The sequence below is a fragment of the Polyodon spathula genome, chromosome 12 (genome assembly GCF_017654505.1).
Source record: "Polyodon spathula isolate WHYD16114869_AA chromosome 12, ASM1765450v1, whole genome shotgun sequence".
Classification (NCBI taxonomy): Eukaryota; Metazoa; Chordata; class Actinopteri; order Acipenseriformes; family Polyodontidae; genus Polyodon; species Polyodon spathula.
In genome coordinates this window covers 2,229,337-2,353,288 of record NC_054545.1, presented here as the reverse complement: position 1 = coordinate 2,353,288, position 123,952 = coordinate 2,229,337, and the positions used below count along the sequence as shown (strand labels likewise).

At 44.6% G+C, this 123,952-nt stretch overlaps 7 protein-coding genes across 17 annotated transcripts in view; 4 read left to right on the top strand and 3 right to left on the bottom strand.

Annotated features, from left to right (window-relative positions):
- Nucleotides 1–3,937: 3,937 nt before the first annotated feature.
- LOC121324520 (TOG array regulator of axonemal microtubules protein 1-like) lies at nt 3,938–35,418 on the bottom strand. Of its 2 annotated transcripts, none has more exons than XM_041266509.1 (22): nt 32,966–35,418; nt 30,645–30,792; nt 25,524–25,646; nt 24,478–24,798; nt 17,625–17,881; nt 16,740–16,996; nt 16,433–16,527; nt 15,983–16,135; nt 15,519–15,617; nt 14,095–14,270; nt 13,484–13,643; nt 13,041–13,169; nt 12,201–12,354; nt 10,008–10,113; nt 9,634–9,866; nt 9,181–9,339; nt 8,855–8,981; nt 8,290–8,405; nt 7,703–7,883; nt 7,036–7,255; nt 6,570–6,656; nt 3,938–5,843 (listed from the first exon to the last, which is right to left on the bottom strand). In XM_041266509.1, the coding sequence occupies exons 1-22, from the start codon at nt 35,144–35,146 to the stop codon at nt 5,587–5,589; spliced, it is 5,739 nt and encodes a 1,912-aa protein (XP_041122443.1). In that variant the 5' UTR covers nt 35,147–35,418; the 3' UTR covers nt 3,938–5,586. The 2 variants fall into 2 exon arrangements, with proteins under 2 accessions (XP_041122443.1, XP_041122444.1); XM_041266510.1 differs by having other exon boundaries at nt 17,625–17,878.
- A 1,905-nt stretch (nt 35,419–37,323) lies between these two features.
- LOC121323876 (kelch-like protein 28) lies at nt 37,324–47,188 on the top strand. Of its 2 annotated transcripts, XM_041265184.1 has the most exons (6): nt 37,324–37,643; nt 40,060–40,320; nt 41,098–41,735; nt 42,356–42,799; nt 44,089–44,297; nt 46,581–47,188. In XM_041265184.1, exons 1-6 carry the CDS (start codon nt 37,461–37,463, stop codon nt 46,742–46,744), a joined length of 1,899 nt encoding a protein of 632 aa, XP_041121118.1. In that variant the 5' UTR covers nt 37,324–37,460; the 3' UTR covers nt 46,745–47,188. The 2 variants fall into 2 exon arrangements, with proteins under 2 accessions (XP_041121118.1, XP_041121119.1); XM_041265185.1 differs by lacking the exons at nt 44,089–44,297; nt 46,581–47,188 and adding an exon at nt 43,036–44,081.
- Nucleotides 47,189–54,366: 7,178 nt separating this feature from the next.
- Nucleotides 54,367–61,588, bottom strand: LOC121324133 (uncharacterized protein C14orf28 homolog). The gene is made up of 5 exons (XM_041265635.1): nt 61,409–61,588; nt 59,862–60,386; nt 57,657–57,746; nt 56,815–56,949; nt 54,367–55,931 (listed from the first exon to the last, which is right to left on the bottom strand). Exons 1-5 carry the CDS (start codon nt 61,501–61,503, stop codon nt 55,748–55,750), a joined length of 1,029 nt encoding a protein of 342 aa, XP_041121569.1. The 5' UTR covers nt 61,504–61,588; the 3' UTR covers nt 54,367–55,747.
- A 4,423-nt stretch (nt 61,589–66,011) lies between these two features.
- Nucleotides 66,012–68,619, top strand: LOC121324247 (ADP-ribosylation factor 6). Its single transcript, XM_041265921.1, has 2 exons — nt 66,012–66,134; nt 66,311–68,619. Exon 2 carries the CDS (start codon nt 67,288–67,290, stop codon nt 67,813–67,815), a length of 528 nt encoding a protein of 175 aa, XP_041121855.1. The 5' UTR covers nt 66,012–66,134; nt 66,311–67,287; the 3' UTR covers nt 67,816–68,619.
- A 23,668-nt stretch (nt 68,620–92,287) lies between these two features.
- On the bottom strand, nt 92,288–98,379 carry vcpkmt (valosin containing protein lysine (K) methyltransferase). Its single transcript, XM_041267366.1, has 5 exons — nt 98,068–98,379; nt 96,645–96,755; nt 96,130–96,202; nt 94,647–94,766; nt 92,288–93,938 (listed from the first exon to the last, which is right to left on the bottom strand). The coding sequence occupies exons 1-5, from the start codon at nt 98,331–98,333 to the stop codon at nt 93,831–93,833; spliced, it is 678 nt and encodes a 225-aa protein (XP_041123300.1). The 5' UTR covers nt 98,334–98,379; the 3' UTR covers nt 92,288–93,830.
- A 1,636-nt stretch (nt 98,380–100,015) lies between these two features.
- On the top strand, nt 100,016–112,493 carry LOC121324042 (mutS protein homolog 4-like). Its single transcript, XM_041265438.1, has 20 exons — nt 100,016–100,140; nt 100,355–100,537; nt 101,195–101,358; nt 101,801–101,911; nt 102,514–102,629; nt 103,011–103,184; nt 103,585–103,757; nt 104,549–104,616; nt 104,893–104,967; nt 105,493–105,557; nt 106,061–106,230; nt 106,724–106,860; nt 107,685–107,788; nt 108,476–108,600; nt 109,474–109,674; nt 109,974–110,092; nt 110,460–110,588; nt 111,182–111,356; nt 111,667–111,755; nt 112,159–112,493. The coding sequence occupies exons 1-20, from the start codon at nt 100,056–100,058 to the stop codon at nt 112,351–112,353; spliced, it is 2,658 nt and encodes an 885-aa protein (XP_041121372.1). The 5' UTR covers nt 100,016–100,055; the 3' UTR covers nt 112,354–112,493.
- A 348-nt stretch (nt 112,494–112,841) lies between these two features.
- The window catches only part of LOC121324144 (kinectin-like), a 36,606-nt gene continuing 25,495 nt past the window's right edge, over nt 112,842–123,952 (top strand). For 5 of the 9 annotated variants that reach the window (XM_041265667.1, XM_041265666.1, XM_041265671.1 and 2 more), the window contains exons 1-2: nt 112,843–112,982; nt 123,664–123,952. The exon at nt 123,664–123,952 is cut by the window's right edge and continues 273 nt beyond it. In XM_041265667.1, coding sequence (XP_041121601.1) covers nt 123,667–123,952 — 286 coding nt within the window. In that variant the 5' untranslated portion in view covers nt 112,843–112,982; nt 123,664–123,666. Of the gene's footprint in view, nt 112,983–121,169; nt 121,243–123,663 lie in introns of all 9 variants that reach the window. The other 4 variants (XM_041265672.1, XM_041265673.1, XM_041265665.1 and 1 more) reach the window with 3 other exon arrangements.

Below are 123,952 nucleotides of genomic sequence, written 5' to 3'. Positions count from 1 at the left end.
ATCCAGCACCAATAATGAATCCAATCCTCATCCAGCACCAATAATGAATCCAATCCTCATCCAGCACCAATAATGAATCCAATCCTCATCCTGCACCAATAATGAATCCAATCCTCATCCAGCACCAATAATGAATCCAATCCTCATCCAGCACCAATAATGAATCCAATCCTCATCCAGCACCAATAATGAATCCAATCCTCATCCAGCACCAATAATGAATCCAATCCTCATCCAGCACCAATAATGAATCCAATCCTCATCCAGCACCAATAATGAATCCAATCCTCATCCAGCACCAATAATGAATCCAATCCTCATCCAGCACCAATAATGAATCCAATCCTCATCCTGCACCAATAATGAATCCAATCCTCATCCTGCACCAATAATGAATCCAATCCTCATCCAGCACCAATAATGAATCCAATCCTCATCCAGCACCAATAATGAATCCAATCCTCATCCAGCACCAATAATGAATCCAATCCTCATCCAGCACCAATAATGAATCCAATCCTCATCCAGCACCAATAATGAATCCAATCCTCATCCAGCACCAATAATGAATCCAATCCTCATCCAGCACCAATAATTAATCCAATCCAGCACCAATCCAATCCTCATCCAGCACCAATAATGAATCCAATCCTCATCCAGCACCAATAATGAATCCAATCCTCATCCAGCACCAATAATGAATCCAATCCTCATCCAGCACCAATAATGAATCCAATCCTCATCCAGCACCAATAATGAATCCAATCCTCATCCAGCACCAATAATGAATCCAATCCTCATCCAGCACCAATAATGAATCCAATCCTCATCCAGCACCAATAATGAATCCAATCCTCATCCAGCACCAATAATGAATCCAATCCTCATCCAATCCTCATCCAGCACCAATAATGAATCCAATCCTCATCCAGCACCAATAATGAATCCAATCCTCATCCAGCACCAATAATGAATCCAATCCTCATCCAGCACCAATAATGAATCCAATCCTCATCCAGCACCAATAATGAATCCAATCCTCATCCAGCACCAATAATGAATCCAATCCCTCATCCAGCACCAATAATGAATCCAATCCTCATCCAGCACCAATAATGAATCCAATCCTCATCCAGCACCAATAATGAATCCAATCCTCATCCAGCACCAATAATGAATCCAATCCTCATCCAGCACCAATAATGAATCCAATCCTCATCCAGCACCAATCCAACCAATAATGAATCCAATCCTCATCCAGCACCAATAATGAATCCAATCCTCATCCAGCACCAATAATGAATCCAATCCTCATCCAGCACCAATAATGAATCCAATCCAGCACCAATAATGAATCCAATCCTCATCCTGCACCAATAATGAATCCAATCCTCATCCAGCACCAATAATGAATCCAATCCTCATCCAGCACCAATAATGAATCCAATCCTCATCCAGCACCAATAATGAATCCAATCCTCATCCAGCACCAATAATGAATCCAATCCTCATCCAGCACCAATAATGAATCCAATCCTCATCCAGCACCAATAATGAATCCAATCCTCATCCAGCACCAATAATGAATCCAATCCTCATCCAGCACCAATAATGAATCCAATCCTCATCCAGCACCAATAATGAATCCAATCCCTCATCCAGCACCAATAATGAATCCAATCCCTCATCCAGCACCAATAATGCCACCTCATCCATAATGAATCCAATCCTCATCCAGCACCAATAATGAATCCACCATCCAGCACCAATAATGAATCCAATCCTCATCCAGCACCAATAATGAATCCAATCCTCATCCAGCACCAATAATGAATCCAATCCTCATCCAGCACCAATAATGAATCCAATCCTCATCCAGCACCAATAATGAATCCAATCCTCATCCAGCACCAATAATGAATCCAATCCTCATCCAGCACCAATAATGAATCCAATCCCTCATCCAGCACCAATAATGAACCCAATCCTCATCCAGCACCAATAATGAATCCAATCCTCATCCAGCACCAATAATGAATCCAATCCTCATCCAGCACCAATAATGAATCCAATCCTCATCCAGCACCAATAATGAATCCAATCCTCATCCAGCACCAATAATGAATCCAATCCCTCATCCAGCACCAATAATGAATCCAATCCTCATCCAGCACCAATAATGAATCCAATCCCTCATCCAGCACCAATAATGAATCCAATCCTCATCCAGCACCAATAATGAATCCAATCCCTCATCCAGCACCAATAATGAATCCAATCCTCATCCAGCACCAATAATGAATCCAATCCCTCATCCAGCACCAATAATGAATCCAATCCTCATCCAGCACCAATAATGAATCCAATCCTCATCCAGCACCAATAATGAATCCAATCCCTCATCCAGCACCAATAATGAATCCAATCCTCATCCAGCACCAATAATGAATCCAATCCTCATCCATCCACCAATAATGAATCCAATCCTCATCCAGCACCAATAATGAATCCAATCCTCATCCAGCACCAATAATGAATCCAATCCTCATCCAGCACCAATAATGAATCCAATCCTCATCCACCAATAATGCAATCCATCCATAATGAATCCAATCCTCATCCAGCACCAATAATGAATCCAATCCCTCATCCAGCACCAATAATGAATCCAATCCTCATCCAGCACCAATAATGAATCCAATCCTCATCCAGCACCAATAATGAATCCAATCCCTCATCCAGCACCAGAAATGAATCCAATCCTCATCCAGCACCAATAATGAATCCAATCCCTCATCCAGCACCAATAATGAATCCAATCCCCTATCCAGCACCAATAATGAATCCAATTGCATTCATAATGCATTCATTTTGCAGTCTTGGTGTTAATTTTTTAATTGTTTTGGTGTTATGACTTTAACTATTAAAGTAGACCACCTTTATATTATTGGAATATCATTTTTAATTTTCTGTCTTGAAGAGGAAGAAAGTTTGTTTAATTATGACAAAATCAGGATTCCAGGAATATCCGGGAATGCCTGGATCGGACATCAGGACAGACACAGACCATCCACGGCAATCCACGAATTCAAATTAAAAACACACACATGTATAAAGAAATAAAAACATTTATTTATATAGCATTATGTGTTTTTTTCTCTCTCTAAAACGAGTACAGTACCATTCAGCTGTGAGAAATTCAGTGAGAAGGCTCTATTATCACCGGCACTAGTTACTGAGAAATACATAAACATGCTCTTCATATCTTTACAAATCAATAGCCTGAAAAGTAAGATGATTTTAGTCTTCTGCACACAAAAGCACTGGAATTACAGCCAACACCTCGGACACTGTGAATTTAGGCATTCGTAAACATTTAAAATATATGGAACAAAAATATTTATATACTGTGTGTGTGTGTGTGTGTGTTTATATATATATATATATATATATATATATATATATATATATATATATATATATATATATATATATATATATATATATTTTATTTCCTTATTTGTTTTTCTTAAATGAAAATAAAAATAAAAGGTAAACACTTTATTACAGCAACTCTTAATACATCGCAAAAAACTATATTGTTATATTTTAAAGCCAAGATTATAGATAGATAGACAGATAGATGGATAGATAGATAATTCAATGTAACAGCAGCACGATTGAGCTAATACTGTGCAATTACACAACTGGAGCATTCAAAAACACAAAACAACAAAATGTGAAATATATCAGGGGTTCTGGAAGAGGGTCGCTGGGGGTGAGGGGGCTGAACAAACGCATTATAGCTCCAACAGGTCTACTATAGAATAGACAAGGGGGGCTGCTTCAATGATCGAAAATACCGCTAGCCATCCTCTAACTATATAAAAATCCCAACAGGTGGAGATTAATTGTTCATCTTATTAAAAAAAATAAATAATAATAAATCACAAATACTGTACAACGAGAAACCCAGCAAAATGAGTTCTGTGATTGAAGAGGTCTGGGTTTGGCTGTGCACGTGGAGCCCAGTGGAATGAGTTCTGTGATTGAAGAGGTCTGGGTTTGGTTGTGCGCGTGGAGCCCAGTGGCATCAGTTCTGTGATAGAAGAGGTCTGGGTTTGGCTGTGCTCATGCTATCAGTATCTAGTAAATAATTAAAAAAGTGCCCATTCTGACAGATATGTTAGACATACAGCTGTTAGACAGCTGTGCAATTATATATAAAAAACACATTCTTTAAGAAACACCTGAGCTAAAGCTTTGTGAACAGGGTCCACTGTATCATAATATATTGCAGCGCTGGGACAAGTAATATTGGAGCAAACACTGCTCGAGATGTATTCAGTGGAACAAATCACCAAGCTTGCATTCGCTAAACAAGACAGAATTTAAATACGGCTGTAGCAACCATGTAATGAATGCAAAGGAAGCCAGTGCATACATGACATGCAATAAATAACGCACATTCTGCTGTTCAGAACAGCGCTTCTCTGCTTTCTTTCGTTGAGAATTTCATGGGGTACCGTTTGTTTTTGTTTGTCTTTTATTTTACTGTGATTTGGTACAAATAATACTTCTGTTTTTCGACCAAATTAAAAAATTGTACCTGTCAATATTATTAAATAATATTGAAACGTCCCACCGCTTAATATATTGAGATGCATGTCAATAACACAGAAGATCCCTTTAATATATTGAGATGCATGTCAATAACACACAGAGGATCCCTTTAATATATTGAGATGCATGTCAATAATACAGAGAGGATCCCTTTAATATATTGAGATGCATGTTAATAACACACAGAGGATCCATTTAAGAGGAGTCGCACTTTTAGAAAGTTTGAGAACCACTGAAATATTTTTTTTGTTTTTGTCATAAAGACTGATACAAAACACTAAACCCCAGTCACTTTTTTTTTTTCTTTAAAGACATCCCAGTGAATCACAAAGATCTTTGCAACATGTTAACAAAAAGAAAAACTCACATACATGTTCAATTTTGAACAGGAACTGTATTTTGTGCATTATAGGAACGTACATTCTGTAGCAACTTTTCAGAAGTTCGTGCTCATTTTATATTCGTAACTGATCCACACAGCTTCAATGTGTGCTGGCTCCGTGGTGTGCAAAAATAGCAACGTTGGGGTTTTTTTTGGTTTTTTTTGGGTGGGGGGGAACCTGCTTTTAAAAAAAGGCGTTCAACCTGATCTGGTGCTCATAATATATATTTGTGTTCTTCACACTGCGCAGGAAGTCTTTCATTGAATAATCTCAGTCTAGTTCTCTTCTTTTGATTCGGATCTAGCGCTTATGTAGTGTTGATTCCAAGACGCTCGCTTCCCTCTTGTGCTATTTGGAAATTCTCCCCATTAAAAAAGTGCAGGCACTGTGATCATCACTGTAAAATAATGTCATTCGTTCTCAAGCAAACATCTTGCTGTAGATTGATTTTTTTTTCTTTTTAGGTTTTTTCTAAAATAGTTTTTTTCATTGTAGTTTTTTAAATCCATGTGTGTGTCTGTGTGTGTGTGTGTGTGTGTGTGTGTGTGTGAGTGTGTCAGTGCGTGTTTCGATTGTGGATTCAGGTAGTAATCTCCAGCAGTTCTAGTACGTTCTTGCTGGTTTGTGGAGACTTGTTGGCGGCGAGGCTCAGCAGGTTGCTGTCGCCCATGTGTGCGGAGAGAGCTTGGCAGAGCTTGGCGGTGGAGCCCCGCATGCTGCTCCCCTTCCCTGGCAGAGTGCTGCCGCTGCTCACATTGCTCACGAGGTGCCACAGGAGGGGCAGCACCCTCTGTTCCACCAGCTGAGGCTTTCGTGGATACAGCTCTGTCACGAGATCTGAAACACACAGGATTTGTAGCAATCAGAGCAGAGGTGGTGTAACCTAATCAAATACGGGCAATAATCATCCATGCATTGAGAACACTTTGATAATCAAAAATCAGAAAAAATTTAGTTATCTTTTTCATTAAAACCTTCAAATGAAACTAAAGGTGCTGGTAAAATAATATATACGTCAGGGTTCAAATAGGTGGCTTATACAGGTGCTCCCCTTAAATATAGCCCCCCATCTGTATAATCTATAAAGCTACATCTTTGTCAGTCAACCTGGTTGTCAGTCCAGTTTGTTTACATTCACAAGTAGCAGTTTTAACAGAAGGAAAGCAAACGTTACGTCCCTTTTGAATCAAGCTTACAATATCACCGCAGCATAAGGCAAAAACAAACTTTTTTTTTTAAAGTTCAGAAAGGGACACAGGGATCCCCTTGCCCCCTTTTTTTTAAAACTGATAATATTATAAAAACACATACCTATGATATCTCATATTTCAAAATAGGAAAAGAAATTATTTGAAAAAATGGTGTGAGCCACTTCATTGCAGTACCACCAACAGCCACCTAGAGGTGCTCTCTTCTCATTTACTTTCTCTGTTCACTCATGAATGCAGACAACCCTTCATGACACCTGGGTTTATGGTACAGGGTGAGAAAAGGCACTGCCTTGGGTTATTCCTGGGTTGCCATGGCAATTTCCACCAGTGCAGTGGCTTGGTGTTTATTTACCTGCCACCTTTTCAGTCATGTCCTGTTTGGCCCTCCCAGTCAGGTACTGAGCCTTGGTGCAGAAAGGCTGGAGCAGCATGCTGTTATCTACAAGACAAGAGGCACACAGTTATTTCATCGCGGCTCATTTTCAATCAAAGGTGTTGGACTGGCTGGTGACATGCCTCTCTGTCAGCAGAGTAGGGGCAGCACTGATAAAGGGCAGCTTTGAGCTTGCACACCATCTCAAGGGGCTACAGTTCAGGCTCTGTGGCTTTCCCATCGTTGGCATGCAAATCTCATTGCTGCTGAACTGTGTGGCGGCTGCAGAAGGCCACCAAACCACACTGAAACTGGGACCCAAGGTGGTGAAAGGCAAGGCTATTACCCTACTGCACCAACCTGGCCTCTGGAGTGACTCCAGGGCAACTGCACTGTTACAGTGGGCTAGCAAACTTGAAGAGGCGAGAACAGCTTGAATGCTCACCTAGCTGCTCAGACAGACAGTGCAGGGCATTGATGGCCGCAGTGTAGATCGCGCTGTTCTTGGAGTTTAGGTTGGTGTCCACAATGGCAGGGACCAGGATGTAGACGACCTGGGACAGGTGGTTCCCCAGCAAGAGGATGATCTTCTGCAGGGACTCCAGGGCCATCAGGCTCACTTTGCTGTTGGAGTCGTGCAGGCGGGTCTTAAAGGCATCGAAAATCTGCAAGAGCACAGCAGGAATGCATCAGCTTGAGAGGCAGGGGGAGGGGACTAGCCTGAAAGGGATGCTTTTCACCTTCAACGTTTCCCTAGTATTCAATTTCTTGCCTGTTTAATATCCTAATATGTGCAGGTATGAAAATAAGACTCCTATTGCATAGCAGCTTCACCCATCCCATGTTTTATTACAAGCCTGATTAGCCACAGTAGGTAACAAGCTCAGATATGTCTTATTAAATCTCATCGTAAAACAAGGAATGGATCAAAACAGCTCTGCAACGGAAGTCAAATTTCTATCCATTGTTCTCTATTCCACAGCCCTGCCCACTTCATAAATTCAGCTTTCAGAAGTGATTGGGAAAAAAGTACATTCTTGCACGCCCTTTTCATCTATCTTTAAGTGTCTCATTCATGTTAAAAACAATAAAGAAGACAGCACTGCACTTACCGGAAACATGTTAGAAACAACAAGGTCCTGGTTTGTTTCACATTCTGACACCAGCTGGTGGATCCCTTTGACACGCTCCCTGAAGTCCTTGGAGTTGAGCGTGCCGGTGAGCTGCTTAATGAACTCGTGGTTATCCACAAGGTTCCGCACAGCTGGCTTCCAGGTCGACTCGCCGGGCTCTCTGTTCAAATGACGGGGAAGAGCGACGTTTCATACAAATGACAAGTACAGCAGCTTCTTCAAGACACAGAGACAAGGCCAACGTGTACCGCGTGGAAAGTCGGCACACTAAACACATTCCTCTAAACGGGACAACTAAGAGATGCTTCACATTTTATCCATCGTCCAGTGATACAAGCAAAGCTCATTTCAACATCGAACACATTAACTCAGGGGTGTCCAATCACGGTCCTGCAGGGCCATTCCGCTCCAGATCAGGCACAATGAGATAATCAACTACGCCAGGGTCTGGATGAAGGTTTAACTGGTTCAGTTAAGGGTCAGCCCTGCACAGCTTCTGGTCAAAGTGACTGTCACTGAGTGCATTCCGTTCTGGTCTTTACCTCTGAATACAGAGACGCACTGACCTGGCGATGGAGCTGTGGGGGTCCCGGGTGTTGGAAGACGCCCGGATCGTGCCGCTGCCAGGGAGTGATCGTCTCCCCCTTGCCGATGGGGCGTCCTGGGGGATTTCTCCCAGGCCCTGCAAAAAAAAAAAAAAAAAAAAAAAAGCACAAAGCATCAGACTTCATCCATTGCAGTGTCTGATTTAAGCTGCCTGTTTGAGGGCAGAATCCCAAATCCACTCTCTATATTGTGCATGTCAACCAGTTTGGAGCTGGAATCAGGCTGGGGCATTTTAATCAAATTCAAGTGGATAGTCGGAAGCTTTGATTCCTCCGAACCCCACTGTGTTTGGCATGTATCATTATTAGCAATGTATCATTATTAGCAATGCATCTTTTTATAAGCAAAAGGATACATTGCTAATAATGCATTTATATAAATACATAAACGATTGCTATTTTTTAAAATTCCATTTATATATCATAAAATAAACAATCTAAAATAATAGAAATGTGTCTGTGTGTTTATTTAATCTTTTTTTTTTTCTCTTTCAAAGCCAGCCTGCGTAAGGCAATTCAAAAGTACCTTCAGCCGTAGAGTGTGCACAGTATCCTTGATGTACGGCAGGTCTTTTGGCGTTAAATATTTTTCGAGCACTTTGTCGAAGTCTTGATGTGACATCATGAGGTAAATCATCCGACGGCCGTAGTATCTGAAACGATTAGGATCAGGTCAAACCGGGCTGGACACACAAGTCACAAACAATAAACTCATCAGGCTGGATCACTTCCGGTTTCACAAGCGTAAACACTGCCCTACTGAGATATCAGGACGGGGTTACCAGGTGAGATTTCACAAGTTCAAGCGGACAAAAATTTGGGGCAATGTCTCCAGTGCCAGCTTAGCAGTACCTGGTTTCCGGAGAGCTATCCTGGGTGAACTTTGCAACGGCTGGTAAGAGTCGATCGGTAACGTCTCTGATTCCGGAGAGCAGACGGCCTGGCCCCATCCTCTCCACCAGCCCAGAGAGATGCAGCGCGGTGCATTTCCTCACCACGGAGTTCAGGTGACTAAGGGAAAGAGAATCGTGCGAGTCAGCAAAACAGCACAGAGCCTGGACCTTACCAAGCAAGCCACGCAGCAGGAGGAGAGCGATGTTAACATACCTCAGCTATTCTGAACAGTTTCAAATAGAAACATGCTAGCAGCACACATGAGAATGACTGTAAATACAAAACCACAGCTATAGAAAAAAGTTTTGTATCGCCGTGAATTTTAGGATTGAGGACCCCACCCCCCCAGGCTGCCTCTCATCTTCCGCCGCTCCTCCCCGCCCCCGCCCCCGCCCCCAGGCTGCCTCTCACCTGGAGCCCCCAGCGATGAGTGCGCACAGCGCTCTGGCCGGAGTCACGTTGCTGACCATGGCGCCCAGGGCTTTGTCCACGTCCTCCCTGATGAAGGTGTTGGACTCTCCTGCTTTGTGCAGCAGCACTCTGACGGTGCCGTCCAGCTCTTGCTCCATGGTCTTCAGGTGGGTGAACATGTCCCCCAGACACAACACCGCCACACGGGACACGCCCGAACGCAGGTTCTTCACCTGGAGACGGAGGAGGAGGAGGAGGCAGGTGAACAGGCCATTCTTTCATGGCCTGTAAAAGCTTACCACAGGATAAAGACGCCAGGTCTCAGTGTTTTGATCGACACTTCCCTGATCCAATCGTACACTGACAAGACTCACCTCGCGAATCACAGCGAGCGCTATGTCGTGAAGCCTCGTCGCCAGCACATCCGGATGGTAGATGGATAAAGTTCTTACAAAGCCAATGCCTTCGATCTTCTTTTCCCTATGAGAAATAAACCAAAAAATAAATACACACACACACAAACACACACACACACACACAAAAGTTTTAGAACACCCCCATTTTTCCAGTTTTTATTAAAATTTAAGCAGTTCAAGTCCAGTGAATAACCTGAAATGGTACAAAGATAAGCAGTAAACTGCCAGAGGTTAAAAAAAAAGTTTAGGTTACCAAAAACTGCAGACTAATGTACATTTCAGAGTTATACAAAAAGGCCTTTTTCAGGGAACAAGTAATGGGTTAACAACTTACAGCTGTTCTGCAGCAATGGAAGTAAGTTAAGCCTTGAAAGTTGATGCTAACAATTCCTACAGGTGTCCCAACTTTTGTTGATTACTTACAAACCCTCTGTCTGTATAAAAGCAGTGTTGGAGCAGATTGTGTTACTACACCCTCTTAAGTATTATTTGGACAATATTGTACTGCAGAAAGTAGTGTATTGCTGTCATAATGGTGAGAAAAAGGCAATTAACAAAGGAAGACAGACAGACCATTATAACCCTTAAAAGTGTAGGTCTTTCCTTTAGAGAAATGGCAAAGAAAGCCATGGTGTCAGAGAGTACAGTTTCCTACACCATCAAAAGACACTTGGAAACTGGAGGAAACTCTGACAGGAAGAGGTCTGGCAGACCCAAAGCCACAACAGAATAAGAAGACAAGTTTCTGAGAGTTGCGTGATAGGCGGCTCACAGGACAACAGCTTCACGCGCAGCTTAACGCTGGTCGAAGTAAGCAAGTCTCAGTTTCAACTGTGAAGAGAAGACTTCAAGCTGCAGGTTTGACAGGTCGAGTGGCAGTAAGAAAGCCATTGCTAAGATGGCAAAATAAGAAAAAGAGGCTTGCCTGGGCCATGAAGCACCGCCAGTGGACTACTGAAGGCTGGAAGAAGGTCTTATGGACCGATGAATCAAAATTTGAAAGCTTCGGTTCATCACTCAGGGTTTTTGTACGTCGTCGAGAAGGCGAAAGGATGGTTCCTCGGTGTGTGACACCAACTGTCAAACATGGAGGAGGAAGCGTGATGGTCTGGGGCTCTTTTGCTGGATCCAGAGTCGGCGACTTGCACAGAGTGAGTGGCACCCTGAACCAAAACGGCTACCACAGCATTTTGCAGCGCCATGCAATACCCTCTGGTATACGTCTAGTTGGTCAGGGGTTCATCCTACAGCAAGATAATGACCCAAAACATACCTCCAGGCTATGTCAGAACTACCTTAGAAGAAAAGAACAAGACGGGAGGCTTCAAATCATGGAATGGCCAGCACAGTCTCCAGACTTAAACCCCATCGAGCTGGTTTCGGATGAACTGGACAGAAGGGTGAAAGTAAAGCAACCTACAAGTGCAACACATTTGTGGGAACTTCTGCAACAGTGTTGGGAAGAACTTTCCAAACAACATTTCATTTCCATTGTAGAAAGAATGCCACGAGTGTGTTCGGCTGTTAAATCGGATTAATGTTATACAGATTAAATTTTGTTAAACAAAACGATTCCATGATTTCCTTTTTATCTCCAACTGTTTATGTATTCTATGCTTTAATTTCAGAGTACACTGAGACATTAAACTGCGTAAATTTTAATAAAAACTGGAAAAATGGAGGTGTTCTAAAACTTTTGACCGGTAGTTGTGTGTGTGTGTGTGTGTGTGTGTGTGTGTGTGTATATATATATATATATATATATATATACACACACACAAAGAAAATAAAAGTTAAAAGGTGAACCATTGCCGAGTCAGTTATAGATTAACATTAACGGGAAGAGGCCAACACTGAACAGGTTCCATACAATGCATTTTCCATTTCTGACTGAATAAGATAATCTAGAAACTGATAAAAACATTAAATTGTGCTCAAATTAGAAATACTAAATGAAAGACAATAAATCGAATCAACAAAAGATTTGACTATAATTCTCCATGTCTTCCAGTCAAAAATGGTTCTGATTGAGTGAGATGTGTTTGAAAGGTCTAATCTGTGATCATGTTAACGATGCACAGGGTTAGCTGATGTGTTTGAAAGGTCTGATCTGTGATCATCTGATCTGTGATGCAGTTAGCTGTGCTTTACCAGTCGTCGTCAGCCATGAGCCGGAGGGCCTCGGGGAGCGCTTGCTCGGGTTTGGAGAAGGGCCGCACGTCTGAGGGCTCCACGGTCTCACTGGTGCGGGGAGCGGACCTGGCCCTCTGCTTGCGCTGGGGCTGGGAGCCAGCAGACACCTCGTCTGGGGGACACAGCATAGGGCACAGGGTAAAGCACAGGGCTACAAACACTCAGAGACCCACAGTCATAAGGTATACAGGGGCATGCGCTTCATGTTATAAAAATGAACAACGTTTCTGATATTTTGAACCCTTTGCAGTCCAGTTATTCATCGCTTGTCAGGCATGTCATGTCCAATTTATTTTCACACACACTGTTTATTTTACATGCGCTGTTTAAAATATCCCCCCCCCCCGTAGTAAAACCGGTTTAAAGGACACTGCAATGCTAAGCGACATCAGTACTGCATCTCCAGCCAAGCCCCACCCCGTGCTCGCTGTATTTGTCACATACCTCTTTATAGACGTGCACACTGATAAATCCTCTCCTGATCACTCGTTTTATCACCAGACTCCTCAATAATGCGATCCAAGTCGTTATTTTATTACTGTAACATCACAAAAAGCTCTGCAAGTGTCTGTGATATTCTTTGAGCGCTGGATGCGGAAGCAGCTACCTCCTTTGTTTATGTCTGCTTATCTCTGTATGGTGCAGCTGCTAGGGCTATTGCTCACATAATAATAGTAGATTATTCTAATAGTAGACTTTCTTCAATTACCACTGATTTGTTTAGGTTGTGCCTCCCCCCCCGTCCTGCACACTTTTCAGTGACGCTGGTTCAGAAGTAGAGTGATAAAGAGTTCCTACCTGAGCTGGGGGAGCGTGCCTTCCTCAAGCTAGGCGCCAATTTCAAGGGAGGGGGGCTGAGGGGGGTGCTTTCTGCTGACACAGACTCAGCCTTGGATTTCAGAAGCACACCTCCGTTCACACTCAGATCTGCAGTGGGGAAAAAACAACACAGACAAGCATTTAACCCTCTGCTTACCATCATATAGGAATTCTCTGGGCTCTTTCACACATACCACAATGATTAAGCATTAGTAATTAACACTGCAGGGGGTACTAATGCTATGAAATTATAACCAATTTAGTTTTGTATATGGAGACAGGTTTATGTTTAAAGTGGGTTTCAAGAGTCTACAGACCTGTAGGTTAATGACGGCTCAACTCGGAAGCTGTTTATAATGACCAGCGGTGCAATGATGTCAATACACCATCATTTCCTTTGCAAAAAAAACCCCAGTGTGTACCGTCCGGGCTGCTGTCGACGTCGATTGCCCTCAGGCGCTCCCTCAGGCTCTCCTCCAGTCTCTCCTTCCTCTCCTGTTCCCTCAGGAGCTGCTCCCTCTCTACCCTGTTCTTCCTCCATCTCATCTTATCACGGGCTGACTTGGAGATGGCCACTGTCACCTGCGCACCAAAACAAAGCCCGGGCATGCTTGACATCCAAGAAGAAGATTCACCCAGAACATAAAAAATTCCAGCTTTAAAGAAAGTCAAGTGAACATCACTCCATCAGAGCATGAAACATGCTTACTAGAGACTGTGCACAGTCCTTTCCAAACAGGCTAGGATAGTAAGAGGATAGGAAAGCCATCCCTTCTTCATATAAACAATCGAGTGATAATCGTGAATCCTGTGCTCATTTATCAGGAATGGCTAGCGTGGCATTATTACACAATCACTACTCCGGATCACTATGTTAAAAACACAAAAACAACTCCAGCAATAAGCAGCCGGCCTCTAGAGGAAGAAACTGAAAGTTACAGGTTTATTTTATGGCCGGCTGCCAACAACAAATGCAAAGAAAATAAAAAGCGATGGCGCCGTTTCCCTCTCAGCTGTGCTCTGCAGCACTCACTTCTCTTTCAGCCTGGTCGCTGCTCTCAAAGGTGCCGTGGCTGTTCTGATGGACAGATTTCCCGTAGACGGCGGGGGGGGTCTCTGTGCCGTGCTTCCCAGCACTGTCCCCGTTCTCTGCAGAGCACAGCATGGCCTGGCTGTAGGTCAACGAAGCCGTTGGGCTTCCAAACACACCTTTAAAACAAAACAGAGTAAAAAATATACATGAACCGCAGAGGAACAGCTCTTTATGTGCTAGAAACTGGGGACCATTTCACCAGTTCAGCACATTGCAATTCCCTACAGCACCTGTCCTCGTCACAGCCGCTGAGGAAGGGGGCGACACCTTGGTTACAATAAATCATTTCATTTCAGAAGATCGGCAGCCCGAGATCCAAATACACACACACACAAAAATCATTAAAAGCAGTCAAGCCCTTACTAATGTGACAGCTGCCTACTACTGCACCCAAGACTATCTATTAAAACAGATTTCCAAAAGGAAGGACTTACGAGTCATTCAAGCCTAGGAGCAGACACGTCAGAATGCAGGTCAGATAAGTTGCTGTTGCTTTTACAACTGTATTTATTCAGCTGTGTTCCAAGTTCTAATTCCTTTTCAAAATTAAACACTTTCACTTTTTGGTCTTGTGTATTGTCCAACTAAAAGTATCAATATTGTTTCTTTTTTTTTAATCTTCCACAGCACTTGAGAGCTCGACAAAATAAAAGTATTGCTAAATCAAAAGTATTGAAAACCAAACTGCTCTGTGTACCTCATCTTCGCTTAACAAAGCCTCTTCACTGCACCTCCTGCATATATCCAGTATGATCATTTGGAAACGTACATTACAAAAGACTGTAAAGTTTTAATTTCAGCAAAATAAGAAAATCCTCAAACAATCCCTAGGAAAGCCCAATCCCCAGTTTTCTGTGTGTTTCCGGGAGCGTCGCCACAGCATTCACTGCATCCGGCATGCTTCCTTGTCTACTGATACATGTAGTTTACATGGCAACGGAGAGGCATGGGAGCTAGGCAGCGCAAGGGCTGAAGCCAGAACAATAGGAGAGAGCACTGGACCTGTAATGGCTTGCTATGTTCAAACAGCAACAGCACAAGAAGCCATAAAACAATATACTGCACACGTAACATGCAGGCAATGTGAAAGCAATGAGGAAATGAGTTACCTATCGAACAAGGAGAGCAGAAGAGTCTGTGGAACTACGGTCTCTCTGTCCAATACCTGTTGCTTTTGTATGTTTGTTTTAGTGATTTTAAAATGAAAATGGAACAAGACCACCCTCGCCTGACATATAGAAAGAAAGAAGCAGACAGAACTTTCTGTAACACTCCAATCACTGCAACCCAACAGACTGAAGATTACCCATTGCTGATGTTAGGGCTGTTCTTGCGTTTTTTTTTTTCCCAGATGGAACACTGACCTTTGCCAACAATGACAACAGAATCTTCATGCATTCCGCTGGTAGAGGTCACTTCGTGGTTATTTTGTTGCTGCGTGTTCCCCAAGGATGCTGGGGAACCTGTAACAAAAAACACTGACTCAGTCCTGTCCACCCTGAACCATCCAGGAACTGCAAGACCGAAACCCATGACAAGCTACCATGAAGTCTTGCAATACAGCAAATCTCCATCACGGTCTACAAGTGAGACACTAAACTGACCAGCTAGCCACTCTCGGGTCAAACCATGTTTAATATTCATTTTTATAGTACAGTTTTGGTACAGTATAAAACAATCTTTCTGTATAGTTCTGTGGTGTTAAAATAAAGAACCAATCAAATTGATCAATAAAACTCAATACGAAAGAAAACCCTACAGGCAATTTCAAAGCTCCCAAACACTGTAGATCAGTCCTTATGGACAGAGATCACTGTACGGTACTCACCTTTAGTGGGCTTTGAGCCTCTGTGCATTTTAGCAGTGGTCAGAGATGGTTCTCCCAGCCTCCCCTCCTCAACCTCCACAGCTCCATTCGTGTATCCCATTCTCTGCCCGACGACACTCACATCCGATGTTGCTCTGTCGCGGAAGGACACTCCTGCAAAACATGCCTCTGCTCATCACAGCCACTGGGACCAAGCATGCATTTAAGAGGAGGCATCACACAGTGGAAGCCCTGGCTCTAAAAGACGTGGTTCCCCAAGCGGCTCGAGAAGCCCTTTAAAACACTAACAATAGGATTGCATTGAGGGGAACTGCTGATCCCTGGAAAATAACCCAATTGTGTTTGGATGATAAATAGGAATAGCAAGAACCCATTTAGATGGGGCTGGCGGTCCAAGTGAACATACATACAGTGAAATTGTCAGAGTGCATTGTGAAACAGTAGAGATACCTTGGTCAGGGCTGTACTCCACAGGGCGAGTGCTCTTCATGTCTGGTGTGGCTGCCAGGCGTGGTCTTGTGGCAAATGGATTGAAGCTCTCAGACCTGCAGGAAAAGAAATGTCAATACAGGTACTGAGGACATAGAAAACACACCCTGGATTTGTAATCCATATGGAAAATGAATGAACAGCTCTTTTAAAAGCATTTTAAACAGAAACTGAATTTAGCCTTAAATTTAAGAACCCTGTGTTATAACCACAGGCAACAAACAGTCAATCAGTGCACATGACCATATATAGTGCTGGCATGACTCACATGGTCCTGTGGTTCCGCAGTGTATTGGTGTTGGTGGGGGGTGTGGGGGCGAGCGGGGAGCTCAGGGGCTCCGGAGGGCTGGAGACGCCACTCTCGCTGATGGGGCTGGTGAAAGTGGACGAGGCGAGGGAGGAGAAGTCCAGGGTCAGCTCCAGCTTCAGCGCAGAGTCCAGGCTCTCGGCCACCGGGGGGCTGCCACTCAGCTTTGCTCGCTTCTTCGCTGCGCTGTACCGCAGGGAGCGGAGGGAGCTCATCATCTGGAGGAGGGGGGGGGGGGGGGGGGGAGACCAATGGGGTTCCGTTGAGTGGTAAAAGTCTTCGCAGTTTTTAAACACTCGCTTAAGTGTGCTTTCTCAGCAGGGGGAGCAGGGGAAAACTAACACACGCTTGTTTACTGAAGCATAAGAAACTACACTGGAGAGCTAATGCCCATGCAAGTGTGCATTACCTGTTAAAAGGCTCACTTAAAAGTTCAAAACTGAGACCCTTTAAACTCTGTATAAATGCAGGACAGCACACAGTGAGCAGGGTTATTTGTTCACACTTGCTTGCTAATACAGTAAAGACTTGATCTGATATTAATGACCTATGCCAAGGATTTAAAGGAATGTCCCAAGTGCAAAAACATGAAACAACTTTTCAGCTATTTCTTTTAGTGTGTGTCTTGCAAGTTACGCACATACACAAACACACACAGATACATTACATACCTCTTCATAATCAGGCTGCCTAATCTTGATTATTCTGGCTATGGGTCTATCCTAACACAAAAAAGATCAAAAAAGCTTGTAGGGCTTGCCAGTAGTTTGGTATTTATGACTGAAGCATCCTAACAAAACCTCAATCCTCTAAAATCAGCTCAGACTTGCACACACTCACACTGACCTCTTCGTGGTCAGGTTCATCATCCTTCACGTCCAGCTCGGACAGGTCCAGCGCGAGGCTCGTCTCTCCTCCAGACTCCTCGGTCCCCCCTGCCTTCTTGGGATCCCTCCCTCCTCCGTCAGCGAGGCTGGGTAAGCAGGGCCCCCTTGGGATGGGGGGCACCGGCTTGGTCCCATTAATGCCGCGACGGGAGGAAGGTGTTCGAATCAGAGCAGGTTTCAGGGGGACTGGAGAGTGCTTCTCCTGGGTCAGGTCTACTGTGGGATACAGAACAAGGTGTTGGTTGGACAAGGATGATAAATAATGATGAGTCTACAGTAGTACAGTATACAAACACTTCAGACAGCGCCTCCATCGGCAAGTTCCTTTTCACTCTGCAAGTCTGTAGGAGTAGCACTGTATGTAAAGATACTGCGAGTTTTGTAATGGGGGTAATAAACGACAGGATGCTGACAGTGTTTGATGATTAAATTGGGGAGCTCTGTGGTGAGTGTATTGTTGGTGAAGCCGTTATCACCTTGTAAGATTCAGCTGGCCAAAGCTGAAGGCATTGCTAATGTTTTGTACGTAACTTGGCTTAAAGAGAAAAATAAACAGTTAAAAGCTCTAACCCTAACTCCACACACCTTGTGACTCCTTGTGATCCCGGGCTCCTCCGTCAGCGAGGCCAGACAGGCTGGGCCCCCGTGGAATGGGGGGCACTGACTTGTGCTTACTGAAGCCGCGACGGGAGGCTTGGGTTCTAACTAGAGTGGGAATCAGGGAGACTTGAGAATGCGTCTTCTGGGCCATTTCTACTGTGGGGCACAGCACAATGCATCGACTGGACCATGTCAAGCAGCCAAACGCTTAGACTTACTTAAGTTTCTTATAAGTTTTGCCTTAGCACTTTAATAGAGTAATAGCACACAAAACAAAGACAACAACAACGATGATGACGACAACTTCAATGACAACAAAGCATCCTCGTCCTTTGATGAAAGACCCTGGCCACCACTGGCTGCCACTCTGAACTGAAGAGCACTACCCACCTACACTACCCATAACTGGCACAACCAACCAAAAGCCCCAGGACACAATCTCTACCTGTAACTCAAGGAAAGTTGGGTTTAGTGGTTAAATCATTAAACAAGAGCTTGGAGACCTCCAGGTAAATATCCCAGCGATCCACAAAGTCATTTCATATCCCTGTGCCACCCAGCTGTGAACCTGAAGGAGGAAGATCCTTGCTAAAGTTATACTTCTACAAAAAAAGAAAAAAAGAAAAAGTTCTCTCCCACACACCTTGTGACTCCTTGTGGTCCCGGGCTCCTCCGTCAGCGAGGCCAGACAGGCTGGGCCCCCGTGGAATGGGGGGCACTGTCTTGCGCTTACTGAAGCCGCGACGGGAGGCTTGGGTTCTAACTAGAGTGGGAATCAGGGAGACTTGAGAATGCGTCTTCTGGGCCATTTCTACTGTGGGGCACAGCACAATGCATCGATTGGTGAGGGATGAACAGTCTAACTTTGATAGATAATCTGTGGGTGAGTTAAGAAACAAAGTCTCTCTATGAGCAGCTAAGTGAAAGAACCCACTGAAGCAGATTTCACCTGTGATTTGACAGAGTGGAAAAATTCTCTCACCGAGCCCTCCCAGTTACTGAACGCACACCACTAACTTCAGAAGTCTCTGTTAGGTTTTTAATAGAACAACAGCACACAAAACAACAATGACAAAAGCATCCTTGCCCTGAGTCTGTACTCTGAACTGTACAGCACTACCCACTGACACTCCCCTATTGACACTGTCCTGTACAGCACTACCCATTGACACTGCCCTGTACAGCACTACCCATTGACACTGCCCTATTGACACTGCCCTGTACAGCACTGCCCATTGACACTGCCCTGTACAGCACTGCCCATTGACACTGCCCTGTACAGCACTAATTGAACTGCCCTGTACAGCATGACTTGCCGTGGACCACTGTCGCGGATATTGAGCAACTGTGCCCATACTACCATTGACACTGCCCCAGCACTACCCATTGACACTGCCCTGTACAGCACTACCCATTGACACTGCCCCACTGCCCTGTACACACTGCACTGCCCTGTACAGCACTTTGACACTGCCCTGTACAGCACTACCCATTGACACTGCCCTGTACAGCACTACCCATTGACACTGCCCTGTACAGCACTACCCATTGACACTGCCCTGTACAGCACTACCCATTGAGCACTGCCCATTGACACTGCCCTGTACAGCACTGCCCATTGACACTGCCCATTGAGCACTGCCCTGTACAGCACTGTACCCTATTGACACTGCCCTGTACAGCACTACCCATTGACACTGCCCTGTACAGCACTACCCATGCAGCACTACCCATTGACACTGCCCTGTACAGCACTACCCATTGACACTGCCCTGTACAGCACTACCCATTGACACTGCCCTGTACAGCACTACTCATTGACACTGCCCTATTGACACTGCCCTGTACAGCACTGCCCATTGACACTGCCCTGTACAGCACTACCCATGACACTGCCCTGTACAGCACTACCCATTGACACTGCCCTGTACAGCACTACCCATTGACTGCACTGTACAGCACCCTATTGACACTGCCCTGTACAGCACTACCCATTGACACTGCCCTGTACAGCACTACCCATTGACACTGCCCTGTACAGCACTACCCATTGCACACTACCCATTGACACTGCCCTGTACAGCACTACCCATTGACACTGCCCTGTACAGCACTACCCATTGACACTGCCCTGTACAGCACTACCCATTGACACTGCCCTGTACAGCACTACCCATTGACACTGCCCTGTACAGCACTGCCCATTGACACTGCCCTGTACAGCACTACCCATTGACACTGCCCTGTACAGCACTACCCATTGACACTGCCCTGTACAGCACTACCCATTGACACTGCCCTGTACAGCACTTTGACACTGCCCTGTACAGCACTACCCATTGACACTGCCCTGTACAGCACTGACACTGCCCATTGACACTGCCCTGTACAGCACTACCCATTGACACTGCCCTGTACAGCACTACCCATTGACACTGCCCTGTACAGCACTACCCATTGACACTGCCCTGTACAGCACTACCCAGTAACACTGCCCCATACCACTACCCATTGACACTGCCCTGTACAGCACTACCCATTGACACTGCCCTGTACAGCACTACCCATTGACACTGCCCTGTACAGCACTACCCATTGACACTGCCCTGTACAGCACTACCCATTGACACTGCCCTGTACAGCACTACCCATTGACACTGCCCTGTACAGCACTACCCATTGACACTGACCCATTGACACTGCCCTGTACAGCACTGCCCATTGACACTGCCCTGTACAGCACTACCCATTGACACTGCCCTGTACAGCACTACCCATTGACACTGCCCTGTACAGCACTACCCATTGACACTGCCCTGTACAGCACTGCCCATTGACACTGCCCTGTACAGCACTGACCCTGCCCTATTGACACTGCCCTGTACAGCACTGCCCATTGACACTGCCCTGTACAGCACTACCCATTGACACTGCCCTGTACAGCACTGCCCATTGACACTGCCCTGTAGCACTACCCATTGACACTGCCCTGTACAGCACTACCCATTGACACTGCCCTATTGACACTGCCCTGTACAGCACTGCCCATTGACACTGCCCTGTACAGCACTACCCATTGACACTGCCCTGTACAGCACTACCCATTGACACTGCCCTGTACAGCACTACCCATTGACACTGCCCTGTACAGCACTACCCATTGACACTGCCCTGTACAGCACTACCCATTGACACTGCCCTGTACAGCACTACCCATTGACACTGCCCTGTACAGCACTACCCATTGACACTGCCCTGTACAGCACTGCCCATTGACACTGCCCTGTACAGCACTGCCCATTGACACTGCCCTGTACAGCACTACCCATTGACACTGCCCTATACAGCACTTCCCCATTGACACTGCCCTGTACAGCACTACCCATTGACACTGCCCTATTGACACTGCCCTGTACAGCACTACCCATTGACACTGCCCTGTACAGCACTGCCCATTGACACTGCCCTGTACAGCACTGCCCATTGACACTGCCCTGTACAGCACTACCCATTGACACTGCCCTGTACAGCACTACCCATTGACACTGCCCTGTACAGCACTACCCATTGACACTGCCCTGTACAGCACTACCCATTGACACTGCCCTGTACAGCACTACCCATTGACACTGCCCTATTGACACTGCCCTGTACACACTGCCCTGTACAGCACTACCCATTGACACTGCCCTGTACAGCACTACCCATTGACACTGCCCTGTACAGCACTACCCATTGACACTGCCCTGTACAGCACTACCCATTGACACTGCCCTGTACAGCACTACCCATTGACACTGCCCTGTACAGCACTACCCATTGACACTGCCCTGTACAGCACTGCCCATTGACACTGCCCTGTACAGCACTGCCCATTGACACTGCCCTGTACAGCACTGCCCATTGACACTGCCCTGTACAGCACTGCCCATTGACACTGCCCTGTACAGCACTGCCCATTGACACTGCCCTGTACAGCACTGCCCATTGACACTGCCCTGTACAGCACTGCCCATTGACACTGCCCTGTACAGCACTGCCCATTGACACTGCCCTGTACAGCACTGCCCATTGACACTGCCCTGTACAGCACTACCCATTGACACTGCCCTGTACAGCACTACCCATTGACACTGCCCTGTACAGCACTGCCCATTGACACTGCCCTGTACAGCACTACCCATTGACACTGCCCTGTACAGCACTGCCCATTGACACTGCCCTGTACAGCACTGCCCATTGACACTGCCCTGTACAGCACTACCCATTGACACTGCCCTGTACAGCACTGCCCATTGACACTGCCCTGTACAGCACTACCCATTGACACTGCCCTGTACAGCACTGCCCATTGACACTGCCCTGTACAGCACTACCCATTGACACTGCCCTGTACAGCACTACCCATTGACACTGCCCTGTACAGCACTACCCATTGACACTGCCCTGTACAGCACTGCCCATTGACACTGCCCTGTACAGCACTACCCATTGACACTGCCCTATTGACACTGCCCTGTACAGCACTACTCATTGACACTGCCCATACTAAACTGACATAACCAGGACTTCATCTCTATGTATAACACAGCTTTTCCACTTAGGGGGCAAGTCACTTCCTATGCCTGTGCCACTCAGATGAGAACTTGAAGCAGGACCCTCGCTGAAACTATATTTCTATAAACAAACAAACACAACGCACCTCCAGACTGCTGCTTGTGATCCCTGGCTGCTGCGTCAGAGTGGCTACACGGCCGGGGCCCCCGTGGAATGGGAGGCACCGGCTTGCTCTTACTGAAGCCACAACGGTAGGCAGGGGGTCTAACTATAGTTGGGGCGGAGACCTGAGAGTTCTTCTTCTGGGACACTTCTACTGTGGGGGTACAGCACAATGCATTTTGATAGGACAGGAATGATAATTAAATAACCTAACTTAAATAATCTAACAAAACCTGTAACTCTGTAACTTCAGAAATCACTTGAGCGTAGTCTCAAAGTAAAAAAATATTTAAAAAGAAAATCGCTTTGGCTAGCGTCTTCATCAGTACGTTCCTATTTATTACTCCACAGGCCCGCTGGAGTAACGCTGTGGCTTCACTGCAAAGGCATTGAGAGTGCCTGTTTCTTCTTGAGATGAGCAGATCCCGTGAAGACACATGTTTAGGCATCATGCTTTGTTTGCTTACAATGATTTTAATTGAGCAGATAACAAACAACAACAACAGCAACCAAGTATCCTTGCCCTTTTGATGGCTACCACAAGCTGCTGTCCTGAACTGCAAAGCACTACCACCCATTTATACTCTGCAAAACAAACTGCCACAACTAACCAATATCCCCAGGACATAATTAACTCTAAACGGTTAAGGGTCACGTCATTACAAAAGAGCTAGGGGACGCGAATAACCAGGAGCCTCACTAAAATTATATATCTTATGTCTAAGAAAGACAGACAGAACAAAAGAATGAACAAAAAGACTAGTAGAATGTTTTGTTTTTCCTACTAAGCCTTTCCAAAATGAAAAGGATCTTATGGGGCTTGTTAAGCACTCACAGCTTTAGATGTTTGCACTTGACGGCCTCATATAGTCAAGACCGATTGTATTATCCGTGACCGAGGGTGTTCTTGCCTTATTATTATGCTTCCTGATACTCAGACATTACATGCAGCAGCACGCTCGCCAGGCTTTGAATGCATCACTGTGAATGACCTTTCTGTTAACGAAGGAAACATTTAATGGTCTGGATGGAAATGCATTTTGAATGGAGACTGAAGGGAGTGCCGCTTAGCATTACAAAATTAAATTGGGTGGAATGGAAATTGCAAATCACATGCACCTAAATCAAATGCATCTAAAATCACATGCATCTACCAACGCACCTAGCAGCGCGCAATTTCTCACACACCAATGCCGACTGGTCTGTTGTGCCGTTGCCAAGTCAGCGAGTTTATAATAAAACCTGCTTGCACATTCAGAGGGCAAATGCAAAACAATGGAACATTTTATCCAAATGCAATACGTCTATCGTAGTCTAGGAGTATATGATAAAAGACTGGTCAAGACTGGTGCAAAATCAAGACAGTTGTTATGTTTAGAGTGCGGCAGACAGACAGGTGGACGCGATCTGCACAGAAAGGTCCCCTTTTTTTCTTCTTTCTTAGTGGACAAAAAAAATAAATAATGAAAAACAGAAGCTAGAAAGACACTTGCCTTGAGTGTCGTCAGTCCTGGAGCTGGGCAGCCTCTTGCAAGGGCTGGAGTTGGAGGTGCCATCGAGTGGCTTGCTGGGCCAGGTGTTGGAGAATCCTACGCTGTCCTCCGTGCCCTTCCTGGGAGGGGTGGTGTGGAGCTGCCCGCTCCCGGGGGAGGACAGTGGGTACGATGGCAGGATGAAGGCACCCTGTGAGGCGATGCTGCTGCTGCTGCCACCGCCAGCACTGTTGGGGCCGGACAGGGTGCGCTCAATGCTGGGGTGGCTGTAGAGGCCCCTCTGGGGCTTGGTGGAGAGGTTCAGACTGGCGTGGAGGGGTGCTGTGAAACAGGAATCCTTTGGTTTAAAACTAGACTTGACCAGTTTTTATTGATATAATTTCAAATGAAATCTAATGAATGAAAGAGCTATTGTTAAAAAGTCATCCCGATTCTGATCCTGGGCTGATCCAGGATCTTCATTTAGTTCCTCCCTATATCAGAGATGGGAATAATTGCAGAAGTTTCACCCACTGCAGGTGTTACTACAAGCTTGGATAGCCACAGTGTACAGGTAACAAGCACGTGTGTGCCTTATTAAACTAGTAAAACCAGGAATGGATCAAACTGCTATGGAATGGGAGTCTTATTTCCATCCCTGTTATATGGCAGGGTTTATTGTCTAGTAGACTGTGCTCCCCCTTTACAATGTGACCCTGTCACTAAGGCAGAATTGAAACACCTGCATTAAGAAAGATTTGAGATTGATAGCCACCTCAATCTCAAATCTTTCTTAATGAAAGATTTTCATTATTAAACCACAGTCACAGTTTGTCTCCACAACCATTCAGATTTATGCAGGGTCCAGTGCAGATTAATAAATCAAGTTTGCACGTCAAAAGGGCAATCCAATGCACTAGCAAATATTGCACAGTTTGAAAGAAAGAACAGTCAAACTATGAGAAATGACACTTTGTAGAAATCAATGCAGACCCTCCGAGAGGAGCTGTAACAATGCCTCCCTCAGGCTCACTGCACGCTTCGCTCAGAGCAGTTCAACACTTCACCTTTCTCCAACTGGCTGCTGGTCCCCAAAAACTGCAGATCTGAATCCACACTGCCGCTGCTCCTGGAGTACCCGAGGAGCCCCTGCTTTCCTGAGATGCGGGGCTGGTGCCACTCTGCTGCACCTAGAACAACACATGTAACAGCAGCCTGTAAAGCTACATAGAACACAGTCAACATTTCAGCCTTTTGTGTAAACCCTCAAGTTTCCTGGTCACAAAACAAAGGAACTCCCACCCCCACCCCAGTCTTCATTTTCACTGTGACTGCTGTGGCCTGAGAGAATTACAATACGTATTTGTCACATGGCACAAAAATAGAGACTATGAGCACATGGTACTTTCTCCTGTAGTCTTTGCATGACAGGACCCCCCTAACACAACAAAGCCACAAACACACTGGCGTTGGTCTAAATCAGTAGAATAAACTTCTAGATCAGAATCATGAACATTAGGTATGGAAACAGCAAACCAACATTCCGCCTTTACAATTTATGTAAACAATTTTTGAAGGGCTGATTAACCGTGCTGGAATTCTCTTAAAAAGCCACAAGCAAACAATGCAGCTCAGTTCAAAAGAGAACATCAAGCCTGGTCTTGACCGGAGTTTTGAAAAAGCAGTCGTCAGCTTTGCTTCACAAAGGTCACCGTCCGTACTGCCAGGGTTGACTGTGAAGGCTTCATGCTAAGCTTCACCTTGCTTTTATGGTAATGCACTATAAACATACATTTATGACTTTCAGAATTACATTTTACACTGTTTTCAAAGTGCTTATTTTTGGACACATTTGCAGTTTTTACCACAAAGTGAAAACCAACCAAAACACTTAAACAGCTTTTCATGAGCTTTAATGCAAAGGACTGACTTTGTTAAAACCACTGTATGAAGATTAAGCTCACGTTCTGTTAGAACAGGACAAGTTGAGAACCGTCTTCAAATCCCCCCCCCCCCCCCCCCCCCCGCACTGCAGGCCACACACATGTATAACAGCAAGGTTACGAGTTATGATTTAAGAGTAAATACAGCATATAGGGTAGAACATTTATTTGCACATTGTCTGATAAAAACGTCCACAGCACCTATAAAAGTTCATACAATAAAGGGAAAAAAACACACATGAGGGTTTAAGACACTGCAGCTTTAACTCAAAGCCCAGCTGACTCTGCTGTCAGTACATTATGCACCTGCTGTAAGAACCAGCGGGGCATGATCATGAGCCCGTCACATTACTGCCACAAGAAATTACAAACGCCACCGTGAGCCAGAGTCAGCGCTGAACAGACTCGCAGACCTTCTTCTAGAAGGTGCTTTGAAAAGAACCAATTATGCTCATGCAGTCAGGTTACACACACACACACACACAAACTATAATAACTTATTGGAATGTCTCTGCGATCAAACCTGCATTTCCCTCCCAACTCTCATCAGAAAGCGAGTTATCACTTTGATGTTTTTCTGGGTTGGGGGGGTGCATTGCGTTTGACAGCTGCTCAGCTCAGCTCTGTCCCAAATCAATCCTCTGCAGGGCAGCCCTTCAAGATGAGTATCTGTGTTTTGCAGAACTCTTACCCACGACATTGTAAGCGGCCCCTGGTGGGTGAAGCAGTGCTTCAAAGTCAATTTGTAATTATGTGACCATGCTTGTCTGTATTCCTGCTGTCCCTATATATCCGTTAGCCTTGTCTGACTGTATTCCTGCCTGTCCCTCTATACCCGTTAGCCTTGTCTGTCTGTATTCCTGCCTGTCCCTCTATATCCGTTAGCCTTGTCTGTCTGTATTCCTGCCTGTCCCTCTATATCCATTAGCCTTGTCTGTCTGTATTCCTGCCTGTCCCTCTATATCCATTAGCCTTGTCTGTCTGTATTCCTGCTGTCCCTCTATATCCGTTAGCCTTGCTTGTCTGTATTCCTGCCTGCCCCTCTATATCCGTTAGCCTTGTCTGTCTGTATTCCTGCTGTCCCTCTATATCCGTTAGCCTTGTCTGTCTGTATTCCTGCTGTCCCTCTATATCCGTTAGCCTTGTCTGTCTGTATTCCTGCTGTCCCTCTATATCCGTTAGCCTTGCTTGTCTGTATTCCTGCCTGTCCCTCTATATCCGTTAGCCCTGTCTGTCTGTATTCCTGCCTGCCCCTCTATATCCATTAGCCTTGTCTGTCTGTATTCCTGCCTGTCCCTCTATATCCATTAGCCTTGTCTGTCTGTATTCCTGCCTGTCCCTCTATATCCATTAGCCTTGTCTGTCTGTATTCCTGCCTGTCCCTCTATATCCATTAGCCTTGTCTGCCTGTATTTCTGCTGTCCCTCTATATCCGTTAGCCTTGCTTGTCTGTATTCCTGCCTGTCCCTCTATATCCGTTAGCCTTGTCTGTCTGTATTCCTGCCTGTCCCTCTATATCCATTAGCCTTGTCTGTCTGTATTCCTGCTGTCCCTCTATATCCATTAGCCTTGTCTGTCTGTATTCCTGCTGTCCCTCTATATCCATTAGCCTTGTCTGTCTGTATTCCTGCTGTCCCTCTATATCCGTTAGCCTTGTCTGTCTGTATTCCTGCTGTCCCTCTATATCCGTTAGCCTTGTCTGTCTGTATTCCTGCTGTCCCTCTATATCCGTTAGCCTTGTCTGTCTGTATTCCTGCCTGCCCCTCTATATTCGTTAGCCTTCCTTGTCTGTATTTCTGCCTGCCCCTCTTGCTTGCCTGTGAAAGCTCATTAACACGTCTCTGCAAAGGTAGTGACTCCCTAGAAGAAACTGCAACGTGGGGGCACTCTGCTGAAGAATTAAACTAAAATGTGTAATTCTTGGGAAAAATCTACAACTTCAAGACAGCAATAACGAAATAGTGCCTGGGCAGGTGTGTGCAACGCTAAAAATAAACATACAATGTGTGTGTGTGTGTGTGTGTGTGTGTGTGTACAGCTCTACTGTTCTGAGTGCAGACTGCAAGGAGACAGTGTCAAATATGGTACAGTAGCCCTACTGTACTGTAGATTAAATTATGCGCTATTTGTTTGCTCTAGCTACTGCTAAACAAGCACCATGCACTTACATTGCTTACACTGATCAAACTAGTTTGAGAAACGGCAGGAGACCTACTTAGATCGACTGCAACCTTCAAAAGGTGAGACAACGATAAAAAAAAATTACAAAAATAAATACATACAATAGCAGAGCTCTAAACACTTGCGTGTGAATGGATATGCTGCTTGCGGTACAGTAATTGGCAGCGTGGGGATACCTCGACTCGCAGCCCAGAGGACTTCAGCACTCTACCAGAGCTACAAATGTAGCCTCATGACCCCGGTTCTAATGTGTTGCTTGTGCAGGACAGAGCTACAAAAACAACAAGCTGCTATACTCCCGCTTACGAGAAATAAGAGTGTGTCACACTCTTGGCCCGAGGACCCTCCTCAACACTGGGCATCAGACTTCATTTCAAGCTGATAATACTCCGTCTTGACACGCTAAACAGCGAAGCCTGTTTCCATAGAAACGCATTTCATTTTGATTGCTTTTCTATTTCTGTTCTGTTGAAATATTGAAGGCTAAGCGGGGGAGGGGGGGATCAAGAAGAAAAAGCATCAAGGATATGAAGCCAGTGACAAACCCAGCAACCCACAAGTTCTGGTGACATAAGAGTTTGGGATGGCTATGGATTCAGTTTGATCAGCCTCTGCCCACCAGGATAAACCACAGCCGGGTTCTTTAAAGCATTTTACAGCAATGAGAAATCACCTTGGATCCTATCAACCGCCTGTCCGCGGTTATCCTGGGATTATCAGTAATAACATGCGGTGGATGGAATCCAGGCGGACTACCTGGTGCTGTAAAATGCTCTAACAGTAACGAGCTGTGGTTCAGCCTGGCAGGGTACAGGTTAATCAAATCAACCCCAAGTCCAGTTCCTATTAGCGGACAGGTTTCTACATCAAAGACTCAGCTGGTTCTAATGGCTGGTGTAAACAGATTTCAGGCTTGAAGTGAAACGGGATCCGAATAGCATGATATAATACGGATCTGGAACCAAAACACATGGTTTAAACAACCAAGCCACACTGCTGCTGCAGGGTCATGGGGATCCTGGGACAGCCGAGCGCTACCGGATGAGCACTGCTGTCCTTTCCTTTGTTCTCTTTAATAATGTGCCACTTCCTCCAGGTTCAGTAAAAAGTAAATAAACGTCAGTGCATCATTAATACCTGGTTATTTTGATCAAGCAGGTTAATCCAATCAAAGCTTGCTAATTGCACCCTCATATGAATTGACCCTAATCTCTTCTCAGCGTTACTAACATTAGCTGACTCCATCTAGCACGGAAGCAGCTAAACGTGCCAGGGACCTGTCAAAGAGTGTGTCTCCAGGCAACACTCAGCAATGACCTCACACTGTCCTGAGAACAGAGCCCAACACACCCACTGAACTGTGATTACAGTTTGTAAATTATTAATGCCCGACATGGATAGGAGGCTATTTGTTTTCCTCACTGTGAGGCAATGGTCGGTCGGTCGGTCAGTCACTGGCTCTGTTCGCGGGCTGTATCATAACTATTGCTATCCCTCATTCACCGGAAACACAACACGTGCTCTGCATCGGTCTCCAAGCACTTCTTTTGTAAGGGATCCGGCCTCGGCGAGTGTCAGGTGCATTTGTGTCTATTCAGCCATGAAAGCTACGAAATGCATCAGGGCATCTCGTGACACCACCCGCAGACCTCCTCCCACTGGACTGCTTTGCAATGCCGCGTAAGGGCCAGCAGAATTAGCTCTGAGCAGGAGACCGGTGGCAGTGAATCATTTATGGGACACTAAGATGAGGGAACACAAAGCCACTTTGTGGCTTGGAACTTGGTTTCAGGAGACTAGGTTTCAGACCACTGCATGGCACACCAGAGGAGACGAGGTTTGATACAGCCCAAACTAGGTCTCCTGGAACCAGGTTTCAAGCCACTGTTCCTGAAAAAGTGGCTTTGTGTTCCCTCAGCTTTAGAGCTATTTAGTTGCTCCCTTTACTTAAGATGCTGTTCAGATTAAGAAAGCAGACAACAAACCACACCGGAAAATGGGGGCAAATGAAAGGCATCTGATGAACCGAGTGTGGTGTGCAGTAAGAATCAGAGAAGGTCTTACCAGCGCTTGTCAAAGTGCTTGAATTCTCCAAATTCACGGCCTGCACGTTGCCCTGCTTGGCAGGTTTCACGGCTGACTTTCTGGTGATGAACAGCTCATCGTTTGCTGGCGGTGTTGGTGAACGCCTCAGTTTAGGAGATTGTGAAACCTGTCCAAGGACAATAATAAAAAAAAAAAGATTACTAAATACTGCAGGTACTGCAAGTAAACTGACATTGCCACTGAACCTACAGTGCCCCACCAACCTCCTTGGGAAGGTCTGGTGAGAAAAGGACCCCCACATCCCCCCGAAACAAACGATGTTACTTTTAATATAAAAGGCGCTTGTTAAATTTGTCTTGGAAGAACTGTTGTCATGATTCTAATTGGTCCGTGGGAGTAAATTCCTGAACACCAGCCCGATCTCAGAAAAGGACGAGAATGAACTTAGCAATAAGAAACGCAGTGGAAATATATATTCAACAGTTCTGAGTAAATACTTTTGTTAAATTTTCTTATTTTCATTCAATCACACACAAGGCTTTTTTAATGAAGATCTGAAGATTGCCAAGTGGTGCTTAAAAGGACTATTTTCTCGTCCTGTTGCTTGGAAACAAGTGTTAGCGCTGCTGCAAACAATCTACAGGAACAGCTTGATAGGCTGCAATTATATTCATCCACAATCACTGGCACTGGAGCAGTTTTTAAAGTGGGGGTGCTGAAAGCCATTTAACAAAACTGTAACCCCTATAAATAAATAAATAAATAAATGTATTGTTATTTTTTTTTTATCCTGATTTCAATGATTTGTTGTACTCTTGCGGTCTCCAGTAGCATGTGAAATGTGTCTCTTGTGCTCGTGTGATGTGCCTTACAGCACTCGACACACCATGACAGCTTCCCTAGCTCTGTGAAGGGCTGGGGGCACAGGGACACTTACAAGGGCACCAGACCTGGGTTCAATTACAGGGACAATTACAGCACAACAGTTTGCTGAAATTGCAATTCCAATTCCAGTGCTATTTTACTCAATTACAATTCCAGCTACAATTACACTGCAGTAATTACAATTATAATTGCAATAAAACAGTAATAAACAACTACCCACATTAACATGCTTACTCCACTTGTTTAAATAATCAAGCACCAATCACAGGTAGAAATGGGGGCACCGAAAGTGGTTGAAAATACAAGAATAATGATGGAATGGCAAATAAACGTGTCATTGAACTGTAATCAATGATATGGTTCAACTACAATAACAATGACACTGTACTTGCAATTATCGGTAATTAGGATTTGCACAATTACGACTGTAACTGCCCCAGGTCTGAACGGCACCCATGTAGCTGTCCTCAGAGCTGGGTGGGGGGGGGAGTATTTAGAAAACTGCCCTTTTAAAAAACCACTTGAAACAGCAGAAATATCAAACAGCTAGCTGTGAGGGGGTGTGACGGGAGGAGGGGTGAGGGGTGAGAAAGCTTCTGTACTTTTTGCATTTTGAAACTCAGTATGATTATCGAGCCTGAAAAGACGCGGGGAATGAGTGCGTTTGCAATTTCTGTCCTGTTCTGAAACTGATTTTTTGAAAATCCCAGTTTACTAAACAGGGACAGTTGCACATTTCTAGCGGTCACTTCTGAAACGACCTCACTCCAGGAATTCAGCGTTTAGGAGTCTTTTCAGAAGCATAGCTCCCATGGCTGAAACGGGCATTAGAGATTAAATCCTGTCAAATAATGGTCTTCAACCTGAAGAGATAGAAAGCACACAGTTGCAACAGGCAACTGGGCTTTTGAAGACAGAACGGCAGCTACAATAGCCAGCCTATTACACAGGCTGTGCCTGTTAGACATCCTTATTGCTGTTGTGTTATAATGTGCAAAATCTTTTTTTTTATCTGTTACTACAAAAATCAGAGCTGAAGCAGAGAACAATGCTTAATTCCACTAAGAAAAAGCTAAATAACTGAATACAACTTCCGTTTACACAAACAAGAAAGTGAAGTCACTGCACCATGTTGCAGGAGTGGAATGAAACTGGATCATCACAATGCAGTGACATCACTGCTCAGTGTGACAGGTTTGTGACAACACGAACACCTGATTGGTTGAGCTGTTAGGCTAACAGTATAATAGCTGTTAGGTTATAGTATTCATTTTAAATTATTTAATATTACAGAACATCACTGACTTTACATCCCCCATAGGTGCTCTATATTCCAGCACATGCTTTGGCTGTCAGCATGCACAGTCCTTTAGTCATTTAGTATAAAACACCTGGGAAATTCAGTTTAATACAGGAATATGCAGAACACTAAAACAAAGTTAAATAAAACACACCTGTTCCTTTGTAATAGTATCAGTATCGTTGGGTGCTTTGGCTGGCTGGAAGGGTGTCTTGGCTGGGGTGTTGGTGTTTTCCCAAGGCAGTTTATTCTTCCCTTTGCTGGCGCTCAGCACCCTTCTGTGCATCGTGGTCTCCTCGCCCTGTGGGCTGGTAGACCTGTGGCCCTGGTGGGGCTCCCTCTCTGTGTCCCCCCGGTTGCTGGTCGCGCTGGAGGTCCTTCCGCCCCCAAGCAGCCACTCCGTATCGGCTCCCTGAGGCACCGGCTGAGGAGCTCTACCATGAGCGGAGGATGCGATGGGGACAGCATACTCCACCAAGCCGTGTGCGGTCAGCTTCGGGAGAGTCCGTCTAGCCAGACGGGCTTGAACTGCAGCCATCAGGCCATCCACGTCTTCGTGCAGCTCGACCTGGTCAACGGCCTTGACCAGGGGTTGCATTTTGCCGGATCCCATGGAAGAAGCCAAAACTGCGAAGACTTCCAGCGCGGCATGCCGGACCTTTCTCTTGCCGTCAGCCAGGGCTGGAGCCACGGCGAAGCAGAGTTTCGGCAGGTCAAAGTCCTCGCTGGGGTGGGTCAGGAGGGAGGCAATGATGATATTGATGACCTCCTCTCGGACTTTGGAGTTCCTGTGCTTGACGTTCTCCAGCAGCAGGTCCAGCAGCTTTTGGGGGCCGGCGTTCTTCATCAGCCCCATGTAGACCTTCATGTACTCCTGCTTGGTGACTGCCTTGTTGTCTCCCAGGACCTTGACCGCGGTGGTCACCATCGCCCGGAGGAAGCGCTCCACGTGGCGCCCCAGCTTGACCACCAGCAAGTTGAGGATCTCCAAAGTGCTGTGCGTGACTTTGAAGTTGCTGTCATCGAGCAGGCTGCACAGGAACCCGATCAGCCCGAGCACATTGGCAGAAGGCACAGAAGACAAATCGGTGTGGGAGACGACGCTCTTCAGCTCTTCCACGGCGTGGGTCCTGGCCTTGTAGTCCTTGAGGTCCAGCAGCCGGCTGTGCAGGTCCAGGGGTACAATGCCATACTTCATGCCGCTGTGCTCCTTCAAAGGTGACAAAATCAAAGGGGCATCATTTAGAGAGGGGCTGCCTCTGGAGCCTGCCGCTGTGGGTCTTGGGCTGGGCCGCCTGCCTCTCTTTTTTGCCGATCTCGGGTTATTATTATTATTAGACTCTGGGTCAAGGGAAAACTGCTCAAAGTTATCATCTATAAAACGGTTATAATCTCGCCTCATGCCGGGGGGCAGGCGTTTCAGGTAAGCATTAAATTCCTCTTGCCCGACAACAACGTGTTGCCGTATGTAATCCAAAGTGGAGAACGCCACCACAGGGTCGTTAGGGCCGCTGCTGCGACTGACATTGGTAAATTTCTTGGTTAAAGCCTCTATTATGTCGTACAAGTCGACACGGTGAAAGTCTTTGTTAAGCAGAATGGGTAAAATCACGGTTGTGGCGGTCCTGACACTGGCCTCTGGGCTTTCCAAGCCGTGCTCGACCAGCGTTGATAACATCTTTTCCGGGCTGTGGCTGTACTTCAGACACTTGTGCAAAGTTTGAACCAGCTCCTTGCGCACTGCCGGGCTCTCGTCTTTCAGATCGCTCAGCAGCCCAGGCAGCACTGCCTGCCTGAAGCGGTCCAGCTCCGGGTCCGGTATCTGGACTATGTCACAGACCAGCTGCACACATTCGGCTTTGACGTCTCGTCTGGCATCTTTTTCCAGCACCTCTACCACCGCAGTCAGCAATTCCTTTCTCTTTTTAAACAGAAGCTTCCCGGGGTTAGAGTGGATGTGACCACGGGTTGCCTTGATGGCTTCTACCCGTCTGCCCGCAGTCTGCGTACCTGAAGAAAGTTGCTGAAGTATCACATCCTCTTCCATGCTAGTTAGCCTGGGGGGGCGGTTGCTGTGGAGCCCGTGTCGCTCTTGCGGAGAAGACGGGGGCAAGCTGGCAGGCGCGGGCGGAGTTGGTGGTACTGCAGCTGGGCTTACGCTCCTTGCCCTGCACGCTCCCAACAAGATATCGCAGCCGCAGTCCCTTTTTCTTGGGCTGCCCCGCTGCTTTTCAGCATTCTCCGTGCACTTGAGATCGGTGCTTTTCCGGGGCTTGCCCTGGAAAGCCACCGGGACAGACTTTACTGCAACTAGTGGCCCCCCCGCTGCTGCCATGAATGGGGCTTGAGCAGCGGTGAGGAACACAGCCGTCTCCAGGGGTGCATACTTTCTTCTCTGACGTCACTCCTAAAACATTTCACCCCCTCCCCTTTTAAAATCCCCAAAAAGTCTCCCTCTCGACTCGTCTCCAACTTCAAAAGCAATTCACTATGTTATTTTTTATTTTGTATTCCCAACACACACCCTCCCTCCACTTGCCCGCTGAAGCGAATGCGCTGGTGTCTCGGTTGCTACCTCACATCACTAAGGAATAAAGCGCACTCCGAAATGGCCGTGGCGACGTCGCTACACACGTCACGTGAACAAACGGACCGCTTCCATGGTGACGCTGAGGTCACAAAGCCCCATCAACACCGCTCTGTGACGCAGAGCCTCCTGGGAGATGTTGTTTATTTATTTTTTTTTACACCTACAGGACCAGTACAGTGTTCAGTTTTGTTGTTGGTTACTGTGTTTTTTATAATAGTTTGTGGTGATTTTATTTAATTAATTATATTACATTGTGCACATTGCGTTACACAGAGTTTAGTATACTGCAGTATACTGTACAAAGCATATCATCTATAACGGAATTCTTTCATTTGTAACAACTATTAAAAAAAAAAAAAAAACAGTCAGTGTACAAAACATTAGAAACACCTTCCTAATATTGAGTTGCACCCCTTTTTGCCCTCAGAACAGCCTCAATTCGTCAGGGCATGGACTCTACAAGGTGTCGAAAGCGTTTCCAAGGGATGCTGGCCCATGTTGACTCCAGTGCTTCCCACAGTTGTGTCAAGTTGGCTGGTAGTGGATCTCTACTCCAAATAGCTTGTTCCATCTCATCCCACAGATGCTCAATTGGATTGAGATCTGGTGAATGGGCAGGCCACTGCAGTAAGCTGAATTCACTATAACGTCCGTGGAACCATTCCTGGACAATTCTAGCCTTGTGGCATGGGGCATTATCCTGCTGAAAAAATCCATTAGCAGATGGATACACTGCTGCCATGAAGGGATGCACCTGATTGGCAATGATGTTCAGATATCCTGTGGCATTCAAACATTGCTCCACTTTTATCAAGGGGCCCAATGTGTGCCATGAAGACACACCCCACACCATCACACCACCACCAGCAGCCTGCAATGTTGACACGCAGCATGATGAACAGCAGGAACCGGGATTCATCAGACCAGGTAATGTTTTTCCAATCCTCCAGTGTCCAGTGTTTTTGTTCCTTAGTCCACTGCAACCGTAGTTTCATGTGTTTTGCTGAAAGAAGTGGAACTCTGTTTGGTCGTCGGCTGCCACACCCCATTCATGTGAAGGTACGACGAGTTGTGCATTCTTTTATGGGTCTTTCGGCACCAATGTTGTACTGGACTGTCAGTTGACTAACTGTAGCCCGTCTGTTGCGCTACACAGTTCGTGTCAGCCTCCTTTGGCCTCTTTCATCAATGAGCCATTTTCAATCACTGGCCTGCCTTTGGCTGGATGTCCTTTGGGTGGTGGACCACCCTTGATACACACGGGAAGCTGTTGAGCATGAAAAACCCAGCAGCGTTGCAGTTCCTGACAGACTCAAACCTACTACCATACCCCGTTTAAAGGCACTTACATCTTTTGTCTTGCCCATTTACCCTCTGAATGGCACACATACATAATTCATGTCTCAATTGTATCAAAGCTTTAAAATCCTTCTTTAACCTGTCCCCTTCATCTACACTGATTGAAGTAAGGGATCATAGCTTTCATCTGGATTCACCTTGTCAGTCTATTTCATGGAAAGAACAGGTGTTCCTAATGTTTTGTACACTCTCTCTCTCTCTCTCTCTCTCTCTCTCTCTCTCTCTCTCTCTCTCTCTCTCTATATATATATATATATATATATATATAAATAATATATATAATATAATAATAATAATAATAATATATAATAATAATAATAATGTTTGGATGTGTTGTAGCAGTTTCATTGTACTTGTTTCATAGCACCTGGGCATGATTTACACCAGCACCATTGCATCTTGTGCTCACATCCAGGCACTTTGCTTATAGAGAAAGGCAGGGAGACCTCCAGCGGCTTGTCCTTTTATTACATATTCGGGCACGTGCTGGTTTCTCGATGACGTCTTTGTCAGAGGGCTTGTGGGAGTTGTAGTGTTTTTTTTTTTTTTTTTTCAGGAGGCTGTTGGCTTGGCAACAACAGCAGGTAGAAGGAGCGAAGAAGACGAAGAGGACTCCGCTCTTTGAATACTGTATTACAGAGTGCTTGGTGTTGTCGTGGTGTGATGCTGGCGCGGCAAGCTCCCGCGGACCTGCCTGTGTATGAAACGTTTTGAAAATAACATCCAACGCCATTTATTTCCCCCACAAGCCGGAAGCCAGGCAGGCCCAGGCTGCGTTTGTTTTCTGGACAGGCGCGGTGCAGCCTGTGTTGCTGTTGGTTCCGTCTCCCCACAGTCTGCAGTAACGACAGGACGGATCGGCACATCGGCAGCAGAATCACAGGTACGCTTGCAGTTCATCTTTCTGGGGGTTTTGTGTATTTAAAAGCGTATGTCGTTCCTCCTGGTGCACGCTGACGTTCATGTGCACTTTTGTGTTGCAGTCTGCAAAGCAAAGGCAGAAGGTTTAAAAAACAAAACACCAAATAATAATAATAATAATAATAATAATAATAATAATAATAATAATGCATTTCTCTAACCCGAGAGGCCCAAAGAGTCCAATGTAAATGTGAATTTGAATTGATGCAGTGAGGCTTGTAATATTGAGAATAGAGAAAAGCAATCTCTACTGAATACAGTACTGTCGATTCAGTTGATAGATAGGTATCTGAATGCACTGCTGGATGGTAAACCCCGGTTTGCTATGGAGAGCTTTTTTTAATTAACGACGTGCCGCATTCACAATGAAACAGATTGACTGTTCTGTACATTTGTAATAGGATGTTTCACCAGCGTGGGCTCTTGTATTTTACTGCTGTACTGGTTTGATTTAGTCAAGAAAGCGAATGCGAATACTTTGTTATGACCGCGATTGCTTAAATACAATAGATAGACCAGATGCTTGTGACATGACGCTTTTGCAATGCACACGGTGAAAAGAATACATGCTAATGCGTGGGTGGGCTTGCGATGTGCTTTTGCTTCTATTATTAGCGTGTCAGAGTGTGAATCTGACTCGTGTGATTTGGCAGTGTGTGAAATGTCTTCTAAAGAGTTTTAGCAGTTCAGTGATTATTAAAAACGCAGCGTCGCTGGCTGGCGCTGAGTCGAACCGTTTGTCGTGTTTTGTAACCTTTGTGCGATTTGCAAGTCCAGCCCGAAGCTTCTTAACTATCGATGCTGCGTATTTGAATATCTCTATCTGTTAACCTTGGCATGCAACACACACGTCATTTGCGTGGTCTGTTCCGATTCATTCAAACTGTATTAAAGCTGGATAGTCCAACATTTAAGATACGACTTCTCTGAAAGAGCAGCTTGGTCGGGATATGTGCAATGCCAGAGTTTTCTTACCAATGCGTGCTTCTTGCTGTTCAGTCATCACATCCTGGTGACTTAAATTCACTTTAGTTTGAAGCACCCCGTGGCCTCAATAAGCTCCCAGAAACACATCTGATTTCTTAGAAACTAAAACTAGTAGGAGTCGATCCATTACAGGGAATCCTATATGCAGAGCAGCTTCACCCGTTCCAGGTTTTGATATGTTCTTGATTAGCCACAGTGCATAGGTAACAAGCTCTAGGGTCTCTTATTAAACTCGTAGTAAAACCAGGAATGGATCACACTGCTGTTTCCATCCCTGCACCATCCTGCCCCTCTGCCACTCTGTCTCCAGTATGAAGTGTAGTAAGAAGGGGCACAGTGAACACACGTGGTGTGTCTTCATTCACTGGGAGCGAGGTGTTGCAGGGGGTTCTCACCGGTGCTCTTGAGATTAGACATGTTTCTGAGGGCTCTACTGAGGCCACATCGAGGCTTTAAACGCAAGTTTTAAGTCATCAGGATGACAGCACTGAAACAGAAAATAATACCAAATCGCAACAGCATGTTTACATTAGCAAACCGTGCTGTTTATGTCATGATGTTTCTCACAGGATGCCAGCAGTTGCTAACATTTGTGTGTGTGTGTGTGTGTGTGTATATATATGTATATATATATGTGTGTGTGTGTGTATGTATATAAATATATATATGTGTGTGTGTGTATATATATGTATATATATATATGTGTGTGTGTGTATATATATGTATATATATATGTGTGTGTGTGTATGTATATAAATATATATATATGTCTTATGTTTGGAATCTCTTTCTTTTTTAAAATAATGCTGCTAAATAAATGGAGCAGGTGGGTGGTGGTGTTCTTAATTGGCCTCTGTCCAATCTGTGGGGAGTACCGTACCTACGCTTACATTATATATTTTTAATTGGCTCTGTGACTTTCTTAATGCGCCCCGGAGGATACCTGCGATTGGATGTTTACCTGAGGATTTATAGCATTCAAAACTGAATCTAAATAAATGAAGCGGTCTTCATAGGGTAACTGTGTTGAAGTTGATTTGTTATCTGGAGAAGGGAAAGGGTGATCCTGCTTGATGCTTGGTAAGAAGCCTGCACAGCTCTGCCTATGTGCAGAATGTTTAAGCAGCATTTTATTTCCTCTTCAGATCGTTAGACACACGACAACGAGGCTCGCGTGAATGAGACACGCATTCAGTTTTTATTTTTAGTGCTTTCTTGTTCTCCTGTTGTAAATGCACAGCTTTGGCTGATTGCATAGCCCATGCATCAGATATTTAGTATGCACCTCACACCGATAACCAAAACCTGCTCAGAAAGTTAAAGATGTGTTCTTTACACGCAACAGTGCCATGATCTTCGCCCTGCTAATGTTTTACCCCCCTGTCTCCCAGATGGAACAGCCTGCCCAGTCCTACATGCTTGCCAGCCTGACGCGACCGCACTCCGAACAGCTCCTGCAGGGCCTGCAGCTCCTCCGGCAGCACGGCGAGCTCTGCGACATCGTGCTGCGCGTCGGCGATGCCAAGATCCACGCTCACAAGGTGGTGCTCGCCAGCATCAGCCCCTACTTCAAAGCCATGTTCACGGGCAACCTCTCGGAGAAGGAGAACTCGGAGGTGGAGTTCCAGTGCATCGACGAGGCAGCCCTGCAGGTAGAGGCCCGCACCTTGTCAATAAATATATCACAAATTTTGACTTAATTTTATTGTCAGAACTTCAAAACATTCAGAATTCTGAAATTTAAAAATTATAAGAAACTATTTAAAATATTTTGTTCTCCAGTGCAGTACAAACTTGTGTCAACTTATAGACAAAGCTTTTGTTTACTTCATTGTATTTTGTCCTGCTGAGGGGGTTGGGGGCTAGGGTTGTCCCATGTTGTCCCAGTGCTGCTGGGCAATGTCCCTCCTCCCTGATTTCTATCTGTCATTGATTCGTTCTGAATACTCTAAACCTCGCTGGATTTAAAGCTATAGTAAAGTTAGATAGGGAGAATTTCAAACTGAATTGCAAATTGTGGCAAAATGTAAAAAATTGCCCAGACACAGAATGAGCCCATTTGTGGAAGACAGCAAAGGTAAGAAGGTACAGCTTCAGTGTGCAAGTACTGTCGAGTTACTGCTATACATATTGTTACAGGAAAGAAACCACACAAGCATTTAGAAAGGTACAGAAAGCAATAACTTCATACAGTATATAAAAAGCAAAAAAAACAAAACAATTTTACATAAACTTTAAAATCACTAAAAACAAGTACTGTAAAATGATATGAATGAAAACTGAGAAACACAAATCTTCTAGGTAGTCAAAGCTTCCCTCAGTGTCGGTATGACACACTTTAGAGGAAATTCTCTAGCACCAGTTATTGGGTATGAAACATTTAATTTGATAATTTAGAAACAGAAAAAAAATGTGCCTCCTCATTACAGGCCATCGTGGAGTATGCCTACACGGGGACTGTCTTCATCTCCCAAGAGACTGTGGAGTCTCTACTACCAGCCGCCAACCTGCTGCAGGTCAAGCTGGTCCTCAAGGAGTGCTGTGCCTTCCTGGAGAACCAGCTGGATGCCAGCAACTGCATCGGCATCTCGCGCTTCGCCGAGACCTACGGCTGCAACGACCTGTACCTGGCTGCCTCCAAGTTCATCTGCCAGCACTTCGAGGAGGTGTGCCGGACCGAGGAGTTCTTCGAGCTGACCCGGGCCGAGCTGGACGAGATCCTGTCCAACGATTGCCTCAACGTGGTGACGGAGGAGACCGTCTTCTACGCCCTGGAGTCCTGGCTCAAGTACGACGTGCAGGAGCGGCAGCAGTACCTGGCCCAGCTGCTGCACTGCGTCAGGCTGCCCCTGCTCAGCGTCAAGTTCCTCACGCGGCTCTACGAGGCTAACCACCTGATCCGGGACGACCACACCTGCAAGCACCTGCTCAACGAGGCGCTCAAGTACCATTTCATGCCTGAGCACAGGCTCTCCTACCAGACCGTCCTCTCCACCCGCCCCCGCTGCGCCCCCAAAGTGCTGTGCGCCGTCGGGGGCAAGGCTGGACTGTTCGCAACGCTGGAGAGGTAAAATAAAGCAGGGTTTTTATTCCCCCTCATATATTGAAAGCATTCACTCCAGTCTTTTAATTATGTAGACTTTTACAATTTTGTTGTAATGCAGCAATGCAGATTGCTCCGTTTTAACCACAGTATCACCATTTCCCCAAGAATGCATATTTAAGGTTGCAGGGATGGTTTTAAGACTCCTATTGCATAACAGTTTCACCCATTCCAGGTTTTATTATGTGCTTGATTAGCCCCAGTCTGTAGGTAACAAGCTCAGGAGTGTCTTCTTAAATTCATAGCAGAATCAGGACTGGATCAAATTGCTATGTAGTCGGAGTCTTATTGCCATTTCTGGGTTTATGGGTACATGTTGTCCATACATTTTCCAGTTACATTATATTTAGATACAAAAAAACAGTAAGGGTCGAGTGAGAATGTTGTTACTTGTTGTTATTTGGTTGTGGTTATTGCACCTTATAATGAGGAAGCAGTGTTGCCGTCCACATCTCTCTAGGCTCTGTATCTTACTGCCAATGCACCCAGCACCCCCAAACCTTTCCCCACTCCCCCTTTCTGATCCTCTCCCTTACCCTTTCCATTCTAGCTCATTCCCCTCTTTTTCTCCCCACCCCCTGTAGCATGGAGATGTATTTCCCCCAGACAGACTCTTGGATCGGGCTGGCACCACTCAGCGTCCCCCGCTACGAGTTTGGGATCGCGGTCCTGGACCAGAAGGTGTTCGTGCTGGGGGGGATCGCCACGCACATGCGGCAGGGCATCAGCTACCGACGGCACGAGAGCACGGTGGAGAGCTGGGACCCCGAGACCAACACGTGGACGCTAGTGGAGCGCATGACGGAGAGCCGCAGCACTCTGGGGGTGGTGGTGCTGGCCGGGGAGCTGTACGCCATGGGCGGCTACGATGGGCAGTACTACCTGCAGTCCGTGGAGAAGTACATCCCCAAGGTGAAGGAGTGGCACCCCGTGGCGCTCATGATGAAGTCCCGGAGCTGCTTCTCAGCGGCGGTGCTCGACGGGATGATCTATGCCATTGGAGGGTACGGCCCTGCGCACATGAACAGGTGAGCCTGGCTGATTCCGGGGCAGGACTGTCGCAAACGAGAGTTTACCACAGTGCTGCATTAACACCTGCTTCTTATTGTTTTCATTACTGCATTTAAAATAAAACAGTATTCAATTAAAAAAGTAAGTCCCTTCGAATTGCAATTCCAAGTTTTTTTTTCTGTCCTCTTTCCCATGATGTTTGCTATTTCTAGGCCATATTTTCAAAGCATTTTACTCCAGCATTTCATTTCAGGTGCAGCGCAGTTCTGGATGTACGTGGCGAGAGGCAGTGTGATTGTTTCTGTTCGGAAAGAGCACCTTGCTTTAGAGCGATTTTGAAAGCTGTTTGTTCTGTGTAGGTGTAGGTCTGTGTCCCTTGGCTCTTCACAGGCAGAGCAGCTGTTGTCGTTACCGTCTGTCTCTGAAGGCACCCCAGCTCAATGTGGAGTGGTTTATTCTGCAGGGAATCGCCAGGCTCAGCATCATCCTTGTTAACAAGCCTTCTGTGAAGAAACGTGAGCCGCATGGTGGTCAAAATAAACAAAGGGAAGGGAAGGAACTAAAAGGACCACGTTGTGTGGAACGGAATCCTGATACTCTTAGACATTGAAGAGCAAGCAGTGTCAAATCTGAATTTCTGCTTTTTTATTAAACCCTTTTTTTGTCGTGGAGGTTCTAATTGCAGTTACTCAAACACTGTGTTGTTATTGTTAATTGTATTGTATTTGGGGTTTTATTTTGTATTTGAAGTTGCTTTCAGCTGAGTTCAGGAGCTCCCTCTTTGTACTGGTTGCCTGCAATAGATGCAACCTGGGCTAGATCAGCTGGGGTCTTTAGAAAAGTAAGAGTCAGCGCCATCTAGTGACTTTGCAAACAAGTTCCCCTTAAGTTAGCTGGCATTAGCCAATACGCTGTTTGCTCATCAGTGCTGGTGATTACTAATATAAACACACTTTGGCTGTACTAGCCTACATTGCATGTGTCTGTGCTGTGCACTAAAACCGAAGCGCTGCTACAGGTTTGTATAATTAAGCACTCTCCTCTACCCACTGAGTGGGAAGAGAAAAGCATTAAAGTGGCAGCATAGGACTTTTGTTTAGGCAAAAAAACAATGTGGGAATAGTAAATAAAAAATGTAATGTAATTCAATTGAATACAAATCTCAAAGAGTTTTATTATATATGCATCTTCATTGGTTGCTGTAAGTGATAACTTCCTTCTGCATTTGTTCAGTTTGAGTGTTCTCAGATGCGCATGGAAGTCACTGTACCTGTACCGTTACCCCTGTCGTTGTGTTTGCATGCAGTGTGGAGCGCTACGACCCCAGCAAGGACTCCTGGGAGATGGTGGCACCGATGGCAGATAAAAGAATAAACTTTGGCGTGGGCGTCATGCTGGGCTTTATATTCGTTGTGGGCGGGCACAATGGGGTTTCTCACTTGTCCAGTATCGAGAGGTACGATCCCCATCAGAATCAGTGGACCGTGTGCAGGCCGATGAACGAACCCAGAACAGGTAAGTGTACAAGAGCCAGTTACACAAGATGCACTACAGAAGTTACAGGGCTAGGCATCTCCATTCTGCAGTCATGGTCGTTCAGTGAGCAGGCTCTGTTGAGCACTGTGTTGATGGCTGTGTTAATGGGTGTGTTGACCATGGTTTGATGTGAGGGTGGATGTGAGGGTGGCTGAGTTGACAGTTGATTGATGTGCATGTGTGTGGCAGTGTTGATTGCTGTGTTGATGGTTGATTGCTGCGTTGATGGTTGATTGCCGTGTTGATGGTTGATGGCCGTGTTGATGGTTGATTGCCGTGTTGATGGTTTATTGTTTTGTTCATGGTTGATGGCTGTGTTGATGGTTGATTGTTGATAGCTGTGTGGATGCCTGTGTTGATGGCTATCTGGGAGTATGTGTGGATTGCTGTGTTGATGGTTGATGGCTGTGTGTGTTGATGGTTGATGGCCGTGTTGATGGTTGATTGTTTTGTTCATGGTTGATGGCCGTGTTGATGGTTGATGGCCGTGTTGCTGTGTTGATGGTTGATTGCTGTGTGTGTTGATGGTTGATGGCCGTGTTGATGGGTTGATGGCCGTGTTGATGGTTGATGGCCGTGTTGATGGTTGATGGCCGTGTTGATGGTTGATGGCCGTGTTGATGGTTGATGGCCGTGTTGATCGTTGATGGCCGTGTTGATCGTTGATGGCCGTGTTGATGGTTGATTGTTGTGTTGATGGTTGATGGCTGTCTGGGAGTATGTGTGGACTGCTGTGTTGATGGTTGATTGCCGTGTTGATGGTTGATGGCCGTGTTGATGGTTGATGGCCGTGTTGATGGTCGATGGGCTGGTTGATGGCTGATGGCCGTGTTGATGGTTGATGGCCGTGTTGATGGTTGATTGTTGTGTTGATGGTTGATTGTTGTGTTGATGGTTGATGGCTGTGTTGATGGTTGATGGCTGTCTGGGAGTATGTGTGGACTGCTGTGTTGATGGTTGATTGTCGTGTTGATGGTTGATTGTTGTGTTGATGGTTGATTGTTGTGTTGATGGTTGATTGTTGTGTTGATGGCTGTCTGGGAGTATGTGTGGACTGCCGTGTTGATGGTTGATTGCCGTGTTGGTGATTGATTGCCGTGTTGGTGATTGATTGCCGTGTTGATGGTTGATTGCCGTGTTGATGGTTGATGGCTGTCTGGGAGTATGTGTGGATTGCTGTGTTGATGGTTGATGGCCGTGTTGATGGTTGATTGTTGTGTTGATGGTTGATGGCTGTCTGGGAGTATGTGTGGATTGCCGTGTTGATGGTTGATGGCTGTGTTGATGGTTGATGGCCGTGTTGATGGCTGTCTGGGAGTATGTGTGGACTGCTGTGTTGATAGTTGATGGCTGTGTTGAAAACTCACTAATTTAATAATTAGCTAGAATGTTTCGGTTTCCACCTTCTTCAGATAGCATAGTGGAAATAGCCTGGTAGACTGATGTTGTTTAAGTTTGAAAATGTGAAAGTTGCAGATTTACTTGCAGGCGAATGTTCTACTACAAAATGACAATGAGTGATTGTTCTGCACACGTTCTGAGTGATGTGACTGAGTTTGGCAGTCTCAGCCGCCACTGGACAATTGTTTATATACCAAGCATCAAAAGAAACTTATCGGTATTGTAACACATTTATTTTCGAAATAAAATAAGGTATATAAATGATGGACATTGACAACATGTTTTCGGTTTCTTTTTAAACATTTGATCATTCATCCTTGACAATGACATGCTTGAGTGACTATGACTGATCACCTAATTAGTGAGGCAGTTGACTGGACACTGGATATGTAGCGATTTCAAAAACAATACGCCACGTCTGTCAAGAGAGCAGCGCCTTCGTGCGATCGGCATGTTGGAGGCTGGACAAGGGGAGCGTACTGTGGCTCGCCGTCTTGGGTGCTCACAGCCAGCAACTTCAAACCTTGCGAGACGGTATAACCAGACACACTCTGTCAATGACAGCCCACGAACTGGGAGACCAAGAGTCACAACACCTGCCTGAGATGCAACATCTTCGTGATGTCAGTTGTTAATCAGCACAATAAAAAGGCACTGCACCTGCTCTGAAACAGAGTTTGTTATTTTCCGATCGCATCTAGTGAATTTTATCCAAATATAATGATTAGTTTCTCTTGATGCGCAGATGTAAGTGATTCGTTTCTCTTGATGCTCAGATGTAAGTGATAACTTTTCTTTTGATGCTCGGTACATTTTCCACATCACAAAACCAACACACACATTTTTCTTTCCCTGTTACAGGGGTGGGTGCTGCCATCATCGATAACTACCTCTATGTGGTGGGAGGACATTCAGGGTCATCGTACCTGAATACTGTTCAGAGGTACGACCCAATCACAGACAACTGGTTGGACTCCAGTGGCATGATGTACTGCCGCTGTAACTATGGCCTGACTGCTCTGTGACAGTTCACGCGGCTGGTGTGTTAGTCGGGGTTAAAGGGTGAATGTGAATGGGGTTTGTTGTGACACAAAAACCCTGCATGGCAAAACACAAACAAGGAAAGCGAAGAAAACTTTTGAAGTGCCCATTTGTTGCTGAGACCCGGGAGCTGCTTTGTGGATTAAGGACCTGATCGGATCAGAAGAGGAAAAGCGCGTGGCTGCTGTCGGGTCCACACAGGCCCGCTCGTTTGCAGAGTTAGCGAGCAGGTCTATTAGGGGAGCGCGATTCCTGCTTCTGCTTTTGAATTTCTCTTTTGCTGGTGTTGTCTCTCCTACTGATGAGTGCAAAGAGGAGAAGAGGAGGAGTCAACAGAAATTAAACCAAGGTTCCATCTTCAACAGGGTTTCATTTTAATCTTCTGATTACTGAATCTATACAGCTGTGTGTGTGTGTGTGTGTGTCATATATATATATATATATATATATATATATATATATATATATATATATATATATATATATAGTATATAAAAATACACATTTCATTTAAAAAAATCTGCAAACACCCTGCCTACTCGTTTTACAGAGAGGAAAAAAAAAAAAGCTCGAGAGGAGGGTCTGGGATGGAGGGTGCGTGCATGTGTGTGTGGGTTTGGGTTTGGCTGGAATCAGGAGTGTGGCTGTTCTCTGGGTTTGGCTGGAGTCAGGAGTGTGGCTGTTCTTCTCTGGGTTTGGCTGGAGTCAGGAGTGTGGCTGTTCTTCTCTGGGTTTGGCTGGAGTCAGGAGTGTGGCTGTTCTTCTCTGGGTTTGGCTGGAATCAGGAGTGTGGCTGTTCTTCTCTGGGTTTGGCTGGAATCAGGAGTGTGGCTGTTCTTCTCTGGGTTTGGCTGGAATCACTAGTGTGGCTGTTCTTCTCTGGGTTTGGCTGGAATCAGGAGTGTGGCTGTTCTTCTCTGGGTTTGGCTGGAATCAGGGGTGTGGCTGTTCTTCTCTGGGTTTGGCTGGAATCAGGAGTGTGGCTGTTCTTCTCTGGGTTTGGCTGGAATCAGGGGTGTGGCTGTTCTTCTCTGGGTTTGGCTGGAATCAGGGGTGTGGCTGTTCTTCTCTGGGTTTGGCTGGAATCAGGGGTGTGGCTGTTCTTCTCTGGGTTTGGCTGGAATCAGGGGTGTGGCTGTTCTCTGGGTTTGGCTGGAATCAGGGGTGTGGCTGTTCTCTGGGTTTGGCTGGAATCAGGGGTGTGGCTGTTCTCTGGGTTTGGCTGGAATCAGGGGTGTGGCTGTTCTCTGGGTTTGGCTGGAATCAGGGGTGTGGCTGTTCTCTGGGTTTGGCTGGAATCAGGGGTGTGGCTGTTCTCTGGGTTTGGCTGGAATCAGGGGTGTGGCTGTTCTCTGGGTTTGGCTGGAATCAGGGGTGTGGCTGTTCTCTGGGTTTGGCTGGAATCAGGGGTGTGGCTGTTCTCTGGGTTTGGCTGGAATCAGGGGTGTGGCTGTTCTCTGGGTTTGGCTGGAATCAGGGGTGTGGCTGTTCTCTGGGTTTGGCTGGAATCAGGGGTGTGGCTGTTCTCTGGGTTTGGCTGGAATCAGGGGTGTGGCTGTTCTTCTCTGGGTTTGGCTGGAATCAGGGGTGTGGCTGTTCTTCTCTGGGTTTGGCTGGAATCAGGGGTGTGGCTGTTCTTCTCTGGGTTTGGCTGGAATCACTGGTGTGGCTGTTCTTCTCTGGGTTTGGCTGGAATCAGGAGTGTGGCTGTTCTTCTCTGGGTTTGGCTGGAATCACTAGTGTGGCTGTTCTTCTCTGGGTTTGGCTGGAATCAGGGGTGTGGCTGGAATCAGGGTTTGGCTGCATGGCTGTTCTTCTCTGGGTTTGGCTGGAATCAGGAGTGTGGCTGTTCTCTGGGTTTGGCTGGAATCAGGAGTGTGGCTGGTCTCTGGGTTTGTCTGGAATCAGGGGTGTGGCTGTTCTCTGGGTTTGGCTGGAATCAGGGGTGTGGCTGTTCTCTGGGTTTGGCTGGAATCAGGGGTGTGGCTGTTCTCTGGGTTTGGCTGGAATCAGGGGTGTGGCTGTTCTCTGGGTTTGGCTGGAATCAGGGGTGTGGCTGGAATCAGGAGTGTGGCTGGTCTCTTGTGTCACGCTGATGGGGTTTGATTGCATCAGTCGCTGTATGTGACAAAACAAAACTGCTTCACACACAAAAAAAAAAAAAAAAAAAAAAAATTTTTACAAATTGTTAACTTAAAAAGGGCTGCCTTTTTTTTTTCTTGTAAATAATCAAAGAGAGAAACTTATCATGCGCTGCCTGTAAATGTTTTACATGTTCGGTTTCTAGATAGGGTCAGGGGGGAGGGGGAGTGTGTTCTCTGCGAATGTTAGTGTAAATTGAATATGCGCAATACAGTTCAGAGAGCTAAGGATCACTTTTTGGCTTCTTTTCTATAAAGATATTGTACATGAATAACTGTCGGAGGCCAGTGACATTTCTCAAGTGTAATCAACTTCCGTGCAAGTAGCTCGTTCAGTTCAGGTTTAAACTTTGAACTGTGCACTATTTTCCCCAGATACTATAACTCTGTACATACAGGTAATATAATACCATAAAGCCACTGTATCTGGTGCTGTCACAGGATTCAGGATAAAGCTGTAACTGATGTCTTTATGGCAGGATGGTCAGTCTCGGTGCATGACTTATTTCACGTGTTTATCAATGTTTAGAATTGTTTGTTTTTTTTCTCATTTGTGCCTGTGAATACTTTACCTTCTGCTTTGCTCGTTTCTTTTTTGAGAGTGGATTTGTTCTCAGTATCTCCTTGTGGTTATCGTGCTGACGCCATGCAATAAAGTGGTATGCCTTAGTGGGCCTGTCCCCTTCAGTTCTCCAGTGCTGTCAGATTAGACCCAGCAGGGAGACTTAAACACAGCTGCAGCACAGGTGTTTGTGTTCTCCAGTTGCCTAGCAGCTCGAGTCTTTCTTTCTTGTGCACTTCATGACCTGAGCGCACATACACACACAGATCACAAGCTCAGGTGTGTCTGAACTAAGGAAAGCCTGGGAAGGATCCAGCTGCTATGCAGTGGGAGTCTTATTTCCATACCAGTTTGTTATTCTCTGTTAATTCTTTTTATTCTCAAAGCGTTCTGATCATTTTGCCTGTCAAAATGATTTCAGTCCGAATAACAGCCACCACAGTGCTGCTGCAACAAACTGTGCGTTCAGCTCAATCGAAACCGTGGCTCACAGGTGAACAGGTGTAGTTCTGACATCCCAGTGAATGTTCACAGAGCCGATTAAGATGAACTCAGAAAGATTTCCCAAGCATTGACTGGTCCGATGGTACCAGGACCACTAGGGTGTGTTTGTAACACGCGTGCTCATAAACATGTGTGCCACATGGAGCAGTAGCCAGTGTGTGATTTTTTGTTTATTTATTTTTATTTTTTGAATGCCAGTGCAGCACTTCTCGCTATAAATTTAATTCTGGCCTCAGCAGATACATGTGCCATTGTTGGTAATCGAGTCACTCCCCGCTGGCACATTTATAGACAGGACTGGATCTCACAAAATGAACAGAAAAGTATCGAAGCACCCTCAGAATAAAAAGAACTAGACTGGTGGGAGCGTGTAATAAAGCACGTCAAATAAGCAATTCTTCAACCGCGCAAGGCGGAAAAAGAGGCTGTTTTCCAAATCTTGTTGTCTGGGTTGGGGTGGGGTGGGGGGGGTTCTCCAGTCTGGTCTTCACCAGCAGGTTGCTGTGAGACTAGTGGTGTATGAAGACTGGATATGGCGTTGAAGTTTAAGGGCTGTGCTTTGAGTCTTGCTCATTCAGCACGGTCATGCCAGCACAAGTACATGCTCTGTGCTTACCAGTAAGGTAATGCTTAATGAAAGGAACTCAAACAGCTGGGTGCACAGAGCACAGTTAGCACTAATATTAATGATGATATCATTAGCTAGTCCGAGATCAGTGTGAATCGGGGCTTGTGAACACATTCATCTTTGCAATTGAGGTTCGCTAAAGATAAGCCAAAACTGTTTTTTTTTTTCTCTAGACCCCCCCCCCCCCCCTCTTAAATTTTTTGGGAAAAAAAAAACAGTTAAAAAATGCTGTTTATCAATGTGTTGCTTTTGAGTAGCATTATCAGCCAGTTATCGTTTCGGTGGAAGCCAGCGCCTGTTTGCGTGCAGGTTTATATGTGTAGGAAGCCAGGCTGCTCAATATACGCGCTCTGTTTTCACTTCTTTGTCATTTGTGAGCCATTGGCTTTTGCAAGAAGCCAAAAATGCTGAGACCGATTTGAAGATTGGCATTGTAAGTTGCATGGTACCTCCCAAATCTGATCATTCATAAGAAAATCATCCAGTTCAATATTATTAATCTTAGGAGCTTAAAGAAAAAGGAATACCGAGTGACCCCAGTGTGGTGGAACACGCGGTTTAATGTTCCCCTCTGGTTTTATCTTTTTTTTTAATCTGCTTTAAACAAACCCGTTTTATTGGTTGGGTACCCTTCTGCACACACAAGCAGAATGCAGAGCCTGCAGAGACATGGTGTCGTCCTTCGTAAGGATGCTTGCCTGCCCTGCTGTGGGGGCCTCTGAGCAGGGGAAGCCTTGCATACAGGCTGGGTCCCTCCTGTTCTAGTTCTCTATTTCACTTTTCCCCAAAACCTCTAATGACCTAACTTTTTATGTTAATGGGAAAGAAAAAAACAATCCCAACCTTTTCTTCTACCATGCAACTTCAAAACTCTCCCCAAACCACTCAGAGTATTCACAGTGGAACTGTCTGTGCATAGATGTCTGTAACAAGGTCAATGCTGGCCATCTAGCTGCATCTTTTTTTTTTTAATGTTTTGTTCTTTTTCTTTTTTCTCACATGCTCATTCTTTATATTTAACTTGGCTCAGACCAAAACCTACCCTAAGAGACCATGCTTTCAGTAAACCTTGATGTCAAACGTCCAGTATACATGTATATTGCTGTTTAAAGTCCTGCAATAATCTTTGGTACAGGTTTTTTCTATTCGCCATTCTTTTCGATGTAAGTGAAATGAATACATAGAGCTGTTGCTGTGTGTGACTGTTCAGATTGCTTTGTAAATATCTGTATCGACAAAGCAGACTTGGATTTCCTGTTCTTCCATATCAAGTTCAACAGAAAAGAAATGCACTGTTATAGTCCATTGTTCTTACGCTCATCGAAAATGGGAGCGGTCCTTCCCCAGTTTTATTTTAACAAAGAATCTCAACAAACTCCATATAATTGGGAAAATCCAAAGAAGAATAAATCAATCTATATTACATTTGCTATTATAGGCTAACCATTGCAAGTAGTAAGTACGGTAGTTGTGTTCTGCCTTAGCAATAAGTGTGGGGCTGTCTAGCGTTAGTGGGCTCTGACATGTCCAGTAGGGTTTAAGGGGTAGTATATGCCTGTCTGAGAGAGGGCGTGGCTGGTGCTGTAGATTGTATACGTCTCACTGGAGAGGCGGTGGTAGTTTAACTATGTTCCTTTTTGATTTCCCAAAATTTAAGCATTGAGTCTTCTTTCAAAAGTTCTGTTGTTTGACTTAATTAAAAATGTGCTAGCATTGCATCAGCCAAACTTCACCTAGCATCTGATTGCCAATAAATATACAGACACAAAAATATGTGATGTGCTACTTATTTAAATATATAATAGACTTTGGTATGATTATACTTTCACACAGAGACATTCAGTTTATTATTATTAAAAGAACTGAGTCCTAGTAAATAGTAGTCAGCACTCATATCTGTAGAAACCTTTCTGTGAATTGTTGCTTGTGTTGGAAAGTTACTTGCATTATTAGGAACACTGATATTTAAAGATAACCTTTTAGTGGTAACAGAATTGTCTGCAAAATGCCGCAGCAAGTCACAGAGGTTGTGATGATTTGTAGTAAATAATCTCAGATGGGTTCTTTTTTGAGAAATCCATTTTCATTTCTTTATTAACTTTGTCCGTGTTTGCCATCCTGTTTTCACCAAAGTGCTCAAATGTAAAGAATAGGCATAGAAGAGAAATAACTACTGAGGACTGTTTTAAGTGCAATCTGCAAGCAGCTGTGCACTGAAAATACCGATCCATACTGATGTCCTGTTAACTAATAGCGTTTTCACACACGAGGCCCTTCACTGCTGGAGTGCTAACCCAGTGTTCAGGAGAGCGTAAACCCATGTAGATGATTGTGGAGGAGTAAGGAACAGGCCTTTATTGCTCTGTACTCACTGCACAAACAATTTGGGGATTTAAAACCGTTTCTCTCCCTTTTGAATTCGGTGTCAGAGCTGTTTAATCCAGCAGTGGGGTGAACTCTCTCCCCAATATTCTTCTAGTGTGAAGGAGAACACTATCGTGCCCCGCTCAGTGTGAAAACGGTATCAAATATCATCCTGTTCCTATCCACGACTTAGTCACTTTACCAGAGTCACACTTCTGCTCTTGTGCTTGAATTACAGCTACAGTATGTGACTTTATATTACAGTTGACTTGATTCCTGCAGGACTCTCTGGTTTACATTACAACCGGCATCTGAAATGACTGTTGCATACGTTGTCATCATCTGTCGAGTTTAGGTTTACATGCTTCTTGTGATTACAAAAAAAAAGAAATGCAAAACGAATCCGTTTGTTACAGAATTGCATTGAATGCGTGACCTTTTCCTAAATAAACACACAAAATATTGTACTGGTGTGGTTGATTTTTATTTGATTTATTTTATGTCTATTTGAACATTACTGTGCTCATCCTGGGTCTTCTGTTGCCCTCATAAGTTTCAGTTAGTGAAAGCATGGTAAAGCATAAGCTTGCATTGTAAAGAATAGCGAGGTACGCGTAAAGCATGTTAATAAACATGCCAGAGCGGCGTGAACTCTGGTAAACGATTGGTATAACAATGGAAAAAGCATGGGAAAACCCAAAGTACCGTGCAGAAATACTGCGGTCAAGTTTTAGAAGGGTGGCTTCATGTTGCGTGCCCAAGCTCAGTTGAACTGGGCAGGTTTGCAAATTCAGAGTACAATTGGTTGTGCCCCCAGCCGTCGTTACCTTCACGCTGCACGTTGTTGAACAGCTGAGGGAGCTGCCAGTGTCTTACGCAGGTGTTGGTCGATTTATTTCAAAGTACCAACTACATATGTGCTAGAGACAACTGCTGTGTCTGGGCTGGGTCTTAATCATGCTTCCAAATCTAACTTGCTATGTAATCTAACTTCTTTAAAAGGATGTCCCTCTCTGGCTGGAACTAAGCAGAAAACACACGCTGCTTTTTCTGTACAGTAGATATTGAAAGCCCACATCCAAAACGAGAGCAGGAAAGCCCAGGGTTAACTTCCTCAGCCCACAACAAAGACTTTGTCTCCGTTGTGCCAGGCTCATGGAGTTTAGTTAAGGACACCTCCTCTCCTTGTGCCAGTTTGACGCTGGATTGTTTTATTGCATGGCTTTGGATGGTCGAGTCACTGTAACAAGCAGCAGTGGGCAGGCATATATTAGAGCATTATCACCGTTCCTGTGAATGTAAAATAGATCCGAGGGCTGCACAGCGTTTTCTCTGCGATGAAGTGAATGCAGTTGTATTTAAACATTACACCATAAAGCCACAAATTATTGCATACAATCATATGTAATTCAAACAAGTAATTTATTACAGACAGCATGTGTACAAAAATACTTTACAAAATATATATCTATATGTAAGTAACTGCATAGTTGACTTTCAATGTGTCCAATGGGTTTTTTTGTTGTTGTTATTTTTTACTTTCTCATTTTTTTTCACTGCTGAAATACAAATCGCCAGGCCTGTCACACGGCCTCTGTTAGTGTGAAGTTTGCATGGGAGAGATGAGAGACATACATGATGGAAGCAAGAAAAGAGCTCAGTGGCGTTTATCCTGAACTCCCTCCCCTCCCAGCAGCGCATAGATACATTAGCAAATACCAGTGAAAAACAAGATCCCACAATGCCCACAATCGTTTACTTTTTATTTGATTTGTTCCTATCCAGCTATATTTAACAGATTACTAACTTGCCTAGACGTGGTCTGGTATAGCGTTGTAAATTTCATTTAAAAATCCAAGCTGGTTTTAGTGCGCACGTTGAGGTTTGTGTGAACACAGCTCAGAGCACACGCTGTTTTCTTCAGGAGACGGCTCAGAGCAGGTCAGCACCCCCTCTGTATAACCCATTGTTACGAGACTGTGCTATTGAAACTGCCAGCACAATGGGGTTAGTGCACAAACAGGAGCCGTGACCACGGCTTCTTATAACTGCTTCTGCCGTGTAAAGGACCGCACTGGAGAAGGATGCCAACCGATCCAAAAGGACTAGAGTGAGGCAGACGGGTTTATCTGAGCAACTTGTCTGAATGGCTGACGGCACGCCCTCTACCTCCAGACTCTGGAACTGGCTAAACACATCTCCAGAAAAAAAACCAAAAACATTAAGTATGCTGGTTTATTGCCAAGAACATGAAGAGTATAATAATTAAGGACTTTAGTAAGAGACAACTGATATTGAATTAAGGATCACAAAGGAATGGCTGAAATTGCTATGGGTTGTGTCAGGGAACAGTAATTTCAAGATGTACTATTCAGCCAAACTCCGTTCTGTATTTCAAAATGAAAGTGCTTTATTCAAAACAGACCACACGATGACGTTAAGAACATGATTTAAACTTTAAAGTTTGTAATGAGTGTCCAAAACCACTCTGATCTTAACACCTGCTTGTTTCCAGACTAGTGGATAATACAAGAGTTTCTGTTTTATATCACGAGGGATCTCCTTCTCAAATCATCCTGAACGCAGAAAGTTAAAGCATAAAGCACCGTTATCACCTGTATTTAGAACTATTATAGTCCGTACATAAATTCTTGGATTCCAAGCATGTGAAAGATAGCCGTTTTATGATTTTGAAGACCGGGAGACTGTCTTTTTCTTTCAGTTTTTGCAAAGCTGTTCCCTTTTTCCTGCAGCTCCATCGTCGTCCTCCCCCTCCTCCAGGTCAGAGTCACTTCTCCGTCGCTCGGATGTAGACCAGCGAGGACAGGAGCAGCAGCTCGGGGGGTTTATTCAGCAGGACCAGGTTGTTGCTTCGAAGCCCGTCGTAATGCATCCAGCAGCCGTCAATCTGGAACGCCGCGGAGTAATGGTGCTCCTCTTTGTTAAACAGTGTGGCGCCCTCCAGTAAATACCTGCAGCAATCCAAGCACAAGCAGCTCTGAAAGATACGCCTTCATTACTGCAGAAATCCCACTCTGGCTAGCTCAGGGACAGCCCCGAAGGGAAAACATGCCTTCAGTGACCACTGAGAATACGGGACAACAAACAAGATCATAAAACAACCACAATGGGGATTTCCTCTATTATGTACAGTAAAGCATTGCCGATACGACTGTCTGGAACAACCAGGGCCTGAATGCTCGATGCTGTTTACTTCAAATCGTCTTGGATGAAGGCGCAAGCCAACTAAATCAATAAGAAGCAGCACAGTTTTGGTCTGATAGAAAGAAATCTGAAAAAAGTAAATTTGCATTTATAAAACAAATGATTAACAATTTTAGACTAATCACAAGCCCCTCGATTCAATGTCTGGGTTGTGATTTGCTATTAACTTTATTGGCTGCGTTTCTACTGTCTGAAAATATCATGTGAACGACAATTTGGATTAAATGTCTTTGAGAAGCTAGCCCCACGTAACCAAAAACATGCACATATTAGCGTAACATTCTCACAAGATCACCACTGTTTTTTGAGAATGTTTTTTTTTTTAAACAGCAGATGTGTCGTTCCTCTGAAATCAACCCGCTCAAACTACGCTCTTGCTGTTCACCAGCAAGCCAGTGATGCATGAGCTCAGAGGAGGCCACAGCTGGCTCTTCCACTCCTGGTCTTTGTTCCAATCCGTTCTAAATGCTTTCAGTTTAACCAGTGAAACCTCCGGCCAGACCCCTGTCATTTTACCTGTTGTTCCCGGATTGGAGATGCTCTCCGAGACTGTGATGAAACACCCCTGGATTAGCAGCTCACCTCTTGCTGTGTGTGTTGTGCATTCCCAATCTGTGGCCGTGCACTCACCTGTGGTCTGATAAAGCCAAGTAATAAGGGATGTAGGCCAGCTCCTCGGACTTCCACAGCTGCATGTTTAAAATGACGAACGGAGGCGGGCCGTGGCAGAACATCCTCTGAGAGAGTTCCCGCTGTCCGTCACACCTGCAGGGTGAGACGACAGCGAATGCATGAGGACCTCACTCGTGAAGCATGAAAGGGATAAACATGAATATTAAAATAATCTTTCATCTGACTGTAGCTGTAACACAAACAGTAGAATTCATTCCATATTACAGTAAAACTAAATTTAAAGAAATCTCTCAGGAGTAAAGATCACATCAAGCTAGAGAAAGTAATTCTGTACAATAGATTGTGTGTTTATTTCAGGACATCACTTGTGCACTGGTTTCCTTTGCAGGGTATCTTTGACATAGGTGCAGAAAGACCAACCAATGTAAACTGTCCAGCGTTCACAGCATACAGCAGATACTGCACAGTACTGGGTCATTTCCTCCATTTGAGATGGAAGAGGATACAGGGCGGGGGGTGTTCAAGGGGTGCCACTGCACCCAGGCCCAGAATCGGGGGGGGGGGCAGCACCGACGAATGATTGCTGAGCCCACTTTAATGACTACACATAAAAAATATAATCTAGTCCAATCTATTGCGATTAGAAAAAGAAACCATAGCAACGTAGTACTGGTGGACTGTCAATCAAAACTCAAATGCAGTGCACCTATGGGGAGAACCCCCCAGGTTTAGATGATTAAAACAGACCCCACACACCACTGGAAGGGTTAAACACATTCAGCCACGGCAAAGCTGCACCCAGTCGAAGGATCCGGCTTTATTTAATTTGATCACCCTACCCCATTTCCTTGCAGAGCACTATTTTCGGGCAGAAGAATTCATCCACTGCAGACTGAATCAGGTCACCGTGGGGCATTCCGTGTGGAGGGCTGAAAACAAGAGAATTTACAAAGTCACTATCACACAGTCATGCTTTCTGTGTCAAGAGCCCTACTGTACCTTATAAAGCTTTACCCTAACGAGACATTTTCAATTCCAGTGTAATACAGTCCTAATGAAAAAAAAAAAAAAAAACACTGTACAACCTGCAGACGCGACACCTCAAATCAGAACGAACACTACAGAGTTCCCAACACAGTAGCTCACAGACCCCGCTGGTTCTGAATTTCTGCAATGGGCAACCAGGTAGGAATTGTTCATACCAACGGGACACCACTGATATATGAAAACTCAAAAATGTTACCGCTGAGAAGCCTTACACCGTTGTCTCACCATTGCTGTTCTGTGCAGAATTACTGCCCTGCCATGTAGCAGTCTGAGCTAGTCCTGGCTTTACTACTAAAACAGAACATTTTACGTTAGTTCAAAAATAATGTTTTGGGTGCTGTTTCTAAATGAAATCGGAGCAAATATATTGTAGAGCACTGTGTAATATTCTGGTGTACCCTTATTGGAACAGAAGGTCTAGTTCTCAAGACACAGCTAGCAGTGTGACACACAGAAGTACATATGCTTCCCCTGTCCCCCTGTCACAGGGGAATTCAACTGTTTGAAGGTTTCAGCTGCTTCCGGCCGGTTTAATCTCTTCTGCACACCTTTTGCTACAGGTTTTTGAAAAGTTCTGCCACGATGTTTCAGGTTCTCAGGTAACCTCGTCTGACCACACCAACACGTTTCAGCACAGTGCAAGGGCTACGGTAGCTGGGGTCCTGTTTCTGATAACGCTGGAAATGAGCTTGCAAGGCTGGTTTCACCGGCGCAGATAATTAGCGCCAAGCAGTGAAACGAGCCAACAGGGTTGTGGCTAAGGTTTTTTTTTTTTTTTTTTAACTATGGAAAACAGCCAGGATCCTGTGAGAACGATAAAGAAAACGCTAAGGGCTTGGTTATCACCCCTTCCGGGTATCAAAAGCGAAGAACGAATGAAAGTTGAATTTTATACTAAAATCTTCGGAGCTGTGTTAACCCCGTGCAATCGAACGTGTGAAATTCCAGGGAAATGAGAAGGAGCAGTCTGTCTTTCCTTCAAGAGTCACAGAACTCAACACTCAACAGCTGTGCTTTATTTGCGTGCAATGAGCAATCTGTGAGGGGTGTTTGCTTCAAGGACGAGCAGTTTGTGTGCACAGAAAGCACCATTAACAGCACATGCAGACGACAGGGGTGTGAAACAGCTTGTGGTGCGCGGATCAAACCAGGGGTGTCACATTTACACAGGCGGACGCTTCTGTTCCGTTTACCACCACGTACCGTTAGCCGGTCACCAGACGGTTAAAATCAACTCTGTGCTACTGCAGCAGCCACTGAATCCAGTCAGTGAATCTGCTTGGCTGTTTCTCTCACAGTGTACTTTATTAGCTAACAAACTGCTTTACTGAACAGAGAGCACGGTTTTAGAAATGTAGTTCTTAATTACACAATGTTAGCTTTTCCATCGTGGGAGGTGTTCCCCGGGCTTGCTTCCTTCTGAATCTGGCACAATGCAAAAGGTATGTTTAGTCTACTTCCGTCTGAGTAGATAGAATATTTGGAAATGTGGAATGCCTCAATCTGGACAATGCCGTTAAAGGTTTAGGTTTAATAGTTTGAAATCTCTTTTAGGGTTAGAGTCCCAGGCAGCTTGTACACCAGTGTATTGTAAATACATAGCTCTCCCATAGCTCTGTTAACTCCTAAAAGTAACCCACAGACTCCGCTGTGAATTATTCACGCTGTGACAAGAAGAGCAATCAGTTCACAGCAGGTTTAGCAAGGGCATAATTGCAAACATGATATCAATTAAAAGGCATCACAAACTGTAAAAAATGCTTATAAGCCAGTAATATGTTATTTTTCTAGGATAACTGATTTTTTTTTGCATCATTATTATTATTAATAATATTATTTATGCAAACACAAAAAAAACTAAAAGGATTCAAGAATCAATTTTGCTCCTTGCAACTGATAAGGCAGAAGCACTTATAAAAGTGTTTCCTTTTAAAAAGGCTTTTCAAAACACGGTAGCCTTTTCCCTCTCGCGCGCGATCAATAACGATGTGCTATACTTGATGCTGATGGTCCACTGCAGGCTCTCCTGGAGGCGCGCGGGGCAGTCCCAGCTGCTGCAGAAGCTCTCCTGCAGGGTGGCCATCAGGTTCTCCAGGTTCTTGGTGAAGTTCTCGTGCTCGTTCCCGAACAGGTCGATCTCCAGCGCTGCCCTGTGAATCCGCGACCTGTACTGACGCTTGTCCATCTTGTCCCAGATCCACAGCAGCTTGACCGTGGTGTAGTTGTAGGAGTCCATTAGGAACAGGAAGTGCTCGATGAACTCCTTGCCCAGGTAAACAGACACCTCTCGCGGGAAGGTCTCGTTCTCCCTCAGGATCACGTAGAGCAGCATCAGGAAGCCGTCGATGGTGCAGGTGTTGTTCAGGTTGATCTTCACGTACAGCGGGGTGCAGGAGATGGCTTTGCGCCCTGCCTTGATGGTGTAAACGCCACCCCAGGGAAGGACAGGCCTCCAGAATGACCGGTCCTGCTCATCACAGTTCCTGACCGAGGCACGGATCTCTTCAAACAAGGTCTTCGGCCTGGCAAGCAAACAAAACACAAATAATAACACATTTCAGAAAGATGAAAGCCTTGCACTGCACAATAGAAACAGCAGTGCTCCTGTGTGTGTGTGTGTGTGTGTCTGTGTCTGTGTGGCAGTGTCTGTGTGGCAGGATAGGCTGTTAGCAACCTACCACTATCACGATTGCTATTATAAATCTGGCATTACAGGTGTCACACTGGACCGCAGCACCATCGCTTACAGTCGGGTGTGTCAGTGCTCTGAAAAAGCACTGTACTGTGATGTCATTTTATTCAACTGACACGCCCACTTCTTTCCCCATCTCTAGGACCTCTGCCAAGTCAAATTCCTTTCAATAGCCTACACTGGCCTATGAACTAAGCAGCCAGCCCTACTCGTGTAATTTCCATTTTATTGTCTTTATCGTTGAAAAACACAAAATAATTATCAAAATGTGATGCACATGCATACATAAATACATACGCGTTACACTATGTTTTTAAATAACAATTCTAGCAAGTCTTACTCCTTCATGTAAAAGGTTTTTTTTTTTATATATTTGGAAAACTCAAAGCTGTACAGACACGAGTTGCATATTTAACGCACGCAACTAACATCGACTGTTATTGAAGGCATTGAACAAATGTTACACTCTTACAACGATCACCTTGGACCACACAAACACTGGAAATATACCTGTAATACAATTCAAACAGCAGAAAAAGGCGCTGATGTGATACGCTGTCAACAACGCAGGCATGGCACTGTAAAGAAACGCGTATACAGTGATATTAATGCAACCTAAACTAAGGGCGTTCCTGTAGCTTGCCTTGTAATAATATTCTTGTCACGACTGTTCTTTGATATTTTTATAAAATAAGAAGGGCGCGTTTGTTTACTAAGCGCTGGTCACATCACTGTGCTTTTCGCAATGACAAGGCGAGGAGACACACCTCCTTTCCGAGCAAAACAAACCCGAGGCTGCCCCAGCAAAGACCCAGCAAAGACCCTGCAAACCCGGGTTCGTGTCCTGCTCACCTCTCGGTCTGCGCCGAGCCGTCTTCCCCCTCCGCGTTTCTCACGAGGTTCTTCAGATTCTGGGTGTATTTTACATAGAAAAATTGCCTCTCCATTTTATTTTACGTGTCTTCATCTCGCTGCCTTTGCAGACTCGCCTCTGCCTGCCTTCTCCGTCGCCGTGACGTTGTTTGTTATTGTCGAGGGCACAGCCCAGGCGTCTGGCACGCACAAGTGCACGTAAGTCACGTAGGCAGGCACGCAATTGGCAGGAGCGTTTGATGACACCCCCCCTCCTCGCCCCCTCCCTCCCCCCCTCCCTCCCCAGTGTAAGGAGTGAGTTTGATGCGCGGATATAAAATTACAGGTCGAGGGTACGTTCACAGGAACGTGGCTTTTGCCACAGTTGTATGCAGATTATGAAGGCGCACAATGTGTTTGATTTGAAGGTATTAGTTCTTATTTGCATGAGACGGGCAGATATGATGACTCATGTATGCAGGACAGTTGAGGCATGGTAACTCACATCGCAGTGCATTCTGGTACGTTTGACCTGTCTCAGGTACTTTTCACGGCAGGACTACACTTCCCAGAACGCACTGGGGTGTGAGTTGAAACGCCTGAACTGCTCTAACCTGTCCCAGTGTTCATGGAGTCATGTGGTAACCCTCATTTTTAACGTGAGCGCCATCTCCCAACAATACAGTATATGCCATCATGTTTATATCCTCGCATAATGTTGTTGTTTGAGGATATGATGCAAAGAAGGGGGGTAAAAAATAACCTTACAATTGAATTGCCCATAAAATCCACTCCAAGTTCATTTGTACAGAAATGAACCAATTGTGAAACGTGCTTTCAATAAGACAGGACACGGGCCTTGTTTGTTGTCTGGTTTGTTTGCGTAACTCAGATTTAGGTCAACCCTTTATGCAGGTAATGTGACCTGGCTGTGAACTCTTCATGTAGCCTGAAATGGTATCGCCTGGCCATTACTGTGAAGAGGACAGATATCCATTCATACAGTGACAAGTGAAGCCCTCCGTGTTGTGAACACTAAACCAGCAAATCACAGTGTGTGTGTGTGTGTGTGTGTGACAGCACCCTGACTGGGAGACAGCACTGCAGCCCTGCTCTGTGAATAGAAGGATGCTCTGAGGATCACACTTTGCTTTTCAAAGGCGTTTCACTCGTAAGGTTCAGGAACGGGACTTTTGCAGTTCAGGACCTGACGCTTAAACTGCGCATCACTGGAAGCCTCAACTTCAAACAGGAGTTTTCTGTTTCAAGTGTGTGTCTAATTATTGATAGGGCTGTAATAGATCTCAGCTCGCATGCATACAGTGTCTGGTGCTCCCCGGGAAATCTGAAAGCTGGCTGATTTAAGGGTTGCCTGCTGTCAAATGTAAGTTCAATATAATATATATATATATATATATATATACACACACACACACACAGTATGTTTCATTGTTGTTGCATCTTCCTCTCATTGTGTTTGCAGATTGTAGGAAACATGCCTTGCTTATAACTCTTTCATAAAGAGCTCAAGAAATTCAATCCTAATAAGAGCAAATACAAAACACAGTACGATTTGATATCAGGGCAGTTCAAGAGCGGATAACAGTGTTGATAGTTACACCAGGGCTAGATATGAGTGCAGGTGAAATACAAGATACTACAGATTGGGTTCAGTGCAGGATTAAATACAGTAACATAGGGAGCAGATCAGTGCAAGTTAAAGTGCATTAAAGGCAGTGCTGTATTGACCAGAAGGGACGAGTTGAGTTTTCCAGGTGTTGACTGGGCAGTCCTGACTTCCATAGGAAAGTTGTCCCTCCACTGCGGGTGAGGGTGGAGAGGGAGCGGGCTCTGGAAGCAGGGGAGTGTAGAGGTGGTACAGCCAGTCTTCTAGTGCAGGCGGAGCGGAGAGGTCGGGTGGGGGTGTAGGGAGAGATGAGGGTCTGGAGGTTGCTGGGTGCAGTCTGATCAAGGCATTTATGAAATGATTACTACATATCACCAGCTACCTTGCTTTAAATGTGCCTGATTGGAAACTCTGTAGATTGAATTCTAATTCTAGAACCTATAACAGCATAGATGTTCTTCACAAGAGTGAAATTAAGAAGTCCTGGAAACAATAAACAAAGCAAAAAGACACTGCTGTGAATGTGTCCCGCGAATGAGAGTAAAAAAGCCTTGAAAAGAAACACTTTGCACGCCTCTGCTTCAAAGTCGAGTTTCAGACTTACAGACATTTTATTCTGCGAACGCCCTGCACACCTGATGTGTCTGTAACTGTGGGGTCACTATACTGAGTGTTCGGAGAATTCATGCTGTGATCCACGCCACCTGACAGACAGGTTGTGCTAAAACAGGGGTGTTCAATCAGGGTCCCGTAGGGGGCTATTCCTCTTCAGATAATGAGATCATGAACTACCTCAGGGTCTGGATGCAGGTTGAATTGGTTCAATGAAAAAAATTAGAACAGGGTTGGCACAAATACCAGGACTTGAAGGGCTGCATTTGGCCACCCCTGTGCTAAAACTGAAAACTCTCTTTATTTTTTCTGGTTCGCTAGCCCCCCCCCCCCCCACCTGGCAAGGGGATTATTGAGGGGATGGAGAAATTCCAATCCGCTGCAAGGCGCTCTGACTGTCATCCTGGTCCTTACCAGACAAACTGGGCCCTGCTGTCCTTCGAGGACATCAGACAGAAGCATGTGAGGATGCTCCAGAGCCAATTGCCCTTCAGGAAATGGAGCCCCCTTCTCCTCCTCCTGCCCCAGGCTGGCACCCAGGCGCACAGCCCTCACGCTCAGCCAGCCACCCCCCCAGGGGTTACACCAGGGAAGAGCGAGCCGCCCCCTGGACAAGCCACCAGGGACTGATTCCAGAATATCGGGGGGATGGGAGGAGCCTGATTTCTGTTTACCAGCACAGCGGGCTTCAAACCTTCGTAGCTTGGCTGAACATTACCGCCCCCATCTGGACAGGGAGGGATACTGCACAACGTGTGGCGCTTGAGGTGGAAGCACTGAAACAACACAACAGAACACAAAGACTTTGAGAAGGACTTCTCCTCCAGGAAACGACTGGCTAACATTTTACTAAACTTGTTTCCAGTACAGTATAGAATCTCAATGTTAAGCAGAGGGAACACAAAGCCAGTTTTTCAGGACCAGTGGCTTGAAACCTGGTTCCAGGAGACTGGGGGGAGACGTAGTTTGAGGCAGTTTTGCTGAATCAAACCCCAAGTCTCTCCTGATGTGAAACCAAGTTCCAAGCCACAAAGCACCTGAAACTGGGCACAGAGTTCCTGGCTACTGGAAAAGACATGGAGATCAGACCCCAGGAAATGCACCAGTTTAACACAGCTGCTCTTCTGACTTTTTCTGTCTTGTTCTTATTCTGCCGGTTTAATGTGTGGATGTTTTTATCCAAACAGTACACATGCCTTACCATTGTGAATAGTGCCAGGTCAGAGTTACACACCCCCTCCACTCTCCAATGTGAAATCGCTACTTCATTTCTATATACATTATCATTGAGATCTGATGAAGCCGATTTAATACAATCAGTCCATTAAAAAGCCGTTTACTGTCAGGCTAGGGTCAGTAACCTTACACTCCTGGATGAACCTGGATGACCCGTGGTCTGGGATGGGCTAGTGAAGCTCTATTGAGGAATTTAAACACTGGTTTTTAGCTCTGCTGCTGTGTATATCGTTGATTGTTGTTTCAAATGAAACCTTGCAGGTTTTCAGTCTACATGGTCTGCTTTACATGAAGCTTGAACTAAACCAGTCCTTGTACAATGAAAGCATGCAATTGCAGATATCCAGACAGTAGATGGCGCCGTTTCTTGCGCACTGTAATACATTATATATATATATAATTTACATATCTCACAACACTTAGACAAACCACAAAGACAGCGTGTTATTATTATTATTATTATTATTATTATTATTATTATTATTATTAAAATCGCAGAAAACTGCCTTCGATATTAACCTTGAAAATCGTGGAATCCATATATTATAAACAATAACAGAACACACCTGAGCTTGTTATCTCTACACTGTGGCTAATCAAGCTCGTAGTAAAACCTGGAATGGATCAAACTGCTGTGCAATGGCAGTCTCATTTCCATGCCTGTTTAATATTTAATTTACGAGAGAGAGAGAGAGAGAGAGAGAGAGAGAGAGAGAGAGAGAGAGAGAGAGAATGAGAATCACGCTGCACTTCCTACAGCGCTGTCACATGCAATAACTATTTATGTAGGCAGCTGCTAATAAAGCGGACAGGCGGGTCCGAGTCGTGCTCTTGTGACACGGTCCCTCTTTCTGAGTGGCGGGTCGCGCTGACAGTCACCTGCATTTTTTGAAATGCTTCACGGCGGCCACGTCATAACGAACCACCTCTCCGCGGCGGGTCCCCGGCTCCTCCCTTTCCACCCCACCCGCTCCGGCCGACAGGGCTGCGATGAAACTGTGCGTCGTGTCCGCCATCGTGGCTCAAGCCTCTCCGCGGTTAGAAAGCAGAGCCGGCGCCTGGGTGGAGCCCAAATGGCGCCAGTTTCTCAAACTTCCTCTACGCTGTGTGTGAGAAGGACAGCCAGAGCTAGAGAAAGAAGGAAGTGTCTGCTGATCCCCGTCCGCACCTTTTCCGGCTGATCGTTGCAGAGAGAGAGAAAGAGAGGCGCGAACGGGCGGATCAATCCGGGGAACGGGCGCCGCTGTGCAGGTACAGTAACGAAAACAAAACGCCGGACCGCAACGGAAACGCGGCCGGGGGGGGGGTAGCAAGCCCGCTTCTGTGTGTTTAAACTGTACCGAATCCAGGCGGTTGTGTGTGAAGAAGTTCCCGTGTCTCCTTTCCCCTCACTGACCTCCTCCCCCTCCCTTTCGAACCGTTTCCAGAGAGAAGAAGCGAGGAAGCCGAGTCTCGGTGAATCAATGACCTTTGGCGTGGCCGAGAGAGGAGCCATTCCGCCTCCGAGAAACAAGTGTGGGTGACAGCTGCAAAAAACAAAATTAGAAAACCAGGCACGCACGCAACGGCGCTGCCCAGCCAGATCAGGGGGAAAAAGAGACGGCGAGGAGAGCTCTGTGCGCGGAGAAGCACCGCGGGGAAGCGGCGAGCCAGCGCAGGCTTTCAGCGGGGCCTGCTCGGAAGCCGGGGTGTTTCCTGCAAACTCAATCAGAGGCGCTTCTTCACTTAACGAGATTCGGAAGGGACCCTTCCTCCTGGCAACAGGGGCCTAGTTGAGCGAAAAAAAAAGAGCAACCATCCCGTTTGAAAGAGAGAAGAGCGAGCGAATTTGAATCGCACGGTTTCGCGTGGTTGCTGCTGGAGCTCCCTGTGCCCGGTTTGAAGATCTCGCCCGGACGGGCTTGTTCTGTTAGGAAGCGGGTCAGACAGCAGGATCGCGTCCCGTTCAGCGGCTCGGGTCGCGGGGTTGAAGTCTGTTTGAAATCAGCCTGGAGGCGGCTTGCTTTAGTCCGAGAACAACTTTTGTTTGTGTGTTGGCGGCCCGGATTGTTTTATTAAAACTATTTTTTTTTTTTACGAGTTCAACTAAGTGGTGACCGGTAGAAGAGGAACCTCCTGGCGGGGTTGTGTGTCGGGTTTGTCCGTGTGTGTGTGTTACTGTGGCCGAGAACGCTTCGGCTCACAACTTCGTTACTCAGTTAGAGATTTTGTTTCATCATTTATTTACCGGATATCGGTCAATGTTTTACTTGCTGAGTTTGGAGCAAGTCGAGTGGACTGTTACAATTACATTCAATTGAACGCAAGACTTTACACGTCTTCATTATTCAAACTGCTTATAAAAAGAGCCGCAAGCACCCGCCCCGTTTCCTGAAGTATTGGATATTTATGCACTGTTTACAAGATGGGGAAAATGCTGTCAAAGATTTTCGGAAACAAGGAAATGCGGATATTGATGCTTGGACTTGACGCAGCGGGCAAGACCACCATCTTATACAAGCTGAAACTGGGCCAGTCCGTCACAACCATCCCCACCGTGGGCTTTAACGTGGAGACCGTCACTTACAAGAACGTCAAATTCAACGTGTGGGATGTCGGGGGGCAGGATAAGATCCGGCCGCTGTGGAGGCACTATTACACGGGCACCCAGGGGTTAATCTTCGTGGTGGACTGTGCCGACAGAGACCGGATAGACGAGGCCAGGCAAGAGCTGCACCGCATTATCAACGACCGAGAGATGAGGGACGCCATCATTTTGATTTTTGCCAATAAGCAGGACCTGCCCGACGCGATGAAACCGCACGAAATCCAGGAGAAACTGGGCTTGACCCGCATCCGTGACAGAAACTGGTACGTGCAGCCGTCCTGCGCGACCACAGGGGACGGGCTGTACGAAGGACTCACCTGGCTGACTTCCAATTACAAATCTTAATGGGCGGGTGAGGACTTTTAGAACAAGCAAAAAAAACAAAAAAAAAAACAAAAGAAGCAATTAACTAATAATACGACTTCTCAGAAGAATATATGTCAGAGAAGTCTGATTATATATTTTTTTCTTTTGGATTATTATTATGATCCCCCCCCGCCCCCCGTTTGACTAATCGTAAATGTAAAGCCAGCGGATTGGTGATGCAGCTGGCTTTAGTTTTGCTTTGCTCTGAATGCCAGGGCGTTTTTTCTATTCGTTCCAGTTATTCCAGTAATATTCCATAAAAGACTATTTTGACTAAAGAGATGATTGCTATTTTCCCCATCTTTTTCACCTTTATTGCATAATGATTTATTTTTGGTTTTATTTCTTGGGGAGTCAGGGAGGGGCATTCTGATCATGCTTTATTATTATTATTATTATTATTTCTAGTTTCAGACATGTGTTCCTTTAAAAAAAAAACGAATACAGATTTGCTTGTGTTATCTCCATACAACCAGATGAAAAAAAAAAAATGTTGTTCAGGCCGAATTCAATTAGTAAACTTTAAACAATATTGTTGGAAACAATGTGGTCTCTCTCTCTTTGATTCATTTTTATATGACCCTTCTGAGGCTTTTCATTTTGTTTAATGAACCACTGTCTTTTTAAAAAAAAAAAAAAGATCCAGACAGTTCTGTGAGGTCTTATTGCAGCAAGTATTAATGTGCGAAGTACGATGATGCTACTTTTTGAATGATGTGGAAGAGCTGTTGCGCTTGGTACACACTACTGATGCCAAGCCAAGAGTCACGATTGGAATTAAACGCGAAGCATTTCAAAATGATTTTAAACCCGGTTTGATAAAGAAGGCTCCCGGAAACGCTGCTGCTGGAGTGCGTGTGGTTAGCCAGTGCCCTGAGCACAGGACTCGTGGGCTTCGTGTGAGCAGTAGAGCTGCAGTTCCTTATCTTCTCGATTCTAACACAGCTGCGCCTGTTAACAGTGGAGTGAAGTGACTCATCCACTGAAGGAACGGCGTGGTTCAGTGCATTCAGAAATCTATTGCTGTGTCGGGGGAGGCGTAGCAGCAGCAGACCAGAGAGGGGGGATTATCTGCTGTTCATTTGCTAAAAAAAGACCCAAGTGTTATCCATTGTATTCATTGTACAGGGGGTGTGTCATTTACAGGAGGATCTGGGATTTTTTTTTTTTTTTTTAATGCAGATTGGCTGCTGTCTTTACATTCAAAACTCTTTTCAGGGCTTGTGTAATTAAATTATAAATTCATGTGTGTGTTTTTTTTTTTGTTCTATTTGCTATGCTCATAAACTTTTAATAAAAAACAAAATTCTGTAAACTGTAACAAATCTTATTAAAATAGCCCTTTTTAAATGTTTTCTTTCTCATTTGAAAGCACAGAATCCAGGTGCCTGGTTTTCAGTTTTGGGCTGCTAAGCTGGTGCTTGGTTTTCATGGCAGGCTTTGGGAAAGGGAACGTTCCACACTGCAGAGCTGGTGCTGTCAGGACTGGGTACACAGTTAAACAGCTGCTCCTTTTCCATGCAACTGATAACATAACAAACAAACAATCTTTGCATGGCTTGCCCGTCTCTCTAGATAGACACAACATAACAAACAAACAATCTCTGCATGGATTGCCCGCCTATACATAGATACAACATAACAAACTATCACAATCTCTGCATGGATTGCCCGCCTCTCTTTAGATAGTACAACGCATCTGATTTTGTTGCCTCTTGCAGTGTGTAGCTGTGGAGGAAAGGTTACAACAAAAGCACAGTTTCCTATCTGCCAGGCTCCCCTTGTTCTCATTGCACGCTGTCAGAGTGCTTCCGCAGTGCAATTCCTGCTCTTGCTCTCGGTGCAGCCTGTAGTTAGAGGCGAGAGCTCCACCACCATGTGAAACAAACGCATTGGAATAAACTGGGGTCAAGTTCCTCACAAATCAAAAAGTATATCGTCTTATTTAAAAAAAAATATATATATATTTTTTTTTCCCTTCTCATGAGGTAGCTGGCTGTAAAGACCAGGTTTTGGTAACACATGAAACAAGCATAGCGAGGCCTCCAGTTTCAAACAGCCCTGCAAGCCGTGCACAGGCCTGGCTGCGACAGCTGCGTGCAGTTTCATATCGGACCTCTCTCGGGGGAGGGGCGGGGTCCTGAGCTGCATTTATACTGCTTTAAAAAACATAAATGTGTTTTAACTCCTGTGGTCGTATTATTTTTATGATTTAAAAAAAAACAAAACATGCAGTTGCTCAAGGGTACAGATACATGTAATTGATTAACCCTTTAAGGTACAAGGGATATATGTCCCACAAGTAAATGATGCTAACTCTATTTTTGCAATGAAACAGGGTTTAAAAATGTCCTGACAGGGCGGATCTGCCCGTCCACATGGTCCGTTTCCTCCTGGTGATACTTCAGTCTCTCCGATGTATTTTAAGAAGAAATCGTTTGAACAGCAAGCGCTCGATTGCTTGTGTGCCTCAAGGGGTGACGGTGTGTAGAATATTGAACTAGGTACCGCTGTGCTAGCTCCAGGGTGCTATAGGTTTTCCAGTGGTGTTTAAACTGGGGTATTGCTAATTAAAGCCGTTGCAGTTTGTCTCCCCTCTGTGCAGTGCAGGGCAGTCCTGTAGAAGCATAATGTTTGCAGTATACATTAACCTGTACTGTGCTGGTGGATGTGTGTCACCACTAGGCCTGCTGAAGGGCGGTTCCTTTGCATATCAGCAGTGGTTAGGGTCTTCTTTTGTACAGTGTGTTCAGCAGCTGTTGCTGGCTGGGTTTGCACACTGTTACACATTAAAAAGCTTTCCATAAATCACATTATTGACCTGAACATACCGTCTGAGGGGTGACGAGATTAAAAAGCCATATTTTTTAAGAACCCTAGTATGTCTTGTGTACTGCATGTTCATTCCAGAGTCATGTTTCTTATGTTTCTTTCTTTAACAAAATGATCGAATGCAGAATCTACCGACACTTTAAAAACTGCTGCTGGAGTTTCCTTTTAGAGAGAAAATAAAAAGCAAGCAGCTTCCAAATAGGTGACGATGTCATTCTGCCAGGTACTGTCACAAATACATTTCATATAAAGGAAGGGGGCTCAACCTAATAAATTCCTTGAATGACTGCTTGTATCACTTTGTAGGTCTTGCAGTGATTTGTGAAGAGTCAACAGACACAGCTACATCTCCAGGAATGTACGAGAGAGTCTCCTGCAGACGCTCTACATTCTAAAGGATTAGTCTTGGGCTGCGAAGTGCAGCTGCTATTAATAACCTGTGTGATTACGCTTTCTCTCGTCAGTCTGGTGCTAACATTGGGTCACTGTGTAAATGTATTGAGATATAGGAGAGTAGCATTAATTGCTTTACCTGTCGAATGTAAATCTTAAGTAAATTAAGTGACATTTACAACTGCTGCCTGCTGTTCTCTTTTTAATGCACACATTTTCAGGTGTTTAAGGTTATCACCAAATCCAGCGTGCATCATTATTTTTGGTAAAAAGAAAAATAATATCTGTTAATGTTACAACTAGTAACAAACACCCTAGAGACCCCTTTGTCTGTTTTAAATTCCCCTCCTGAGGGTTATTTTAACTGCACGCAATTGTGCTAACTGCATCTTGGCATAAATACCAAGCTGCTGTGTTTGAGTGCTTGTGCTGGGGAGGGACTCTCTTTGCTCTGAGCTGCTGTGTTTGAGTGCTCGTGCTGGGGAGGGACTCTCCTTGCTCTCAGCTGCTGTGTTTGAGTGCTCGTGCTGGGGAGGGACTCTCTTTGCTCTGAGCTGCTGTGTTTGAGTGCTCGTGCTGGGGAGGGACTCTCCTTGCTCTCAGCTGCTGTGTTTGAGTGCTCGTGCTGGGGAGGGACTCTCCTTGCTCTCAGCTGCTGTGTTTGAGTGCTCGTGCTGGGGAGGGACTCTCCTTGCTCTCAGCTGCTGTGTTTGAGTGCTCGTGCTGGGGAGGGACTCGCTTTGCTCTGAGCTGCTGTGTTTGAGTGCTCGTGCTGGGGAGGGACTCGCTTTGCTTTCAGTAGCTCCTGCTATCAATTGTTACTTCCTGACTGACTTTTTGCAGATAAAGTAATAATACCTCTGTGAGCCATCGTGTATTTGTGCTGCTTAGCTGACTTTCTTTACTGCTCTTTCTCTCTGTTGTTGGCTCCACTCCTTTTGAAATCATTTCAATAGTATTTTTTCTTAAGTCAAGAAACCATTTCTCTATGTGTTTAGTAGTTTTTCTTTTTGGTTGCTACTCTTTAGAAGTTAAAAGCAGTCCCAGACTTGCTTTGCCCCTTGTCCTGTCCCATGCAGCTCCTCCCTTTTCACATGTCTTTAGTGCCTGATCACAAGACAAACTGCAGTCGAGGCTAGACTGTGCTTCCTATTTATTATATTTATTAAATGAAGACTTTAATTATTTAGTGTAAGTGTTCAATGCTTCTGATCTGCACAGGTACAGATTCATTGATAAAACCACTTCCTGTACAGCATGATCTCCAAAATTATCAGCCGCAGCACAAATTAGCAAGCGATGCTGAGCTCGTCAATGTGTGTGCTTCTGACATGGCAGAACTTCCCCTTCTACGAGTCGAGAGAACCCTGAACAGCAGTCAGTCTGGTAACTCTCGAGTGTGTTGGGTGAACCTTGTCTCTCTTGATTGCTTAATACTGTTCTGTACATAGTTGTTGGGTTTTTTTGGGGGGTTTATTGCCAGAACGGATACAGATTTCTGCAGAAGACTGACACTCCTTTAGGTTGCTGGAGTTTAGAAATACAAGCGTAGATGGTAATGAGTTGGGTTCTAAACCATTCTACAGAAGTACTGAGGTCAGAACGGTTTCAAGTTTAAAATAGATAAGCGCTCCACGAGCCCTTTTTGTTTTTTCGCACTCTGCCTCTTTAGGGGTACCCACCGATATCCTGGGGAGGAGCGTTTAGAATCGGATTGTCACCAGCCCATAACCAGATAGTGTTGCTGAATTGGATCAATTGCTGCATTTGTTGTAGAATGTAAGAATAAAAGAAAAAAAAATCCTGTTTGTGTTTTGAGTGCAATGACTGACCTTTATTAAAAACGCCCCCCACCCTCCTGCACCTCCCAGCCCAAGGCCTTGCCCCTTTTGTGCCTCTCTTGTGCAAACCCTGCCCTGCAGTGCCGCGCTGCATTCCTGGAGAGAACAGCAGCAGCTATTCCAATGAATACAAGTCCCTTCAGCTTTGTGTAGAGTGGGATGGCATTAATATACAGCAGTGTGTCAGATGCATCAGGGTGTTCACTGTAAAGTAAATGCCCCCCCCCCCCCCCCCCCCCCCCCCCCCAACCTGAGTTTCCCCCCCCCCAAAAAACACCTTTTTTACTCGTTTTTGTAACATTCAGCTTTTGCAAATGGTTCAGGTTTCACTTTTGCAAAAAAGAGAAATCTGGCCCATTGTTTGGTAATGCTTGTACACCCACTCACTCAAAAGCAGAACACTGATCTGCTCTGCTCTGCCCTGCCCTTCCCTCCCCTACTCTTACTCTGCTCTCCTCTGTCCTGGCCTGGCTCTGCTCCACAAGGCTGCTCTCAGATAGCCACACATGCACAAGCTGGTTGCTTGCAGTGTGTTTAAAGCTGGGAAACACTGGTGTGAATCTGGGCACCGCTACACGAAGCACATGGTGGCGACACTCCTGTTGTTGTTGATTGTTGAATTTCTAAGGAAACTGTTGGCAGATTTATAACCAGCACTGTGTCCACAGCAAGGGCTGCAGAGAGCACCTGGTAATAGAAGTGCAGTTTGTGAGAGCTTGGTGATGGAGACCGTTGACCTCCCCTTTGTCACGAGGACAGGGCTCTAAAACAATACAAGCTCAGCTAAATTATTTTCTTCCAAGAACAACAGACCCGTGTGGCCACTCTGGCAAGTCAATTATTTTCAGCTAAAGAAATAGATTTGCTTGCCCACTTTTTCTAGGGTAGAGGTGGGGAGAGGGGTGATGCAGGCTGGGAAATGTGATATCTATTACAGGTTTTATTTTTATATTAAAATATATTTAAAAGCCCTGATCAAGCTGTTGTACTAATTACTTGTCACTTCATGATACAATGCAATTCTTCAAGAAATTACAACTATATATATATAAATATATATATATTTACGGTGATATATATATATATATATATATATATATATATAATAATATATATATATATATATATATATATAAATATATTTAAGTGAAATTTTTTTTTTTTTTAATACAGATTTTGTTTCATTATCAGTATCATAGGAACTGTATCGCATTACACTGCAGTTCTGCATGGGCTGGACAATTCCAGAATGTATCTTTCTTTGCCTTCACTCCATGCTGGCTTTTGAATCTATTTTAAATAATGGTTGTTTTTTGTCCGTTGTCCTGGTTTCGCCCCCAGGCGAGCCATGCTAACATTTTACGTGACATGCATCTCTGATACGTTTCACATAGCTGGTTCTGCACCAGTTCCCCTGCATTCCCATTGTGTGCTAGCCTGCTCTGCTGTGAGGGGGTGCAGTTGCATCTGACCCCTGACCTTTCTGCTGAGCCTCAAAGCATCTGGCAGACATCTCCCCTGGCAGCCCGTCCGTGACCAGGTGCGGATTTCTTTAAACTGCTGATAAAGGCACGCTCTGTAGCAAACGCAAAAGAATGAGTGTTTGACGTCAAGAATCCAGCCCCAGCAGGGTTTTTTTATTCAGTTGCCCATATTTCAAATACAGCAGTTTTGTCGTTTATCCTTTAATTGTACAGTAAGGTGATGTTTGAGTCTCCTAGTAAGGAGTACAGGATTAATAGTCAATGTAGTAATGATCATGCCTGTAAATCTATGGAAGCTTTTTTCCCCAGATGTGCCCTTTTGGTGTATGAATGAATATGCTGCTAGCGCAGTCCCTTGATGGTTTAAACTCTGCAGGAGTATCCCGTGGTGGAAAGACATGGCCAGTCCTGCTGTTCTTCCACATGTAGCCTGTTTCATTCATGTCCTGGTTTAGGATGGGTAACAGAGGGCTCTCGATGACACCGGGTCCTGAGGGGAGCAAGTTACCCGGTGGACCGGTTCCTGTCCGGTAGGGTAATTCGACTTCCTGAACAAGGCATTAGACTTCAAAGTTGTTTGTTTGTTGATTTGGGGGGGTTTAAGGAGAACAGGTGTAAGCACATGCCTGAGTTTGGTCATCATTGGAAGGAGGTAGCAGACCGTTCTTCCCTGGGTGGTTCTTGTATTCTCCTAGATGCCTTGGAGCAGTAAAACCTGTGCACTGACCATTCCAAATGGCGTTTCTGCTCTACCCAGCAATGTAGTGCCTGGCAGTTAAGTTGTCTGAATTTAGTCGCGTTGTGATTGTTAATTTATACAGTAAAGGACTGACATGTACAGCCTATGAATACCAGAGTACTTGATAAATACCAACAAGCTACCTTTAATAACCGCTGCAAGGGAATGGATAGGAGCAGGATAATTGCTTTTGAGAATAAAAATACAGGCACGCCCTTTTCTGAAAACCCGTCCAGCACACACACACACACACACACACACACGGCCTCGAGGGGTTTTCTGTGATGACAAAGTTGAAAAACTGGATTAATTTCAATGTAAATGAATGAAATTCTATCACCAGGGTAAATCTCATATATATTCATGTTTTGTGGCTCAGAATCCCACCCTTTGCAGGATTACGAAAGTCATTTAGCAAACCGAAAATATCCAGAATGTTGCAGCTTTTTGCACTAACATTGCTTCCTAGCTGTCGATTAGGGATGTGTCTCTGAATCGCGATGCTGTATCGTATAGTAATAGAGGTGTGGATCATATATATGTTGATACAAGACCAAAACCACAACAGAGCTCATTGTAATTCACCAGCTGCTCCTTGAATGAAGAGCACTTCTTTGGACGAAATGAAGTATGAGTCTGCTATAAGCTGCAGAGGCGTGTATTTCAAAACCTATATGTGGTTGTGTTTGCTCAATCCTGTCAGTGGTTTTCAAAGGACTTTGAACACTTGTTCTTTTGTGCTGGAATGTTTGGAAGCTAGATCAATAACTTGTGTAAACTTTTCTTTTATTTGCAAACTGTTTTTTTATTTATTCATTTTTAATAGAGCTGCACCCTCAATACAAGTGAAACTACCCACATACAGTACATGACTGTTATGAAGTTAAGTTTAATTTGGATTGCTGGCATCATACATCAGTTTTGCACAGTGTAGTTCAATGTCTGTTGCAAGTATTGCATTAGCTATCTTTACCATCTTGAAGTGTACAGCATATGTGTATAACAGTTCTGTGCCGAAGAGCTGTCTACGAATCGGGTAACAGTGCATTTCCTTGTTTACAGGAGCTAATGTCCTCCAGTCCCAGCGAGTCCCCTCCACTGCACGCTTGCTCTCTGCTTTGGCACTGTTCTGATGTGCTGGCAGAGCTGCTGGCACTCCTGAAAGAGGGAAGCCCAGTGATCTAACGAGATCTTCCCAGTGTTCAGGAGCTCACCAGACAATGAGACTTTTGTGGAAGCTGCTAAACAGTTTGTTACTAAACAACTTTGCTAAGTTTGGGTGAAGTTTTAGTCGAGATGAAAAAATAGAGTAGGCATTTCTTTAAGGACTGTCAACCTGGATTATAAATGGCTAAATCAAATAAAGCCACACCCTCAATATAGAGGTCATTGCTGTATGATTTTAATCGCTGGTGCCTGCCAGTGTGTCTGACCTCTACATCACGCTATTTGAATGCCCTGTGCTTAACAGATTTGAATATGCCGTATTTCAATGTCAAATTCTGAATGGGATAGACCAGTTCTGTGGCAGTGTCCCGAGTGTGTATGCCCTCAATATGTCTCGATGAACTGTAGGCAATAAAACAGTCTGTTAGTGTGCAGCTGAAACACCTCCTTCCATCCTGCTTTTTTCCTGTCTCAAAGCGAGTTGTTTGTATTATGAATGTCGAGAGATTTAATTTGCATTCTCAGCTATCTGCTTTTGATTTCATTGTGCTACAAAAGAATGCTGCCTTTTTAATTCCTTCACTCCCTTTTCGACAAGGAACAGTGAAGAGAGGAGCCCTCCTGTACAATCAAGCAATATTTATGTGTAATATCAGTTGTGTGATTTGCCAGACTGCCATCTCACGGTGAACAGGGACGTTCACCAGCATCGAGGAAGGAGCCCAATGCAGCTGTGAAGCAAGGCCAGATTTGAACTGTGCGCTGAGATTCAGAAGTTACAGTTCAATCTATTTCAGATCATCCCATACCAGATTCATTTACACAGCGTCCTTCATGTGCAAGCATCCACGAGTGCTTTACAGAAAACCAGCAGCCAGTCGAAAGAGCTCCACACTGCTCGCTAGTGAAAGGCCAGATATGTTTTGAAAATATACTGAAAATCATTTAAAAATCATTGATGCTAGTGTTGTTTGTTTTAATTGACTAAAATATTATGAAAACTGTGCGGCATCAGTTTAGCAAATAATGCTTCATAACAAGAGTTGCACATACTGCATTTGTTCTTGTTTAATAATCTTCACAGACAGTAATGTAGCTTACTGTTCTGTCCAGGTCTACTCAGCTTGTGCTACTGCTTCTCCACCAGTTAATCTTTATGCCTTTTTTTCTTTATAGCTTTCACATTTTCTTTTATATATTCAAGAGAACATGATGACTAATACAAGCACTAAGTCTGTCATGATCCGATGCGTTCATTTCCTCTCTCTCTCTCTCTCTCTCTCTCTCTCTCTCTCTCTCTCTCTCTCTCTATATATATATATCATCTGTGTTTTTAATGGGGGTCACTTTGCAACAGCTTTAAAGTGAAATGAGCATGCCACGTAGCCTTGGCTGCTGTGTGTCACATTTTGAATAGTTCAGATCGAGGATGAGAGGGGAAGAGAGCTAGTAAGGCGGCACACTGTCATTCATTCATCTATTTTAAACCAAGTGTGTTGTCAGTTTTTGGAGCTCTGTATGCAAGAAGGGCTAAAACTATTTTATCTGGTAACTGGACACTGTACATCATCCATAATAACTTTGTAAAAGCTACATAGCCATTTATATTTTTCACAGTCAGTGTTATGAATGCTACGCAGTCTCTAATTGAAGTATTTGCATTTGAATCTTGAGGAGCAGGGGGAGGGGGGTGGATGTGGTGTGGTCAGTTGCTTAACATTTGTGCCGTGTTGTTTTCTTGGCAACATTACATCAGACCTCAGCCAATTTCCCAATCCTGAATCCTCTTAATAACCTAGCGATAGCCGAGTGAATTCAGTAAAGACAGAGGTTCCATACAAAACCTTTGGGAGTGACAATGCAATGCCTGAATCCTCTCAGCCCTATACTAGGCTGTTGTTGTGTGTGGTTTCCCAATTCAAGAGTAGAGGCCCTGGTGTGTGGGAGGCTGGCTCAGTGAGATGTATGTTTGGGTGGAGCTGGTTTCTCATTGTCTCAATGGAAGCTAATCCTCAGCCCCTGGGTGTAGCAGTCTGAATCACTGTGATTTTAGAATACACAGCTTCTTTGCTACAAGCCCTGTGTTCACCCCTGCACCTCTGGGGAAGTTAGAATCCAATCAAGCAGACAAAGGCTTCAGCTAGTGTCTCTATCTGTATCTTAGCATTCTGCTTGAGCGTTATGAGTTATGGAAAAGGTTTGACTGCTAAGGAAAACCATGAACTGTATTCATAAACTGGTGTTTTAAACTTTGGGGAGTCACACAAGTGAAGATTTGAGTTAGGATCGTCTGGCTAAAAACGCTCCTCAATGAAACTTCAACTGGTATTCATCAAACACCTGGGCAACACTGTACCTAAATACAACACATTTACATTCATTGCAAAACTTTTTTAGTGTGACTGTTCCAACATGATGTGAAGTTTTTTATAGTGCTGCAAGAGAAGTGCAGCCTCTGCACCCATGAGCTGCTGGGTTCAAAGTTCAAACTGGACAGCTAAGCACTGCAAACACTCGGCTGGGACTGTGGTCAGGGGTTCAGGGTTCAGCACATGTTTCAATTCCATTGTGCTGTGCTGAGGTCTGCTTCACCTGTGCAATCCACAGTTTAGTTTTTCCTTGGAGAACATTCTGAATGCTAACGCATGTCAGCACACAACTGAAAGCAAAGGAACTGCTGTGCCAGTGCCTGCTCTTATTCTGTTTATGTAATGTGTTTTAAAGTAGGTTTCTGCTTTGAAAGACAAGTGCCTGGAATTGGTGTGTTGTAGCACAGCACATACAGTTTCGTAATTGGCAGAAGCAGTGGAACACACTGACCCTTGTGCCAGTTTCTCTAACGCAGTGACTCAGAAACTCTGAGTATGCAGCTTCGGATCGAGACAGCTCCCTACAGAAAGCACTGCAGCATGTTTTAGCATTTAAGAGCTGTTTGTCAGTCGGGGGTTTCCTGCTTGAATTACTGGAGCTGGGTAGGAATGCAAAGCTTGTGTAATAGTAGGCGTGGGGTCGGCGACACTCTGACAGAGCTGCACAGATTACTGCAGCGCTGTGCAGAATCCAAGCTGTTTAGATTTCCTGTACTCGCATTGAAACTTGTATTCATTTCAAAGCATTGAGAACGTACCGGTAAAACAGTCTGTATTTATTTTCAGGTCAGTTTTGTTTCGTTTAAACAGGAAAGCTCTACCGAGGTCAGTGAGCTCCTTCACGAAGGGAACCTGGCAAGATGTGAAAGTTTCTAAGGGATACAGGGTCTGGATTTATTATTGCAAAACTGCTAACAAGCAAGTAAGATCACACTTGCAAATCCTTTAAATGAACACCTGCATTTGTTGTTGCGTGATTTTGTAATATTAATAGAGTCTCATTGTCTAGATGTGGGTGAAGGGTTGACTATTTATAACCAGCTCCTTTTGAGATTTGATTTGATTTTTTTAAGATGTTTCAATTTAGATTGTAGGAACAGTAGACAAGGTCCTGGAACACCATGGAGAAAATCAACAGTGTTGCAAAGTGTCAGGGTAGCATGTCCAAAGCATCTGGGGACTCAAAACCTTCCAGGAATCGAATTGTAATTAACAAAAGCCAAACGTTCTAGGCTAGGTTTAATATCTCTGTTTTACTGAGAAGAGATTCAATTAGTTGTGCAAAAAATATCTAGGAAGGGTGAACGCTCCTGTCGGCTCCCAAAAAAATACAGTTAGAAGAAAATCTTCGGGTTCTGACCAAATCCTTCGGCGCACCGTGAGCAGGTGTGCGCAATCATTCTGCAGCCCTGCCAAGTGCGTTACAATGACTTTAGTGTACGTACATGCAACTCAATGTGCTTAAAGGGAGTGTTCTACAGCAGTTCCCTTTACATATTAAACTCAGTTCTTTATAGCTGTTCAGTTCACTGTTGATTGTATAAAATGCGTGTTCTAACAGTACTCCTGTCTCGTTACAGTCATTCCCGCCGCTGTGTTGTCTGAGGAATAAGACTGGGTGGGCTAGCTGTCTTTTTTTCTAAATGTTTTTTATTTCATTTTAGAAATCCACTTCATATTGCTCATCTCAGTTATTCATTTTTATTTCATATTTTACTTGGCGATAGAAAATCATTTAGTGAAAATTATCCGGCTGGTATGCAATCGACTGGGTGAATATGGATTAATGTTTATGTTGAATTAACATCAAAAATTCCAGCTGGCATTGTTAGTGCCTTCAAGATGCGTAGGTCACCACCCCCATGACGACAGAGGCAGTGACTGCAGCTCGAACTCCATTCTTCAGGACCAGAGATTCAGCATGAATGAGTCAAGCTCAAGCTGGTTGTGCAGCCGGGGGGATTTCTCGTGCGCTGCGTGTGAAAGCTTGTGCTCTGTAACGCGCACCAGCGTCACTCGTGACTATCACAATGAGTCAAGCCATTTAAAGAAGCAGAGAAGAAAAGGAGCCAGTCTGGGGGTACCGTCCAGCCAGGGTACCCCCTTTGCTAAAACCCACCACATCTTTCTGATTGCAGCCCCCCGGATCAGACTGAGCCCGCTGTTGGTTAACATTTCAACCGGAGAGATACTCAACCTGAATGCATGTGGGGAATTCTGAAGCTCCTAATCTGAACCACTTCTCACACAAGCTCTGTGCACTGAAATCTTGAGCCTACAGTGTATGTGTAAATAGAGCTCTCTCAGTTGGGTGCATTGAATGGGGTTGTTTTTTTGTTTTTTTTTAAACCCATAACTCTACACTGAATATATTTTCAAGTCTATCTTGTTAAAAAGTGACCTGGTTTATGTCTCTTCTATTTTTTTAATATATTTTATATATATTTTATTAGGTGTAAAATATGTTTTTATGACAACTGTACTTGGCACTGGGCCTATAGGTGAAGTGCTTGCTTGGGAGCCAGAAGCCAACCCAAGCGGTGTATGTGAAGGGAGCTCAGACACCTGCTGTAACTCGATCTAGAGAAAGTGTGTATAATTGAACAGCAGCTTCTGCATGCAGGGGACTCGGGAGCTGAGATCAGGTGTTGAAGGTCAATATGCAGCTCAGGTAACTGATTGTCTAACTGTGTCCTGATAATAAAACCAAGTGGAAAGGCCTGTTTTTGTCTGCAATGTGGACTACACTAATGTCTACTGGAGTCTGAGCTTCATTGCATTCGAGTCAGATTTCAACCCAAGCCTCCAGAGATGAAACAGACCCAGCTCGCTCCCCAGCAAACACCCACCTGACCTGCTGAAACGGACCACTTGCTCATGCAAGTATTTCTGTGGCAAGAAGCTGTTGCAGTGTTGAACCAGGACCTGCTTGCACTGCGCGGAGCGGGTTCCCGAGCTGCCAAATGGTTCTGTTTGTTTCTCCTGTTTCTATGGTGACCGCACTGCACAGTGCTTGATGACTTCATTTTCTTGGAGAGATAGTTTCGGTGCATGGGAGCAGTCTTTCCATTGTGCAGGGGAGAGAGAGAGAGAGAGAGAGAGAGTGAGAGAGAGAGAGAGAGAGAGAGAGAGTATTGCCTTGAAGAAATGCCAGTAGAACTGCAACACCTATTAACATGTTACCTTTCCCAATGCATTGCACACATGTGCAAACCCTGTCAGCTTGGTGAGGACGTGCGCTTTCTTACCACTGGGGGCTTTCCACAAACGTTGCCATTCCAGGAACACCCCAGAGGCTGTTGTGATGGATGCTGCAGTTAGTCAATAGAGCCACCCCGTGTGTAAGTGACTCCACGGGCAATCCTGATATCACGCTCCTTCTGAGGTCACTGAGATCCTTTTTATTCCCCTTGTTGTTGCTGAGTAGTTGCACACAACTCTCATGCAGTTTTCATATCGGTCCGACGTACCATGTGACACCCGAGCACATGTATTTGCGTGCAGTTTTCATTTTAAGTACAGGATGCGCGGTTAGCAGAGGGTAGTGACTGTTCCGTGCTGCACACTACCTGTTGGTGTGGATCTGTTTCTGGAGTCGGTCATGGAAGTTGCCTGGTCCGCTCGCTCCCTGTAGCTGTTTGCAGCACTGGGTGCAGCCGCTCCCCTCTGATCCAGTGGTGTGTTTGCTCTCCTCGCTGGTTGCTTTTCTTTGGTTCTGGCTGCAGTGGTGTGTTTGCTCTCCTCGCTGGTTGCTTTTCTCTGGTTCTGGTTGCAGTGGTGTGCTTGCTCTCCCTGCTGCCAGTGCAGCTCAAAGGACACATTCCTGTCTTATCTGGGGCTGAAGGTTAGGTCGTGCAGGCAGGTTCTGGAAAAAAAAAACATGTTTGTTTGATCGTTATGAGAGAGTTAACCTTTGTAAATGTTGACCACAGTAATTGTGCAAGCTGGTCCTTTGCTCGTACCAGAGGAAGATAGTCTTAAACCTTTGCCTGTTTTCTCTACCATTCTTTTACTGTTCTTCACTACACTTTGTGCTATGGTACATGAGCTGTACGGCGCTCCCTCGTTATATAGGGATTTAATAATTGCCAAGTTCTGGTTAGACCGTGTTGTCCAGTAAATTTACTATCAAAGTCTCCTCCACTTATTCACAGTTTTCAATATTTCTCTATTTGTTTGTGCAAGACTGATAGCAAATACAAAAGTAGCCCAGTACTGTGGTGGCTCTGACTGATATCAACACCATACCCCTCTGTTGATTTCAATGCTGTACCCCTGAGTAGCGTGCACACACAAATGATTAACACCCTCAAATCAGGGCGCTATTCCTTCATTTAAAATGCAAATAAACACAAAGACATGTGAATGATGAAAACCTGGTAAACTATAGGGACCTGTAGTGCAAACACAACAGCTCCAGAATCAGACCTGCTTTTCTGTTGAAGAAGAATGCAGTTCCCTGAATGCCAGGGTTTGGGATGTGCAGAAGAATGCAGTTCCCTGAATGCCAGGGTTTGGGATGTGCAGAAGAATGCAGTTCCCTGAATGCCAGGGTTTGGGATGTGCAGAAGAATGCAGTTCCCTGAATGCCAGGGTTTGGGATGTGCAGTTTTAAGCATGTTAGATCTGCCCTGCTCAGGTACACTAGAGACCTGTGATCATGTTCACCTGTGTGTTTGAAGCGTGTTCTGTAGAGCTTCACAAACAAACTAACAAAGAAAGCTCTCTGTCAGGCTCTGTGTGAGGCTCTCTGTCAGGCTCTCTATCAGGCTCTCTGCATGTTTTATAATCTGTACCCGGGACTTTGTGAAAGACATCCAGGTTTCCTATTTAGACATGTCGTCCTGTCTTTGGATTGAAGGCACAGTCCTGTGTTTAATGCAGCGCTCATGGTTTTGGCAGGCACCTTAAATAAGCACGTTGTTAACTTATTAACTGTCACGGCCCTGAAGGGAATTGCTTTTCTAGTGCAGCTTTCAGTTTAATTGTTTGCCTTGCACAGACCTTGAATAAGAAATCCTTTTTTTGGCATGGACTCTTTGTCTGTGCGCAAATGGTCACTTCTTTATGCATGCAAACATTCAACAGCTGCAATCATCTCGCCTAGTATTTCTTAGTACTATTTTAAAACTAGTAAAATGTGTTTCCCACTAAAACACTGGAGTGTTTTAACAACACCAATGGCTACAAATACAACGAAAGCTCACATAAATGTCAGAACTGTGGTGAACTTCTACTTTGATGAACTGTATGTGAATGTCCATTGTAATTCTCACAGTGACTCCCATGTGTTGCCAGTGATTGCCAGGCAAGAGACCGCAGCTCAGCTCTTGCAGGAGCAACTATCAGTGGTATAGAGCTCCATGATTTAGTGAGAAACAATTCATCCTTTATTGAAGTGACATTTGCACAACCTTGTATTCTGTCTTCAACTGTCTGCTGACAATCAGCAGCACTTCCCTCAGCCGGTGAGGGCTGGGTTCTGTCTGTGTGACACAATCAGCCCACTTAGTCTCTCTTCCTCCGGTAGACCAATGAGGTTAGGACAGGACAGGCCAGGACGGGGCTCGTGATGACAGATCAGTCAGCCACGCCCCCAGGGTCTTGTCACTCAGTCACAGGGTTGAAACTGAGCTGAGGAGCAGGTAAGAGGAGTCAATGAGAGAGTGCTGTTGACTCCTGTGAATGGGTCTGATCCCACAGTGGTTAAAGGTTTTTAAATCTGTTTTCTAACCTCTTGTAAGCATTAGCAGCAGTTCACTGGTCCCTCTCTTGTATTCTGCTTTATTTATTTATTTGTTTGTTTGTTTTTGTTTATTTCAGGAGATTTTCTGAGCACAGCATTGTAGATCAAACAAAATCGAACCGTTTCCTCCCAGAATCGAATAGCTTCCTGTGCATAGGTCACATGGCTTGATTGCACCCAGACCCGCTGCACAGGAAGTGACTGGGTACCAGGAAGCAGCAGCAACCTTTACTTCTATAGCGTGGATAAGTGAGGATTCCAAACTGGAGCAATCTGGGAAAGAACTAAAAATATCTGCAAAAGAAGAAAAAGGGAAGTGGTCACTTTTTATGGTACTTGTATGAGTCCCTGATATCTAAACCCTGGCTGGCACTGCTAGGTGCAGCTCTGGCACTCGCAGATCAATGAAGAGCACTGTGCTGATACAGGGCTGCATGTACGCAATTGTAGCGCCTGTTTGAAGACATAAGTCAAAGTGGTTGTCATCTTGTCTTTCATTTCAACAGGAATGCAGAGATACAGTAGGGTTACAGCATTGAGATCTACTGCTCTTCACAGCAGATGATTACTATTATTTGCGTGGCTTTCTAAATCAGTTCAATGGATCATTTGGACACAGGCGTGCATACAGCCGGTGTTTCTGACACAGTGCTCCTGCAGCTCTAGTGCTGTGAGTGCTGATTGTAGTGCAGCACAGTAAGGGGCTGTGTCTACGAGCTCGCTCTGGAAAGCATGGGAGAGACGCTCACCTTCGGGGAAACATTTCTTCACTAACTGTGCGGGACGACTGCCATTTTTATTAAGAGCTTGGTAGGACTCGGCTGATTCCACATTGAAACAGACACATAGGTAACCCACACACACACACAGACACACCCTCAGATCCACATTCACACAAACAACTCGCACACACACAGACACACCCTCAGATCCACATTCACATAAACAACTCACACACACACACATACCCTCAGATCCACATTGAAACAGACAACGCACACACACACACACACACCCTCAGATCCTCATTCGCACATACACTGACAGAGACACACACACCACCTCAGATCCATAGACACAGACACTGAGCCACTCCCCAGAGCAATGGTAATACATTAATTAAGTCTGTCATCACGCGTACATGATTTTTTTTCTCCATTCAAAAAATAGGAGTTAATTAAACACTGGAAGAAACGCTTTGAAAATATCACCCAGTGGTTCTCATTGGGTAACAAAAAAAAAAAAAAAAATTGTGAGTAAAGAGTAAAGCCATAAACTACCGGTGCCTCTGTTTGTGTCTCCCGTCCCCTAAAACACCTCAGAGTTTCGAGTATCGACCTGTCTCGAGCATCGCCCTGTCTTGGAATCGTCAGCACCATCACACTGATATAACTGCAAGCAACATTTCGAAGGGACAGTCGTGGTTGTGCTGAATTCTTGCTATAGAAAACCCTTTGAGTGATGTGATTGGGCTGGCTGTCTCCTGGTGTGCCCCAGTATGAGATGCAGCTCCTGTGCTCAGTGCTGCAGTTACTATGTAAATTATAATGATCTTAAACAGCAGTTATAGTGTAGTTGCAAAGTGCAGCTAAACACCAATTATGCCAATCCTGTGAGCTCTGTGTCACTGTGCAATTTAACAGTCACAATGTAATCAGCCTCGCCTTCTCGATCTTCTAGCCATTTACCTGGATGCTGTGAAACACAGAAACATAAGCCTGCATGTCTGGCTGTGTCTGCTCGCTGTGATGCCAAGCAGACGGGCTGTTCTGCCTGCAGGAAGTGGAGTGTGTGTGAGTGACACCCTGCGCAGGGCGTAGCTGAAGTAGAACCGGAAACAGAAGAAACTGAAAAACCACATCAGTGTTAATGTCATCATACCTCTATAGTGCTGCATGGTGACAGCTCCTGTGTGAAAGAAATAGCATACCACAGTACAGCGTGTGTGTGTGTGTGTGTGTGTGTGTGTGTGTGTGTGTGTATATATATATATATATATATATATATATATATATATATATAATATACACACACACACACACACATATACAGATGTGTGTGTATAAATATATCTACTCACAGACTGGCACACACTCTCACTCACATAGATAGACAAAGCTTCTGTTGTAAGAATTGATTTCAGGGGTGATCTTGCTTGCTCATTCCATTCCTCTTCAGTAAGTACAGTTAACACATTCCAGTTCTTTTCTGCCCTCCGCACTGATTTGCAATGGAACCAGTAACACAGTTTAAATGTTTACTTTATACCAGCTACATTCTCTTGCCATTTTTTATTAGCAGTCGTGTTAAGTGTGTTCTCCATCACTAGATTTAACTAGATGTTGAGTTAAAGATATATTTGTTATTTGATACTTCATAAACTGTAAACTGTCCTTGCAAGTTTATTCAAGGGTCCTGAATAGCGTGGTGTGGTTAATAAACCGCAGTGAGATGAATGCTTAAAGTGCTTTCATGAGTGTATGGAATTAGTGGAGGAGGCATGTGAAGTGGCAGCCAGCAAGAACGCAACCAGCACATTACTAATCTAATCCTCTGAGAATGGGGACGCAACAGAGTTTCACAGCTGAAAATCAGACAAATTCTTGCCATTGTTGAAAAGGAGCTGAAGTACAGTGCAATGTTAAATCTGAAGGCTCGTTAGGAGAAATCTAGAGGTGCTTTTGTAAAGAATAGCAAAAGCACTGGGGAAGCATGTTTCAGAGCAGGCCAGCATGGTGAAGCATGTGGGAAAGCAGATATTTAAAAGATCATGAAAGACAATCACAAAACGAGAAACTAACAGCTTGAGACATCTTGAGAATCCATGATCTCTGTTACTGGTTTTAAAATACACTGGTACTGCATGGAATGAGACAAAGGGCACGAAGCTACTGCTGTGCCACCATGTTAAAGGATGCCTGTTACTCTTTTAAAAAGACCTCATGCTGTTGCTTTTGGGTGTAACTGCTTGGAAACCAAGCACAGCAGAGCACAGCCTGCAGTCACCTGCCATCACTGTACAATGACAGCTGAAAATCAACAGGAGCTGGTTCTTCTTCTTCTGCTTGAACAAATGCCTTTGGCTGCTGCAACGTTTCGCAGTGGTAAAGGAATTAGAATTTGCAAATCCATGCAAATGCTTTTCTGTCCCTTCGTCCTCTTCTTTTTTTGATGCAGACCTTTGTTCTCTGAGACTGACATGGCTGGGAGCAGACTGACACACGTGTAGTCTTGGTGCTTACAGGTGCTTTTACTCTAATCCATTCACTGTATAACTCTTATTAGCACTAGCAACATTATAACTCGTCTCCCTCTCATTTCAAAGTGCTGAAGCCCAATATTTGGAGGAGGGTGTGGTTCAGCTGCAGCTTGTTTGGAGAGGGCAGTAACTTTGTTTACACTCCAAACCACAGAATGGAACAGGCCTACAATCACACTCAACACAATCGCACAGCACGAAACAGATCTACAATCACACTCAACACAATCACACTCAACACAATCACACAGCACTGAACAGAGCTACAATCACACAGCACGCAACAGAGCTACAATCACACTCAACACAATCACACAGCATGGAACAGGCCTACAATCACACTCAACACAATCACACAGCGCAGAACAGAGCTACAATCACACTCAACACAATCACACTCAATACAATCACACTCAACACAATCACACAGCATGGAATAGGCCTACAATCACACTCAACACAATCACACAGCACGGAACAGAGCTACAATCACACTCAACACAATCACACAGCACGGAACAGAGCTACAATCACACTCAACACAATCACACAGCACGGAACAGAGCTACAATCACACTCAACACAATCACACAGCACGGAACAGAGCTACAATCACACTCAACACAATCACACAGCACGGAACAGAGCTACAATCACACTCAACACAATCACACAGCACGGAACAGAGCTACAATCACACTCAACACAATCACACAGCACAATCACACTCAACACAATCACACAGCACGGAACAGAGCTACAATCACACTCAACACAATCACACAGCGCGGAACAGAGATACAATCACACTCAACACAATCACACAGCGCGGAACAGGCCTACAATCACACTCAACACAATCACACAGCACAGAACAGAGCTACAATCACACCCAACACAATCATACAGCACGGAACAGAGCTACATTCACACACAACACAATCACACAGCAGCGGACGGAACTTTGTAAAGCAAGCCCAATGCACTTGCTATGCGTAAGGAACGCAGGCTAGAGATACGAAATACTCTGGGAACATCCACATTGCACAGCTATTGTAAAAATGATAACATTTCTGAAGAGCAATCTTGCAGTCTGATAAAGTGACTTTTAGGTTAGGATGAAGTAAAGGTTTGTGATTCAAGGTCAGGATCGTGTTTGTGTGCAGATGCTGCTGGAATACTCCTGGAACGCTGGCCTCCTGAATGAGTGTTTGTGTGTTGAGTACATCAGTGTTTCAGCAAAACTGAAATTGCTGCATTTGAAATACAAGAGAACCAGATTTATACACATAATAAGCATGAAAGTTACTCAAAATTAACTTCAACCAGGTTTTGTAAACTTAGCTACTCTACCACGATTCCCCCATATGCTCTTACTACACTCTAACTAGGGTATACCACAGCCACATCAGACAGGAGAAATGTTTATCCCAGTAGACGAGAGCACTAAAGGAGACCCCTCAGTTCCTGTGAACAGTAATGGGAGCGCTGTGTGATTTGCTCTCACTTCGAGAGAGCTAGTTGATGAGAGGAGAGGATTGCCAGTGGGAGTGCTTCGTGACTCAATGCTGAGGCGTGTGTGAAACTCACAGCAATAACAAACAGCTGTCTGCTGAAATGATACTCGATTGTGTTAGGGAAACACAGCCATTTGTTGTGTTGTAAACAGTGAGTCAGTTTCACCCGTAGCTGCACAGAGATTTCTTTTTGGAGGATAGTAAGTGTGTCTTTTGGTATCTAGACCCCGCCTACTGGCCACATTACTACATTATCACCTATATATTTTACATTATGTGTATTATGTACATCAACGTCACCTGCTGGACCATTAGCACATTTACCTGTACCATTCTCATTGCCTGAATGAAATACGAGTAGCTCAGCACACCCCTAACCTAGTGAATAAAGCTGGCTGTAAATAACATTCTTTACATGAGTCTTTACATGAACGTTGTATAGGTTTCCAGCATCGTTACACTAGCCACATCCTGAGCAGTCTGCCTGATTAACCCTGACAGAGTGACAGAATACTTTCCAAATGCTTCCATACGGGTTCTGAGAAGCCGCCCCCATGGCTCGCTCCATGGCTCTGACTCGAGCATGGCGGATGCACAGCGTTTATCAGCTCGCTCTGCTCCAGGGTGACGATGGCGAGGGGAAGCCTGCCTGACCACAGCCTCGCTCTTTGACTCAGTTAATGCCTCCCTAATCCCCCCCCCCCCCCAAGTCATTTCAATACCCTCTGACGCTGTACTGAAACGGAGCGGCATGCCTACCCTCTGTATAGTTCATGTGCGTAGGTGTAAGCCACTCACCGGCCACGCTAGCTCAAGTCACAATGCAATTAGTACTATTTTTTGTAAACGATTAATAAACTGTTCATGTTACAAGACATAGCAAATCACTTTGGACTGTTAAGTTATGTAATTTGCCTTTTTTACTTTAGACGTTTACCAACAGAGATTGTCTCTGCATAAGTTACCGAGCTGTATAGTAGATTTACATCAACCAGTTATTGCTGCTGTTATGACTATAATCCAATCACGTAAATGCAACCATAACCCATAGAAAGTATGACTTGTATTATTTTCAAAGTGTTTGCAAGCTATTAAAATTGGTAAGCAGGCTGTTTATTTCACTTCTCTTTAATATAAGGTTGATCTGACTATAGCTCTTGTGCAGATGGAGCTTCCTCTAATTTTGCATTCTGTCTTTTAGAATAAAATTAGTAAACCACGTGTCACACCGTGTTTTAAGAAACCTGACTTAAAAAATGAATGAGGGGGAAAATATTCAGCCACCTCAGAAATCCCCTCCTCAGCTAGTCCTGTGTGATTGGTGACATGCGGTCGATGCTGTGCAACCAAGATAGTGAACCTTCTGCACAGCACAGGGGAAAAAGCAACACCCTTGTGTGTTTGACAGATTCATCATTGCAGCATGTAGATACGGTTTACATGTAAGCTAGCCTAGGCTGGGAGAAAGTGCACACAGGTTGAGGTGGGAACACTTCCAGACAAACCAAAACCAAGTCCTACAGCTATCACTCTAGAGGTGAATATACACGCCCTCTATCTTCAGGGTGTACATTGGGATTAGCGAACAAGTGTGTGTACGCATACAAATTTGTGTTTGTGTGTCAATTACTATGCATGTTTTAGTGTGTATGTGTTTAGTATGAATGAACAGATGCGCGCTTGTGTGCGAGTGTGCATGCTGGTGTGTGTTGGTGTGCGTGTGCATGTGTAGTCACAGACCGGTTTTCTCCACTCCCTTGCCTCTGCTCTCAGCCACACTGAGGAAGTCATATTTCAATGTGGTTTTGTGTCACTTCTCCACGTATCCTTCATATGAGACACATGCGAGAGCACCTGCAGCCCTCCAGGAGTCAGTGCACATAAGAATGTGTCAGTGACTGGGGTAGCAGCTTTGTAGAGAAGGATTTACTGCAGGTGACCGAACAGCATCTCACCAGATCGGCACTGTACTGTAATTGCACCTCTATGAGACGCAATCTTGATACAAAAATATGAATCTGGCCCTTTAAGAAATGTTCTATTGAGGGTGAGAGGGGAAGTGTTCAGGGCTCCTGACAACAGTTGTTAGGGAAGCTGTGTTGAGGGGTGGATCATTTCCTTTCAGTACCACTGATCTTAATTGAAACACTGGTGTGTGGCGGTTTGCTTGATCTGTGGCTCACGACTTCAGGTATCTAGACAATGAGTTCTGGGCATCAGCAGCTCATTTTGTAGCACTTAATACAAAGCTACACAGCAAAGCGCTCTGCGTGGTAAAGAGACATCTGTCTGAGGAAATGCTTAGTGATCCTCGGACTGAATGTGACATCAATGAATAACAGCAGCGCTACACCTGCACCCCCTCAGTGCACACCTTTCTATACCACTGCAAAAGAACAGCATCGTTAAAGCAGAGATCAGGGAGGGATGGTAAAGCAAATTAAAAAGCATGGCAATCTGTGTTAAACTCCAGCAAATCCTGTGAAACAGTCACTCAGCCTTTACAATAGCTGCTCTGTGTCAAATCAATTAGTCTAAATATATCCTCTCTGCTGCAGAGGGGATTGTGACGGTGCCCAGCGCTGTGAGCTTAATAGCCAGTACAGAAAGGCAAGGGCATGCGGGGTAATGAACTCAACCATTGTTTCCATCTTTATGAAACGCGATGTCCGCGGCCTATTAATCTGGGGCTGCACCTCCATCCGAAAAAACTGAAATACAGACACCCCCCCCAGGTGGTTCAGCACTGGGATGAAAAAGAATAAAAGAAATACATCCGCAGCCATTGGGCAATCAGGGCATTCTCAGCAATGATGACACTATGGTTTTGAAATGATAGCTCAGTGCCTGTCTGGCACAGCAGTGTGTATTAGTTCATGCCATTGTGACACCAAAATGTTCTCATTGTACCAATGGCAGGCCCACCCTATTGCAGCTGCTGAGTTATCTTTGCTTCTCCGTACAGAACCAGTGCAGTGATAGAGCAGCCCCTTTATGGATGGCACTCTTCACAGGCTGGCTGCATTGTGCTGATTTCATGCTGTGTTCAGGAGACAGAAACATCTTTGGAATCTGGTTTCCAGGTTCAAATCTATGCTGGAAGATTGGGTGGGGCAGGAGTCAGAATCCAAGGAATGGTGATATGTTTGGAATTTCTCATAAAAATCACTAGAGGCGTTCCATGAAAAAATCTGACAGGCCGAGTCACACAACATAACTATCCTCTGTACTTTTAAAATTTTTGTGTAAAGCATTATTTATATATACAGTTAAAATGTGACGTTATTTCCATCTTATACAAACTATCAGATGCAAAGACATTTCAGACGGCTGTATCACATCAATATCAGGCTCTGCTACACTGTATATTAGAAGAGCTTATGCAAGGCAAGAGGTGATGTCATTTGAAGGTTCAGAAAGCATGTCTCCCGAACAGCCCGACCACAGAGGCTAATGGTGCATTTGTGATGATGTAGCAGCACTAACAAGGCATTATTTAAAGGCTTGGTAGATGTTCATGATTTTACCAGGTTAGTGAGCTGTATTGTTATAATGTGGAGGCACAGATGTTCACCGAGGAGGCTGTGCTCCCAAGCAAAGGGATCAGACGCATTTGTTTAGGAGTCAAAGAGCTAATGAGATTACGGCTGCATGTAATAGAAGGAACCCCACTTCCCCTGTACTTGTCCTTCTTCCCGCTGCTGCTGCTGCTCGTCCATGCAGGGCGAGAAATTGGGTTAATAAAATAATTAGCTGTTTCGCTTTGTGTTTGTGTGTGTGCGTGATTGGAGATGGCTGAGGTGGCTGATGAATAATATTATTAGAGGAGGTTGATAGTCCCTGGTTGATAGCACATATGCTTTACTCAAAAGGACTCTTACAGTAAAATAAGAAATAAAACCAACAGAAATATCCCAGTCCAGATTTTGACCTACCTTAAGTATAATGTTTCTGTACACACACTGTTTTTATAAAGTTTCTTGCACGGATGGATGTTTGTCTGTTTCTGTTTCTGTGACTCTTAGAACTTGTGAATGACCTGTTAGTTTGATATGAAAATCTATACACACCTTTATTTATATACGCACAATTGCAGACTGTTCTAGCAAAGTACAAAAGTGTACAGCTTTTATAAATGGGGATCAAAATAAATCAGTAAATGTATTTTGGACACAGCAGGGATGCAAATAGTGAGACCCTCCTTGCAGAGCAGTTTAAGTCACACGATGCGTGTCACATTTAGCACACAGCACAGCTGGGACTGGTCAAAGCTGCTATGCAATGGAGAAGTAAACTTTCTCTTCTAAACCTAACCAGACCAGAATGTAATCAAAATGCTATGCAATGGGAGTCAAATTTCCACCCTTGCACATAAAGTACTGCTAGAATAGCAAGTCCCTGGTACTGTCTATTTCGTATCTGGAGAACGTTACGGCGAGCTAGTCTAGACCACATCCTCACGGTGCTCAAGTAAAGGATGTGGTCTAGTTACCCTAAATATCCAGTCCTGCTATTACGTGAAGATTATTCCCCTACGATGTGGCTTGCTGTCACCTCTTCTTGCAGCTACAGCAGGTGAAGTATGAGAAACGCGGCCTTGCAGTTTGCGGTGCAAGGCCCCTTCCTGCTCCGCGTGGCCGCTGGCTGTCATCTCTCCCTGTGCACGACGTGCAGTATGTGAATATCCTCGCTGCGGTACTCCTCGTCCTGCTTCTCAAGGGGGATCTCTGCAACGGCAAAGTCCCTCCGCAGCAGCTGGGTAGCACCGGAGGAAACAGCAGGGAATGTCAGGAGAGGCAATCCGCAGCAGAAATAAAATATAAACAAGACTCTTTTTTCACTTCTTTTTTAAAGCAATAAAAGACTCTTTGTGGACAGATTTATACTAAGTGCCAAATTGCACCACTTTTTGTGAAAGGTAAATTAGTGGGTGTATTAGACTGCCAACCTGAAGCCTTTACTGGCAAATATCTACATCCCTATCGATTGACATACAGTGTGGTTTAATATGACAATACGAAAGCAACCTTTAGATTCTCATGCAGGTCCAGCTCACTATTTGAAATGTTCCACGATACCCTCCCACCCGATGTCAGAACCTGGGAACCTATCTAGGGTGTCTTGCTGGATCACGCACAAGGTGGGTTCCAATCTGGTGATCTCAAGATAAATTCTCAAGATCTATACCAGTTTGAAATGTCAAAATCCTGAGATAATCTTGTGATCTTGAAAAACAACACAATCCCCACCCCCAACACTGAACTATACATGGCCCAGCCTGAGAATTATCTGCCTTGCCTGACCAAAAGGGGGCGCTGAACTGTGATGAGGTGAACAATGCCCAGGCCCACTCGGCACATCCAGGATTGAAACTAGCAAGCTCTTGACTGTCTGGGAAGCTTTCGACTCATTGACTCAATCCATGAGTCAATGCAAAATCAATGCAGCAGGGGCAGAACTCACCTCAAAGAACAGCTGCTCCACCTGGGGGTTGTTGCCCATGGTCCTCTGCTCGTAGCAGCAGATAATGCAGGTCTCTGCACTGGCCAGCTCTCTCAGGGTCTTCACAAGAGGCTCCAGAGACTGAGGAGACAGGGTAAGGCAAGCTCAGCTACAGCTCCACACGGCAGCCCTGCTCACCGCTGCTCGGGCTAGTTTCACAAATATGTCAGCAACATACACCCCCACCCCCAATTCCCACTGTTGTAAATACACAATCAGGGCCAGCAGTATGAAGGAAGAGCAGATTTCTACATTGCTATGACCCACGGTATGTACATGTAAAAATGCAGCTGTGAAATATGGACGGATAAAAGTATGGGTTCCTCCATATATCCCAAGACTCCGGTCCGCGCAGTCGTGTGCTGCTGAGGAATGCTCTTCCCAAGTTTCCTCACAATCCCATAAGCGGTTCTCTAGATATGTGTACATCTTTAAGTGTTGCATTCATATGTACGGGCGCAGTAATAATAATAAAAATAAAAAAAAAGAGTAACACTTTAAGATAAGTGTCTGTTCATGATCATTTTATGTGTATTAAGGGAAATGTTATGACGTCATGCATGCGACTTTTGAATTCAATAGGAATTTCATTTGAAATCAGTAGTTTATACAATGGTGCGTCTGCAATGATGTAAGGAAATCATGCGTTAGTTACAATGGAATTACAGACAATTATTTTAAAGTGTTATCAAAACAAGCAAAGACAAGTCGCAGCAGTGAAAAAAAAACATAACAAATGGACTATTTGTAATGCATGTTGTCTATGAAGCTGGCCTCTAGCCATTGTACAGAGGAGGAATAATGGCTGCTTGTAAGACTGGGATGCTTACAACACTGCTGCAGTGATTCCAGTGAGATACAGTACCACGCTCAAAACACTGGGGCACATACTGACAACAAAGCCACACGACCAGTCTGTGAAAATGCAGCATTTGTTACACTGATAATTAAGTCGGATATTAAGCCAAGACTTTCATAGCCCTTGGCTTCCACAGCGATGGACAGCTCCAATTTCCACAAGTTCCAACATCAAACAATCTTGAGCTTGCCATTGCCTCCATACTGGGACATCTTATCCAATTCTAACCTGTTAATTGTGTTTCTGAATTACAGTGTATCCAGAGGGTTCTGGTGTTATGCATGCTAGCATCCCAGGACGTTCAAACTGCTTGTGTTGCTCTGAAGGAAGATCCAGGGGTTCCAGGAGAAGCACAAGCATGCAGACAACTATTTCATTTTTCTAATTTATTTTTGTAAAACTTACTTGGTCCAACACTGTTTTTACCCTTGATTATCTATAAGTATATTAATAGTATATCCACATGCTTTACTGGGGCTGGGTGACAGTATACTAAAGTCACACGTGGAGCCCTTTAGAAAGGTTTACCATGGCAGGCAGTTGTTTTATTAAATGGTTGTTTTTAGAGAGAAGACACATCTTTACCTGCTCGTAGTAAATGCAATCTGCCATCAGAATGTAATCAGGTGGAGGCAGAAACTCACTCCCGTCTTCCCCCCTTCGTGCAAAGGAACAGAAAGAGAGAAGCATTTCAGGACTTTTTATTTCGCTGTCTTCTACAATTAGAGAGATGTTCCGAGTCTCTGCAAGTTAGATTAAACTTGCAGCCATCATACTGGAAGAGGAGTTGTCTTCAGTTCCCATGAGGCATGGGTTATTTTAATGATCTAAACACTGGCGGACTCTAGTACCTACTGGAGTGATTACTAACTCACTTATAAGAGTTGCATACAATAAAAATACAGTGGAACATGAGTCACAAATATTCCTTGTGATGCACAGAGCTCTGAACTCACAGCTGTGGATAATGTTTTCTGTGTTCTGGTATTTCAGACCACACCATTTAGATAACCTGTTGCTTTTACAGTATGCCTGGATTTGTCAAGAGAAAGATCAAATAAAACAAGCAAGCAAACAAAATGACTAAGTGCTGTACAAACCATTTTAGTACCTTGGCTTGGATCGACCCAGTGACCAGGTGCTGATTCTCTTTAATATTCACTTCCATTAAACTCTGCAGGTCCTCCAGATCAGTCACTGTGACACAGGCCCTGGAAGAAGAAAAAAAGGGACAAGCCTTTATTAAAAATCATTTACATTACAGATGCCTCTCTCCTGGTTAACTGCAGATTTGCTGTTCAGTAAAGTTTGCAATCGTCGCTCCTGACTAGTTTACCTGAGCTTGCCACTTTAACCAGTCAAGAAAGCTGAAACATTCGATCAGCTCTTTTGGTACTGGAAGCGCGTTTTAATCAATATTCTGCACCTTTTGCGACGAAATACATTTTTAAATGGGGGTGGGGGGTTATAGTACCACCCAGTGGCCACCAACAATGTCGCAGTAGAACGTTTTCTTTTTTACTGCCATGATACATTCAATTATGTTTTGGAATTATACCCTGTGATTATTAGAAGCATTTTCATTTTTTTTAATATTTCCAATTATCCCGCGATAGCGAGTGGAATGTTTGCTTGCAATCCGCAGTGCCTGTCTACGCTACGACCTAGCCCGCTTTACACGTGTCTATGGTGAAACTACACACAACACGGGCATGTAGCACATTCAGTGTTTCTCAAAGCTTCAATGACACTGTATTTGCGCCAGTGTGTTTCTCAAAGCTTCAATGACACTGTATTTGCGCCAGTGTGTTTCTCAAAGCTTCAATGACACTGTATTTGCGCCAGTGTGTTTCTCAAAGCTTCAATGACACTGTATTTGCGCCAGTGTGTTTCTCAAAGCTTCAATGACACTGTATTTGCGCCAGTGTGTTTCTCAAAGCTTCAATGACACTGTATTTGCGCCAGTGTGTTTCTCAAAGCTTCAATGACACCGTATTTGCGCCAGTGTGTTTCTCAAAGCTTCAATGACACTGTATTTACGCCAGTGTGTTTCTCAAAGCTTCAATGACACTGTATTTACGCCAGTGTGTTTCTCAAAGCTTCAATGACACCGTATTTGCGCCAGTGTGTTTCTCAAAGCTTCAATGACACTGTATTTGCGCCAGTGTGTTTCTCAAAGCTTCAATGACACTGTATTTGCGCCAGTGTGTTTCTCAAAGCTTCAATGACACTGTATTTGCGCCAGTGTGTTTCTCAAAGCTTCAATGACACTGTATTTGCGCCAGTGTGTTTCTCAAAGCTTCAATGACACTGTAGTTAAGAGAACAGCAACTGCAATAGAACAACTCGGTGTCCTCGCTCTGCAGCAGTGCAAACGCCACTGTCAACCGGAATTTTATTTGAACATGCCTTTTCTTTTTATGATCGTTATATATGAAAAAAAAGTACACACACGTGGAAATGTTACAGTGTATATATGCAGAAATCCCTTGGGATTTATTTAGCCCGTTGACCGAGTCTCACCCCAGTGTCGCTGCCATGAGACCCACGACTCCCGTCCCAGAGCCCAATTCCAAAACTCTCTTGTTCGCCCATTTATAAACCCCGGTGCTGCGCTCGACAAACTGCTCCGTTTCCAGGTACTTTGACAACACGATGGCCGCGTCCCACACCACGCAGCCCACGTCGCCTTTGCTGCATTGCTTCAAGCGCAGCGGGGAGCCCGCTCGCCTCTCCACTTCTCGGGTGAAATATTCCCCTCCCGACTCTCCCACTACCGGCGCCTCCATCTTGAGTCTAACAAAACACAAGTACTGCGGAGGGAGGGCACAGCTCTGTACAAACTTGATCTCAATTAATGGAGACTGTTTGCCATTAGGCGGCGCTGTGTACTGCCTGTTCCTTTCAGAGAAACTATCGAGCCGTTGTTTTGTTAGAAACATTTTGAAGACAGTACGGTTATAAATACAACCCGAGCATTGTTATTGGCTAAACATTTTATGCAGCAGAAGTGATGTCCTACAGTGTTGTTCTACCCGCGGTCTCGTAATAACACAGTACAGCGGCTAATTTCCGAAAGCACTTTACTCGAAACTGTACAATATTCAATTTGTTTCAAAAGGTAAAATAAATTAATACATAAATACATAAAAAAACGGAGAAAATGCAAAATAAAGAATGTAACTTACTTATTGAATGTGGTACCTGTTGTGTTTATTTCTGGGTTTACAACTTTATCAAAGGAGAAACACACCTGTGTTATCACTCCCGCTAGGCAGACCATATCAACTACAATATTTTACTTTTTTTTTTTCTATTCTTACATTCCGGTAAAATGTGTTTTCATGTCGAAGCAGCTTCACGGCTGAAAGTTTAACGGTAATTATCACAGCTCGATTTAAAATGATGAACGCTCTATGGAGGCAGGCTCTCGAGCGGATCGCGCTTCTCAGCGCTGCACTCGTTTAGTTTCACTCGCTCCTTCACTCGCATTCCCGCTGCACAGATGTACCGCAGCGCTGCACTCGTTTAGTTTCACTCGCTCCTTCACTCGCATTCCCGCTGCACAGATGTACCGCAGCGCTGCACTCGTTTAGTTTCACTCGCTCCTTCACTCGCATTCCCGCTGCACAGATGTACCGCAGCGCTGCACTCGTTTAGTTTCACTCGCTCCTTCACTCGCATTCCCGCTGCACAGATGTACCGCAGCGCTGCACTCGTTTAGTTTCACTCGCTCCTTCACTCGCATTCCCGCTGCACAGATGTACCGCAGCGCTGCACTCGTTTAGTTTCACTCGCTCCTTCACTCGCATTCCCGCTGCACAGATGTACCGCAGCGCTGCACTCGTTTAGTTTCACTCGCTCCTTCACTCGCATTCCCGCTGCACAGATGTACCGCAGCGCTGCACTCGTTTAGTTTCACTCGCTCCTTCACTCGCATTCCCGCTGCACAGATGTACCGCAGCGCTGCACTCGTTTAGTTTCACTCGCTCCTTCACTCGCATTCCCGCTGCACAGATGTACCGCAGCGCTGCACTCGTTTAGTTTCACTCGCTCCTTCACTCGCATTCCCGCTGCACAGATGTACCGCAGCGCTGCACTCGTTTAGTTTCACTCGCTCCTTCACTCGCAGGTGGCAGCTGCACAGTGTCCGGCCACTGCTCCCCGTCTCCAGCGCCGCCTGTCCCGCAGGTGCACTCGGTGCTCTGCCACTGACACCGCGGACTGGGTCCTGGAGCTCCGGTTCCGGCTCTTTCCGAGCAGCAACCACTGGCAGCGGACCGGCCCCTTCCTCTGGGGCCCGCACGTCAGGGGCCGCCGTCGGCAGCGCTGGCGCCAAAGCAGGGTCCAGAGGCGGTGAATATTGTTATTATTGTTATTGTTATATTGACATTGTACCAGGAGAGCCTAGATCAATATCGTGGTGAAGAGATTATTATTATTATTTATTATTATTATTATTATTATTATTATTATTATTATTATTATTATTATTATGATGATGATGATGAATGCAGTTGCCATGCGGTACCAGAATTTGCCTTTACTGGCAGCGACCAACCAACCAGCGCCTGGTGATACCCAAATTCATAGTTGGTAAGTTAGTGGTGTACAAACAACGTATGCAGAAACTATAAACTATGACACTTAAAAAAAAAAAACTGTTTTAAAAAAACAGTGTCTCTTACAAAAGTAAATTTTTGCTTTAAAAAAACATATAGTCAAATGTTTGTCATTTAGTTTATAACATTTCAGTTAGTATATGAAGACTACCCTGGGGCTGCTGTGTATGCTGTGTGTTTGTATTCAGATTCCTGCCTTGGAGACCGGAGCTCCAATACGGGATGGGCGAGCGTGCCGAGTTTCACCCCGGGCACCAGCAGCAACTCAGTGTGGGGCTGCGGGACCCCCCGACTCAAGAGGACCCCTGTCTCATCCAGCCATAGGGCGACAGCCGCCTACCGAGCACGCACACCCCAGACTGAGCACACAGGTACAGAACACAGAGGCCTTCAGCTAGCTAAACATGTGTTCTGAACCCAAGCTAGGGCTCTCTCGCAGACTGAAGAAGGGAAGGGTAAGGTATTGGTAAAACAGGGCGGGGGCTGGGTGTGAACCAGCAACCCTGCACACCGCAAGAAAGCATCCTAAAACTGCAAAAGAGCGGGGCTCGTCTGCATTCACGGTTATAGAGCTTTTAACCACATTTCATCTCACTGACAGGGCATCACACGACACTGCCAGCTTCAACCTGCCCACTCCTCCATTCACTGCCTGAGTAGGGTTTCCCTTTCCAGTGATCAGCTCATTCTTATGTGTGCCATTCCCCAGGTATACAGAGACCTTTGCCCAGCTGCAGCTGCCTTGCAGCATTTACTACTGACTTCCTTTACTCAGCTGTCATCAGTTATTATGTGGAATAACTTTCTGTGTATCTTGAGAACACTTAATTTGCTTCCCTAATAAGGTCTTAGATGCCATGTATCCAATTTCCATTAAACTTTTTGTTGCCATTTCTGGTTCTGTACTGTTGAGAAAAGTCGTGGTCATCACTGTTTTTGCCATACTGCTAGGTGGCGGGGGTATGTGTTGCTGACACAGTTTTAGAATGGCAGTTTTAACTGCTTGTTGTGTGGTGTCTCCCGTGCAGTGACCACCTCCTCCTCTGTGTCATCGGCCACGGTTGCCTCGGTGATCGTGGCGGTGGTGGAGGGCCGTGGTCTGGCCCGGGGTGAGATCGGCATTGCCAGCATTGACCTCAGGTGTCCTGAGCTAATACTGTCCCAGTTCCCAGACACAGGAACATACGCCAAGGTAAAAAAACAAATAAACAAACATTTTGCTAACATAGTCTTTTTTCAGCACTGTCTAAAAGTAACCAATGCTGTACATCTGAGTCTGATAGATTAAAATTTTAACCCTTTTGTCTAAACTTTTGTTTGCATTTTAAAATCTCGTACCTGTTTGCAAAGGGAAAGTAACCTTGATTTAATATAGTATAGTTCTTATAGTTTATATTTTGTGTTTATATTTTACTTTTGTGTTTATTTCAAATTTCAAATAGATTTTCACTTACAGTCTATGTATGATCACGTTCTGTTGCCAAGAAACTATAAATGGTTAAGCAAGGCAAGATCATCATAAAACAGTACTTTTTAGCTAAACAGTTCGTAAACTACTAACTCATATAGAATTTGTATTTCTGTTTCTGTTTTAACCCATTACAACTTTACCAGTAATGTCTGTGTTTGTGCAGGTTGTGACAAAGCTCCACATCCTCACCCCTTTGGAAATATTAATGCCGGACACAGCCAGCGATAAGGGCAAAGGGACGAAGCTGTTCGGTCTGATTACAGAGAACTTCAGGGTAAGAAAACGGAAACTGGAGCGAGAAAGCAGGAGATCTGAGAGTGGTCTTTACAGACAGGTGCTCCTTCTACGCAGTCTTTACTACAGGTTTGAATGTCCCCTTCAGTCACTATGTGTATAATTGTACCACATTAAGTTTCCTATCTGTGTATCTATTTTATAATGCATATACCGGTATGTTTTTTTCAAGGTTTTGGCAGGGCAACTTCTTGAACTCCATAGAGTTCACACAAGCTGTATAAAATCTCCAATTAAAAAATTAAAACATCGTGACCCAGGCAAGTTCATGTCTGTGGCAGCTGAAGTTTATCTGTGTCAGGCTTCAGGAGCAATTTATGTTTATCTGTATCTTAAAAACACTCAATTACACAGTCTGACTCAATCATAAGAAATTAAGTTTTTTAGACAAATGTTTTGGCTCATGCCTTGGTCAATGTTAGGGTCTTGTGGTGTGCTGTTCATAGTGAGCCATGCTGGCTTTGTGTAATTTGTGTAGTGCTTTGTTGTCCTGTAGGGGAGCTGAAAATGTTTTCATGAAACTGCATGCATATAGAGAATGCATGTGTATTTGTTTTGTTTGTTTTTATCTCTTTTTCTCAGAACGTGGCTTTCACTGCAGTACAGAGAAAGTACTTCAATGAACGAAAAGGTCTGGAATACATTCAGCAGCTGTGCGCTCCAGAGTTCAGCACTGTGCTCATGGAGGTCCAGGCTAAGTATGTATCAGTTAAGCTGAAAGAGCACTAGGGGCTCTTACAAAGCCTGTTTAAACAGTCGTCCAGTTCTGATGGATGACATAAAGTTAAAACTCTTCTACTGTTAAACATTTGTTGTTTGTAGAATATGTTTGTGCATACCAGTACTGCATATACAGTTATACAATTAAAATAATAATGATAAAGGAGTATATATAGTCTTTCTTTTCTGTAGTCACTTCTATATAACAGGACTGTTTCTCTATCCTCACACAGCTGGTCATTTAGCTATCCTGTGTTAATGTTATAATAAATGATTCAAAGGGACTGTGTGCTTTTTAATTAAACAGCAGTTTAATTGGTGCAGAATCTTTGATAACTAGTGCATTCACTTTTATTTAGATACTACTGTCTGGCTGCTGCAGCAGCTCTGCTGAAGTACTTTGAGTTTATCCAGAACTCTGTTTACGCCCCCAAATCCCTGAAAGTGAGTTTCCGAGGCAGCGAGCAGACAGCCATGATAGACTCCACATCCGCTAAGAACCTGGAGCTGGTGCTGAACAACAGAGACCCCAGGTAACAAAACGGTCTAAACAGTGGCTGATCTAAACACTGCCGTTCTTTCAGTCTGTGAAACTGCCCCGGGTTAATTTATTGGGCCACGTCTTGTTAAAATTGCTACATGCTAAAAAAAAATGCAGTGAGGATATCTGGGGAAAAAACTGTTTTATACTGTAGATTGTATGGTAACTGCATAAAGATTTGCCACTGTTAAGACCATTCAAATATACTAAACACTTTGTCTCATTAGTTATTTATTTAAAGATTTTATTTTTTTAAATCAAGTAAACACTTACTGTACCCAACCCAAATTAGTAAACACTTAACCAATGTCAACCCAAAATCTTGTGATATACAGCATACAGTGTATATCAGTGTAACAGGCGTGGTGTTTTCATGGACTGCTTCTCATCAGGAGCGACCACACGCTGCTGGGTGTGCTGAACTACACCAAGACCCCCGGGGGCAGCCGCAGACTGCGCTCCAACGTGCTGGAGCCCCTCCTGGACACCGACACCATCAACACGCGGCTGGACTCCGTGCAGGAGCTACTGCAGGACGAGGAGCTGTTCTTCGGCTTAAAGGGGGGTGAGGAGGGGACAGGGCAGGGGGTGGGACAGGGCTTGGGTCTGTTTCAAAATACTGACCGTAATGCATTGATTGTTTCCCTCTGTCCGTCTGTCATGTCTGTCTGTCATCACAATAACTGCATTGAATTTTTATCTCCTAGCCATCTAATAGGTTTGCATTGAGTCTAATGTGATTCATTTCGGTTCCTAATAGCGAGATTATGAGAACCCACTGGGTCAGTGATCTATTCTGTCCCAGTGGTTCTTAATTGTTTCCTTCCTTTCTGGGATTCCCTTTATAATAATGTGTCTTAATAAGCCTGGTCTACCAAGAGTTAGGATGTAGTCTCTTGAGCTGGAGTGAGTAATGACAATGTCTTGCCCTTGGATATGGTCTAGCTGCTAAGTTTACATTTTTTTTACCTGTTTGAATGTGTTTATAGCGACATCTGCTGGAAGCCTGTGTGTTGAACCTTACTGTTCTGGCAATTGATGTCGCAATTTCATTAAAAAAAAAAAGCGAACTGAGTTGCCACAGAAAGATCTGTTTTTTGGTTACTTCCTTTTTCTTATTTTTGTGAAATATTTCAGATCTATTCTTAGTCCTTTGAACAGAACATTTGCTCCTACTCTATCTGAGGTTAAAAAATAAAAAAACAACATGAGAAGATTTACCGATTGTCTCCTGGACAAAGTGCTTGAACGCAAATGTATAAAACAGACATGTCCTGACTTGTGGGTAGGAGCAGAGCAGACTCTTTTTATGCTGGCTGCCTGTGTGTTAACAGTGTTTTCTCTGTTCTTTTTTAGCAATTGCACGCTTTCTGGATATTGACCAGCTGCTGTCAGTCCTGGTGCAGATCCCCAAGCAGGAAACGGTACAAGTTCATCTCAGTGCACTCTGATCCCTGTACAGCAAAGCACGCTGTAAAGTACCCACACCCATCTCCCATATCTGTTTATCAATCGTCACCAGACTTTTTTGTCTAGATATACTAAGATGCAGTTTTGAGTGGAATTATCTTAAGAGTTAAAGTTCTGATTGCCACTCCTTAGAGTTTGTCCCTCATTACTGAGTAGGGTGGAAAGAGGAAGAGAGAGAGGGTGCGAATGAATTTGCTGCGCTTACAGTTTTTTTTGTTTTTCTATTGAAGGTTCAGTTGGCTGAAGCAAAGATAATGCATGTGATTAACCTGAAGCACACTCTGGAGCTGGTGCCGCCTTTAAAGGTGTGTAATCTCTCCCAGAGTGGTCTCTCTCCTGAGTCATTATCGGATTAATGGGTCCCCGAGTGACTCACCTGGTACAGGCATGCAGGGTGAACTGCACGGTTAGTTTCGAACCTTCATTGGCTCTTGCGCTGCCATTGGTTAGGGAGGCAACATCTCTTTGGACTCCACATCTTGCTATAGCAGACCCTACTGGCCTTTTCCTGACACCTCTAGGGCTGGTCTTTGTCCTCCAGGTGCAGTAGCTAGCCCACACCCGCTGACGATCTCTTGGCTGTAAAGAGGCTTTGTAGGATAGGATGACACCCATCTACTTTCAGCTCTCCTGAGCTTTTGTGGAAAGACATTTTTTCTTACTTATATATTTCCTATCAGGCATTTACTGTGCCTTACTATAGTAATATGAAGGCTCTGTGTGTGTGGGTAAATGTGAAGCAGGTAGTACCACTCTGGATAGGGGGTAGGGTTGTGTGTGTGAGAGTATGTCACTGTCAGGACTAATAGTCACATGATTTTGATTGTTAGGCTGTGCTGACGAACTGCCAGACTCCTCTGCTGAAAGCGTACTGCAGCTCCCTAGAAGATAACAGGTGATTCGGTGCAGCTGCAACACTGACAGGCAGGAATTAAAGTACAGTATCAAAAAACTGTTTAAAAAAATAAAAAAGGTTGTCGGGTAGAGTGTAGTGTGGCATCCCCTCCATTAAAACAAAATATTTGTATTATTGTTGTTCAATTTCAACCTAAAATATCATGCAACAGTTTACAAGAAATGCAATGGCATTTGTGCTCGATGAATGGATTTTATCATTTATAGTATAGAAGGATCCTCCTCGTTCCCTTTTTTGATTTTAATGCAACTTGATGTCATCATTTATAAATCATGTCTGTGCATTCAATAACTTACCATTCATGCTTTGTATCGGAAATCCCAATCTCCCTTTAAATGGCTTGCGGTACTGGTGAGGATATAAGTGCAATTCCCTATAAAACCCACCAGGAGGCAGACTTGTCAGCAGCGAGAATATTGGCCAGTGGTTTAATAAAAAAGGAAGGTCTGATTCACTGCTGTGTCTTTTGCACGCATATTCAGGTTTGCGATCATCCTAGAGCAGATAAAAACCGTAATCAACGATGACACCAGCTACACGAAGGGGAGCCTGAACATGCGGACGCAGAAATGTTACGCAGTGCGGCCCAACATCAATGAGTTCCTGGACATTGCTCGCCGCGCCTACACTGAGATTGTAGACGACATTGCGGGTGCGTTCGGCTGTATTGTAACATCTTCACACACACACACACACACACACACACACACACACTACTGTGTCTGGGGTCTGTTCAATTGATCTCAACAGCACCTGATATACATAAATGCTGTCATTGCTTGGCAAATGAAAACAGGAAAACTTTGTGTGTGCCAAGATTATGAAAACCAAACATTTTACAATGCATGCAAGTCTATTAGGCAGTGTATTTTTTGCCTGTAAAAAGTATTTAATGATTTAAACAACGGTGGTATTTGGATCAGCTGCAGCTTGGATCGCTTTGCACCTTAGTTTGTTGTTAAGGTTCAGGGCGATGCTTATTTACCATCACTCAATCGCTGGCATCATCATCGCTGAAAATGCTGATCTTGGGATTGTAAAACTACTGTATTAAATAAACTCCAAGCCAACCAGATTTAGACATGAGCATCTGAAGCAGAGAGTTGTATGAATGAATGCAGTCAATGCAGACTGATTATTGACAGGGATGGTCACACAGTTGGGAGAGAAGTTTGAGCTGCCTCTGCGGACCAGTTTCAGCACAGCTCGCGGGTTCTTTATCCAGATGAAGACGGATGGGGTGGTCTTACCTGACGGGCAGCTTCCATCAGATTTCATGAAGGTAAACCCACTCTCCTCAGGTGTGTCCTGCAGTGGAAATGCTTTATTCACAATGCTTTAACCCTCTAGGCCCTAAGAACATTGAGGAATTCACTGAGCCGTCAACTCCACAGCAGTCATTGTAATCAGTTTTAACTTCAGTTCGAGATGAAGGACCCCTCCCTCCACACACTGACACACACACACACACATCATGTTCCCTTTCAGTCTCTAAAAAATATAAATGTAACCCTCTTTTTGTTTAAACAAGTCACATCCCGCCATCTCCCCCAGTCACCACCGAGTGGGTCTGAAGCTAACTGTTTTTAATCTTTTTCCATACTGTGTAATCAAATGTTTCATCTAGTACTCCATACTCATCAAATTAATACCATACATCACAAATTCTGTGTCGTGGGTGTTTGTCCTGAACTGCTGAAAAACACCCAATTTACAAAACATTAAATAAGCAAGGGCTTGTTAATAGAGATAGATAGAGAAATAGAAATAGATATATATATATATATATATAGATATGTTAAGTTGTTTATTTTGTAACATTATAGGGTATTTTTGTTCTTTTGGGTGGAAGTCTTGAAACACAGCGAGTGCGGAACTTCCCTTTCTGCCTGGCCCTGCTGTCTTTGTTTATTGGGCTGCTGTTCAGACTGTGCTGGGGCAGAATGTGGATCCCTGTGGGGCTGGCTCAGCTCCCTCTTTCCAGTGCTTCCCTTTAGAAGATAAAAACTAGAAACAAGCACATCATTCCAATCATGCATGTATGCATTCATTCATGCTCAGCTTGAACAGCGTATGAGTTCAATACTCTTTTTTTTGTATTCCCAGGTCACCAAATGCAGGAATAACTACAGCTTCACTACCGCAGACATGATTAAAATGAACGACAGATGTGAAGAGGCTTTGAGTGAGATTTTCCACATGTCCTACGTGTAAGGGGTGTCCTCTGATAACACGAGTAAATACAATACAGCTGTATTATGTGAAATCAGTTGCACTCTTCCAGTGACCACAAGGAATTTATAGTGGTAGAGTTCTGCAGGATCCAAACACTGCACAAATGCTTTTTTTTTTCTTCTTATGTCTTGGTAATAAAAATCAAGTCACTTATTACAGCAGTAACTTTTTAGCAGTAAAAAGTAAATAAATTACATTTTCAAAAATCACAGCATGAGTAAGCAGTGCAGGAGCAATAATTGAGATGATGATGTGCTTTTAGAATCAAACACAATGCACTGTATTCATTCATCTTAATTAAATTGGAGTACTAAGTGGCACATTTATACTGTTTTGCTTTTTTGTTTGTTTGTATTTGGCTTTTTATTTGCAATAATGAACAAAGAATGTATGCAGAGCAATGTAATGTCCTCCGCGTCCCTGTTAATATTGATTAGGGCTTGAGGAATATCTTAGAGTAATGCAACACTGTGTGTTAATGGCTTACTTACTGTCCTGTCCAGTCTGTATGCTTAGCCTGGTCATGATGACGGGAAGCCTTGACATAAAGGTTCAGCGCCATGCGAAATGGCCAGGTAGAAAGTCCTGGCCGCCCCCTTTAATGAGCCCTTGTGTTGGGCTTGCTGCTTCCTGCTCCTGACGTGCCTCCCCTCTGTTCACAGGGTGGTGTGTCAGCTGCTCAGCTCCATCCACGAGTACGTGCACTGCCTGTACAAGCTGTCCGACGCCGTGTCCATGCTAGACATGCTACTGTCCCTGGCAAACGCCTGCACCGTCTCCGATTACGGCAAGTACAGCACTCGCTAGAAAACAGGGTCAGGCAAGATCAGAACTGCCCTAGAACTGTGCTTAGAACTACACAAGTGAAAATTGCATTACTTGTATTCTGATATCTGTAGCCGTTACATGCATAGCAAAGCATCTGCACTGTGCCTTAAGAAAGATGGTGAGCCTCTTTTAATAGATTTTCTTGAAAATTAATGTCTGACTAAAATGTTATCCAAGTTGGAACACTGCACAAATGGATTTAATAATTTTTCCTATGTCTTTTAATAATAATAATAATAATAATAATAATAATAATAATAATAATAATAATAATAATTATAACTAATTACAGTAATAACGCCCAGTTCAGTTAGCTTTTTATCAGGAAGGAAATGATGAGTTCAATTAAAGGTTGATAAAAGTACGAATGAGAAATGCTGAAGTAATACTTCTCTTTACAGGTTTCCTTGAAAATGAATTTCAGTAGAAGTATTTGTTTTTAGGCAGACAGAGTTATGAATCATGTTGGTGTTCACAGCAGATTGGGGGAGGTATTGTGCAAAGCTAACTATAAACACTTTGCTCCATGTAATTGACTGGAAGGCTGACAACAGTATTTAAGAGTTGTTTTGGGAACCGTGTAATACACCACTTGGGTAATGTGCTTTTATTTTAGGAATCTGATAATAGTGCAGGCATGTTGATGTCTTTTGTTTGCACTAGAAAGTTTCCAAGCAAGTTTTTAAGTTTAAGGAGACCGGTATTATTAAAACCCAACCCTGTGCATATTGCAACAGACCCCAGTGTCTTCTTTTTTTGTTCATGATCTGCCTGTGTGTACTTCGGTTTTAATGCGAGCTGTGCTGTTTTTTTGTTGTTTTTTTTTTTTCAGTTCGCCCCGAATTCACTGACACGTTGGCCATCAAGCAGGGCAGACACCCCATCCTGGAGAGGATTTCAGGGCAGCAGCCCATCTCCAACAGCAGCTATATCTCCGAGGGGAGCAACTTCATCCTCATCACAGGGCCCAACATGAGCGGCAAGTCCACCTACCTCAAACAGGTGGCGCTGTGTCAGGTCATGGCTCAGATAGGTAGGCAGCATTCACGCTGAATTTGAGCAATCAGACACCCTCCCCTGCGAAATCAGCTCTGAACTGATCCCACCTCATTGCAGCATCAGTGAGGCTTGCCTGAGCCTGAGGGTTTGCTATTAGGAGTTCATGCATATGCTATAGGGGAGAGACAGTTTATTAAACAGGGGCCTGATTGCTCAAACTCTTGGCTCCTGATCGATTGAATGGGTGCAGGGTTAGTGTGAATTTCAAACTCTTATGCCATTGCATTGTAACTTTTACACTTTCCCCTGAAAGACTGTCCTCTCCTTTCCTAGGGTCTTTTGTACCTGCAGAGTATGCCTCTTTTCGAATCGCAGACCAGATTTTCACCAGGATTGGGGTGGATGATGACTTTGAAACAAACTCCTCGACTTTCATGGTGGAAATGAAAGAGGTATACTGTGTTTCTCTGTCAAATATATTACCTTTTAAAAAAATCACGTGGCATGGGGACTGTATTAAGAAAGGCAGACTAGCCCCACTTGCTAAAGATGCCTGGCAGAGTTCAGAACCTCACAAGATTCTCACTGAAGACGTGTTCATATTCATCAGTCCTGGTTGTTGCATAGGTGGGTGTTTAGTGCAGACTGTAAAATTTGCTCCACATTTTCCATTTAGAAACAATTTGGGTACAAGCATTAGCCACATTCTTAGTAGCTTAATTATTATTTTGTTAAATAAATGGCTCTTTATTTCATTCTAAATTTTTTTTACTTCAGCAAAACATTTTTCTTTGCCTTTGTCTTTTTTTCCTCTCGTAGATAAGCTATATCATCCACAACGCGAGTGACCGGTCTCTCATCATTATAGACGAGCTGGGGAGAGGCACCAGTGCGGAGGAGGGGATTGGCATCTGTCATGCAGTCTGTGAATTTCTACTCAATTTCAGGGTATAGTCTGCACCCACATTACAGACTGAGCTAGAGGCTTATGGAATTGTGAACAGTAATTGTTCAGTTTTCCTTGTTTTTACCATTGTTAATTTATACTGTACGTTTACCATGCCTTTATTTAACCATGCATTCCTTTCTTATCCGTGCTTGGCTGAGCTTCACTGCATGTGCGATACAGTAAATTTTGTACAAATATCCACACTAGCTGACCCAGGCTGTAAACTGCAGTTAAGCAATTGTAAATTATGGTTTTGGGAACCTGGTTGTAAATACAGATATAGCTGGGATGGGGATGGGGGTTCGGGATAGATAGATAGATAGATAGATAGATAGATAGATAGATAGATAGATAGATAGATAGATAGATAGATAGATAGATAGATAGATAGATAGATAGATAGATAGATAGATAGATAGATAGATAGATAGATAGATAGATAGATAGATAGATAGATAGATAGATAGATAGATAGATAGATAGATAGATAGATAGATAGATAGATATGTATGTATCGTCTTTCCTACAGTCACCAGCACACTGCCTCCCAGGAATCTGTGAACGCTGTGTGCTTTTGGCTCTCTCCCCGCAGGCCTTCACTCTGTTTGCCACGCACTTCCTGGAGCTGTGCCAGCTAGAGGCACTGTACCCCAACGTGGAGAACCACCACATGGGGGTGACGCTGACGCGCAGCGCCAGCAGCAACGCGGAGAAGGTCACCTACACGTACCTGCTGAGCAGAGGCCGCTCCGAGGAGAAGAACTACGGTAAGATCAGGCAACATCTACCTGTCTGTCTGCCTGCCTGCCTGTCAGTCTGTCTGTCTGTGTCCTTTTTCTGTTGGTCTGTCAGTCTTTTTTATATTATATCTGCCTATCTATTTCTTTATTTGTCTGCCTGTCAGTCTGTATTTTCTGTATCTTTCTGTCTCCTCTATCTAGCCATCTGTTAGTGACTCTATCTATCTGTGTCCAGTATCTATCTATGTACCCCTGTCAGTATCTAATTCTGTAACCTCTTTTTATGGTCGTGCTGTGTTTTGTGGGAGACTGATTTACTGTTCTGTTTGAATTGCAGGGCTGAGGGCTGCAGAGATTACTTCCCTTCCACCATCTATAATACAGGAAGCAAAGGAGATCACCTCCCAGATCAACAAGCAGCTCTGGGTAGGTCCAGCCTTGCTATCCCACTGACGGGAGTTCCTGAGAATCATTCTGCTTTCTGTACTATTCCTATCCTGCTAATGTACCAGCAACTACCGATTCCACTGTTTCCAGCAAGTTACTGCAGGAGCTCTGTTCTCATCACGCTTCCTCTCTCCCTCTTATTCCCTCCCTCTTTACCATTTCACCACATCCTTTCTCTCTGATTCAACCGCACCCTCACTCTTTCACTTCTCTTTCTCTGCTACTTACCTCCCTCCCTTCTCCCTCTCATCCCCTCTGTGTCTCTGTAAGAGAATCTGAAAAGTGAATCAGAGACGTGTCACCTCTCCTCTTAACCCTTCATTCCACCCTTTCTTTATGTTCCTCTCTCCCTTGCTGTCATCCCCTCTCTGTGTCTCTGCAGGAGAAGCAGCAGAGTGACCCCAGGGCTCTGAAGCACAGGGCTGTGTATCACCTGGCCACACGGCTCCTTCAGGCAGCCAGGAACTCGCGGCTGGACCCCGACAGCCTGCGCATCTATCTGAAGGGGCTTAAGAAGCGATTCCAGGCCGAGCTGCTGGCGGCTGAGGGCCCCGTGCCCATGAACACGGAGGACTGAACTGCTGCTCAGAATCGCCTCTAAAACTATAAACCTCCGATAGCACAGGCCATGGGGGGGCAGTAATGTGGAACCACAGACGCTGACCTACTTCCACCACACCAGAAATAACTTACTTGTTTTTGCAAAGTTTCGTCCCGTTTGGAACACACCAAAATAAAGTTCTTCATGTGTGATTTAATTTTTTCAGTCTGAGTTCATGTACTCTGTCTTTGTATGATTCAGAGTGTTGGGGTGTGATAATAAAAGGAGTTTGAGAGTTTAATATTGAAAAGACTCAGATAGCCTCACATTTTAGGAAGAAAGGGTTGGGGAGTGACAGATCAGCTAATTGGCAACCTAATAGTGAATGAATGAATGAATGAATGAAAGTATTGATACATAAATAGTGTGACCGCCCCCCTTAATAAGACTCCGCTAACCCGCGCGTTATTTGCATAACCCCGCCCATCATTGAACGAGCCTCGCCTTTTTTTGCGCCGCCCCGCCCCCGTTAAGCCGAATGAGAGAGTTGAGCAGAAACAGCGGTAGAGACACGGGCCGGGAGCGGCTTGCAGGAATCGCAGTCATATTGACGATAACAGCAACAGGGACGCGCCGCTCCAACTAGCACAGTCACACTCTCTCAGGTACGTGCCCTCGCCGTCTTGTTGGCTTTAGCGGGGTTGTTGAAAGGGGAGGAAAGTCGGCCTTGCCCAGAGATCTGCCCGTGTCACAGCGGGGTTGTGATTTCAGAAGAGGCAGCGGCTTGGCCCTTTCCCTAGTAACAGGCCTAGGGTCGCCTTGGGTTTGCTGGGCGTATTCGACACCGGGGCTTGGGGTTTTTGTGTTAGGCGAAATAAGTAGAGGGGTGCTAGTAGTACAACCCGGCGGTGGGCAGGTTGAGGTTGTGCTTCGTGTATTATCAGGACACTTGCAGTTCGGGCAAAGAGCATTGGCGGGTCAGTCCCGTTGTGGATATGGGTTTTAACCCCGGCAGCCTCTGTACGTGAGCTGCAGCAGCGCTGCTGGGTTCTGGGGTCGTGCTGTCACGCTAGGCCCGGTCTGGGGCGCCCTTGTTTTATTTTGGGAATGGCAGGGTTCACGTGTTTACATCGCTATTTCTGCTCCCCTGGGCGTTGTAATTCCCACGGTGAGATAAGCACGTAGTTGTGTCATTTGGGTGTAACAGATTAAGTTGAAGGACAGTTCGATTCAAGCGGGGCTTTCGCTTTTGTACTGGCGCTGTTGGTATCGCTACAGTAATAGCACTGCACTGATTCTCAAAGTGGTTATAATAATCTACAGGAGTGTTTAATGTCACTGTTAGTAATCGTGCGAGATCTATATATAGAACACCATGATGCAATGGCTTCAGTGTCAAGTGAAATATGTTTTGTTTCCCCTCTTCCATCTCGTTTATGCTGTCTCGGGCTACTACTGTGTCTTTAAAACAAATATAAAGAAATGAATGAGAAGACCTAATTTCAGAAGCATTTCCCAAAGCTCCGGCCCCGCACTGTGGCCCTGTCGTACCGGGAAAGGGAGTCCTTGGTACCGAGCTTTTGTAGGAATGAGCTTGGAGGGGGAGGGCGTTTCTTCAACGTACTGCGGGTGTTATTACTGAGGTCCGATTGCCCTTTAGCTCCCAGTGCATACAAATGTAGTGTCACACAGCCTGCCATGTGCCTACAGTAGGTCAGGAATCTCCGTCCTGTATGCGGAGCATGTTTTGGGAGGGCGCCTCTTCCCACACCCGAGGAGACATGGCAAGCGCTAATGCTGCCTCTACAGTTGGAAGAATCACGTTCCTTGTATTTTTTGTCTTGTGAATCGATACATGTTTGCTGTACTGTGTAGTTAAGTGAAGACACCGTACCGTATAGAGTAAACTATTTAGCTTCAGTGAAAGCTCGAATTGAAAAGCTATTAAATATGCTTTTTTTGTATAGTTTTATCACCCTAAAGAAAAACGCGTCATGCCTTGTAAAGAATTTGGGTTCTTGATTTTTAGATTATTTTTAATAAAGATGTATTGTTTGTGTGTGTGTGTGTGTGTGTGTGTGTATATATATATATATATATATATATATATATATATATATATATATATATATATATATTGAACTTACATTTGACAGCAGGCAACCCTTAAATCAGCCAGCTTTCAGATTTCCCGGGGAGCACCAGACACTGTATGCATGCGAGCTGAGATCTATTACAGCCCTATCAATAATTAGACACACACTTGAAACAGAAAACTCCTGTTTGAAGTTGAGGCTTCCAGTGATGCGCAGTTTAAGCGTCAGGTCCTGAACCTTACGAGTGAAACGCCTTTGAAAAGCAAAGTGTGATCCTCAGAGCATCCTTCTATTCACAGAGCAAGACATACATAATTACATATTTATTATAATTACATGTATACACACACACAGCATCTCTTTTAAGTGAGTTTGCAAGATGCCTTGTTCTTGTACGTTCGGAGTCCCACCTCTGATATAATATCCAGTGTGGGTTCCCAGTTGTAATATGTACAGCCTGCAGCTCACTTTTGTTTTGATTCACAAGAATTCTGCAGATAACCTTTTATTTTGGTTGGAACTGAAGCAGTGAAAATAATATGGAGACTCAAATCTGCAGCAGCACACAGTTACACTGGCAGGCAATAGTGTCTGGATAAGCTTACCCAGCCTCTCACCCGCCTGGTTCGTTTGTCACAAAGACTTTTTTTAAATGAGTGACAGACAGACTGTCCTGGTGGAACCTCTCCACAGTTAAGCAGTTTCATGCAAATTCCAGGAATTGAAATAAGAATTCTATTGCATAGCAGTTTCAGTCATGCCAGGTTTTACTATGAGCTTGATTAGCCACAGTTGTAAATAACAGCTCAAGTTTGCCTTATTATTAAACTCATAGTAAAACCAGGAATGGATCAAACTGCTGTGGTAACGGGAGTCTCTATTTCCTTCCCTGAAATCTAGAACATGTTTAAACATAGTTGATTTAGATTGTAAGTATTATTTAGTTGATGTAATTGCTCAGATTTCCTTTCATTCTTGTTCAGTTCTGTGGCAAGCTGTGCCTTCATTCCTTTGTGTGCTGATTAGGAACTAATAAAGGGGAAGGAAAGATCTCCACCCCCTATTCATAATTCTGCGAGTATAGAGTTGCGTGACTCTGCGTTCTGCCTTGTGATAGCGCTGCTAGTATAGTATTGATAACTTCCTGACCCAGCGTGTTATAGGCCTGTACATGCTAGAATAATTAACCTTGTAGTTAGTCGCCCTTTTCTGAATGCCTCATTTACCTGTCTTGCAAAAAGCAATGTTTTGTAGGGTTATCGAAAATAATTTTATTGAAACCCTAAATTCATATGCAGGCTACTTATTGAACTGTCGTCTTGTAAAGCTCCTTGACATGAAGAGACATTTTTACTATCGGTTAAATGTGTTTAGGAAACACTTTGTAATTCAAAGTAGTTTTGTTTTCTATTTGTCATGCTGGTTAACTTTTTTTTTTTTTTTTTTTTTTGCATTGCTGAGCTATTTGGATGTCTAGCTTTGAATGTCTAAGCGCTCCTTTTTTGCATCAGATCTGGAATCAAGTTTGTCTACAAAAAGAAAGTAATCTTGAATGAATGCGTTTTGAATCTGCAGAGTTTTGACTTGTACCAGAACTTATGCTGGATGAGCACTTGTGAAAAAGAAAATGTGGGTTTTATTTTCGTGTATAGAAGTGGAGATCTGACAGTAAATCTGCATTAAACAGGTTGAACATTACATACTTCTACTGCTGAACTGCTGTTGAAAGTACACAGTAGTGCACCCTTCCTTCAGTATTGTAACTGGCCTGCCCTCAGCCAATATCTCTTGTCATATGTGCCTTGTCGTGGGACTAGCCCAAGTAAACACTGGGTGAAATACAGTGGATAACACCCTTTTGCTCCAGTGGATGTGATCGCAGGCTCTTAAAAACAGATTGCTTCCTCTCGCCAGTGGTGCTGCCCACACTGTGTTCAGGGCTTTACCATGTGTAGGGCTGCATGGAACAGGCTGACATAATGTACTGAGGGTATATGTGACTTGCAGTCTTAAAGACAGAATGTTTCCTATTTGGTACACAGCTTTATTATACAATTTGCTCGGTTAGCTTCCTTTTATTATCTGTGTCGTAGTAAAAATGTATTGTTTCACCAACGCCTTGTTTTAACCTCTGGCATATAAATGAAACAGACCACACACATGCTTCGAGATGGTGTCTCTACAGTCACAGCTGCTTTCAGTGACGTTCCATTACCAGTGTTTTCCATGGAAAATTAATAAATCAACTGCATTGTTTTAATCGCTGGCCATTTCATGATTGCAAATTATTCCATCAGACATGGCAAATCAGTACAACCTATTGCATACCTTTCTGTATTATAATATAGGTTCAGTACAATGCTGAAAATACCAGAGAGCGAGCGCGCTAAGGGGACATTTCCAGGACCTATGTACCAGGGCCTAGGGTACCTGTTGCCAGTGGTGCAGATTTATAGGAGCAGCACCATGGCTGGAACCCACTCTGATTGCATAGCATTTCCACCCATTCCATGTTTTACTATGAGTTTGATTAGCCACAGTGTGTATAGGTAGCAAGCGCAGGTGTGTCTTATTATACTCCTAGGAGAACCAGCAATGGATCAGACTGCTGTGGGGGTCTTATTTCCATCTCTGGCATTGTTGATGTGGTGGCACAGTATTTAGAGGCAGCTCTCATTCATGTAAAGATGTTTGTGCCCAACGGTAAACATGTTCCTTCATTAACAGTAAACAGCACTGGTTAAACGCTCGCTCTCCAGCGGTCTTGTTCCAAACGAAGTGTCTCTGTGAGCAGCCCTGTGGAGGAGGCGTGGTGGTCGGTGTGTGGGCCTGACAACATTGGAACCAGGAGCGCGTCTCGCTGGGAGCAGGACTTCACGCACTGGCCCGTCGTGATGATTCTTATTTATTTATTTATTTTGTTTTCCCCTTGAAACTTGAACACTGTGCTTAATTTGAGTTCGTGGTGATATAATGTGAGAAGCAGGTTCATGAGAGCTGGTAGACTTGGTGTCTCTTGGTAAAGAGCCAAATGTTCTTTGAAAGGGCTTGATGGTGCTGTGTAATAGGATTAGTCTGAGCATCTGTCTCCTAGACTGCACCCGGGCCATTGAGGACTGCTGTGTCACTGCACCTTTTACAAATATAACAGACTTCCCAGAAATCTACTGGTTGGTCTGAAGCAGATGGTGACTGATGGGCTAGACGAGGACAGAGGACTGTGACATCTGAAAGACCTCATCAAACACCTGTGATAACCGAAAGACTGAATGCAAGTAGCAAGCAAGCCCTTAGCAAACAGAGCAGTGCTGATCGAGGAGCTACACTGAGGGAACGTCGTCTTCCTGGCCAGAGCCCATTAAAAAAGGGATCTTAGCTTGCGTTTTGTTCAACTTGAGGGGTAAAAAGCACCCGACCTGCTGAATCGGTCACAAATAGAAAGGTAAGGATGGGTAGTTAGAGTGCTGATCAGTGTGAGGGTAAGGTAGCAGAATGTCCAGAATCTTTGCGGGATGGACTCCAAACCACCTGCAAATTCCAAACCTGGAACCAAATAATTATACATTTATAATGAACAAAAGATGAAAGTTATAGGCCAAGCTTAATATCTCTGACTTCGAATCTGATTAGAGATTTGATTAGCTGTCGGCTCCAAGGAATTATAGCTAGAAGAAAATCAGCAGGTCCTGACCAAAGCCAATCTAAATTTCAGCATCATCACATTTCTACTGCTGCTTTTGGCCTGTGTCTGTGACAAATTCCACTGGTCCACCGGGCCGACAAACTTTGTCCTCTGTGGACAGTGGATCCCTGTTGCGTCACGGGCCTCGTTGTTTACTCTGCGAAGCGGCTCTTGCTACAGTCTGTCAAACTCTCAGCTCCTGGAATTACCTTTTTTGGGGTCATATTTAACTCCTTGCTGTTCTGTTTCAATGCCAGCAGCACAGCCGTCGTTCATGCATGGAAGTGGAGGACTATTTGAATATTGTTACGAACAGGCGTTCATTTGGTAACAAGTAGTGGGTTGAGCGTTTGACCTTCCTTTTCTTTGAAAACAAGTGGCCAAAATAAATGTTTTCACTTTCTTATCTTTGTGCCTTTCCTCCTGACCCTGTCTGATTTTCTGTTCACAGAAATGTGAAAACGTGAATGCATGTTGTTCCCCGTCTGGCTACGACAGTCCAAGAGGAGAACCTGCTGTGTTACAAAGTTGATGCTTTTGTAACCATTTGCATCAAACCCGGGTCAAAGTCAGCGTTGCGACATCAGAACAGTGCAAAGGCCAAGTGTTGAGATGTCTGGAAAACAGAGTTGAATTAAAAAACTCGGACGTTCACCACAAGTTAATGCTAGACTGTGGCCAGATGGTGTAAATGATTAATAATTGGGTCTTGGTAATGCGTTTCGTAACGCTTGTTTAAAAAAAAATGTATATATATCTTGGTGACTTTATTTCAGTTTGAATCTTGTGGGGTTTGCTTGTGAAATCAGAGCCTGTTTCAGCAGATTAGACACAGTTCAGAGTCGCAGTGAAAGTTACAATCAAGTCTAGACAACTCCTGAAGTCTTTCCCATCGGGTTGGGAAGCAATGTCACAATGATTCATGCTGAGGAATATTTTCTTCTCATCTGGGGGCTTTTCATTGCCAGTATTTGGCCTCTGTAGTGGGCAGTAAAAATGCCCTGGGATATTTACACTAGAACCACTCAGCTTTACAGACACTCCAACCGGAACATAATCTTTACACTATAACCACTCGGCTTTACAAACACTCCAACCGGAACATAATCTTTACACTGTCACCACTCGGCTTTACAAACACTCCAACCGGAACATAATCTTTACACTGTCACCACTCGGCTTTACAAACACTCCAACCGGAACATAATCTTTACACTGTCACCACTCGGCTTTACAAACACTCCAACCGGAACATAATCTTTACACTGTCACCACTCGGCTTTACAAACACTCCAACCGGAACATAATCTTTACACTGTCACCACTCGGCTTTACAAACACTCCAATGCAGACGTTATATTCCTCTGATTGGTACTCGGATGTAAACATGAGGGAAGGACCGCTTTTTTCTTTTTTGAAAGCAACATGTTTAACGAATGTTTTTTTTTTTTTTTTAATACTTGCCTTTTTTTTTAAATACTTAAAAGCAATTCAGAGCATGAGTTTCTGCACACCCCTAAATCACTTTACAGGCATCAGTAATATAAATGATAACATGCTGCTGATGTCTTTGCTGAACTCGGTCAGACCTGAAGTAATGCGAGTTCAGACATACTGAAGTAAAACAGGACTTCAGAAACCCTGGTGCTGTTAAGTTGACGCAGCGTAACCCTATTCCAGATGTATTGTTAGATGAATGTTTTGAATCTGCAGCTCTTTCAGTGGCAGTAGCAGCTAGCCTGTGACCCAGGAAAGGATTTCAGTTCAGATGTATGAACAGGTGGTGGAAAGACCCTGGTCCTTTTCCACTAGTAGGATTAATTGGTATACATCGTCGCCAGCTGCTTAAGACCCTGGGGGGCAGGTTTGAGGTCAAGGAAATCATTCGGAACATGCCTGGATTGACTTCCTGGGCTGGAGTGCACTGCATTAATGGCCACTGCTCTTCAGTGCTGGAAATGGGAGGTTAGAGACAAGCCAGCGAACAAGCAGGCGAGTGAGATGGATCAGCAGAAGACTGTGCCCAGCCAGACCCCGTCCCCAACACCTGTGTGAACAAGCAGGCAGCGAGCGGCAAAGAGTTTGCAGCAATGTGTCCTGTTAAGAATGGAAGGTATTTTAGCTGCAGGGCAGGTGGCAAGCTGAGATTACTGTGTTCAGCAGATAGCCTAATCAGTTCAGTGCGCTGAGGTGTGGAGAGAGAGGGAGCACGGAGGTGCACTGCTGAGGACCCTGCTCTAATGCCACTGCATGCATGCTCTGTAGGCGCCACTCCTCTGGTATTTTTATTATAACACACCTGAGTTTGTTACTGTGGCTAACACCATGTAACAATTTTTTATTTTTTTTTTGTTCCTGGGTAGTAAGTGTTATTTCCTAATTGCTTCTGCCTCAGAAGTATAGCAAATGGCTATTATTCCCCACAAACTTTGCTTTTGTGACCAGGACAGTGATATTTACAGTATAATCATAAATCTCCACTACTCACTTCTAAATCTTTTGTAGTCATTTTTGTATTACTTTAGTATAAATACATGTTAATTTGGATTCATATGTTGTTTTTTTCTGACTTTATGTGAACGAAAAGACACACATTTGCCCATTTTCCCATTGGAAATAGTGATATTTTGAAATATCACTGTCCTGGTCACAAAAGCAAAGTCTGTGGGGAATAATAACCATTTTCTATACTTTTGAGGCATAAGCAATTAGGAAATAACACTTACTACCCAGGAACAAAAATTGTGTTACATAGTGATAATCAAACCAGTATTAAAACCTGGACTGGGTAATCCTGCTATGCAGTAGGAGTCTAATTTCCAACCTTGAATCAGTACACTGACCATCTTGGAGAAAGGCGACAGCCCTTAACTGTTTTGCATTTTGCCAAGAAGCTGTGATTTGTCGGCATGTGCAAGTACTGGTGAGAGAAACTGGCATTATCACTGTAACAGGTTAAACACCTATTTACACTTTCAGGGGAAAAGGCACAAACTATACTAAGTAGTGCAGAGGTTGGCAACTCTTGTCATGAAGTACGTACCCCTAGCAGCCCAGGTGTTTTGTGTTTTCAGGAGCAGTTCCTTCCAGCCCTGCCTGAAGAGGCTTAGCATAGCTGCTGGATTGGGACCGCCTCAAGCCAAGTAGGTAAGACGGGATGATCCGGGATTGTGCCATTTAAGCATTTGGAGCACAGAGACCATATACACTAGAGAGAATGCTGTGACCTTTATCACCTAGGAGACTCCCTGCAGCACAGAGCCCATATACACTAGAGAGAATGCTGTGACCTTCATCACCTTGGAGACTCCCTGCAGCACAGAGCCCATATACACAAGATAGAACACTGTGACCTTCATCACCTTGGAGACTCCCTGCAGCACAGAGCCCATATACACAAGAGAGAACACTGTGACCTTCATCACCTTGGAGACTCCCTGCAGCACAGAGCCCATATACACAAGATAGAACACTGTGACCTTTATCACCTAGGAGACTCCCTGCAGCACAGAGCCCATATACACTAGAGAGAACGCTGTGACCTTTATCACCTAGGAGACTCCCTGCAGCACAGAGCCCATATACACAAGAGAGAACGCTGTGACCTTTATCACCTAGGAGACTCCCTGCAGCACAGAGCCCATATACACAAGAGAGAACACTGTGACCTTTATCACCTAGGAGACTCCCTGCAGCACAGAGCCCATATACACTAGAGAGAACGCTGTGACCTTTATCACCTAGGAGACTCCCTGCAGCACAGAGCCCATATACACAAGAGAGAACACTGTGACCTTTATCACCTAGGAGATCCCCCTCCCTCTTTCCAGTTATTCTTTCCACTCAAACTCTGTTAACAGTGTAGTGTTGGGAAGGCTGTATCTGATTGATCGCTGCCGTGCCACTTTGGTTTTTAGTTTATAGTTTAAATGTTTAAATCTGTACAGCCCAGTGTTCTGATGCAGACCACCTTTAAAGACTGGCTGGGAGGGAGGGAGGGAGGGAGCAGAGAGGTTGGATCTGCCCCACATCTTGTTTTCACGTGGCAGCTGTCTGGGTTAATTGGCATGTCTCAGTCAGCCCAGGCGAGGAGGCAGCCAGCGGGCTGTGTTTTTTTTTTTTTTGGGATGATGCACAATTATCCGAGGCGTTGGTGTGAGGAAGCCTGCAGGGCCAGAGCTGATCAGGCAGCATGTTCTCTCACATTCTCTCCCACACAGCTGTGTGGTGTGAGCTCAGATCCTGAAAGAATAGCTTAGAAGAACAACAACAGCACTGCTGTAGAATGCAAGTACAGTTAAACCTGTATTAAAGACCACAGAAGGACCGTATAGTGGCCACTAGGGTGAATCGGAGTGCAAGTCAGACCATAGCAGAACTGTTCTTATAGTGGAGCGAACTGGCATGCTGAAAGAATCTCTTTGAAGAATGCAGCTTCCCTATGAAAGTGCAGTCATTGCGCGTGTGGAGTCATGCGCAAGTCCTGTGCGCTTCATTGCAGACAGTCTTTAATACAAGCCTGCATTAAACACTGCCTGCACTGAAGGACTCTGCAGTGATCACATGGAGGAATCCCAGGGTATTGTCTACAGCAGGGCTGATCTAATCTGGTCCTCAGGGTCCAGAGTCCTCCAGGTTTTATAGGTGTCATTAAATAATTGACTGGAAGCAGGTTGAACTGGTTCAGTGAAGTCCTTTAGAGTGCAGGTGGAACAAAGAATCTGGGGTCTCTGCACCACGAGGCCTGGCATTGTGCACTCTTCGTCTGCAGCCTGAACTTCAGTGCGACCATCGCATGAGTGTCCTTATGACTGTGTGTGGGCTGGTTTGCATGTTAAATAACTATTTTAGGTTGTGTTTATTAGAAGGCTGGATTTGTAAATTGATTTGGTAAAAAAAAAAACCACCTCTCCAGTTTGGTTCTGTTGTTTGGTAGTCCATTGTCATAAACCTCGGGTCGATTTGCGTGTTTTTCATAGCCTGCAGTAAGAAGTGGCTTTCTGTTGCTTCCTTGTCGCAGGACGGTTCATTGCAGAAGTCTTGTATAAACAGGATGACACTCAGGTAAGGCAGAGTTTTTCCATTCCCTGGGCAATAGGATTATCCAAGACTGTGACAGGAAGGGCAGACTTGAAAACAAGGAGACATTTAGTGACACCCAGACTTCCTTGAAGAGTCTGAAAGGCACTTCTGTATTTAGGGGTTGTTATTATGAGCTTGCAGTTATGGGATCAGTTTATTATTGTGTGCGATTTATCCCATAGTTATGTTCAGTGACATAATGGTTTTGTTATTTTTAGTGTTTGCACGAATGTGCCTCGATCCTATAGGAATCTATAGTCACACCTAGATCTTGAGGGGCATTCAGCAAGGGAGACTTTTTCAAATGGATCCGCGCATATTTAGTTCACATCCGCATTGAACGTCTAAACCTCTTGAGCTTAACATTTGCATTTCTCAAAAAATGAATATTTGACATATCTCTTGTGACTGACTGACCTGTGTCTTTGTGAGGTTCCGGGTGGACCTGTATAGCTGACCTCTCCTTGGCTTCTGTCCCCTGCCCAGATCATGATGGAGCTGTATGACTCTCAGTACCTGCTCATCCTGGCCCCCTCCCTGGTCATTGCGATCATGTTCCTCTTCTTCTGGCTCTTCATGAAGGAGACCTCCTATGACGAGGTGCTGGCACGGCAGAAACGCGACCACAAGCCTCTGCCAGTGCGCCCTGAGAGCCGCAAGAAGAATGAGAAAAAGAAAAGCAAGAAGAAGGAGAGTGGGGGGGGCGTGCTGGGCGATGTGGCCAACGGGCAGGAGTCTGATTCGGAGCACCGGGACTTCGATTTGACCGAAGCCG

Excerpts from the sequence above, each read along its gene's own strand:
- vcpkmt (XM_041267366.1), bottom strand. The coding sequence starts at position 98,333 with ATGGAGGCGCCGGTAGTGGGAGAGTCGGGAGGGGAATATTTCACCCGA. Across the intron at positions 96,203-96,644 it reads CAAGCCAAGGTACTAAAATG|GGGGGAAGACGGGAGTGAGT; the intron begins GTTTGTACAGCA and ends CTTTGCACGAAG. Across the intron at positions 94,767-96,129 it reads ATTGCATTTACTACGAGCAG|TCTCTGGAGCCTCTTGTGAA; the intron begins GTAAAGATGTGT and ends CTGTCTCCTCAG.
- LOC121323876 (XM_041265184.1), top strand. The coding sequence starts at position 37,461 with ATGAAACGTTTTGAAAATAACATCCAACGCCATTTATTTCCCCCACAA. Across the intron at positions 41,736-42,355 it reads CTGTTCGCAACGCTGGAGAG|CATGGAGATGTATTTCCCCC; the intron begins GTAAAATAAAGC and ends CACCCCCTGTAG. Across the intron at positions 42,800-44,088 it reads GGCCCTGCGCACATGAACAG|TGTGGAGCGCTACGACCCCA; the intron begins GTGAGCCTGGCT and ends GTTTGCATGCAG.
- LOC121324042 (XM_041265438.1), top strand. The coding sequence starts at position 100,056 with ATGCAGTTGCCATGCGGTACCAGAATTTGCCTTTACTGGCAGCGACCA. Across the intron at positions 104,968-105,492 it reads AGCTGGTGCCGCCTTTAAAG|GCTGTGCTGACGAACTGCCA; the intron begins GTGTGTAATCTC and ends TTTGATTGTTAG. Across the intron at positions 110,589-111,181 it reads AATTTCTACTCAATTTCAGG|GCCTTCACTCTGTTTGCCAC; the intron begins GTATAGTCTGCA and ends CTCTCCCCGCAG.
- LOC121324133 (XM_041265635.1), bottom strand. The coding sequence starts at position 61,503 with ATGGAGAGGCAATTTTTCTATGTAAAATACACCCAGAATCTGAAGAAC. Across the intron at positions 60,387-61,408 it reads GGCTCGGCGCAGACCGAGAG|GCCGAAGACCTTGTTTGAAG; the intron begins GTGAGCAGGACA and ends TTTGCTTGCCAG. Across the intron at positions 55,932-56,814 it reads TTGGCTTTATCAGACCACAG|GTATTTACTGGAGGGCGCCA; the intron begins GTGAGTGCACGG and ends GGATTGCTGCAG.
- LOC121324520 (XM_041266509.1), bottom strand. The coding sequence starts at position 35,146 with ATGGCAGCAGCGGGGGGGCCACTAGTTGCAGTAAAGTCTGTCCCGGTG. Across the intron at positions 9,340-9,633 it reads CTCATCGCTGGGGGCTCCAG|TCACCTGAACTCCGTGGTGA; the intron begins GTGAGAGGCAGC and ends TCTTTCCCTTAG. Across the intron at positions 8,406-8,854 it reads TGCACACTCTACGGCTGAAG|GGCCTGGGAGAAATCCCCCA; the intron begins GTACTTTTGAAT and ends TTTTTTTTGCAG.
- LOC121324247 (XM_041265921.1), top strand. The coding sequence starts at position 67,288 with ATGGGGAAAATGCTGTCAAAGATTTTCGGAAACAAGGAAATGCGGATA.